We start from the raw sequence: 144,179 nt of genomic DNA on the forward strand, positions 1-144,179 counted from the left end.
ACTTGGGAGGCTGAGGCAGGAGAATTGCTTGAATCCGGGAGGTGGAGTTTGCAGTGAGCCGGGATTGCGCCACTGCACTCCAGCCTGGGTAACAGAATGAGACTCCAACTCAAACAAAACAAAAAACTTTTTTTTTTTTTTGTAGGGACAGGGGTCTTACTCTGTTGCCCAGGCTGTTCTTGAACTCTTTGGGCTCAAGAAATCCTCCCACCTAGGAGTCCCAAAACACTGGGATTACAGAGGTTAGCCACCACATCCAGGGGGATAAACCTTTTTTTTTTTTTTTTTGCACTTCATTCTAAAATCAAGGAGAAGCCATTGGTGAATTCAATGTAGGGAGTGACTAGTTTTGCAGTTTTTTTTTTTTTTTTTTTTTTGAGATGGAGTCTCGCTCTGACGCCCAGGTGGGAGTGCAGTGGCGCAATCTTGGCTCACTGCAAGCACCACTTCCTGGGTTCAAGCGATTCTCTCGCCTCAGCCTCCTGAGTAGCTGGGACTACAGGTGCCTGCCACTGCACCCAGCTAAATTTTGTATTTTTTTTTTTTTGAGACAGAGTCTCGCTCTGTTGCCCAGGCTGGAGTGCAGTGGTGCGATCTTGGCTCACTGCAAGCTCCACCTCCTGGGTTCACGCCATTCTCCTGCCTCAGCCTCCCGAGCAGCTGGGACTACAGGTGCCCACCACCACGCCCGGCTAATTTTTTGTATTTTTAGTAGAGATGGGGTTTCACTGTGTTAGCCAGGATGGTCTCGATCTCCTGACCTCGTGATCCGCCCGCCTCAGCCTCCCAAAGTGCTGGGAGTACAGGCGTGAGCCACCGCGCCCAGCCCTAAATTTTGTATTTTTAGTAGAGATTGTGTTTGACCATGTTGGCCAGGCTGGTCTCAAACTCCTGACCTCAGGTGATCCACCCACCTTGGCCTCCCAAAGTGCTGGGATTACAGGTGTGAGCCACCGCACTTGGCCACAATTAATTGTATTTTTAGTAGAGACGAGGGTTCATCATGTTGGCCAGACTGGCCTCAAACTCCTGACCTCAGGTGATCCACCTGCCTTGGCCTCCCAAAGTGCTGGGATTACAGGCATGAGCTACCGCGCCCCGCGTGCCCCGCCTAGTTTTGTAGTTTAGATTACTCTGGCTACTATGTGGAGATTGGATTAGGAAGTTTAGGCCTGCGGGCCTGAGATCAGTTAAAATGTAGCTTGTCATCTAGGTGGCCAGGATTTAGGGAGAGGGACAACTGCTTGTTAAATGGCTCTCATGTGAATTAAATTGGCATATATTAAAGGTGATCTTTGTAAGGAGCACATGATGCTGAAGCAGTTAGCACACAGTATGAGAGTCATTTGTATATGAATGAAATGGGCAAGCATTAAAAAAATGAGGATTTTGGAGCTATACAGATATGGGTTAAACTTATGGCTCTGCCATTCACTAGATCTGTAGCCTTTATTTATTTATTTTTGAGAAGAGTCTCGCCCTGTCACCCAGGCTGGAGCGCAGTGGTGCAGTCTGGGCTCACTGCAACCTCTGCCTGTCCGGTTCAAGCAATTCTCCCACCTCAGCCTCCGGAGTAGCTGGGACTACAGGTGTGCGCCACCAAGCCCGACTAATCTTTGTATTTTTAGTTGAGACGGGGTCTCACCATGTTGGCCAGGCTGGTCTTGAACTCCTGACCTCAAGTGATCTGCTCTCCTTGGCCTCCCAAAGTGCTGGGATTACAGGCGTGAGCCACCACGCTCAGCTAGATCTGTAGCCTTCAATGAGTCATATGCGCATCAATCAAGTAAAAGCTCTACTCTTCTCAATCTGGTCTGAGCTACCATTATTCCCAGACCAGAATACTATAGTATTCCGTATTTTGACTGGCTTCTCTGTTTCTGGCCTTGCTCTCTTGCTCGAGCTTCACAGAGTGTCCAAAGTAATACTTCCCCACCACCCGGCTTTTTTTTTTTTTTTTTTTTTTAAGAGACATGGTCGCGCCATGTTGCCCAGGCTGGTCTTGAACTCCTAGGCTCAAGCAATCCTCCTGCCTCAGCCTCCCAAAGTTCTGGGATGAAGGCGTGAGCCACCATACCTGGCCTGAGTGCAGTGGCGCGATCTCGGCTTTCAGCAGCCTCGACCTTCCAGGCTCAAGCAATCCTCTCACCTCAGCCTCCCGAGTAGCTGGGACTACAGGCGCTGGGACTACAGGCGCGCGCCACCACGCCCGGCTAATTTTTGTATTTTTTGTAGAGATGGGATTTCACTATTTTGCCCGGGCTGGTTCCCAACTCCTGGACTCAAGCGATTCGCCCGCCTCAGCCTCCCAAAGGGAAGTGCTGGGATTTCAGGCGTGTGCCACCGCTCCCACCCCAAAGTAGTATTTATTGTAATTATTATTATTATTTTGAGACGGAGTCTCGCTCTATTGCCAGGCTGGAGTGCAGTGGCGCGATCTCGGCTCAATGCAACCTCTGCCTCCCGGGTTCAAGCGATTCTCCTGCTTCAGACTCCCAAGTAGCTGGGACTACAGGCGCCCCCCACCACGCCAGGCTAATTCTTGAATTTTTAGTGGAGACGGGGTTTCACCATGTTGGCCAGGATGGTCTCGATCTCTTGACCTCGTGATCCGCCCACCTCGGCCTCCCAAAGTGCTGGGATTACAGGCGTGAGCCACCGCGCCCAGCCTATTATTATTTTTTTAGGCAGTGTCTTGCCCTGTCGCTCAGGGTGTAGTGCAGTGGCGTGATCACGACTCACTGCAGCCCCGACTTCTCGGGCTTAAGTTATCTTCCCGCCGCAGCCTCCACGCCCGGTTAGTTTTTTGCATTTTTTGTAGAGATGAGGTCTTGCTTTTTTGCCCAGGCTGGCCTCGAACTCCTTGGCTTAAGCGAACCTCTTGCCGCAGCCTCCCAAAGTGTTGGGATTACGGGCGTGAACCACCGCGCCCAGCCTACTATCTTTATCTTACAGAAAGAAAAGAATAGGAAACCGAGGCTCGGAGACAGTAGGTAATTTCCCCAAGGTTCCACAGCTAATGAGTGGAGCGGCGATTTGTGGAACGAAATGAATGAAATCGATGTGGCAGCGGGCCCGGACGGGTCGGTGGCGTAGACGCGGAGCGCGCAGCTCACACCTGGCGGCCGCGGTTTCCAGGAGGAAGCAAGGATGCTTTGGACACTGTGCGTGGCGCCTCCGCGGAGCCCCCGCGCTGCCATTCCCGGCCGTCGCTCGGTCCTCCGCTGACGGGAAGCAGGAAGTGGCGGCGGGCGTCGCGAGCGGTGACATCACGGGGGCGACGGCGGCGAAGGGCGGGGGCGGAGGAGGAGCGAGCCGGGCCGGGGGGCAGCTGCACAGTCTCCAGGATCCCCAGGCCTGGAGGGGGGTCTGTGCGCGGCCGGCTGGCTCTGCCCCGCGTCCGGTCCCGAGCAGGCCTCCCTCGGGCCAGCCCGATGTGACCGAGCCCAGCGGAGCCTGAGCAAGGAGCGGGTCCGTCGCGGAGCCGGAGGGCGGGAGGAACATGACATCGCGGAGGTGAGGAGCCCCGAGGGGCCCGGCCCGGGCCTCGGCCCGGCCACCGCCGCGTTCGGTTAGCCCCGTCCGGAAGGGGGCGCCCCGGCCGGGCTTCGGGCTCCCGCCCCGGGTCGGGGTTGGGGGCCGGCTCCCTCCTCGTCCCCTCGCCCTCCCGGGGCCGGGGGCCGGCCCCACCGCGCCCCCACCCCTCGGGTCCCCATTCATTTCCTGCCTCCCCGAGTTCCGGCTGCGGCAGCCCCGGGGATGCCCGTCAGGCCCGGGGCAGGTAGAGCCGCCGAGGGAACCACGGGTGCCAGCGGCCCGGCTCAGCGCCGCATTCCTGACCCATTGCCTCATGAGAATTGCCTCATGGTGATTCCGAAATAACCCTGCTCACTTGGGGAGGCTCCTTGGGACACGAGAGGGGAGTTGCGCGGGGCCGGGCCCCCAGTGGTCTAGTCGTTCTGGCTCACTGTGCCACTTGCGTGCATTTGGGGACTTCACGCAGGACCCCTGACCCTTTTATATGCCTCTTTGTGTCTTCTTTTCCTCCTACCCCTCACGTGCCAGAAATGGAAAAACTGACTGTATCTGCAGCCACTAGAAGTATTTCCTTCCTCTGCGATCTTCGCTTTGGGAGATGGAAAGGAAGGGAGCCGCATCTCGTTATTTAATCCTTCACTGCAACCTTAACAGTCAGGTCACTTTACTGGTACCCGTTTTATGGATGAGGAAACCGAGGCCCAGAAGCAACATGCTAGTAAATGACAAGATTTGAAACTTAGGAGGATTAGTGAGTTAATGAGATCCTTTGAAAGGTCAGGGTAATACTACTACTAATAGCTAACATTTGCTTAGTTCTGACCACAGCCCTATCAGATGGCTACTATTATCCCCATTGTAAAGATGAGTAAACCGAGTTTCAGAGGTTAAGTAAATTGCCTAACCTCACAGCTAGTAGGTGGTGGAGACAGAATCCCTACTTTTAATCACTATGTTGCTTCTATTATTTTGTAACTATTGCTAACCATTTGTAAGCCTTAATTTTGTTGTCAAACAGTAGTGTGACCTGTTGTTTTCAGATAGTGATCCTGCTATTTTGTATAGTCACTCTATATACCACTCACACTTAAGACCCATTGTCTATTCTTTTCCATGATTGTTCAATTATGGTCACTGTCTCAGACATTTAAAAAACGATTCAAGCTATTGAGGCTATTTGAATGAGATTTTCTTTTCTTTTTTTCTTTTTCTTTTTGGAGACGGAGGCTCACTCTGTTGCCCAGGCTGGAGTGCAGTGGCGCAATCTCGGCTCACCACAATCTCCGCCTCCTAGGTTCAAGCGATTCTCCTGCCTCAGCCTCCCAAGTAACTAGGACTACAGGCGCACCACTATGCCCGGCTAATTTTTGTATTTTTAGTAGAGACAGGGTTTCACTATGTTGGCCAGGCTGGTCTCAAACTCCTGACCTCATGATCCGCCCGCCTTGGCCTCCCAAAGTGCTGGAATTACAGGCGTGAGCCACCGCACCCAGCCTGAATGAGATTTTTCAAAATATTAGGAATGTCTCCTCCAAACACACCTGGCATGTTATTCATACATGGATCTGGAATTTAAAAAGGGGAGAAAAAAGAAAACTGAGAACTCGTAGGAAGTGAGTGACTTGGACAGGTCGGTTGGCAAGTGCTTACAGATCTGGGTAATATATAACTGCATTTCAACAGAACAGTGTATAGCCTCAAATGTTCTAATTCTTTAGGGAGCTTTTAAATAAACAGTTGTCTATTCTGTAATCTGTCAAATAGTCATTGAGCCTTTTGTTCCTGGTGTCTGCTCTTCCAGACAAGTAAGGATCTGCTGCTTTAGGAGACATCAGACGGGGCTGGGGGTTGGGAAAAGGTCTGGGTAGTAATAGACCCTACATTGTCCAGTTTGTTCATTTAGAAGCATAGAAGTGTGGGCATAGTCAAAATAGCAAGTGGTAAAGATGACAGTTTGAAATGGAGTAATTCCTTCTCCCCTCCAGCCCTGGTATTATGTACCACCCAAAAAGCTGGGTTATGAACATAATACACATAATTTTGAATGATTCATTATTTTTTGGATTATAAGCCTGTTTTATTTGTTAACCAGCCTTAATGAGGTATAAATGACATGCAATTAATTGCATATATTTAAATGTACAATTTGATCAGTTTTGACATACATATACACTTGGGAAACCACCACAATAGTCAAGATAATGAACACATCTATCACCCCTGGTAATTTTGCCTTATGTTCTTTATAATCCTTCCTTTGTTCTTAGGCAGCCACTATTCTGCTTTCTGTCACTATGTATTAGTTTGCATTTCCTAGAATTTTATTTTTAAAAATTTTAAAATTGTTTGAATAGAGATGGGGTCTCACTGTGTTGCCCAGGGCAGTCTCAAACTCCTGGGTTCAAGTGATCCTCTCACCTCGGCCTCCTGAAGTGTTGGGATTATAGGCGTGAGACACCCTGCCCAGCCCTAGAATTTTATTATTATTGTTATTATTGTGTTTTTTTGAGATAGGGTCTCACTTTGTTGCCCAGGCTGGAGTGCAGTGGTGCAGTCACTGCAGCCTTGTTTTCCTAGGCTCAATCCATCCTCCCTCCTCAGCTTTCCGGTTACTGGGGCTACAGGTGTGCACCACCGCACCCGGCTAATTTTTGTATTTTTTTATAGAGACAGGGTTTTGCCATGTTGGCCAGGCTGGTCTCAAACTCCCGGGCTCAAGTGATCTTCCTGCCTCAGCCTCCCAAAGTGCTGGGATTACAGGCATGAGCTATTGCGTCCGGCCTTCAAATTACTTTAACCTAGTATTAATTCATTCAACAGGAAGTTAATGAGCCAGGCAGGATAAAGCAGTAAGATAGGAAAATATTGCTATTTTCATGGCTGAGAGAGAGCAGACAAACACATGACTAAATAGGGCAATTTCAGGTAGTAATAAATTCTAGGAGGGAAAAAATCCCACAGAAATGTGAGGATGGGAGAATGCAGTTAGTTTTGATAGGCGGTTTAGAGAAGGCGATCGTGTGAGCTGACACCTGAATGACGATTAGTAGTCTGAATTTTGTTTTGCTTAATTATCAAAATAACTCCTCTTGGGTTCGGCTTTTATATGCATCCAGTAATTAAAATGTAAGTATATTCAATGTACTGATATCTCTCAGCATCATAGGTAGGAAAACTAAGGCATTCAGCAATTAAGTGACTCCTCCCTTGATCATGTAGCAGTGATAGTACTGGATTTAGATTTTGAGGTTGCTTCTCTGCCCTTTTCTGCCTTTGTGAAACCAACAAAGCTGCCTGTATTTTCCAACTCTTCCTTCAGCATGTGGTACCTCCTTTACATCTGTTTTTGTTCCTGTGAAATCCATACGTGACGATGAGCTGAGAGGGGCAGAAAATTGAGCTTGTTCTGAGACTGGAGGCTTTTGGTTTATCTCTTGCAGGTCAAGTACATTTTGTCCTGGGCTCTCCCTGATGGCCACGTTTGTTTATCTCCTGCGGGAGTAAATAAACTTGCCTTGCTGAAAAATAACAGTTCTGTGTCTTTGCAGTTGAAACTGGGATGTCTTTATTAACGTTAGGTCCCGATGTAAGGCCAAGTTTTTGGTTAGAGTTGCTCAAGTGCAGAGGCCACTGCTAAGATGACTTACCCCTCGTGTCCATGGTCAATGTGGAGACTGTTATGAGTGGCACATGATGCTGGAAAAGCAGAGCCAACTCATGTTTGTAATTGTCCTAGCAGGCCGTGGTGTACTTTGTTAGGCAGCCACAGAACAATAGAGAAACTCAGCTTATTCCCGTTCCCTCTGGGAAACACAGACAGTACTTGCCATCCAACGCCAATGTTTTTAAGGAAGAAAGAGGCAAAAAGTGATGTTGGCAAGGTCTCTGGGAGTTGTGGACCCCAACCAAGGATTGGAGACCCTGAAATGGATTCAGATGCCCTAAAATGCAGCCCAGTTCATTACTATGAATTTTGGAGGACTTTGTGCCTTGAGCAAATGTGTATATGTGACGCTCTTTGACAACATTGAAATAGGAAAAATACTATCCGTGTTCGCGAGGAGCACTGAATTTAGAGAGGGAGACAGACTTTTATGCCAGCATCAAATGAATTTGATAAAGCTAGTACCAAAATGAAATTTGAATTTTTTTTTTTTTGAAATAGAGTCTTACTCAGTCACCCAGGCTGGAGTGCAGTGATACAATATTGGCCCACTGCAACCTCCACCTCTTGGGTTCAAACAATTCTTGTGCCTCAGTCTCCTGAGTAGCTGGGATTACAGGTGCGTGCCACCATGTCTGGCTAATTTTTATATTTTTAGTAGGGACGGGGTTTCACCATGTTGGCCAGGCCGGTCTTGAACTCCTGGCCTCAAGTGATCTGCCCACCTTGGCCTTCCAAAGTGCTGGGATTATAGGCATGAGCTACCACACAAGCCTGAAATATGAAATTTATTGGTATAGAATATACTGTTTAGAATGTATGTGTACATATGTATATTTGTATACTCATATAAACACAAATACACATTGTATGTGTTTCTGTAATGTGTATATCTGTCTACACATACATGTATATACACACATACAATGTCTTTTTTTTTTTTTTCTTTTTTTGAGACAGGGTCTTACCCTGTTGCCCAGGCTGGAGACTGCAGTGGCATAATCTTGGCTCACTGCAGCCTCGACCTCCTGGGCTCAAGTGATCCTCCCATCTCAGCCTCCTGAGTAGCTGGGACTGACTACAGGCACGTGGCATTGAACTTGTCCAATTTTTCTATTTTTTTGTAGAGTTAGGGTCTTGCTCTGTTGCCTAGGCTGGTCTCAAATTCCTGGGCTCAAGCTGTCTGCCTGCCTCGGCCTTCCAAAGTGCTAGGATTACAGATGTGAACCACTGTACCTGGCCTTTACAATGTCTATTTTAAAGATAATGGTTCAAGTTTTTATCATCCCACTGGCCGACTCTAATGAAACATCTATCCATTCATTGAAGAATTATTTATGGTGGGATAACTCTGTGCCAGGTACCGTGCTAGGCATTGAGTATTCCAGGTTTTAGGAAACAGCACATGCAAAAGTGCTGAAGTGGGAGAAGATCTCGGAGTGATTGAAGTCTAGGAGAGAGCACGTGTGGGAGCTGTGAGGCTGGGAAGGTCGGAGGTAGGTGGGAGCAGACCACATAGGGATTCTTAATGTCTTTAGTGTCATGTGGACCATGGAGAGGAGTGTAGATTGTATTTTTAGAGCAATGCAAAATCATAGAAGGATGTGATCGGGGGAGTGGCATGAGCTGATCTATTTAAAAATATTTCTCTGGCTGCTGTGAAGGAAGGATTGTAGGAGGCAGGAGTAGATTCAGGGAGATGAGACAAGTGATGAGAGAGGCTTTGAACTTGGGTAAAAGTAGTTTGTGGAAAGTCTTTTTTGGAGGTAGTTTTTGTTTATTGCCTTGTCATCAAAGCAGAGATGCTGACCAATGAAACTCCATGAGAAAATAGTGATTTATAAAGACATATCTATGCACTACCGTTAAAAAGCTGCTTGGAAAAAAAGGATAAAAAGCTGCTTTAACAACTTTTTTTTTTGAGATGGGGTCTTACTCTGTCACCCAGGCTCAAGACCTCAGCTCACTGCAACCTCTGCCTCCCAGGCTCAAGCATTCTCCCACCTCAGCCTCCCAAGTGGCTGGGACTGCAGGCACACGCCACCATGTCAGGCTAATTGTGTGTGTGTGTGTGTGTGTGTGTGTGCGCGCTGGGACTGCAGGCACACGCCACCATGTCAGGCTAATTGTGTGTGTGTGTGTGTGTGTGTGTGTGCGCGCTGGGACTGCAGGCACACGCCACCATGTCAGGCTAATTGTGTGTGTGTGTGTGTGTGTGTGTGTGTGTGTTGGGACTGCAGGCACACACCACCATGTCAGGCTAATTGTGTGTGTGTGTGTGTGTGTAGAGATGGGGTTTTGCCATGTTGCCCAGGCTGGTCTCAAACTCCTGAGCTCAGGTGATCCACTCGCCTCGGCCTCCAAAGTGCTGGAGATTACAGACGTGAGCCACTGTGCCCACCTAACAACTTTAAAAAAATTTTGACATTTAGTAGGATATTTATTGCATTATTGTTGAGATGGCAAAATATTGGAGACAGCTGAAATGTTCATCAGTCGGTGGGGGGCTAGTTAAATGAAATACAGTGTAGCATGCATTAGAACACTTTTCAAGAATTTAACTTTTTTTGTAGCCTTTTACTTATAATGCTTGTCCCTATTGATGCCTTTTTTTTCAGCATGACTTACTCTTTTACTATAGGATATTAAAATTTAATTAGATTAGAAATGAGGAATATTCTTGTAATCTGTAGAAAGTAACAAACTATAAACTTATTCCCCAAGAACAAATATAATAATTTTTCTGGAGTAGCAGGTAAGAAAGATATAAATTTATATGTATACAAGAAACTGAAATTAGACTTTATACATTTAAAGGTTACAAGTGCAGTTTTATTACATGAATGTATTATCCAGCATTGAAGTCTGGGCTTTTAGTGTAACCAGCACCTGAATAACATACATTGTACCCATTAAGTAATTTCTCATCCCTCAAACCCCTCCCACCCTGAAATTAGACTTTGGATCCCTAGTTTAAATTCCACCCCTCTCTTTTTTTGAGACAAGATCTCACTCTGTCACCCAGGCTGGAGGGCAATGTTGCAATGATAGCTTACTGTAGCCTCAACCTCCTGGGCTCAAGGGATACACCCTCCTCAGCCTCCTGAGTAGCTGGAACTGCAGGCGTGCACCACCACATTCAGCTAATTTTTTGATTTTTTTATAGAGATGAGGTCGGAACTCCCAGGCTCAAGCGATTCTCCCCAAGTGCTGGGGTTACACACATGGGCCACTGCCCCCAGCCTAAACCTCCTTTCTCAGTATAGCAGCCTTGAGATGAAGTTCCTGAAATTACTGGCCAGCTTGACTGTTTCCCCACATCACTGGAGGAGGGGGATGCATAGATAAAACAAAATATTCAGCATCATTGTATTTTCTTTTTGTTTCATCAGCATCTTTTTTTAAAACTCACTTGACATAAGTCCCTAGCCTCAAAGAGTAAAGCCTTTGCAGAATCTGCATTCAGATTTCGGGTGTGATTTCCTGACAGATAGTTCAGGTTTGTAAACTCTTTTTTTTTCTTTGAGACAGAGTTTCACTCTTGTTGCGCAGGCTGGAGTGCAGTGGCACCATCTTGCCTCACTGCAACTTCTGCGCCCTTGATTCACGCGATTCTCCTGCCTCAGCCTCCTGAGTAGCTGGGATTACAGGCATGCGCCACCACACCTGGGTAATTTTTGTATTTTTAGTAGAGATGGGGTTTCACCATGTTGGCCAGGCTGGTTTTGAACTCCTGACTTCAGGTGATCTACCTGCCTCAGCCTCCCAAAGTGATGGGATTACAGGTGTGAGCCACCGCAGCCAGCCAAAACTTTGTTTTTTTTCCTCTTTTTGTTGCTGAGAAATGTAAACTCTTACAGACACAAATTATGTCTCCCATTTTTTAAAACCCACTCAACACAGCGGTCATGTGTAATAGGCCCTGGAGCTTATTTTAGACATTGATTTGAGGCTCTTTCCCCCAAGTGCTGGTTTGTGTGTATGTGTGTGTAAGTCTTTCTATGAGATGAGTGGTACCTACCTGGGCTGTGTGATCTTTTTTATTTTATTTATTTTATTTTTGTAGATACGAGGTCTCACTATGTTGCTCAGGCTGGTCTTGAACTCTGGGGCTCAACCTATCCTCCCTCCTTGGCCTCCTAGAGTGCTGAGATTACAGGTGTGAGCCACTGCACCTGGCCAGCGATCCTTAATAAATATAGATAATGGCTGGGCGTGGTGGCTCACACCTATAATACCAGTACTTTGAGGGGCCGAGGCTGGCAGGTCACCTGAGCTGAGGAGTTTGAGACCAGCCTGGGTAACATGGGTGAAACCCTGTCTCTACAGAAAATAGAAAAATTAGCCAGGTGTGGTGGTGCATGCCTGTAGTCACAGCCACTTGGGAGGTTGAGACAGGAGAATTGCTTGAACCTGGAAGGTGGAGGTTGCAGTGAGCCGAGATCGTGTCTTTGAACTCCAGCCTGGGTGACAGAGTGAGACCTTGTCTCAAAAAAAAATATAGATATAGGCCGGGCGTGGTGGCTCACACCTGTAATCCCAGCACTTTGGGAGGCCGAGGCGGGTGGATCAGGAGGTCAGGAGATCGAGACCATCCTAGCTAACATGGTGAAACCCTGTGTCTACTAAAAATACAAACAATTAGCCAGGCCTGGTGGTGGGTGCCTGTAGTCCCAGCTACTCGGGAGGCTGAGGCAGGAGAATGGCGTGAACCCGGGAGGTGGAGGTTGCAGTGAGCCGAGACTGTGCCACTGCCCTCCAGCCTGGGCGACAGAGCAAGACTCTGTCTCAAAAAAAAAAAAAAAATCTATATATCTATATATCTATATCTATATAGATATAGATATAGATAATGCCAGATGATGGCTGGTTAGAAGGGATTGTCAGGGGCTGGCAGGTTTTGCAGGTGTTAGAATGAGCAAGATGAGGAGAAGGATGCTTACTTCCCTCTCCTTGTAACTCTTTCTCTACCCCCTCCCCTCAGTGTTTTTTTATTTTTATTTTTATTTATTTATTTTTTTTTGAGACAAGGTCTTGCTCTGTCACCCACACTGGATTGCAGTGATGCAATCATAGCTCATTGAAGCTCAAACTCCTGGGCTCAAGTGATCCTCTTGCCTCAGCCTCCCAAGTAACTGGGACCACAGGTGCGTACAACTATGCCCAGTTAAGTTTTTCATTTTTTATACAGACGGGGTCTTGCTATGTTGTCCAGGCTGGACTTGCACTTCTGGCTTCAAGTGAGTCTCCTGCCTCAGTTTCCCAAAGTGCTGGCATTATGGGCATAAGCCACTGTGCCTAGCCCATCAGTGTCTTTTTATCCTTTACTCCTATCAAAATTCATTCACTCAGCAGCCATTGATCAAGTGCCTACTATATACATGGTGAGGACTGGAAATTTATTTGTCTCTTCTCATCTTATCTGGACCCTCTGTGTTAATTGTAATTAACTGTAATCATTCTGTATTAATTGTAATAAACTTGTTGATAAACTCAAATGAGGCCATACTGTTTTGCCACTTCCCCTCCTTCCAGGTTATATGGATGTACTTACATTGCAGGTTTCATTTGTTGGTTCAGTTTTTAAACTAAGCCCTATTGTGTCAAATTATGCTAGGTGTGAGATGGGGAGTTCAAGCTGTGTGTTGTCTTTTTTTTTTGTTGCCTCACTTACTAATATACAAGCGCTTATAACCTTTGAGGCTGGCCCTATACATTAAGATTTTTATTAATTCCACTGTTCTTTATCTTCTCTTACTAAGTTCTCAGGGTCGAATGAACTCTAACTGCTCCTTGCTAGTGATAAGCAAGTTGCAAATTACAAAATTGTCAGTGATTGAATACACATATTAAACCTGTAACTGGGAAGCATTTTTGGTAATTATGAATACTTTTGGAAAAAAAAAAGCTATGGAAGGAAAGTTTAAAATCTACGAAAGCTCAAGTAGATGGTCATGGAATAGCTATTTCAATTTCTAACTATATATTACTTATTTATTTATTTATTTTTGAGACGGAGTTTAGCTCTTGTTGCCCAGGCTGGAGTGTAATGGCGTGATCTCAACTCACTGCAACCTCCACCTCCCGGGTTCAAGCTATTCTCCTGCCTCAGCCTCCCGAGTAGCTGGGATTATAGACATGTGCCACCACGCCAGGCTAATTTTGTATTTTTAGTAGAGACGGGGTTTCTCCACATTGGTCAGGCTGGTCTTGAACTCCCAACCTCAGTTGATCCGCCCGCCTCGGCCTCCCAAAGTGCTGGGATTACAGGCGTGAGCCACCGCGTCCGGCCTCTTAACTATTGTTTGAAATAATGTAGAGACAGCTCCAGAGCCATGAAGAAGTGTATGAAGAAGCAGTGTTAGCTTAAATGACATACATGTCACAATTGCCTATGTGAAACTAACATAATTATGCATCAGAAGTATCTATCCTGCATAACCTCCACCAATAATAATAATGTTAATAATAGTGAAAACTAATGTTTATTAAGTCCTTACTGTCTCCAGCCTCTGTGCTAAATACTGGTTACTAAGTTTCCCTGAAAATACTATTCTCATCTGTTTGTTCTTAATAACAGGATAGCATAATTGTAAGTTGTAAATGAAATAATACAGTTTATGTAATAAAAGGGTAAAAGAGAAGACCACCTACCTTATCTTCTGTTGCTGATCTAGATGGATGTAGGTGGTGTTTACCTAGTTTCACCTTTGGCAGTTGAAACTACTTTTTTTTTTTTAAGAGACAGGGTGGGCCAGGCGCAGTGGCTCACGCCTGTAATCCCAGCACTTTGGGAGGCTGAAGCGGGCTGATCACTTGAGGTCAGAAGTTCGAGACCAGCCTGGCCAACATGGTGAAACCCTGTCTCTACTAAAAATACAGAAAAATTAACTGGGTGTGGTCGTACACACCTGTAATTCCAGCTACGTGGGAGGCTGAAGCAGGAGAATCGCTTGAACCCGGGAGTGGAGGTTGCAGTGAGCTGAGATTGTGCCACTGCACTCCAGCCTGGGTGACAGAGCAGGACTCCGTCTCAAAAAAACAACAACAACAAAAAAAGAAATTTTTAGAAATATGAGATGACAGCAAGAATGAGGGTATTAAAAAGAAATTTTTAGAACTAAATAGCAGAATGTAATGGTGAAAAGTTTGATTTCTCAAGTCTGCTTTGCACACAGGCATGTGGCAAACATTCAGTAAGTATAGCTGTAATTTTAACCAGCTGTAATGTATAATAGCCAACATATCACATTTTTCTTTTTTCTTTTTTGAGACAGAGTCTTGCTCTGTTGCCCAGGCTGGAGTGCAGTGGCACCATCTCGGCTCACTGCAACCTCTGCCTCCTGAGTTCAAGTGATTCTTGTGCCTCAGCCTCTCAAGTAGCTGGGATTACAGGTGTGTGCCACCACACTCGGCTATTTTTTGCATTTTTAGTAGAGATGGGGGTGGTCTTGAACTCCCAGCCTCAGGCGATCTGCCTGCCTCAGCCTCCCAAAGTGCTGAGATTACAGGTGTGAGCCACAGCGCCTGGCCATATATTGCTTTTTTCTTATTATCAGAGCCAGTTCATAATTGTGGAAAAATAGTGTTTGTAACAATGTAAGTATGGATAAATCATCTTTTTAATTTTGTGATTCATATAGGTTTGTTGTTGTTGTTGTTGTTTTGTTTTTATCTTGAGACAGAGTCTTGGTCTGTCACCCAGGCTGGAGTGTAATGGCACAACTATGGCTCACTGCAGCCTCAGATGCCTGGGTTCAAGCAGTCCTCCCATCTCAGCCTCTAGAGTAGATGGGACCACAGGTGTGGGCCACCATGCCTGGGTAATTACAAAACTTTTTTTTTTTTTTCTAGAGATGAGGTCTCACTATGTTGCCCAGGCTGGTCTCAAACCTTTGACCTCGCTTCAGCCTTTAGAGTAGCTATGACTATAGGCATGTGCCATCACCCAGCTAATTAAAAATTTTTTTTTGGTGGAGATGCGGTCTTACTTTGTTACCCAGACTGCAAGTTAGTTTCAGATATCAACATTTGGTGTTTCCAAATGCACGGGGAGGCTTTGGAGCAAGTTTTTGGCTCATATGCATAGGTGTCCTAGACATTCACTTTGCAAATTCTTATTAAAATGACTACAGTAGCATACAGATAGGGAAAAATATCCTTGTCAGTACCACCGATTGGGTGAGAAGAGACTGTATATTAAAAACAATGACCATCTTTTTGCCACATGAATTGCTGGTGGGGCCAGTTTGAAGAGGGCTTTGTCAGCTGCCTTCTGCCTCTTCCTCTTGAGTACGTGGAGTTGGAGTCATCCTTGACAGCCTCCTGTTGACACCACCCGGGTCACAGATGTGAAACTGTGTGGATGTAGGAGAGAGCAGTGATGGGGCTTACCCCAAGGTTGCTCTTCCTTCCCTCTGGCCACAAATGTTTAGTAAGGAACTGCTCTGTATTAACCATTTGCTAGGGGCTGCGGATACGGTGGTGAAGAAATAGACATGTTCCTATTCAGGATGCTGAGGTGGGAGGATCGCTTGAGCCCAGGAGGTGGAGCTGCAGTGAGCCATGATCACACCACTGCACTCCAGCCTGGGGGACAGAGCGAGACCCTATCTCTAAAAAACAATAAAAGAAATAGATGTGTCCTTCGCCCTCATGGAACTGCCAGTCTAGCCTTCAACCTGGTGACTGTAGAAATGTGTGATTAGATGCTATATTGCCATGTTGAGTGTCACCCCTGAGAAGCAGGGTTTTTTTTTTGAGAAGGTAGGATGGGGGATCTGACTGTGGGACCGCCAGAGGGAAAAGCACATGTAAAAGCTGCGTGTAGCAACTGGAGGAAATCGGAGACGTGATCAGAGAACCAGAGTCAACCAGGGGCCATGCCGTACAGGGTCCTGTTAAGATCTGTGACTTTTTTCTAAACGTTTTCTTCTGGATAACATCTAAATTTCTAGTTCCAAATGTGAAACTCCAAGGGCGTTCTGTGCTAAGCATTTTGCATGTATTAATTAATTTCCACCACACAACATTGCTGTGAATTAAGACAGTTTCTAAGCATGGCAAGAAACCCAGAAATCATAATGGAAAAATCTGATAAATTTAACAATGCCAACATGAACCTCTGTAGGAAAAAAAATACCACAGACTAAAAAGGGGGGAAAAAAAACCAGAGACAAATATTTGCAACACATACAGTAAAGGGTAATTTTCTGGTTATATCAAGACCTCCTACAAATCAGTAAGAAAAAAAATCTAATAGGAAATGAGCAACGACAAACTGACAACTCATAGAAAAGGAAACACAAGTGGTCTGAAAACATGAAAAAGTGCTCAGTCTCACAAAGAAATGCAAACTAACATGGTACCATTTTCCATTAATCAGATAGACAAAGATGAAAGAGTTTGGTAATGTATGTAGTATTGGCACAAGTGAGGGAAAACAGGGGATTTCACACTCTATGCCCGTCCAAACCAGTACCTTATTTTGAGGGTGGTTTGACAATATTTGTCAAAATAAAAAAATTATATACAGTCATTTGCCACATAATGATGGTTCAGTTGATGATGGACGGCATACATAATGGTGGTCCCATAAGAATATAATGGGCTGGGCGCAGTGGCTCTCACCTGCAATCCCAGCACTTTGGGAGGCCGAGGTGGGTGGATTGCCTGAGGTCAGGAGTTTGAGACCAGCCTGGCCAACATGGTGAAACCCCGTCTCTGCTAAAAACATACAAACAATTAGCCAGGCATGGTGGCGGGTGCCTGTAATCCCAGCTACTCAGGAGGCAGAGGCAGGAGAATCGCTTGAACCCAGGAGGCGGAGGTTGCAGTGAGGTGAGATTGGGCCACTGCACTCCCATCTAGATGACAAGGCAAAACTCCATCTCAAAAAAAAAAAAAAAAATATTATGGGCCCAGCCGCAGTGGCTCACACCTGTAATCCCAGTACTTTGGTAGGCCAAGGCAGGAGAATCATTTGAACTCAGGAGTTTGAGACCAGTGGGGACAACATAGCAAGACCCCATCTCAAAAAAAAAAGATTATGGTGGAGCTGTCCTGTATAGACATACCATTTTTAACTTTTTTTTTTTTTTTTGAGATGGAGTCTTGCTGTGTCACCCAGGCTGACGTGTAGTGGCGTGATCTGGGCTTACTGAAACCTCCACCTCCTGGGTTCAAGCGATTCTCCTGCCTCAGCTTCCTGAGTAGCTGGGACTGCAGGCGCAGGACACCATATCTGGCTAATTTTTATATATTTAGTAGAGATGGGGTTTCACCATGTTGGCCAGGCTGGTCTTGAACTCCTGACCTCAAGTGATCCGCCTGCCTCAGCCTCCCAAAGTGCTGGGATTACAGGCATGAGCCACCATTTACAGGCACCTGGCCACCATTTTTAATCTTTTATATTGTATTTAAACTGTACCTTTTCTATGTATGGATGTGTTTAGATACACAAATACCATTGTGCTACAGTTACTTACAGTATTCAGTACAGTAGCATGCTGTACAGGTGTGTAGCCTAGGAGCAATAGGTTATACCATATAGCCCAGGTGCGTAGTAGGCTCTGCCATCTAGGTTTGTGTAAGTACGCTCCATGATGTTACCAGTGACGAAATCGCCTAATGATGCATTTCTCAGAACATATTCCTGTTGTTAAGCAATGCATGACCGTATCTTGACAAAGCCATTTTATTTCTAAAACTTTAATTTTACAGATTTATTTGTAAAAGTATGTAAAAATGATTGTAAAGGATATGTTCTGCTGCATTACTTGTAATAACAAAAAACCAGAGGATAACATAAATGTCCTATAAGAAGGGTTAGATTATGGATGGCACATTCATACAATGGGGTATTATGTAGCCATTGAATAAAAGGGTACTGGCTGGGCGCAGTGGCTCATGCCTATAATCTCAACACTTTGGGTGGCCAAAGAAGGAGGATTGCTTGAAGCCAGGAGCTTGGGGCCAGCCTGGGCAACATAGCAAGACCCTATCTCTACAAAGGAAAAATAAAACAATTAGCCAGGTTTGGTATTGGACACCTTCATGGTCCCAGCTACTGAGGAGGCTGAGATTGGAGGGATCGCTTGTGCCTGGCAGGTTGAGGCTGTAGTGAGCCATGATTGTGCCACTGCACTCCAGGCTGGGAGATAGAGTGAGACCCTATCTCAAAAAAACAAAAACAAAAACAAAAACAAAACCTCTTGTAAAATGTCAAGAAGTCCTAGATGTGGGCCAGGTGTGGTGGCTCACACTTGTAATCCCTGCACTTTGGGAGGCTGAGGCCAGGAGTTTGAGACCAGGCAGAGCAAGATAGCAAGACTCCATTTCTACAAAAAATAAAAAAAATTAATTGGGCATAGTGGTGCATTCCTGTAGTCCCAGCTACTCAGGAGGCTGATGTGAGAGGATTGCTTGAGCCTGGGAGGTTGAGGCTGCAGTGAGCCATGATCACACCTCTGCACTCCAACCTGCGCAACAGAGTGAGACCCTGTCTCTAAAAACAACAACCAAAAAACCCAGCAAAGTACTGATAAAGATCTTTGGCTGGGCGCAGTGGCTCACACCTGTAATCCCAACACTTCAGGAGGCTGAGGCGGGCAGATCACAAGATCAAGAGATCAAGACCATCCTGGCCAACATGGTGAAACCCGGTCTCTACTAAAAATACAAAAATTAGCTGGGCATGGTGGCGTGCACCTGTAGTCTCAGCTACTCGGGAGGCTGAGGCAGGAGAATCACTTGAACCCAGGAGGCGGAGGTTGCAGTGAGCCGAGATCACGCCACTGCATTCCAGCCTGGCGACAGAGCAAGACTCCGTCTCAAAAAAAAAAAAAAAAGAGAGAAAGATCTTCAAGTTGTAGTATGTGAAAAAATCAGGGTGTAAAACAAGAGAATCCCATTTGTGTGTGTGTCGAGTGTGTTTCACACAGGCTCAGAGGGAGTAGTGTGTATATGCACATGAACATACGTGTCAGTGTATATATGTATATATACAAGGTTGTGGGTTTGTTTGTTTTTTTTGAGACAGAGTCTTACTCTGTTGCCCAGGCTGGGGTGCAGTGGTGCGATCTTGACCCACTGCAACCTTCACCTCCCAGGTTCAAGCGATTCTTGTGCTTCAGCCTCCCAAGTAGCTGAGACTACAGGCACGCACCACCATGCCCAGTTAATTTTTGTATTTTTAGTAGAGATGGGGTTTCATCATGTTGCCCAGGCTGGTCTGGAACTCCTGGCCTCAAGTGCTCTGCCCGCCTTGGCCTCCGAAAGTGCTGTTGCCCAGGCTGGAGCTCAGTGGCACAATCGCAGCTCACTGCAACCCTGACGTCCCAGGCTCGGGCAATCTTTCCGTCTTAGCTTCCCAAGTAACTGGGACTACAGGTGTGTGCCATCAATGCCCCACCAATTTTTTAATTTTTTGTAGAGATGGGGTTTCCCTACGTTGCCCAGGCTGATCTTGAACTCCTGGCCTCAAGCAATCCTCCCACCTCAGCCTCCCAAAGTGCTGCAATTACAGGTGTGAGCCACCTTGCCCCGCCCTGTACAAAGATCTTCATAAAAGCAGTTAATAATACTATGTTTGAGGCTGCCATCACAGGGGTGAGGTCAAGGACAAGTGTGAGAAATTCTTTTAGAATCTATTTTAAAAAAAGAAGAGATGACAGTGGTGACAGTCAGGGAACAGATAAGCAGGTAGATTGTGGGGGTCTAGGCTGTCTAACTGGTGTTTAAAATGAAGCAACCGCTGAGCCTGCTGTATTTCATTTAATGGAGACTAGTAAAACAACAGCCAGAAATTCTTCACTTTCCATCTAAGAGAGGCAAAAGTTATTTTCCCTTCAATAACCTGGGACTGTAGGATTAAGGTTTTTTTTTTTTTTTTTTTTTTTTAAATACTACAATATGGCTACCAGTATAATTTAAAAATGATTAGAATTCTATTTGAGTAAGAAATAGGTGTCTGCCTGAAGTAGACAGTCACTGAAGTCACTAAGTGGCAAAAGACAGAAAAAAAATTGAAAGTAGGAAACAATCAGCAGATATGATACCAAACATGAGCTGTCAGTGATAATGGATTAAGTCCTTCAATTAATGGCTGAGCCAGATGGAATTAAAAGAAAAAATCCAGGCCGGGCATGGTGGCTCACACCTGTAATCCCAGCACTTTGGGAGGCTGAGGTGGGAGGATCACTTGAGTCCAGGAGTTTGAGACCAGCCTGAACAACATAGTAGGACCCCATCTCTATTTTATAAAAATATTTTGAAAAAAGAAAAAAAAATTCAGTTGTGTTCTGCTTTAAAAAGACAAATTGGCACAGAATGTCAAAGAATAAATAAAACAAACATGGGCAAAAGAGATTCAGGTGGTACCAATAATATTGGGCTAAGTAGCATTCAAGATAAAGATTATTAAATAATAAGTTAGTTAATACTAGAGTAATTGCATATTAATGAAACATAATCTATGGTAGAGATATTATAGTCAATAATTGTTTTATGTATTCATGAAGGTAACAACAAGCAAACAAGCTTTAATAGTTTTAAATGCTTTATATGCTTTATAGTTCTTTTATGTGCATTAATTCATTAATTCTCATTTCCTATGAGGTAAACACTATTATTATCCACATTTTACAGATGTAAAAACCGAAGCAGAGAGATTAATTAGCTTGCCCAGGAGATGTGGCATTCTGGGATTTGAGACAGTGGTTTGGCTCTGTAGGTTGCTTCAATAACCAAGAGATGCTTCAAATCAGATTTTTAAAATATGTTTTTCAGAAGCATTTTCCTGATACTTCTCCCCTTACATGGGTGTTAGTCTTTTGGGTTGAAAAACATGAGTAAGTGCTAGAAGAACAAAATATGCATCCAGATTTAATAGTATGTCTGTTTTTCTGAGCCTTGGCATTTCATTGCTTTTATAATAGAAATGAAGGCTTTTTTTTTTTTTGGCTGAGAATAGCACTGAACTCAGTGGGAGGGACTGTGGGTTGTAAGTTGTCCGCCTCTGAATGGAGTTGAATTTAAGTTTCTTGGTTTCCAAAGAATGATTGATTTAAAGACCCTCAAACTGCAAGTTAGAACTGACTTCAGTCCTTGAGGTTTTTTACCATTTAATGAATAATTAAATTTATGGTAATAAATGGTAATAAATGGTAAAAATGGTAATAAATTTTACCATTTAATGAATTTTTCTTAAAAAGCAATTGAATTGTTGATGAAAGGTGATGTTAAAATTATCCCAGATTTATCAATCTTTTTTTTATTGCCCCTGGATTTTGAGTCATAGAAAGCCTTTCCTTATTCTAAGGTTAACAAGACATTCACCCATGTTTTCCTCTAGTATTGCATTGTTTCATCTTTTACGTTTATTATTTATTTTATTTTATTTTTTTGAGACAGGGTCTCACTGTGTCACTCAGGCTGGAGTGCAGTGGAATGATCTTGGCTCACTGCAGCCTCTGCCTCCCGCCTCCCGGGTTCAAGCGATTCTGCTGCCTCGGCCTCCCGAGTAGCTGGGATTACAGGCACCTGCCACCGCGCCTGGCTAATTTTTGTATTTTTTTTTTAGTACAGATGGGGTTTTGCTGTTGGCCAGGCTGGTCTCGAACTCCTGACCTTAAGTGATCCACCCGCCTTGGCCTCCCAAAGTGCTGGGATTACAGGCGTGAGCCACCGTGCCTGGCCTAAAATTTATTCTGATATGTGATATGATGTATGGTTCTAACCACTTTGTTACGGTGCATTATTTTCTAAATGTGGTATTGGATTCTTTTATATTTTGTTTAGAAGTTCTGCATCAATATTCATGAGTACCATTGGTCTCTGTTGTTTTTCTTGTGCCATCTTTATTGGTATAGGTATCAGTGTTATATTTAGTTTGTAAAAGGAAGTTGGAAGTTTTCCTTTCTTTTTAGTACTCAGGAATGATTTTAAGAATTGAGACTATTTGGTCTTTGAAGGTTTGGTAGAAGTCCATTGGGAATCCATCTGGGCCTGGTGATTTTCTGTGCGGTAGTTCCTTAATTGTTTTCCCTATTTTTTCTTATTTTTAATCAGGTAGCCTCTGAACCAGAATAGGTTCAGAGAGGCTCCCTCTATTTTTTTTAATACAAGTTGGTCTGCCTAAGTTTTCTTACTCTAATGGGTTAATTTTTGTAGACTGCATTTCCCTGAAAAATTACACGTTTGTTCTAGGTTTTCTGACTTATTTCCACAGCTTTTTAGTCTTTCCCCCTGGAATCATGCCCCTTTCCATAAACAGGACTCTGATGTACCTGAAGTATTTTCACACTTCGGGTGGACTTTCTGTTTCTGGGGGTGGTTTTAGAGCAATTTTAGGCCTGCCACTAGCTACCCTGTTCTCTACACCATGCTGTTTTTCTCAGAATGCTCTTCTTTTGCACAAAGGCTTGGAGTAGGAGGTTGAGCAGTCACTCACTGACGTTTGGAATATTTTCTTTTTTTTGCTTACAGGTAATCTGGAAGTTTGGGCATTCTCTTTAAGTTGAGGGTGTGGTTTTCATGTCATTTTATTTGTTTATTGTTTTCTTGTGTGTGTTTCTTAGAGACAGGGTCCCACTCTTGCCCTGGCTGGAGTGCAGTGGCGTCTTGATCATAGCTTACTGCATCCTCAAGCTGCTGGGCTTAGATGAACCTCCCACCTCAGCCTCCTGAGTAGCTGAGACTACAGGAGCACACCACCATACCTAATTTTTTTTTTTTTTTTGAGACGAAGTCTTGCTCTGTCCCCCAGATTGGAGTGTAGTGGTGCAATCTCGGCTCACTGCAACCTCTGCCTCCCAGGTTCAAGCAATTCTCTCACCTCAGCCTCCCGAGTAGCTGAGACTGCAGGTGCATGCCACCATACCCGGCTAATTTTTGTATTTTTTAGTAGAAACAGGGTTTCACCATGTTGGCTAGGCTGGTCTCGAACTCTTGACCTCAAGTGATCCACCCACCTTGGCCTCCCAAAGTGCTGGGATTACAGGCTTGAGCCACTGTGCCTGGTCCCTGGCTAATTTTTAATTTTTTTGTAGAGATGGGATCTTGCTATGTTGCCCAGGCTGGTCTTGAACACCTGGCCTTAAGCAATCCTCCCACCCCAGCCTGCCAAAACACTGGGATTTACAGGCATGAACCATTGTGCCTGGCTTGTTTTGTTTTTAATTCTATGTTGTTTTTGAAGGATGTATGGGGAGAGATGGATTTAGGCAATCATCGTTGTCCTTGGCTACCTGAAAGTCCAGGCACTCTTCTAGATACTTGATAAATATTAACTCATTTTATCCTCTCAACAACACTATGACATGGGTACTGTTACACCTTCCATTTTATAGGACTTAACAGAGAGGTTAAATATGTAGCCCAGGGTCACAGAGAGCTGGGCTTCAGACCAAGACAATCTGGCACCAGAGTCTATGTGGCTACCCCTAAGACTTTGCCACCATGTGTTAGTGATTCTCAGCCTGTCATTTGGGGAGGGGATTGCCCTTTTTTTAAAACTTTTTAAAAAATTTATTCTTATTTTATTATATTTTTGAGACAGAGTCTCCCTCTTTTGCCGAGGCTGGAGTGGAGTGGTGTGATTTCAGCTCACTGTAACCTCTGCCTCTGGGGTTCAAGTGATTCTCATGCCTCAGCCTCCCAAGTAGCTGGGATTACAGGTGCCAGCCACCATGCCCAGCTAATTTTTGTATTATTATTATTATTATTATTTGAGACGGAGTCTTGCTCTTTTGTTCAGGCTGGAGTGCAGTGCTGTGATCTCGGCTCTCTGTAACCTTCGTCTCCTGGGTTCAGGTGATTCTCCTGCCTCAGCCTCCGGAGTAGCTGGGACTATAGGCGCGCACCACCATACTTGGCTAATTTTTTGTATTTTTAGTAGAGATGGGGCTTCACTATGTTGGCCAGGCTGGTCTCGAACTCCTGACCTCAGGTGATCTACCTGCCTTGGCCTTCCAAAGTGCTGGGAGTACAGGTGTGAGCCACCATGCATGGCTGGATTGTCCTTTTTTTAAAAAAAAACAAAAACAAAAAAAAAAACCCAAACCATAAACCCAATATTCTGAAAGATTTGGTCTCCACACCTGTGTTATATAATAATTAGTTTTTCCATTTTTTTCCTCTTGGTAGAAGGCACATATGCCACTCAGTTTCCAGTTGCCACACCCAATTAACATAATTGTTTTGCAGCCAAAAGCAAAAGAGAGTTGACATTTTAATTAGCTTATGTAGGTAGACAAATTGAGGCCTAATGTAAGAGTTTCATTGTACCTTTTTGAAAAACTATAAATAGCTAGAAGCCAGTTGTCATTACTTTTTGATTCCTTAGAATTCTGGGCATCTTTCATCTGGAACCACAGATGAAAGAAGCTGCAAGCAAGGATTTTTTTTCTTAACGGAATAGTTTAACCATTCTGAATGCAAAAGTATTGGATGCTAGAATAATAGGTATCACATAAATTGAGGTTGACGTTTTCCCGGGTGAAATTCTATTCTGTCTCAATTTTCCTTTTTTTTTGAGACGGAGTCTTGCTCTGTCGCCCGGGCTGGAGTGCAGTGGCATGATCTCGGCTCACTGCAAGCTCCACCTCCTGGGTTCATGCCATTTTCCTGCCTCAGCCTCCCGAGTAGCTGGGATTACAGGCGCCTGCCACAACACCCAGCTAATTTTTTTGTATTTTTAGTAGAGACGGGGTTTCCCAGGATGGTCTCAATCTCCTGACCTCGTGATCCGCCTGCCTCGGCCTCCCAAAGTGCTGGGATTACAGGCGTGAGCCACTGTGCCTGGCCTTTTTTTTTTTTTTTTTAAGACAGAGTCTCGCTTTGTTGCCTAGGCTGGAGCGCAGTGGCATGATCTCAGCTCATTGCAACCTCCGCCTCCCGGGTTCAAGTGATTCTCCTGCCTCAGCCTCCCGAGTATCTGGGATTACAGATGCGTGCCACCATGCCTGGCTAATTTTTGTATTTTTAGTACAGATGAGGTTTTGCCATGTTGCCCAGGCTGGCCTCAAACTCCTGACCTCAGGTAATCCGCCTGCCTCAGCTCTTCCCAAAGTGCTGGGATTATAGGCATGAGTCACCGGGCCCAGACTCAATCTTCTGACAAGCTCTCAGAGAGTAAAAAGCAAATGAATATTTCATTATTTTGATCTGAGCTTTACGATTTTTCTTTTCTTTTCTTTTCTTTTTTTTGAGATGGAGTTTTGCGTTGTTGCCCAGGCTAGAGTGTCGTGGTGGCGATCTTGGCTCACCACAACCTCCGCTTCCCGGGTTCAAGCGATTCTTCTGCCTCAGCCTCCCGAGTAACTGGGATTACAGGCATGCGCCACCACGCCTGGCTGATTTTGTATTTTTAGTAGGGACAGGGTTTCTCCATGTTGGTCAGGCTGGTCTTAAGCTCCCGACCTCAGGTGATCCACCTGCCTCGGCCTCCCAAAGTGCTGGGATTACAAGCATGAGCCACCTTGCCCAGCCTTTTTTTTTTAAATCTGAGAAAAGGTCTTGCTCGATTGCCTAGGCTGGAGTGCAGTGGTGTGATCTCTGCTCACTGCATTCTCTGCCTCCCAGACTCAAGCAATCCTCCCACCTTAGCCTCCTGAGTAGCTGGGACTACAGGCATATGCCACCACACCTGGCTAATGTTCGTATTTTTTTGTAGAGACAGGGTTTTGCCATTTTGCCCAGGCTGGTCTTGAACTCCTGACCTCAGGTGATCCTCCCACCTTGGCCTCCCAAAGTGCTGGGATTACAGGTGTGAGCCACTGTGCCTGGTCTCCTTCACTGTTGTAAGATACTTGAATTGGGTCAATATTTGTGGAGAAGTCTCTTAAAAGTTCACTTGATTGTCAGTACTAGAACTCTACATTTAATATTGACTTATATTCCTGAGCATTTCAGAGCATTCTATTAGCTTAGAAAGGTCCAGGATAATTTGACTTTAGAAGTTACTGTTACCATGAATCTCAATGACTTTTGAAATCCATGAAGAATATCTTTTTTTTTTTTTTTTTTGAGAGGGAGTCTCACTCTGTCGCCCAGGCTGGAGTGCAGTGGCGCGATCTGGGCTCACTGCAAGCTCCGCCTACCGGGTTCACGCCATTCTCCTGCCTCAGCCTCCCGAGTAGCTGGAATTACAGGCACATGCCACCATGCCTGGCTAATTTTTTTGCATTTTTAGTAGAGACGGGGTTTCACCGTGTTAGCCAGGATGGTCTCAATCTCCTGACCTTGTGATCCGCCCGCCTCGGCCTCCCAAAGTGCTGGGATTACAGGCGTGAGCCACCGCAACTGGCCAAGAATATCTTTTTGCTGGTAACTAGAGAGGACTCCTCTGAAGCAGATGCCATTCATGATGGATTTCATCATTTGTGGGTTTTAAAAAACATTTTATTTTGAAATAATTTCAAATTTAAATAAGAGTTGCAAAATAGTACAAATAATTCGTGTTAACTTTTCATCCAGATTTACAAGTCAACCTTATACAGGTTGAGTATCCCTTATCCAAAATGCTTGGGACCAGAAGTGTTTTGGATTTCAGATTTTTTCGAATTTTGGAATATTTTTATTATATACTTACGCATCTCTAATCCCCAAATCTCAAATCTGAAATATCTGAAATGCTATGATGAGCATTTCCTTTGAGTGTCATGTGGGCACTTTTTAAATTTATTTAATTAATTTATTTTTTGAGATGGAGTATTGCTCCATCACCCAGGCTGGAGTGCAGTGAGCGATCTTGGCTCATTGCAAACTTCACGTTCTGGGTTCAAGTGATTCTCCTGCCTCAGCCCCCTGAGTAGTTGGGACTATAGGCGCTTGCCACCATGGCCGGCTAATTTTTGTATTTTTAGTAGAGACAGGGTTTCACCGTGTTGGCCAGGCTGGTCTCGAACTCCTGACCTCAGGTGGTCCACCTGCCTCCGCCTCCCAAAGTGCTGGGATTACAGGAGTGAACCACCGTGCCTGGCCATGGATTTTGCAGCATTTTAGATTTGGGATACTCAACCTGTACCATGTTTACTCTCTCTCCTCTCTCTCTCTCTCTTTTTTTTATATATATATATATATAAATTATATATACACTACACATATATGTATGTATTGTATGTATATGTATGTATTTTATATATAAAATACATATCTACATATAAAATACACATGTATATATACATGTGTACATATATGTGTCTCTATATTTAAGTTTTGTTGGAACCACTTGAGGGTAAGTTGCAGACATGGCGTCTCATTGCTCCAAAATACTTCAGTGTGTATTTCTTAAATACAAGGACACTTGGTTACATAACCACAGTATATCACCAAATGTATATTATAACAAGACTACCATCAAATCCTTATATCTCTTTCAAATTGTTTTACTAATATCCTTATAGCAAAAGACAAAACAACAACAAAAACTCTTCCCTTTTATTTTGTTTGTTTTGGTCCATTATATGTCCAGGTTATACATTAATGCATTGTGTTACTTGCTAAGTCTTGTTACTGGCCTTTAATTTGGATATTTCTTTGCATCCCGCCAAACTCCTCTTCATGGTTGAATCTTTTTTTTTTTTTTTGGAGATGGAATTTTGCTTATGTTGCCCAGGCTGGAGTGTAATGATGCGATCTCGGCTCACTGCAACCTCCGTCTCCTGGGTTCAAGCGATTCTCCTGCCTCAGCCTCCCGAGTAACTGGGATTGCAGGCCTGCGCCACCTTGCCCAGCTAATTTTGGAATTTTATAAGAGACGGGGTTTTGCCATGTTGGTCAGACTAGTCTCGAACTCCTGACCTCATGATCCGCCCTCCTCGGCCTCCCAAACTGTTGGGATTACAGGTGTGAGCCACTGTGCCCGGTCTTTTTTTTTTTTTTTTTTTGAGACAGGGTCTTATTCTGTTGCCTGGCCTGGAGTGCAGTGGTATGATCTTGGCTCACTGCAACCTGGACCTCCTGGGCTCAGGCGATCCTCCCACCTCAGCCTCCTTAGTAGCTGGGACTATAGGCACACGCCACCATGCATGGCTAATTTTTATATTTTTTGTAGAGACTGGGTTTCGCCATGTTGCCCAAGCTGGTCTTGAACTCCTGGGCTCAAGTGATCCACCTGCCTTGGCCTCCCAAAATGCTAGGATTACAGGTGTAAGCCACTGCGCCTGGCCCTAATTTTTGCATTTTTTGTAGAGATGGAGTTTCACTATATTGCCCAGGCTGGTCTTGAACTCCTGGGCTCAAGTGATCTTCCCATCACAGCCCCCTAAAGTGCTGGGATTATAGGCGTGAACCACTGTGCCTGGCTGAGGATTAAGTTTCAACCTCAGGGGAGCGGCATTCAAACTATAGCATTGTCCTTTAGTGACTGGCTTAGTTCACTTAGAATGTTTGTCTATTCATCCATCTATAGACACTGTTTTCTTTCACCTTTTGGCTTTTGCAAATAATGGCTGCTGTGAATATGAGTTATAGAAAAATACCAATTTGAATCCGTGTTTTCAATTACTTTGAGTATATACCTGGAAGTGGAATTTCTGGATCATATGGTACTTCCAAGTTTTTTTTTTTTTCTTTTTTGAGACAAGGTCTCACTCTGTCACCCAGGCTGGAGTGTAGTGGCACGATCTTGGCTCACTGCAACCTCCGCCTCCCGGGTTCAAGCGATTCTCCTGCCTCAGCCTCTCAAGTAGCTGGGATTACAGGCACGCGCCACCACGCCCAGCTAATTTTGTATTTTTAGTAGAGATGGGTTTCTCCATGTTGGTCAGGCTGCTCCCGAACTCCCGACCTCAGGTGATCTGCCTGCCTCAGCCTCCCAAAATTCTGGGATTACAGGTGTGAGCCACCGCACCTGGCCTCTATGTTTCAATTTTTAAACAAACAATTAGTTAAAAAAATAGGAAACTAAGAGAATGAACTATTTCCTGTTTTATTCAGTGGGTTATAATCTGTTACTATCATTGTTTATTTTGAGGTACAAATTGTCCCTACTTTGGCCAGCAGAGGATCCTGCAGTTTGTCTCCTGTGTCCTTTTCATAGCTCCTCGTTGGAACTCTTACTGGCCCACAATAGGATGTTCCAAGTTCATCTTCTTACTTTTACTGCCCCAACCCTGGGATCAGCCATTTCTTCAAGGAGGCCAGTTCCTTTCATTGGAGAATGGAAAACCCGATATGTAGAAACCAAGATAGAGGTGTTAGGTGTGATTGCTACTGGAGTGTCATTGCTTCCAAACCCTTTCAGAAGAGACCTAGGAAATGTGTATGTGTGTGTGTGTGTGTGTGTGTGTATATATGTGTGTGTGTGTATTCATAAAAGCACATACACATACACCGAAGCATGTATTTCTGTATTATTATTATTTTTTTGAGATGGAGTCTTGCTCTGTCGCCCAGGCTGGAGTGCAGTGGCACGATCATGGCTCACTGCAACCTCTGCCTCCTGGATTCAAGCAATTCTCCTGTCTCAGCCTCCTGAGTAGCTGGGATTACAGGTGTCCACCACCACGCCCACCTAATTTTTGTATTTTTAGTAGAGATGGGGTTTCACCACATTGGCCAGGATGGTCTTGAACTCCTGACTTCAAGTGATCTGCCCGCCTCGGCCTCCCAAAGTGCTGGGATTATAGGCGTGAGCCACTGCTCCCATCCAGAAGCATACATATCTATTTCTATATCTACATATCTGTCTTTACATGTATATATTAAAAATTAGAGTTTGCACTAATACCTCCAATTACAATCTAACATCATGGGATTTATTCTGGCTTTCTCCCTTCTCATATTTGTGTCTCCCCAACAGTGAGAAACCTGGCTTGCTATCCTCAACATGGTAACTTATTTATTAAGAAGCTTATTTATTCTTTTTTTTTTTTTTTCTGAGATGGAGTTTCGCTCTTGTTGCCCAAGCTGGAGTGCAGTGGTGTGATCTTGGCTCACCGCAACCTCTGCCTCCTGGGTTCAAACGATTCTCCTGCCTCAGCTTCTCAAGTAGCTGGGATTACAGGCATGCACCACCATGCCCAGCTAATTTTGTATTTTTAGTAGAGATGGGTTTCTCCATGTTGGTCAGGCTGCTCTGGAACTCCCGACCCCAGCTGATCTGCCTGCCTCGGCCTCCCAAAGTGCTGGGATTACAGGCGTGAGCCACCGTGCCCTGCCTCTAGTTTATTTATTTTTATTCCATGTGCTCAGTCTTGCGAGCACGTGGTCTGTTTTCTTGGGCCTGGCCCCCTCAGTGCACTGTCTTAATACCCTAGCCCCCAGTCCCTCTGATCATATCCCCAGACACCCCTACTGAATCCCAGGTCTCTACCAAGGGAAAGGCAGGGAGGAGGCATTGACCAAGGAGAAGAGGGGGAAGGGACAGGGAAGGTCTTGATTTGTATTTTCTAAAATTTTCTACTTTGCTCATAATGCGTCTTAGCTGTGTTGTTGTGGAAAGTAGTGCTGACAGTGTCTTGTTTTTTTATTACTTACTTTGTCTTTCTTTTTAAGATGGTTTCACCCAAATATCACTGGTGTGGAGGCAGAAAACCTACTGTTGACAAGAGGAGTTGATGGCAGTTTTTTGGCAAGGCCTAGTAAAAGTAACCCTGGAGACTTCACACTTTCCGTTAGGTAAGTTGGAATGAAAAGAGAGGATCCTGAGAGTGTTTTCTAGGTAGGAAGTGGTAAAACCATGCTTGGATAGCTTGCTGCCTGCATTTCGAGTTTGAAGGCCTTATCTGAGCCCTGGGCTGCCTTCAGGGTTTGGGGAGTGGCCTCCTGGACATTTAGCAGAAGGGGAGTAAGGAGGGCCCTTCTTCTCCCTCTGAGACCTCATGGAAGGTGAGTTGGAGCAGGTCATAGAAGTTCTTAAGCCCTCCAGTGCTTGAGACTTGTTCCACACATCTTGAACCTGGTTTCTGCATTTTTCTTTTCCTTCCTGTTGATTTATTTAAAAATTTTATTTCTTTTCAATTTTTTTTTTTTTTAATAGAGGTGGGATCTTTCAATGTTGGCCAGGTTGGCCTTGAACTCCTGGCCTCAAGCAATCCTGCCTCGGCCTCCCAAAGTGTTAGGATTACAGGCGTGAGCCACTATGCCTGGCCTTCTTTTTTTGAGACAAGCTCTTGCTCTGTTGCCCAGGCTGGAGTGCAGTGGTACGATCACAGCTTACAGCAGCCTTGAACTCCTGGGCTTAAGTGATCCTCCCGCCTCAGCCTCCCGGGTAGCTGGGACTCCAGGCTTGTGCCACCATGCTCAGCATTTTTAAAAAATATTTTTTGTAGAGATGAGGTCTCACTGTATTACCAAGGCTGATCTTTAACTCTTAGCCTCAAGTGATCCTCCTGCCTCAGCCTCCCAAAGTGTTGGGATTACAGGCATGAGCCACCACACTCAGACTTTGTTGACTTCTTAATAAGAAAAATACTTGTTAAGAGTTTCTTCAGATCGCTTTCCTTTATCAACAAGTAAAACATGACTGAGGAAGTTGTGGTCCCCTTTGCTTCCCTGCCCAGGCCCGTTTCCCTCCCTCTTTCCCCAGAGGAAACCACCAAGAGGTTGGCATATATTCTTCCTGAACGTGTTTTTATAGTTGTACTGCACTTGTACTGTGTATGAACAATATAAAGTTGGTTTGTGTGTTTAAAAAATTCACATACATGGATTTATAATGTATGTATCATTTTGCAACTTAAAAAATTTTTTTTTGAGCTCCATGCTGATTGATAAAGATCTATTTTTTTTTTTTGAGATGGAGTTTCAGTCTTATTGCCCAGGCTGAAGTGCAATGGCGTGATCTCAGCTCACTGCAACCTCAGCCTCCTGGGTTCAAGCTGTTCTCCTGTCTCGGCCTCCGGAGTGGCTGGGATTACAGGTGCATGCCACCATGCCCAGCTAATTTTTGTATTTTTAGTAGAGATGGGGTTTCACCATGTCGACCAGGCTGGTCTCAAACTCCTGACCTCAGGTGATCTGCCTGCCTTGGCCTCCCAAAGTGCTGGAATTACAGGCATGAGCTACCATGCCCGGCCTTTTTTTTTTTTTTTTTTTTGAGACAAAGTCTTGCTCTTTTTCCCAGGCTGGAGTGCAGTGGCCACAATCTTGGCTCACTGCAACCTCTGCCTCCTGGGTTCAAGCAGTTCTCCTGCCTCAGCCTCCTGAGTAGCTGGGATTACAGGCATGTACCACCATGCCCAGTTAATTTTTGTATTTTTTGTAGAGACTAGGTTTTACCATGTTGGCCAGGGTGGTCCTGAACTCCTGACTTAAAGTGATCCACCTGCCTTGGCCTCCCAAAGTGCTGGGGTTACAGGCATGAGCTATCGCGCCTGGCCTGAGAAATCTCATTCTTACTCCTACTCCCTTGCACACTATCTCCATTCTGTAGGTAGCCATTTCTATTAATTTCTTGTTTACCCTTCTGTGTTTCTTTCATTCTTTTTCTTTTTTTCTTTTTTTTTTGAGACAATCTTGCTCTGTTGCCCAGACTGGAGTGCAGTGGTGTGATCTTGGCTCACCGCAACCTCCACCTCCTGGGTTCAAGTGATTTTCATGACTCAGCCACCTAAGTAGTTGGGATTACAGCACCTGGTGTACACTACCACGCCCAGCTAATTTGTGTATTTTTAGTAGAGATGGGGTTTCACCATGTTGTCCAGGCTAATCTCCAACTCTTGGCCTCAAGGGATCTGCCTGTCTCAGCCTCCCAAAGTGCTGAGATTATAGGCATGAGCCACCATGCCTGGCCCTATGTTTCTTTTTATAAAAATAAGCAAATTTATATTTTTATTACTATTTTCCTTTTATTTTTACACATCAAGTAGAACATTAAATATATTTCTTTGTAATTTTTTTCAGTTACCTAAATCTTTTAGTGATCTCTCTCATCTTTTTAATCAGCTGGATCGCATTCTATCATGTGAATATTTTATAACTTCTATATACTGTCACCAGCAGGTAGCGATTTAGTTGTGTCTAATATTTTAAAATGATATATAATGCCTCAATGAATATAGTAACCTTTTGCATATATTGTTTTGTGCTTTGGGATAACACTACGTCGTATTGGAAACTGTGTCATTACATGTGTCTTTAAAATTACATGTGTCTTTTTATTTTTATTTTTATTTTTTTTGAGTGGGAGTTTCACTCTTGTTGCCCAGGCTGGAGTGCAGTGGCGAGATCTCGGCCGACTGCAACTTCCGCCTCCCGGGTTCAAGCGATTCTCCTGCCTCAGCCTCCCCAGTAGGTGAGATTACAGGTGCCTGCCACCACGCCCAGCTAATTTTTGTATTTTTAGTAGGGACGGGGTTTCACCATGTTGGCCAGGCTGGTATCGGTCTGCTGACCTCAGGTGATCCTCCCACCTCAGCCTCCCAAAGTGCTGGGATTACAGACGTGAGCCACCATGCCTGGCCATCACTTTTTTTTTTTTTTTTTTTAATTGCTGCATAGTGGCCGGGCGCAGTGGCTCACGCCTGTAATCCCAGCACTTTGGGAGGCCAAGGCAGGCGGCGGATCATGAGGTCAGGAGACCAATACCATCCTGGCTAACATGGTGAAACCCCGTCTCTACTAAAAATACAAAAAAATTTAGCTGGGCGTCGTGGCGGGCGCCTGTAGTCCCAGCTACTTTGGAGGTTGAGGCAGGAGAATGGTGTGAACCCGGGACGTGGAGCTTGCGGTGAGCCAAGATCGCACCACTGCACTCCAGCCTGGGTGATGGAGTGAGACTCTGTCTCAAAAACAAACAAACAAACAAAAAAATTGCTGCATAGTATTCCATTGTATGAGTAGTAACACAACAATTTTTATAATGCATAGTATTCCATTGTATGAATAGTAATGTAGCACTATTTGTTTATACATTTTTATGATTAAAAAACAAAATGTTTTTCTATTATGAATAAAGTGGCAATGAATATTTTTGTACAAGTGTTTTGGTAGCTATACAGTTATTGTCACTTAATATATGCAATTCGATAGGCCAGTCATTCAAAATAGAAGATATACAAGGTAGGCCGGGCGTGGTGGCTCACGCCTGTAATCCCAGCACTTTGGGAGGCCGAGGTGGGTGGATCACCTGTGGTTAGGAGTTTCAGACCAGCCTGACCAACATGGAGAAACCTCATCTCTACTAAAAATACAAAAGTAGCCGAGCGTGGTGGCACATTCCTGTAATCCCAGCTTCTTGGGAGGCTGAGGTAGGAGAATCACTTGAACCTGGATTTATAATGTATGTAAATCCACCGCGAAGGTTGCGGTGAACCAAGATCACGTCATTGCACTCCAGCCTGGGCAATAAGAGCGAAACTCCATCTCAAAAAAAAAAAAAAAAAAAGATATGCAAGGTAAAGATACTAATAAAGACCTTTGTGTTGAGTTGGTTGACATGTGGTTATTTCACCCATCGTATTTCTTATAGGGAATAGGTAAATTCGTTCCTTGGGTTTCTTTCAACACTTAGGTAAAATCCGACGTGGAAGATGAGATCTGATTTTACTGGTGTAACTCTTTATTTGTCCCCTTGCCTCCCTTTCCAATGGACTATTTTAGAAGAAATGGAGCTGTCACCCACATCAAGATTCAGAACACTGGTGATTACTATGACCTGTATGGAGGGGAGAAATTTGCCACTTTGGCTGAGTTGGTCCAGTATTACATGGAACATCACGGGCAATTAAAAGAGAAGAATGGAGATGTCATTGAGCTTAAATATCCTCTGAACTGTGCAGATCCTACCTCTGAAAGGTCAGTAACATTTTAGTGACCACAAAGTCTGCTGCTCCCTTGTGCCCTGAGTGTCAGAAATGCATGACGGTCTGTGTATGACTCCCTGACTCCAAAGGCTTGTGACTGTTTTTTGAGCTGTAATCTTTAAAGAATTACTAAAGTGAGACTAATAGCATCAAATTATTTTCAGAGTACCTTTTTCCTGCAAAAGTTTTAATCAGTGTTACTTACACTCATCCTATAGGGGTTGCATACCATTCCTGCATATACTTGGTACGTGTATTAGTTTTAAGACTTATTGAACTTCAGCAGATAATCTTTGAGAGTTATTAGAGGAAAACAAATGATAATGAAGACACCAAAATAGCAGCAGTTTTCTATGGTGGCTCTCGACCAGTTATTCAGCAATGTCACCAACAGATGTCAGTTTAAGCTCAGAAGTGGAAAAGCAGAGAGCTCAGAGGGTCAGCTTTTTCATCAGTTCTTTTAATGTTATCACCACAATTATGTGAGAATGACCTTGCTTAGAGAAAATTATGTTATTTTCGAGATCTTTCCCCCTGTGTTGGAACTAGGCTGATGAAAGCATGGGCTTGACTTATTTATTGATTGTATTCGTTTTGTACATTCCCAATCTCCTCTCTGACTTGGTGCAAATTCAGGATCTCTTAGTTAGTTTGTATATTTTGTGTCTTCAGGTATGATTTTTTCAGCTTATACCTTTATGTCAGTGCTATTATGTGCTGATAATTTGTTTCTCTAGCTACCACCGTAGCTTCAGGCAAAAGGCTGTCAGCCAACTCTGTACAGTTTATTTCTAAATTTTACTGTTTTTAGTTGAGTATGGATGAAGAATAACTCAAAGTTTATTCTTTTGATGATGAGCCCTTAACACCACCTGCCATGATAGTACTTGCTTTCTGACCAAGATCCTGAGGGAAAAAGCCACTTTATTATTAGAACTATGTTAAGATGCTTCCCAAAAAACATGGAGCAGTATTGTCTTAAAGTCTGTCCTTGGATGGCTTTGGATGCCTACATCAGGACTGTCTGATGTGCTGGTTAAAATGCAGATTCCTGGGCCTCATTCAGACTTACATGTATTGATATTGCTGGTTGTGGAGCCTGGGAATTCATATTTTTAGCAAAATCCCTCATTTTTACTCCAAGTCTTATGTGCATTATACAGTTTGAGATGATCACCCAGGATATAGTCCAAAGACACTGGAGGCTGTTGAAGTATAGGTTGTATATATGGAAAAGGTTGGAATGTTTGAATTAATTTATAATGAAGATCCTTTTTAATTGAGTGTTCACATGCCAAGGCAAGGACAAACATTCAAAATGATTTTCTGTCTCTGTTACAACTTTTTCTTTCTTTTTTTAAATTTATTTATTTGAGATGGAGTCTCACTCTGTCACCCAGGCTGGAGTCAAGTGACGCGATCTTGGCTCACTACAACCTCCGCCTCCCAGATTCAAGTAATTCTCTTGCCTCAGCCTCCCGAGTAGCTGGGACTACAGGCATGTGCCACCATGCCCAGTTAATTTTTGTATTTTTAGTAGAGACAGGGTTTTGTCATGTTTGCCAGGCTGGTCTCAAACTCCTGAACTCAGGTGATCTGCCCACCTTGGCCTCTCAAAGTGCTGGGATTATAGGCGTGAGCCACCGTGCTCGTCTCTATTACAACTTTTTATTACAACTTCTTTATTTTGACTTTATTTTTACAAATTATTTATTTATTTTTTTTGAGATGGAGTTTCGCTCTTGTCACCCAGGCTGGAGTGCAATGGTGCAATCTCAGCTCACTGCAACCTCCGCCTCCCAGGTTCAAGTGATTCTCCTGCCTCAGCCTCCTGAGTAGCTGGGATTACAGGCACTTGCCACCACACCCGGCCAATTTTGTATTTTTAGCAGAGACAGGGTTTCACCATGTTGGTCAGGCTGGTCTCGAATTCTTGACCTCAGGTGATCCACCTGCCTCGGCCTCCCAAAGTGTTGGGATTACAGGCATGAGCCACCACGTCCGGCCGACTTTTATTTTATTTTTTTGAGACAGGGTCTTGCTCTGTCACCCAAGCTGGAGTGTGGTGGCATGATCATAGCGCACTGCAGCCTCGACCTCCTGGACTCAAATGATCCTCCTGCCTCGGCCTCGTGTATAGCTGGGATTACAGGCAGTTGCCACCATGCCAGGCTAATTTTTAATTGTTTTGTGAAGATGGGGATTTCACTGTGTTGCCCAGACTGGTCTTGAACTCCTGGCCTCAAGTGATCTTCCTGCCTTGGCCTTCCAAAGTGTTGGGATTACAGGCATAAGCCACTATGCATGGCCTGTAACTTCTTTAAATGGCTATAATTAAACAGTTGGTCCTTTTAAGATTGGGCAATGGACGAATGGCAAATCGCATTTTTAAAAGAGGAGGGATTTAAAAAAAAACAAGAAAGATTGGGGCATTTGTCTCTAAAGGACTGTGGGCTCATTTAAGAAGTTTAGTGGTCATTCTTACCATCTTTGTGGTTTTTCCTGCCTGCATGGGATGCAGATTTTCTGTCTCAGGTGGGATTGATCAATCCCTTGGAGGAATGTGTCTACTTTTTAATTGTGTTTAGGAGAGCTGACTGTATACAGTAGTTTTGTGAAAGAACAACATGAACCCATAGTAGAGCTAAATTCTTTTTTATTTTTTAAAAACTTTAGGTGGTTTCATGGACACCTCTCTGGGAAAGAAGCAGAGAAATTATTAACTGAAAAAGGAAAACATGGTAGTTTTCTTGTACGAGAGAGCCAGAGCCACCCTGGAGATTTTGTTCTTTCTGTGCGCACTGGTGATGACAAAGGGGAGAGCAATGACGGCAAGTCTAAAGTGACCCATGTTATGATTCGCTGTCAGGTAAATCTCCAGTTGAAAAATGGGTCTGGCAAGATGTTATCTTTGGGTGATTTTTCTGCTGACAGAAGACAGACACCATTACGTTGAAAGTCAGATTGTCTTTTATTTATTTATTTATTTATTTATTTATTTATTTATTTATTTATTTTTCGAGATAGAGGGTCTTGCTCTATCACCTACAGATGGGGTTTCACCACGTTGGGTCTGGTGACCCAAATCTTTGGGTGATTTTTCTGCTGGAAGAGGACAAACACCATTACATTCAAAGTCAGATTTTCTGTTTTTTTTTTTTTTTTAAATATTCATTTGTTTATTCATTTGAGACTGGGTCTTGCTCTGTCACGCAGGCTGGAGTGCAACCTCCCTGGGCTCAGTTGATCTTCCCTCAGCCTCTTGAGTAGCTGGGACTACAGGTGTGTGCCACCATGCCCAGCTAGTGTTTGTATTTTTTGTGGAGATGGTGTTTTGCCGCATTGCCCAGTGTGGTCTTGAACTAGCGCTCAAGAGGCCTGCCTCCTTCAACCTCTCAAAGTGTTAGGATTACAGATGTGAACTACTGTGCCTGATCCAAAGTCAGATTTTCTTTGCTTACTTAGTCAAGTTCGTCTATGCTTTTATTATACTTAATATATTAGTATAGTTACTGTATTAGTATATTAGCATATTTAATATATTATTATACTTATCATACTTGAGTATATTGAGTATATTTACACTTTTAGTATATTTGTATACACACACCACATTTTTATTATTTATCTTTTTTTTGAGACAGAGTCTCCCTCTGTCTCCCAGGCTGAAGCACAGTTGGCTCACTGCAACCTCTGCCTCTTGGGCTCAAGTGATTCTCGTGCCTCACCCTCCTGAGTAGCAGGGATTACAGGTGTCCACCACCAAGCCTGGCTAATTTTTGTATTTTTAGTGGATATGGGGTTTTACCATGTTGGCCAGGCTGGTCTCGAACTCCTGACCTCAAATGATCTGCCCGCCTTGGCCTCCCAAAGTGCTGGAATTACTGGCGTGAGCCACTGCACCCAGCCTATTATCTGTCTTTTGATGGACATTTAAGTTGTCTCCATATACTAGCTATTGTGAATAATGCTGCAGTGAACATGAGAGTGCTTGAAAACACTAATGTAACATAAAGGTAACAAATAATAAATGTCATGTGTTTATCTTGAAAGGAACTGAAATACGACGTTGGTGGAGGAGAACGGTTTGATTCTTTGACAGATCTTGTGGAACATTATAAGAAGAATCCTATGGTGGAAACATTGGGTACAGTACTACAACTCAAGCAGGTGAGCGGATTGGAAAGCTCAAGCTTTCTCCTTAAAAACTTAAAACAAATCCTAATAGAGAATTTTGCAAACATACAGAGGTAGACAGAATAATATCATCAGCCTCCATGTACCCATTGCAGCTTCAACTATCAAATCTTTTTTTTTTTTTTTTTTTTTTGAGACAGTCTTACTCTGTCACCCAGTCTGGAGTACAGTGTTGCAATCTTGGCTCACTACAACCTCTGCTTCCTGGGTTCAAGCGATTCTCCTGCCTCAGCCTCCCGAGTAGCTGGGACTACAGGTGCCCACCACCATGCCCGGCTAGTTTTTGTGTTTTTAATAGAGACGGGGTTTCACCATGTTGGCCTGGCTGGTCTTGAATTCCCAACCTCAGGTTATCTGCCCGCCTTGTCCTCCCGAAGTTTTGGGATTACAGGCGTGAGCTACCACGCCCGGCCCTAAATCTTTTCTTATTATGATTCCACTCACTGACTGCCTGCTATAGTACTTGGAAACATATTCCAGATTTATATTATTCCCATATTTATCTGTAAAAGGCATTACAGAGGTTCTTTTTTTTTTTTTTTTGAGATGGAGTTTTGCTCTGTCGCCCAGGCTGGAGTGCAGTGGCGTGTTCTTGACTCACTGCAACCTCTGCGTCCCGGGTTCAAGAGCTTCTCCTGCCTCAGCCTCCTGAGTAGCTGGGATTATAGGTGGTGCCACTACACCCAGCTAATTTTTGTATTTTTAGTAGAGATGGGGTTTCACCATGTTAGCCAGGCTGGTCTTGAACTCCTGACCTCAAGTGATCTGCCTGCCTCAGCCTCTCAAAGTGCTGGGATTATAGGCATGAGCCACTGCGTCTGGCCTAAGGCTGTACAGAGTTTTAAAGCAAGTTTTCATTATAGATCCACTTCTGGTTACCTTTAGGTAACCTCACTTATTCACTTTGGCATTGTTGCTATTTCAAATTTCACCTTTATGATAGTGGAAAGTGATATAATCTCTCTAAATAATGTGGTCTATTCATAAAGAAAAATAGGCTTGAATTTATATCAGCAGAGTAAAGTGTATGTGAAGACTGAAGAAAGATACATTTTCTGGCTGAACAGAAAACACGGTGAAACGATTTGAAAACTTTTATTGTGAATTACAGGGTCCTATGAACCCTCTGTCCGTGCCTTTATGAATATCAACATAGACATGTTTTTTTTTTTTTGCATTAACACCGTTTTCTGTAATATTTTCTTTATTTTACATCAACTGCTGTACTCGATCAGCCCCTTAACACGACTCGTATAAATGCTGCTGAAATAGAAAGCAGAGTTCGAGAACTAAGCAAATTAGCTGAGACCACAGATAAAGTCAAACAAGGCTTTTGGGAAGAATTTGAGGTAAGTTATTAAAAAACTGTTTTTACGTGAGTTGTTATATCCTATTTTTAGTGGAGGAGAAGTTGCTCTTGTGTTTGGAATTGGACCTGAGAGACTTGAAACTGACGTCCTTTTTTAATTCGGCCATTGATTGACACGGAGCAAGTTGCTGAGAGGGCTTCTTCGAAACAGAAGAGCATTGTGTTCTGAGGGAAGGGAGTTGGCAGTGAGTAGTCAATGGATGTGCCAGCCGCTCCATTTGGCTCTTTTGGTTTGGACTGGTGGCAAAATCTCAGAGAAACAAAAGGATCTAATTTCTTCGAAAGATTTCCAGCACGCACTGGGGTCTTTAGAAACAATCTATAGCCTTAGTGCAGCAAATGAGTATGAGTAAAAGAGAAACACCTTGTGGTGGCTTTTTTTTTTTTTTGAGACAGGGTCTCGCTCTGTCGCCGAAGCTGGAGTGTAGTGGCGTGATCTCGGTTTACTGCAGCCCCGTCCTCCCTGGGCTCAAGTGATCTTCCCATCTCAGCCTACTGAGTAGCTGGGACTATAGGCACATGCCCCTATGCCCGGCTAATTTTTGTATTTTTGATAGAGATGAGGTTTTGCAGTGTTGCCCAGGCTGGTCTTGAACTCTTGGGCTCAAGTGATCCTCCTACTTAAGCTTCCCGAGTAGCTGGGACTACAGGCACACGATACCATGCCCATCTAATTTTTGTATTTTTTTGTAGAGATGGGGTTTTGCAGTGTTGCCCAGGCTGGTCTTGAACTCTTGGGCTCAAGTGATCCTCCAGCTTTGACGTGCCAAATGTGGTGGCTTTAATTTCAGAGTTCAAATTGATAACTCTGGTAAGTTAAGTGAACTGATTTCTTTTTTTTTTAAATTATTTTTGTTGATTATACTTTAAGTTCTGGGATATATGTGCAGAACGTGCAGGTTTGTACATAGGTATACATGTGCCATCATGGTTTGCTGCACACATTAACCCATCATCTAGGTTTTAAGCCCTGCATGCATTAGGTGTTTGTCCTAATGCTCTCCCTCCCCTTTAATGCATCAGTGAAAAAGTGATGATAGGCTGGGCGTGGTGGCTCACTCCTGTAATCTCAGCACTTTGAGAAGGTGAGGCAGGTGGACCACTTGAATCCAGGAGTTTGCCCCCATCCCCAGACAGTGTGTGTGATGTTCCCCTCCCTGTGTCCATGTGTTCTCATTGTTTGGTTTTCTGTTCCTGTGTTAGTTTGCTGAGAATGATTGTTTCCAGCTTCATCCATGACCCTGCAAAGGACATGAACTCATTCTTTTTTTATGGCTGCATAGTATTCCATGGTGTGTATGTGCCACATTTTCTTTATCCGGTCTATCATTGATGGGCATTTGGGTTGGTTCCAAGTCTTTGCTATTGTAAATAGTGCTGCAATAAACATACGTGTGCATATGTCTTTATAGTAGAATGATTTATAATCCTTTGGGTATATACCCAGTAATGGGATTGCTGGGTCAAATGGTATTTCTGGTTCTAGATCCTTGAGGAGTCACCACACTGTTTTCCACAATGGTTCAACTAATTTACACTCCCACCAACAGTGTAAAAGCATTCCTATTTCTCCACATCTTCTCCAGCATCTGTTGTTTCCTGACTTTAAGTGAACTGATCTCTTTCCTGAAACTAACTTGGGTTGGAGAATGTCCCTGATGGGAATGTGCTGTGTTCCCATTGCACTCTTCTATATCACTTACCCATTGACAATGTGATCTCTTTCATTTTCTCCTCATCCATTTGACAGAAAACTTCAAAAACAAGGATTCTGGCATATTTACCTTTGCAGTTGTCCCCAGCATGTAGCACGGTGCCTAGTACACAGAAGAAACTCCATAAATGTTTGTTGAATGAGATTTACATTTAACTCATGTTTACATCATTTTATTTTCCTGTTCTGTTTTATGGGAATGATTATTCTATGCTTTTTGAGGACTACAATTTATAAATATTTGTGGATTGAATGAATAAGTGAATACTGGGCAAATAAAGTCCTTTTAGCCAGAGTATGTCTGAACAACTTGCTGAGATAGATATGATTTCCCATTTTCCAGCTGAGGGGCCTAAGGGAGGTTAAGTAAATTATTCAACCTTCATACCACAGTTTTTGTTTTGTTTTGTTTTGTTTTTTTTCCTCCTGAGACAGAGTCTCACTTTGCTGCCATACTGGAGTACAGTGGTGCAATCATAGCTCACTGCAGCGTCCAACTTCTGGGCTCACGCCATCCTCCCACCTCAGCCTCCTGAGTAGCTGGTACTACAGGTGTGCACCACCATAGCTGGCTAATTTTTCATTTTTTGTAGATATGGGGTCTCACTGTGTTACTCAGGTTGGTCTTGAACTTCTGAGCTCAAACAATTCTCCTGTCTTGGCCTCTCAAAGTGTTGGGATTACAGGTGTGAGCCACTGTGCCCGGCCCATACCACAGATATTGATTGAATTCCAGCAGTGGGGAGGAGTGTGGAATAGAACATTCTCAGTCCTTGCTCAACATTGCTGAACAGAGACTTGAATTTGAGTTTATTCCCTCATCCCAGGCTTCGCGTTAGGCTCTGAAGACACTAGTGAACAAGACAGACAGGGTTACTGCCTTTAAAGGGAGCTTTTAGTTGAGAGAAGGAAAACAGTGATGAAAAGCATCAGTGAAAAAGTGATGATAGGCTGGGCGTAGTGGCTACTCCTGTAATCTCAGCACTTTTAGAGGGTGAGGCAGGCAGCTCACTTGATTCCAGGAGTTTGAGACCAGGCTGGGCAACATGGTAAAACCCCGTCTCTACAAAAAATACAAAAAGTAGCTGGGTGTGGTGGTGCGCACCCACAGTCCCAGCTACTCTGGGGGTTGAGGTGGGAGGATTGCTCCAGCCTGGGAGATTGAGGCTGCAGTGAGCTGAGATCACGTCACTGCTCTCCAGCCTGAGCAACAGAGCCAGAACCTGTCCCAAAAGAAAAAAAAAATTGATGATAAACATAATGAGACAGAATTTTGAAATCTCAGCCTCACTGTTGCCTTCCTTGTCCCCTGCCTGCCTAAATAATAAAAGGCAGCATTTCAGCAGTTATTCATTTCATTACTTTCACTTCATTTCACCTTCATAAAGCCTCATGAGGTAAGATGGGAAGATACAGAAGTTTTAGAAACCGCTCATCAAAAGTGAATGGAAAGCCGATTGTTCCAAAACTTTTTAGTGTGGAAAATTTCTATTATATGCAAAAGTAGAGAGAATGGGATAGTTATAGCAGTATACCTGACACCCAGCATTAACAACTGTTGATAATATGGCCAATCTTTTTCGACTCTGCCCCACTCACTTCCCCAGCCCTGACTTGTCTTGAAGCAAATACTTTTTTTTTTTTTTGAGATAGAGTTTGTTTTGTTTTGTTTTTTGTTTTTGAGATGGAGTCTCACTCTGTCCCCCAAGCTGGAGTGCTGTGGCTTGATCTTGGCTCACTACAACCTCCGCCTCCTGGGTTCAAGTGATTCTTGTGCCTCAGCCTCCTGAGTAACTGGGATTACAGGTGTGTACCACCATGCCCAGCTAATTTTTGTATTTTTAGTAGGGACAGGGTTTTCACTATGTTGGCCATGCTGGTCTCAAACTCCTGACCTCAGGTGATCCGCCTGACTTGGCCTCCCAAAGTGCTGGGATTGTAGGTGTGAGCCACTGTTCCCGGCCTTGAAGCAAATCTTAACACATCATTTCGTCTGTAACTATTTTATTTCAAAAAATTATAACCTGAATAGCATTATCATATCTAAAACTATTAACAGTATTTCCTTAATATTAACACATATCAGTCACATTTTCCTGATTGCTACACACACACACACACACACACACACACACTTGCAATTTGTGTTTTTTTCTTTTTAGATGGATCTCACTCTGTTGCCCAGGCTGGAGTGCAATGGTGCATTCTCAGCTCACTGCAACCTCCACCTCCTGGGCTCAACTGATTCTCTTGCCTCAGCCTCCTGAGTAGCTGGGACTACAGGTGCCCACCACCTCACCTGGCTAGTTTTTGTATTTTTAGTAGAGGTGGGGTTTCACCATGTTGGACAGGTTGGTCTCAAACTTCCGACCTCAGGTGATCCACCCACCTTGGCCTCCCAAAGTGCTGGGATTATAGGCATGAGCCACTGTGCCCAGCAGCAATTTGTTTGAATTGGGAGTGCTTTCTTCCACCTTGATTATGAAAAAATTTCAAATGTGTATAAAACAGATTCATATAAAGGATCCTGATATGCCATTATCAGCTTTATCAATTATCCCTGACATCATATTTTTTATTTATAAATATTTCAATATTTGTGGAATCCTTAAAAATGCATCACATAACCCAACATTGTTCATATTATACCAATTGTCTTATAATTTAAAAATATTTTGTTCAATCATTTTTCAGATAAGCTTCACACACTGTGGTTGGCTAAGTCTCATAATATTTCTGTTGTAAAAATCTGAAGTCTGGGCGTGGTGGCACACGGCTGTCATTCCAGCACTTTGGGAGGCTGAGGTGGGCGGATCACGAGGTCAAGAGATCGAGACCATCCTGGCCAACATGGTGAAACCCGGTCTCTACTAAAAATACAAAAATTAGCTGGGCGTGGTAGTGCGTGCCTGTAGTCCCAGCTACTCGGGAGGCTGAGGCAGGAGAATCGCTTGAACCCAGAAGGTGGCAGTTGCAGTGAGCCGAGATCGCGCCACTGCACTCCAGCCTAGAGACAGAGTGAGGCTCCATCTCAAAACGAAACAAAACAAAACAATCTTAAGTCTCTTAGAATACTTTGATGCCCCTTCCATCTCTCTTTTTCTGTCTTCCTTCCCCCTCTCCCTGTCTTTTCTGCTGTTGAAGAAAGCAGATCATTTGTCCTGAGAGTTACTTATAGTCTGAATTTTGCTGAATGCCTCTCTGTGGTGGACTTAAGCATGTATCCATCCCTTATATTTCTTGTAAGTTGATATATCTAGAGACTTCATTGGATACAAGTTTTCTTTGGCAAGATAGCATGTATGGTGGTGTATCAGGAGGTGTTTATGTCCTGTTGTTTCTTCTCTGATTTTCTTAGCAGCTCCTGATCATTATTACTTAGATCCATTAATTCATAAGGGACTATATGGTAGTGATATTGTAATTTTATCATTCTTCTTCATTTGTTAGGTTGGCATATTTCTATAAAAAGCTTTTCATCGCCGAGGGTTGATTTTTTTCCTTCTTACTAAGCAGTTTTCTTTTCTTTTTCTTTTTTTTTTTTTTTTGAGGTAGGTCTCACTGTGTTGCTCAGGCTGGTGTGCAGTGGCGCACACACACAGTTGCGAACTCTTGGGCTGAGGTGATCCTCCTGCCTCAGTTTCCTGTGTAGTTGGGACCACAGGTGCATGCCACCATGCCTGGCTAATTTTTTGATTTTTTTGTAGAGATGAAGTCTCACTTTATTTCCCAGGCTGGTCTTGAATGTCTGGGCTCAAGCAATCTTTCTACCTCAGCCTCCTGAGTAGCTGGGACTACAGGCACATACCACCATGCCCAGCTAATGTTTTTATTTTTATTTTTAGTAGAGATGTGGTCGTATTATGTTGCTCAGGATGGTCTCGAACTGCAGAGCTCAAGTGATCCTCCTGCCTCAGCCTCCCAGTGTGCTGGGATTATAGGTGTACTACAGGCAAGAGCCAATGAGCCTGGTCAGGTTTTTTTTTCCTGATTTGAAATCTGTTATGGGTTCAATTGATACTTCCAAATCAAACTCAGGGTTTCAGGATTTTTACTAACCTCATTGATCTTACCCATGTATCTCCTTTCTCTAATGCCAAAAATCCTACTTCTTGAAGCCATAATAAGATTATTCATTTGTTTTATCCCACATTACAAACAACAATCTTAGAATAATGACTTCCCAATAATATGATTACTGAAAACAGTTTAATTTTTTTTGCACTTTTCAAAAAAATCCTTCAGAGATGTGTAGTCAAGTTACTGTATTCTGCTGGGCACAGTGGCTCACGCCTATAATCCCAGTACTTTGGGAGGCCAAGAAGGGAGGATCGCTGGACCTCAGGAGTTTGAGACCAGCTGGGGCAATATAGTGAGACCCTGTCTCTACAAAAGAAAATTAAAAATTAACCAGACATGGTGGCATGTCCCTATAGTCCCAGCTATTGAGAGGCTGTGGCGAGAGTAGGCTTAAGCCCAGGAGTTTGAAGCTGCAGTGAGATACGATTGTGACACTGTACTCTAGGGTGACAGAGCAGGGACCCTGTTTTTAAAAAAAAAAATGAAAAAACTTCCTGTGCCTTAGACTCATTTGTAATCGTCCTTCTCTCTGTGTGGCTATATGCTAACTGGGTATATGGTTAGTTTATTTGTTTCATTAAAAAAATTTCTTTCTGTTAAGTTTTATTTATAATTACACAAATATTGGCTTTGATAGTCAAATTGAAAAAACAAAGTGTATTCAAAGAAGTCTACCTTCTATCCTTGTCCTTTCCTATGTTTTAGCCATAGTATAAAAAGTTATGGTTTATCATTATATTTCAAAAATATAAGAAGATATTCCCATATCCCACTTTTTCTTAAACAGTAGCATAACTTTACATACTTTTTTCTAACCTTGCTTTTTTAAATATCCTGGACATCCTGGATATCCATAATAGTGTCTAGAGATAGTCTTCATTCTTTTTTTACTGTATAGTAATCCACTGTGTACTTGTACCATAGTTTATTCAACCTATTGATGGGCATTTGGGTAGTTTCCAAATGTATCACAGAGAGGATTACAGTGAATAGCCTTGTGTATGCATCCTGCTTTACTTTTGCTGACTACTGGTAATATTAACATTTTTTATGTTCTGTATTTAAAAAATGGTGGTTATTATTCATCTATAACTTTTATTATACATGACTTTGGTTAGCATGCTTTAACCTTTTAGCATAACATTTGCAAGCTACTTGTTTTAATTAAAATTTTGGTTAAATGTAAAAAATAGTGAGCTATTTTGTAATCTAGAGTCAAAAGAATCTTATACTTCCTTTACAAATGATAGCTGAGTTGATCATTTGTGTAAATGACTGCGAACTTAAAAATTACAGCATTTTTTAAAATAAATTTTTTTAACATTTTAAAATTATTTAAAATAATAGATACACAAAGTAAAAAGAGAAGAAAAAAAAAAAAGAGACAGGGTCTTGCTATGTTGCCCAGGCTGGTCTCAAACTCCCAGGCTCAAGTGATCCTCCTGCCTTGGCTTCCTAAAGTGTAAGCCACCACACTTGGCAAAAATTAGTTTCTTTAAAACAAAAACATTACAGGTTATCTGGTACCATGGTAGCTTCTTTAACACTAGGTTCACTTAGAACAAAGCTTAGGAACAAAGTCAGACTTTCACAAAGAGCTTGTGTGGCAATGGGGTATTTTTTGCAAATTCCATTGGTGGGGTCAAGATGTGAGTTTAGAAGGAACTCTTAGCCTGACTCTTCTGGCCATGGAAAAAGATGGTTGCTTCTAAATGCTGACCTGGTGATTTTACACTGTCACATCTCAAATTGTGGTCATCTTTTATACATTATTAACAACAAAAGGGAAAAATTGAGTTGACTTTAAGAGGAAGTGGAAAATAACGAGATCACATCTGTACTCTACAGGCTCTCCACAGAGGTCAGACTGAGGTGGTAAAATTGTTGTGCACTAAATTAGGGCATTAACGTTTCATGGAAACTGAAGCTATATCTAAATAGCTGATGGCTTGCTTTCTAGATCTCCTATATACCTGCTTCTCAAATTCAGTCTGTTTTAAAAAATTGCCCTTTGAGGTTGGAACCAGGGAAATAAGGCTGAAAACAGAATAAGCCATTATTGAAAAAATTAGGAACTTGGAAGCAGATACTCATAATCTAAATCCTCTGAAGCTAAAGTTTGATCCACAATAGCAAGGCATTATCATTTTAGTGATTGTACCTTAGTTGTTTCCTGGCAGGTGATAAATTTGGGATCACTTTCTTCTTACAGTGTGCTCTGATAGTCTTTAAAACAAACCAGAGCTCTAAATTGCAATGCTATTGGTAATTTAACTCTGATTTGTCTCTATGCCTGTCTCCTGGTGTTTTGTAAAATTCTACACATCATTTCAGGTATCACTATCCAGAAGACGTTACTTTTGCCTTTGATGCACTTTAAAATGTGAAGTCTCTTGTGAAGCTCTTTGGTTATTTTCTCCTTTGCTGCTGAAATAAATTCAGGTTGATGATTTTCTTGTAGGATATGTTGTGTGATCTAGACATTGCAAACCCAAGTCTTTGATTTTTTTTTTTCCCTACAGATTGCCTGTTTCTTTTTTATTTTAATTTTTATTAGTTATTATTATTTTTGAGATGGAGTCTCACTCTGTCACCCAGGCTGGAGTGCAGAGGTGTGATAGCTCACTGCAACCTCCACCTCCCGGGTTCAAGTGATTTTTGTGCCTCAGCCACCCAGGTAGCTGGGATTACAGGCACGTACCACCACTCTCAGCTAATTTTTTTGTATTTTTAGTAGGGATGGGATTTCTCCATGTTGGCCAGGCTGATCTCAAACTCCTGACCTTAAGTGATCTTCCTGCCTTGGTCTCTGAAAGTGTTGGGATTACAGGTGTGAGCCACTGTGCCTGGCCAGTTATTAATTTTTTTAAAGAGATGGGGTCTCACTATCTTGCCCAGGCTGGAGTGCAGTGGCTCTTTACAGGCACTGTTGTAGTGCACTGCAGCCTTGAACTCCTGGGCTCAAGTGATCCTCCTGAGAGGCTGGAATTACAGGCACACGCCACTGTGTCCAACAGATTGCCCATTTGTGATCTGTGTAAATATCTCTCACTTCCTGCAGTATCTCTGCTCAAGAATGTAAAGAGATGGATAATATTTTTAGATTTGTTGAAATAAAGTTCAGTTCTGCTCAAATGAGAATGACACTAACTAAATGAAAAGGCCGGTTATAATTCTGTAATTTTGTGCCTGCAATGTGTGTGTTATTGTACACTTGAATCGGCCCTGTGCATTGTGGCGAGGTGCATATTGCATGGTTGTATTGAAAAGGTGTTTGGGCCGGGCATGGTGGCTCACACCTGTAATCCCAGCAATTTGGGAGGCTGAGGCAGCTGGATTACCTGAGGTTAGGAGTTCAAGACCAGCCTGGCCAACATGGTGAAACCCCGTCTCTACTAAAAAATACAAAAAATTAGCTGGGTGTGGTGGTGGGTGCCTGTAATACCAGCTACTAGGGAGGCTAAGGCAGGGAGAATTGCTTAAACCTGGGAGGCAGAGGTTGCAGTGAGCTGAGATTGTGCCACTGCACTCCAGCCTGAGTGTATCACAAAAAAAAAAAAAAAGGTTTTTGCCCTCTCTCTGTGCCTGCTGCTCCCTGTTGAGTCCTATAGGCCTGAGCTGCCAGGGGGTACTGTGGGCTGAGACTGGACATTGCAACCGACTGCAAGGCACCGTGGGACCCAGGTTGTGGATGGACTGTCTCTCGGGCTTTCTTCTTTCCATTCATCTTCCTCCTCTAACTCCCCTCTGTATCCAGTATCCTTGCTCTCCATACACCTGCTTCATTCTTTTTCCTTCAGTAGATTTTTCTGCTTCTTGACTTACAAACCCTACTTCTAGCCCCTTTCAGATATTGAAACTAGCAACTTTCAGGCCTTGTACCAAAGTCTCAGAGATTCTCATTGACTCGGATGCCATCCATCTCTAGTCCAAAGAACAATGTCAAGGACATGAACATGTGGAACAAAAGTGTCTGCTGTGGACACCTTTGGGGAGAAATAGTTTTCAGTGATGAGGGTTGTAGTGAGTTGGGCAGATATCCCAAAAATATCTGCCAAAAACTATAGACACTTCTGGTTGCAGTGACTTATTCCTTCCTTCATTCAGCAAATATTGATTGAACACCGACTGTATGTCTGGTTCTATTCTAGGTTTTGGGGATGGAGCAGTGAACAAATCAGTCTTTATCTTTATGGAGTGTACAGTCAAGTGGGAGAGACAGGCAGTAAACAAAGAAACAGTTCAATATTCAATCTGTGAGATGGTGATAAGTGCTACAGAGAAAACAAACTAGTGTAAGATAAAAAGGGTGTTTTGATAGGCCTTTACTATTTAGGTCTCTTTGATAAGGTGGCATTTGAACAAAGCTCTGAAGGAAATAATGGAGCCAACCATGCATATAACCTCAGGGAGAACATTCTAGGTAGAGGGAACAGCAAGTGCAAAGGCCCTGAAGTGGGGGTTTGTTTACCTTGTTGCACAATCTGCACACAGGCCAGTACAATTAGAATGGATGGGAAATGTAAAAGAGAGAAGTTGAAAAGGCCAGGTGCAGTGGCTCATGCCTACAATCCCAGCATTTTGGGAGGCTGAAGTGGGAGGAATTTGAGATCAGCCTGGGCAACAGAGCCAGACCTCGGGCTAATTTTTGTATTTTTAGTAGAGACGGGGTTTCACCATATTGGCCAGGCTGATCTCAAACTCCTGACCTCAGGTGATCCTCCCGCCTCAGCCTCCCAAAGTGCTAGGATTACAGGTGTGAGCCATGGCCCCCAGCCGTATCTTTGTCTTAAAAAGTAATCTCTGTGCTTGGTAGGCCAAGAATTTAAAATATAAAAAATTTAAGAAAGAAAAAAAATAAGTAAAGTAACTATACAGGTTGGTCTGGCCGTAATGGTGAGTGTCATTATTTTTCTTCCCTAGGTATTTTGGCTCTGTTGCTCAGAGCAGTGCAGGCGAAATGGTCATTAGGGCGTCGTCATGGTGCCTGGGGATGCCTGGCTCAGCCAGTTTATTTTCTGTCTGCCTCTCTCCTTGGTCCTTTTCCTCCACTTTCATTCATGAAATTCTAGTCAAGAGCTAGGTCCAGTGGTTTTCAATCCAAGGGCTTTGGAAGCCTCTGGGGTCTATTTTGGTCATTGCAGTCACTGGGCTGCTGCTCCTGGCATTTAGGTTGGCAGGGGTCTGGACTGGGAAGCAGGAATGTTCAGTGGCCATAAATGTAAAGGTTGGTCTTACATTTACATAAGGGAGACAATGAAAACTTAACTCCTCCACAGTAGTGGAGTAGTGCCGTTGGGTACTCACAGTCAGTAGTGCCGTTGGGTACTCACATGTACAACATGGATCAGGACATTGACTTTCTGTGGATACCTTTTAATAGTTTATTAGATGTGTTAGGCCGTTTTGCACTGCTCTAAAGGAATATCTGAGTCTAGGTAATTTATAAAGACAAGAGGTTTAATTGGCTCATGGTTCTGAAGGCTGTACAAGCATGGCTCCAGCATCTGCTTCTGGTGAGGGCCTCAGGAAGCTTCCGGTCATAGTGGAAGGCAAAAGGAGGGCAGACGATCACATGGCTGGAGTGGTGGCAAGGGTGGGGTGGGAGCCACGCTCTTTTTTTAATTTTATTTTAATTTGAGACAGTGTCTCACTCTTTTGCCCAGCCTGGAGTGCAGTGGCGTGATCTCAGCTCACTGCAGCCTCTGCCTCCCAGGTTCAAGCAATTCTCCTGCCTCAGCCTCCTGAGTAGTTGGGACTACAGGCGCGCATCACAATGCCCAGCTGATTTTTGTATTTTTAGCAGAGACGGGGTTTCACCATGTTGGCCAGGCTGGTCTCGGACTCCTGATCTCAAGTAATCCGCCCGCCTCGGCCTCCCAAAGTGCTGGGATTACAGGCATGAGCCACTGCGCATGGCCACCACACTGTTTTAAACAACCAGATGGCACGTGAACTTAGAGCGAGAACTCACTGTGAGGATGGCACCAAAACATTCATGAAGGATCCACCACCTTCCTTTAGGCCCCACCTCCAACACTGGAGGTCATATTTCAACTTGAGATTGGAGGGGACAGACATCCAAACCATATCATTAAATTTAATAGTTTTATGCAGTTTTTTTGGCTCTAGATCTGTTTAGACTCCTGCAGTCAGGTGTCTGTAACTAGCCTCTGGTCCTTTTTGAGAGTTCACAGTTTGGTGCAAACCCTTTGGATGTATTATTTGGGAAAATGGGATATCTGGCAGCCTGTGTCCCTGCTTTACATTATCCTTTTTGCTGCCTGCCCCAAGCCTCCTCTTTAGCATCCCTGCCAAGTCCAGTGGAGAAGGATGGAGATGCGGTGACATTCAGCTTGACAGGTCATTAGCAGCTTTTGTGCCCTAGGGACTGCTGGTGGGAGGGAGGTTGTGGAAGATAAACCCTGACAGGAATGTATTCTCCTCGAGGGCAGGGTTTATTTGATACTTTTCTGGAGCTTAGAACCATAAGCCTGGTGCTGGGGAGGAAGCGCCCTTAGCATTTGGTAGCCTCTGTGGGCAGAGCATGGAAAGTCACAACTTCTGAATTGTTTGTATTTTCAGTCTCACTCTAGATGGATGGCATCTTCTGCTATGGAAAATGAAATATGTTTAGGCAACTTGAGTCCCAGGTGCAGATGAGGCTGGGCTAATTGGTGCACTAGGGAAGGAGCCGGGGGAGAGATGTGCTGTTAGCTATTATCAATCTGTGACAGCTGTCAGCTGCTGGCAGTTAGCACCCACCTGAGCCTGGGATGCAGGGGTGCCTCTCCTGTCCTCTGTGGAAGCCTCTGGACCTAGCAGCCATCTTGACTGTGCACTATTCAAGCCCCAAGTCCGCCTGGAAGAGGTGATTGAGAACTTACTGCAGGATAAGGAAAGCACAGGACAGGTGCAGTGGCTCACGCCTGTAATCTCAGTGCTTTGGGAGGCTGAGGCCAGAGGAGGGCTGGAGTCCTTGAGTGTGAGACCAGCCTGGGCAACATAGTGAGACCCTGTCTTTACAAAAAGGAAAAGAATTAGCCAGATGTGGTGGTGTGTGCCTGTAGTCCCAGCTACTCAAGAGGCTGAGGTGCGAGGATCACTTGAGCCCAGGAGTTTGAGGTTACAGTGAGCTATGATCACACCACTGCATTCCAGCCTGGGTGAGAGAGCATGACTCTGTCCCAACAACAAAAAAAAAGATTAAGGGGAGCCTCTGGCAGACCTGATGATGGGTGGCCCAGCCAAAATGAGTATTGATGAGGATTTCCCTGGTCTGGAACTCTGAATTTAGTCTGGCAAAGTATTCCCTTTGTGTTGTGAGATGATTCTTGGTGTTACCCCATCACGGTAGGTAAGATGAATTAGCAAATGAGAAAGGCTTTCTCTTTTTCGTCCTTATCTAGTCCGTAGATGAAGCCTGAAGAAGGTCTCCATATGGTAGTAGTAAGTGTTTAACATCTACCTCTAACACTTGCCTGTGTCTTTTTTTTTTTTGCAAAGCCTCAGGAATGCCCCAGTATCTAGGTAGAATTTGATAATATTTCATTTTTGTTATATTCCCTTTTCTGTTTACCTTCTATATACAGCAAAATGAAAAAATTTTTAAAATTTGTGCAAGTAAGGGCAATTTCTTTTTTCTTTTTTCTTTTTTTTGAGACAGGGTCTTGCTCTGGCACCCAGGCTGGAGTGCAGTGACACAATCTCGGCTCACTGCAACCTCTGCTTCCTGGGTTTAAGCGATTCTCCTGCCTCAGGCTTCCAAGTAGCTGGGATTACAGGTGCCTGCCACCACTCCCAGCTAATTTTCATATTTTTAGTAGAGACCAGGTTTTGCTATGTTGACTGGGCTGGTCTTGAACTCCTGACCTCAGGTGATCCATCTGCCTTGGCCTCCCAAAGTGCTGGGATTATAGGCTTGAGCCACTGGGCCTGGCTGAGGCAGTTTCTTTTTGAAATATATTTTGTGAAGGAGAAAAAGAGGAGTTCAGTTTAAAGAAACAAATGACATAAGAGGTGGTATGCAGAGATGCCAAAGCATCTTGAAGGTGCTTTTTTTTTTGGAAACAGAGTCTTGCTTCATTGCCCAGGCTGGTCTGCAGTGGTGCAATCATGGTTCCCTGCAGCCTTGACCTTCTGGGCTCAAGTAATCCTCCCACCTCAGCCTCTCGAGTAGCTGGGACTACAGATGCATGCCACTATGTCTGGCTAATCTTTAAATTTTTTGTAGAAGCCAGCTCTCACCATATTGCCCAGGCTGGTCTTGACCTCCTGTCCTCGAGCAAAAATACTGATTTTGATTAAGTCTGGGGTAGGACCTGGGGCTGGGATTCTAACCAGCTCCCAGGTGGTGCTAATGCTGCTGGTCTACAGACCACACGTGGAGTAGCCAGTGTAGAGTTCATGTAGCAATAGTGATGTCATAGAAATAGCCAGTATCTGTATACTTGCTTTGTTGTATGTCACGCACTGTATAGTGATGTACACGCATCTCATTTGACCCTCACCCCGCCCCTTTGGGGGTAGAAAGGATTGCGCTCATTTCACACTCAAGGAAACTGAGGCACAGACAGGCAAAGTAGCTTGGCGAAACAGAAAGGAACTTAGAGGCAGGCCCTGATTAGCTCAGAGACTAGAAGGCCTTGTGCATCATCCTGAACAGCTTGGACTTGATCTTGAAGGTGGAGGGAGAAATTGAAGGGTAATTAAACAGGAACTGTAGGAAATTCACCTTGCATAGTGATTGCTTTGGCCACGTGTGTCCTGCCACCCCCCCACCTCAGTGAAGTGTCATGCGAAGTTGGGTTCGTAAATGAAGGCCTGAATGCTTTCCTGACAAGTTTGTTTTAAATCAAGCTGCTAATTAGTCCCAGTCCCCCTCCCCCGGTATGTATTTTTTTGTTGATGTCGTTTCACTTCATTTAGTTGAAGTGATTGATTCAGTTCAGTGTTTGAACTTCTTTTTGAACCTCACCTTAATAACCTGTCTAAACATCAAGGTTAAACCTTCTTGCTAACACAGCAGTATTGCTTGGTAAGACTGGCTCACAGTCCAAGGAAATGCTTGCCCAGAGAGGGCAAACTGCCTTAACTCCTTAACCTGAGCTCATTAAAAAAAATTCAAATGACTGATTCCTTGTCACAGTTCTATCTACATTGTTTTTATTTTTGTCCAGGTTTCAGCTAGTTAAATGCTTTTGTGATGAGCTTATGTCCAGGCTGAAGGTTGCATTTTGAAACTGAGCATCAAATACCAATTTAAAGTCCAGACCTTTACACTTGTGAAAATCAGATAAATGAAATGGAAATAAAACAGGGCTGCTGTGTTGTGAAATATGACTGTGTTTTTCCTTGTAGGACTCTTTGAGGGTAGCCATTTTGGCATTTTATATATAAATTTTCTTTTCTTAGCCTACCTTTTACTTTCTTGATTTGCCTATTTGTGATTTCCCATTAAACACTAGGTTTTTTGTAAACCAATTATCCCTTGAAATTGACTTTTTTATTTTTTTTTGAGACAGGATCTTGTTTTGCCACACAGGCTGGAGTGCCGTGGCTCCATCATATGATAAACAGAAAGAGAGAGAGACCCTGTCTTATTTAAAACAAAAAAAGAAGAAGAAAAAAAGAATATAGATCACAGCTGTTATTTGTATATGCTACGCCAATCCTTGTTGGGTTTCATTCTTTATAATTGTTATTTTTAAAGATTTTTCTTATGAATATTCTATTGTTTCATTGTAGAAAATTTAAGGGAGAACACAGTGGGAAAAAAAACAAGAAAAGGACTTCATAATCCTGCTACCCTGGGAGAAAAAAAAAAAAAATCACCATTACCTATTTGGTTCTTCTCCCACTTTTTTTTTTTTTTTTTTCGAGATGGAGTCTCCCTTTGTTACCCAGGCGGGAGGGCAGGGACGTGATCTTGGCTCTCTGCAACCTCTGCCTCCTGGGTTCAAGTGATTCTCGTGCCTCAGCCTCCCGAGTACCTGGGATTACAGGGGTGCGCCATCACGCCTGGCTAATTTTTGTATTTTTAGTAGAGACGGGGTTTTGTCATGTTGGCCAGGCTGGTCTGTTTTGTCATGTTGGCCAGGCTGGTTTGTTGGCCATGTCTGGTTTTTTGTCATATTGGCCAGTCTGTTTGTCATGTCAGGCTGACATGTTTTGTCATGTTGGCCAGGCTGGTCTTTAACTCCTGACTTCAGGTAATCCTGAAGTGCTAGGATTATAGGCGTGAGCCATTGCACCTGGCCTTCTGCCTTTTTTTTTAAAGAAAAAAAATTAAAACTTTTTTTCTTTTTAAGATAGCGTCTCATTTTGTTGCCCAGGCTGGTCTTGAACTCCTGGGCTCAAGTGATCCTCCAGCCTCAGCCTCCAGAGTAGCTGGGACTACAGATGCACATCATGGTGTCCTTATGCCATTTCTTTTGTACGTAGGTGAATGCAAGTGTATGATTACATCATATGCTATTTTGGAGGTTTGACTTTCTTTTCACTTTCATCATCTTTCCAAGGTGTTATTTTCCTAGTACATCTTTTTAAATGGACATAGAACATTCTTTTGTATGAACAAACAATAGTTTTATTTAGGCGGTCCTTTCCTGTTAGACATTTATATTATTTTCAGCATTTCTTCACTGTTGTTGCAGCATTCAGATGAACCTTCTTTTTTTTTTTTTTTGAGACGGAGTCTCGCTCTTTCGCCCAGGCTGGAGTGCAGTGGCACAATCTCTGCTCAAGTGATTCCTGCATCACCCTCCCACGTAGCTGGGATTATAGGTGCCCATGTCTGGCTAATTTTTGTGTTTTTGGTAGAGCTGTGGTTTTACCATGTTGGCCAGGCTGGTTTCGAACTCCTGCCCTGAAGTGATCTGCCCACCTCAGCCTCCCAAAGTGTGGGGATTACAGGTGTAAGCCATCACGCCTGACCCAGATGAACATTCTTGTAGCTATCGCACACAATTCTGAACATTTCCTAGGATGAATTCCTTAAAGAAGTAATGCTGATCCAGGCTTTTTTCTTTTTCTGTGGCTCTTTGACACGTAATAATATTGACTTTTCTTTCTTTCCAGACACTACAACAACAGGAGTGCAAACTTCTCTACAGCCGAAAAGAGGGTCAAAGGCAAGAAAACAAAAACAAAAATAGATATAAAAACATCCTGCCCTGTAAGTATCAATATTCCGCTCAGTAATAGTCACTCTTGGAGATTTTGATTCCTAGCACCTCTGTACCTTTCCTCAGGGTCGTGTGCTCTTGTTAGCACATCAGAGGCCTTAGCTTCTTTAATTGCAAGCAGTTTCCAAAATAATCAACCATGGTGGGTGTTGATGACTTCATTCACTGAGCTCCCGTGATGCTGATTACTGAGTAAAGTTGCCACTAGGTGGCTTTGTCTGTGGTTGGTTCCTTCTGTTAATTAATTTTCTGTCTGCCCAAGATAGATCATCTCAAGGCTTGGGATCTCTCAGTGTCAGGGACCTTAGGGTGCCAGATTTGTGTCTTGACTCCTCCTCACTGGGCCTGTGAGTCCTGGGTAAGGCCTGCCTCCTTTCTGGGACTCAGTTCCCTTAAGTGGGAAACAGACAAACACCTCCTGAGGGCTCCTAGAACTGTTCTGCTTGCTGATCCCCTGAGCTCAAGTTACTGGAGAAAGGGTATATACCTAAACTGCTCAGAAGAAGACTTTGTGGGCCGGGCGCAGTGGCTCACACCTGTAATCCCAGCACTTTCGGAGGCCGAGGCGAGCGGATCACCTCTGATCAGAAGTTCAAGACCAGCCTGGCCAACATGGTGAAACCCCGTCTCTACTAAAAATACAAAAATTAGCCATGTGTGGTGGTGTGCGCCTGTAGTCCCAGCTACTCGGGAGGCTGAGGCGGGAAATTGGTTGAACCCAGGAGATGGAGGTTGCAGTGAGCCGAGATGTGCCATTGCACTCCAGCCTGGGTGACAAGAGCAAAACTCCGTCTCAAAAAAAAAAAAAGGAAGACTTTGTGAATATTCGCAAAGCTGTAAAGCTGTACCTTTCAATTTTTTTTTGAGACACAGTCTCACTCTGTTGCTCAGGGTGCAGTCACAGCTCACTGCAGCCTCAACCTCCTGGGCTCAAGCGATTCTCCCACCTCAGCCTCCTGATTAGCTGGGACAATAGGCAGGCACCAGTACACCTGGTTGATTTTACAGTTTTTCTGTAGGCCGGCGCAGTGGCTTACGCCTGTAATCCCAGCACTCTGGGAGGCCGAGGTGGGCGGATCACCTGAGGTTAGGAGTTCGAGAGTAGCCTGGCCAACATGGTGAAACCCCATCTCTATTAAAAATTACAAAAATTAGCTGGGTGTGGTGGTGGATGCCTGTAATCCCAGCTACTTGGGAGGCTGAGGCTGAGGCAGGAGAATCACTTGAACCTGGGAGGCGGAGGTTGCAATGAGCCGGAGGTGCAGTGTGCACCACTGCACTCCAGGCTGGGCGACAGAGCGAGACTCTGTCTCAAAACAAAAAACGATTTAAAAAAATAATAAAATTTTTTCTAGAGCGGGGTCTCCCTATGTTGCCCAGGCTGGTCTTGAACTCCTGGGCTCAAGTAGTCCTCCTGCCTCAGCCTCCCAAACTGTTGGGATTACCAGTGCAAGCCATTGTGCCTGGCTGTACCTTCTGTAACACCCAAATGCCACCTGGCAAAGCCCAAGTTGAATCATGAGGAAAAAAGGCCTGGAAGGATGTAGACCTTCCTTTTTTCTACTTATTTATTTATTTATTTTTGAGATAGGGTCTTACTCTGTTGCCCAGGCTGGAGTGCAGTGGCATGATCATGGGTCACTGCAGCCTCAACCTCCCGGGCTCAGGTGGTCCTTCCCACCCCAGCCTGCAATGTAGCTGGGACTACAGGCACGTGCTACCATGCCCAGCTAATTTTTGTATTTTTTGTAATTTTTTTTTTGTAGAGACAGGGTTTCGTCATGTTGCCCAGGCTGGTCTCAAATTCCTGGGCTCAAACGATCTGCCTGCATCGGCCTCCCAAAGTGTTGGGATTATAGGTGTGAGCCACTGTGTCTGGCTATATCTTCTGTAACACCCAAATGCTACCAGGCAAAGCCCAAGTTGAACCAGGAGGGAAAAAGGCCTGGCAGGATGTAGGCCTTGCATGAGGATCTCAGAAACTGCACTAAACCAGTCACAGTTCCTCTCTCCTGAGGTCTAACTCTATGCTGAACTCTTTGCATTTTTATCTCACTTAATCCATATCACATGCACAGGAAGGAAGCATTCTTAGTATCCTGGTTTCCTAGACCATTTTAGCAAGGTTATAAGTGAAGGGGAGTGGGTGGGAGAACTGGCACTGGAGCCCCCAAAGTCACTGTTCTTAGCACCACTCTAATGCATGGGGTTCTCCATTGATGTGCTATGCAAGGCAGTGCACCGAGGAGAAAGGAAGGAACATTTACAACTTCTCTTTATTTATATCCTGTCCCTAAAAAAAAAAGAAAAAGAAAAATTTGTCTGAGGCCTAGATTGATTGCAGGGAGTGCATAATGTTTTATTGATTGATTGATTGATTGTATATAGAGATGGGGGTCTCACTATATTGCCCAGGCTGATCTCGAACTCCTAGGCTCAAGCAATCCTCCTGCTTTGGCTTCCCAAAGTGCTGGGATTACAGGCATGAGCGACTGCACCTGGCTATGCATACTATATTTATCCAACTTACAAATAAGGCTTGCTTGCCTATAGTGCATATGTGTATACATTTCAGCATAGAAAAACTGTGTGATTGGGGGTTGTGATCAAATTTGGAGAGCATTGCCCTCATGTCTCATCAGGTCAGAGTCATTTTGTCAAATCTTGTAAACCATCCTTTGTGTGTGTCTATGCATGAAACATAGTCTTTCTCTTTCTGCATGCATATGTACATATACATGGTATATATGTATATCATATCTACATGGATATGGTAATGTATATATGTGAGGATGGGGGAAAGTGGAGACATTTGTAATACTGAGAAAAGGCAGTGAGGAATTTGCAGAGAAGGAGTTTGAGCTGTAGCATGGTACTAGTGACCTTGAGGAAGCCTTATCCTTTTTTTTTGGAATTTATTTTTTCAATTTTTAGAAATAGACAAGAGTTTCACTGTGTTGCCCAAGCTGGTCTTGACCTCCTGGGCCCAAACTATCCTCCTGCCTTGGCTTCCCAAAGTGCCAGGATTACAGGTGTGGACCACCATGCCTGGCCACCTTGTCCTTTCTATGTCTAAGTTGTGACATCTGCTCAGGGGTCAGGTGGTATTAAATGGTATAAAATGTATGGGAAAGTGAAGGGATCAATGGTATGCAGTATCTAAATAGAATATCGCTTTTTCCTCCCTTAAAGGTCTCATTCAGATGTTTCCTCTGATGAACATCTCATTTCCTTAAAGATGAGGAGTCTGAAGCAAAAAAGACATTATTCTTTTAAGACACATGGCTGTCTTACTAATTCCCATTGCAAAATATGTTGTTTAGGTAGAGCACTCAGATTTTTATACGAATAATGGACTTTTGTACAGAATTTGGACAGTTGGTACTATCAGAGCCTTGTGATATTCCACTGCATTATGCTTCACTAAAAAATACCTGGCTGGGTGCGGTGGCTCACAACTGTAATCCCAGCACTTTGGGAGGCTGAGGTGGGCAGATCACCTGAGGTCAGGAGTTCAAGATCAGCCTGGCTAACATGGCAAAACCCCATCTCTACTAAAAATACAAAAATTAGCCAGATGTGGTGGCACGCTCCTGTAATCCCAGTTACTCAGGAGGCTGAGGTATGAGAATTGCTTGAGCCCAGGAGGCAGAGGTGGCAGAGAGCCGAGATAGTGCTATTGCACTCCAACCTGGGTGACAGAGGAAAACCCTGTCTCAAAAAATAAATTTAAAACAACAACAACAACAACAAAAACCCCTCTTTATTATGGAAATTTTCAAATATATTCAAGAGCATAAAGAACCCACATGTACACATCACCCAGCTTCAACAATTATCAACTCATGCCCAGTCTTGGTTTCATCTATACTCTGATCCACATCTCCTCTCTCCTTGAATTATTTTGAAGCCCATCTCAGACATCATGTCATATATGTATACTTCAATCTTCTTTTTTTCTAAAACTCCCCCTCCCCTTTTCTTTTTTCTTGAGACCGAGTCTCACTCTGTCGTCCAGGCTGGAGTGCAGTGGTGTGATCTTGGCTCACTGCAATGTCTGCCTCTCGGGTTCAAGCGATTTTTGTACCTCAGCCTCCCTAGTAGCTAGGATTACAGATGTGGACCAACATGCCTGGCTAATTTTTGTATTTTTCATAGAGAGGGTTTCGTCATGTTGGCCAGGCTGGTCTTGAACTCCTAACCTCATATGATCCACCTGCCTTGGCCTCCCAAAGTGCTGAAATTATAGGCCACTGCGCCCAGCCCAAAATTTCTTGGTTTGAAATAATTTTGGAACTCATAAGAAGTTACACAAATAGTAGAATTTTCTTGTACCTTCTCTGAGCTTCCTATATACCCAATGATAACATCCTATATACCCATAGTATATGATCAAAACTAGGAAATTGTGAAGATGGCATTTTGAGACATCAGGCAGTGTTCACGTTACTGTTTTGCTTACCTGGGCTTTAATTTTTATGTGTTTTTTTTTTTTTTTTCAATCATTAAATGAACAAAACTTGGACTAGGCTGGGGAGTAACTGATTTGAACTGGTTTTTCCTGAAGCAGTCCAGGACTTATGTGACCGTGGTCTCTTTTTCTTCTAGTTGATCATACCAGGGTTGTCCTACACGATGGTGATCCCAATGAGCCTGTTTCAGATTACATCAATGCAAATATCATCATGGTAAGCTTTGCTTTTCACAGTGTTTTCTGACCATACATTTCTAGCCTATTTTTGTATTTTAAATCCTTCCTCATGTCCTGAAAGTAACTTTAAGTTGTTTGAAGGATTTTCTTCCTAAATTTCTAGCCTGAATTTGAAACCAAGTGCAACAATTCAAAGCCCAAAAAGAGTTACATTGCCACACAAGGCTGCCTGCAAAACACGGTGAATGACTTTTGGCGGATGGTGTTCCAAGAAAACTCCCGAGTGATTGTCATGACAACGAAAGAAGTGGAGAGAGGAAAGGTAAATCACAGAAACTTCTTTTCTGCTAAACTGTTTTTAAAGTATCAGACATGTCAGATTGGCCATGTTTAGGAATTGAATAAATGAATTAAGCTTACTGTAACTGATTCTCTGGAAAAAAGGGACTAGGAGAAATTTGATTATGTTATTCCTTGGTGTAGTTTTCTTTATGTTTCTTCTGCTTGGGATTTGTTGAGCTTCTTGGCTCCATGGATTTGTAGTTTTCCTTAAATTTGGATAATGTTCAGTCTTAGTTTCTTCAGATACATATCCTGGGCTGGGCATGGTGGCTCATGCCTGTAGTCCCAGCACTGTGGGGTGTTGAGGTGGGCGGATCACTTGAGGTCAGGAGTTTGAGACCAGCCTGGGCAATGTAGTAAGACCCCATCTCTTAAAAAAAAAAATGTACCCTGCACAACCTTGTCCTAGGACAGCAGTCATACGTGTATTAGACTACTTGAAGTTGTCTCATAGCCCACTGATACTTGGTTTATTTTATTCAGTTTTTTCTCCCCGTGTTTCATTTCGAATAGCTTCTTTTGCTATGTCTCCAAGTTAATCTTCTGCAATATGTCATCCGCTCTTAATCCTATCCAGAGTATTTTTCATCGCAGACATTGTATTTTTCATCTCTGGAAGTGTTAATGTCATCTATAGCTTTCCTTTTAACATGTGTAGCATTTTCCTTACCTTTTGAACGTATAGAGTATTTCTGTTGTTGTTTTTTGTTTTGTAGAGACAGGGTCTCGGTCTGTTGCCCAGGCCGGAGTGCAGTGGCATGATCTCAGCTCACTGCAGCCTCTGCCTCCCAGTTCAAATGATTCTCATGCCTCAGCCTCCCAAGTAGCTGGGACTACAGGTGCGTGCCACCACACCTGGCTAATTTTTGTATTTTTAGTAGAGATGGGGTTTTGCCATGTTGGCCAGGCTGGTTTTGGAACCCCTGAGCTTAGGTGATCCACCTGCCTTGACCTCCCAAAGTGTTGGGATTACAGGCGTGAGCCACCATGCCTGGCCATGTTGTCTGTTTTAATTAACTCTGCCTAACTGTCCTCCCAAATGGTTGCTGCAGTGCTCACTCCCACCAGCAGCACCTGCCTAGGACTCATTACTCCATACTCTTCAAGACACTTCAGATTAAAAAAATAAATTGTAACACCCCACACCTACAGAAGAGCGGACAGATCTTATTGAGTGACAGCCCTCTGTGTTATCTCAAAGTGAGCCCACCATGGTGGTTTTTTTTTTAAATATGGAAAAGTTCTGTGTTTTTGTTTGTGTTCTAGTGAAAGTTCTTTTTTAGATATCCTTTAATTGGTTTATATAAGATTTTATGTGGAATGTAGCAGTCATACCTATAAATTAAACCTAAGGCAGATGGAGAACTTTGGAGTTGAGCCTTCCTACTGTAATTTTCATATTGGATGTGAAGGGCAGTGTGATTTTCATAAGACTTTCATTGTTGTACTCCTAGTTGGTATACTTCTGAATACCTTTGAGGCCAGTTCTGGTCATCGTGAAACAAAGGTTTCCTTCAGCAAATGCCTGTGGTAACATTAGGTGTTCTTGAATTAATGGACCAATGAAAACATCTTTGTAGTTTCTGCTTCAGGCAAGGGTTTTTTGCCCTAAATGTGGATAGGAAGAATGAAGCCCTTCATCCTTGTTTTTGCCTGATTATAGCTATAGGAGGTTCACCTGTTCTCAGAAGACATGAGGATTGTGAAGAGAGGGGTCTTGTGTTGCTTCAGAGGAATCAGTATCAGTCCCTTTCAGAAGCTCTCCTGGATAGACAGGCATTAGGGCCAAATCACTCTACCCCACCCCTCACCACCATGTCCTACTCTCTGCTCCCTGTCTCATTCTTCCTCTTTACTTTGGTGGTGCCGAGAGGATGACATGATGGGCATTGATTCTCTCCACAGACCTTTCTGACATCCTACTCTCAGTATCCCCCCAGTGCACAGAAGACAAGCCAGACTGTGGACTGTGTTTGATTCCTGGGCTCTATTTTAAAAGACAGTGTATTAGTTCTCACATTTTAGAATTTGTTTGCCAAGGTTTCCACGGGAGTTTAGAAACTAGGGGGAGGGCTGATGTTTAAAGTTAGCTAAAACGTTCTTTTCAGGGTCATGATTTAATTTTATATTCTCTGGTGAGTTCCCTATAGTGACTGGGAGCAGTCCTCAGCCTTGATTGGCCAGTGACAGCATAGAGTACAATTAATATTAGGAGTGCTTATTTGGGGAAACTAAAATTTGCATCAAATCTGTCAGAGGTGTTTGGATCTACAAAATACCAGAGGGAAAGCTGAATTGAGAATCATAATAAATAAAAGACCACATCGTTCTTTTTTTTTTTTTTTTTTTTTTTGGGACTGTATCTTGCTCTGTCACTCAGGCTGCAGTGCAGTGGCACTATCTTGGATCACTGCAGTCTCCGCCTCCCAGATTCAAGCGATTTTCCTGCCTCAGCGCCTGAGTAGCTGGGATTACAGGCGTGTGCCACTACACCTGGCTAATTTTTGTAATTTTAGTAGAGACAGGGTTTCACCATGTTGGCCAGGCTGGTCTCAAACTCCTGGCCTCAAGTGATCCACCCGGCTTCCCAAAGTGCTGGGATTACAGGTGTGAGCCACTGCGCCCAACCAAGACCACATCCTTTTATTGAACGTTCCTCCTACCATGTTTTCTTTTTTCTTTCAATTAATCATTGACTCTCACTGTTGATGTCTGTAGCTGCTCTCTTATTTCCAGTTTTATAGCTGTAAATTTCTCTGTCTTCCTAAGATACAAGGTAAATTTCTCTTGCTGATATTGGTGGTTTTGGAAAGTGAGTGGTGTGGATGACTGCCCAGAAAACAACAGAACGCAAAAGCATTCTCTGCCCAGAACACATCACCAAATAGATACAAACTCATCTCTTACTGAGTGAAATAGCTTCCTTTTTGGCAGCAAGAATGATTTTCTTGGTGCCATATTTTTCAATCCGCCTGCTCTTGAAGCCAGCAGCTATTGCAGACTTGGCATTCCCAGGCACCCAGTTAAGGGAAAGTGACGTGTAGAGGAGGTATCAGATGGGTCTGGATATAGAAAAAGCAGCTGGTTCAAAACCCCATGGGCTGCCTTTCTGTGATAGAGTTATTCACACTTGGGTTAGATAAGGCACAGAGTCCTCCTACACTGGTGCGGAAATGAAACAGACAGTCTGGCTCGTTGGGCAGCCTAGCCTCCTCCAGAATCTGTGCTTGCCTTCCCTATGGAGTGACTGGTAGATCTTAGAATTCAGACCTCAGTGGTTGCTAGCCAGCACTCTCACATTGGTTGGTCCTTCTCTCTGCATCTTTGATTCTTTAGAGATAGATAAACCAAGCACCGACTCTCCTTTGACATGTGCTTGGAACAGACACCTGCACGAGCTGCCTTTCTCCTCCCACTTCTGCCTGGTCTTCCAAGCACCTGCTTTTCTTGTTTGAACTCTTCCTTTTTTTCTGAGACAGAACCTCTCTCTGTCACCCAGGCTGGAGTGCAGTGGCATGATCTCAGCTCACTGCAACCTCTGCCTCCCAGGTTCAAATAATTCTCCTGCCTCAGCCTCCCAAGTAGCTGGGATTACAGGTGCCTGCTATCACGCCTGGCTAATTTTTGTATTTTTAGTAGAGACACGGTTTCACCATTTGGCCAGGTTGGTCTCAAACCCCTGGTCTCAAGTGATCTGCCCGCCTCGGCCACCCGAACTGCTGGGATTACAGGCATGAGCCACTGCGCCCCACCTGATTCTTTACAGATAAACAAACATTGACTCTGCTTTGACACGTGCTTGGATCAGGTAACTGCACCAGCCGCCTTTCTCCTCCCACTTCTGCCTGGTCCTCCGAATGCCTGCTTTTCTTATTTGAACTCTTCTGTCCTTTTCTTTGAAAACCTAACAGATGTGAAACAACAGGCCATTTTCCATGTTGGTGGTTATTAAGCAAGACTTGAACATTTGTTTGTTGCTGGTTTAGGCTTTTATTTCAGAGTTCACAGAATTAACTTTCTTTTTTTCTGATCCCTTCCAGAGTAAATGTGTCAAATACTGGCCTGATGAGTATGCTCTAAAAGAATATGGCGTCATGCGTGTTAGGAACGTCAAAGAAAGCGCCGCTCATGACTATACGCTAAGAGAACTTAAACTTTCAAAGGTTGGACAAGTAAGTATATTGTCGTATTCTAGGGACTTTGGGAACTGTTGATGGTGTGTAGGAATTCAGGGTCTTGCCGTTACTCATGTTTGCATACATGCATGCATTCGCTCACTCATTGATTCAGTAGCCATTTATTAGGTTCCTTCTATGTGCCAGGTACAGTTTAAGCAGTACTGGTACATTGTGAACAAGGCAGGTAGTGTTCCTGCCCTCATCGAGCCTAGGGAGATAGACAATTTAAAAACAAATAACTGGCCAGGCGCCGTGGCTCACGCCTGTAATCCCAGCACTTTGGGAGGCCGAGGTGGGTGGATCGCTTGAGCCAGGGAGTTCGAGACCAGCCCTGGGTGGGAGACTGGGATAGGGTGACCTGAGTGGCTACAAGGCCTGTTAGGAGGCCTCTGCAGGGGCCTATGTTGATGGCCTCCTCTCCAAGTATCCACAGACTTCAGCAGTTGTTCTTTTTTGTTCCTTCCTTTGGAATGGAATATTATGTAAAATGGCAGAATAAACTGGAAGAGAAGCAGTAGATGTGAGAGGTGCCGGGGGGTGAAGTCTGCAGGATGTGGGGATTGTTTGGCTTTTGGAGGAGGAAGGAGGGATTCAAGAGACATGGTAGAGGTTTGAGTCTGAGCGGACAGTGGTGCTGTGGCAGACACCACAAAAGCTGGAAGGAGAACTGATGTGGGCAGTGATTTGTTTTCTTCTGGATGTGTTCAGCTGGGCATCTGAACAGTCATGTGGACATTCATCTATTCATTCAGAGATATTTGTTCAATGACCTCTTGGTTCCTGGCACCATGCTGCTTGCTGGAGATAGAGCTGGGGAACAAAACAGATGGAATCCCTGCACTCCCAAGTGTACACTATACTGGCCAGTAATCTACCAGCCCAGTAATTGCACATATAAATATATCATTATAAACTGTAATCAGGACTAGAAAGAAAAAATGCAGGAGTTTAGGGTTCATTTGGAGGGGGAAGGGACTTTTTTTTTTTTTTTTTTGAAACAGAATCTTGTTCTGTCACCCAGACTGGAGTGCACTGGTGCATTCACGGCTCACTGCAGCTCAACCTCCTAAGCTCAAGTGATCCTCTCGCCTCAGCCTCCCATGTAGCTGGGGGCTACAGGTGTGTGCCACCATGCCCACCCAATTGTTAAATTTTTTATAGAGACGGTTGTCTCATTATGTTGCCCAGGCTGGTCTTGAACTCCTGGGCTTAAGCGATCCTGCTGCCACATGCAGCCTCCCAAGGTGCTGGAATTACAGGCGTGAGCCAGCGCACCCGGCCAAGGGAGGGGAGGTTCTTAAGGCATAGGGAACAATGTGTTTGAGTCAGCAAAGGAGGTTGTGGGGGTTTGTCCTAAGTGTGGTAAGCAGCCAGAGTTGGATTTAAGTTTTTAAGAGATTCCCCTCCACCCTGTAGAGACTGGAGGGGGCAGGAGTTGTTCTAGGGATTAGGACCAATTTGGAGGTACTGCAGTCGTCAGAGTAAAAAATAATAGGGATTGAACTAGGCCAGTGCCCAGGGTGCCTGAAAGAAGAGGACCCAGTAGAGCTGACTGGAGGCAGACATGCAGGGATTCAGTGAAGGAGTGTACCAAGGGCGAGGGTGGTGTGCAGGGTGACTGGCAATTTTCTAGCTTGAGAAAGGTCCGGGGGGATGGCAGTGGAGTTGAGGAAGCTGGGAGGATCAAGGACCTTTTTGTGGACACACAAAGTTTGAGATGCCTTGGACACATTGAAGTGGAGCGGTCAGGGAGGCAAGGGTGGAGGTGGGATGCGGAGGGGAGGTGGGATGCAGAGCGTCGTGGATGGATCAGTTTTGCTCGATAGAGGGACATGTTTTTCTGTGGCAACAGGAGGGCAAAAGGAGAAGGTGGCCACAGATGCCGGTAGGTGAGCTGAGAGTGATTGTATTCCCTATCCTCTCGGAAGCTTGAGGCAAGGCCATCAACAGACAATCAGAGGGAATAAGAAGAGATAGAATATATGAAGAAAGGGAGAAAAGATGAAACCGTAATTGTGTAGCAGGGCAAGAAGTCCAGAAATTTCTGTGCTGTGCCAAGTTCCCAGTTGAGGTGGCGAACATGAAAATATACTGATACCCATTGCCTGGTTTTTCTCCAAGGACACTTGGCTCCTAGGGCAGAAAACAGAAAGTACATGGTTTGTCCAGGCCGAGGGCTTTGCATAGTTGCAGTGGATGGAGAGGAGGTCAAGGAATGGAGGCACATGGTAGAGAGAGACTGTCCCCAGAGCACGGGGACTCCTGTCCGGATGAGGGGGACAGGGGCAGGAGGAGGCAGGTGGAAAGTAGAGGGAGGGCTCAGTGGTCTGGAGGCTACAGGAAGTGACGGGGGGACCAGAAGGAGCTGGAAGCCAATGTGGTTGTGGCCCAGGGTGGGATGTTTGGATTTCTGATGTCAGAGAGGGTCCAGTCCTTCTGATGATGGGGAGGAGGGGTGGAGGCTGAATCTATGGTAGAGATAGTGAGAGGAACTGGAACAATGTAGCTGTCAAGTAGAAATGGGAGAGAGGGCTGGGCGTGGTGGCTCACGCCTGTAATCCCAGCATATTGGGAGGCTGAGGCAAGAGGATCGTGTTAGCTCAGGAGTTCTGGGCTGCACTGAGCTGTGATTGTGCCACTGCACTCCAGCCTTGGCAACAGAGTGCCCAGTTAAAAATAAAAATAAAATAAAATAAAAAAATTAAAAAAAAAAAGAAGAAGAAAAAAGAGAAAAGTGTCCTTTTACATCCCTTTTAAAAATGTCACTTAAGGCTGGGCAAAGTGGCTCATGCCTGTAATCCCTGCACTTTGGGAGGCCGAAGTGGGTGGATTACTTGAGGTCAGGAGTACAAGACCAGCCTGGCCAACATGGCGAAACACCGTCTCTACTAAAATCAGCTGGATGTGGTACACGCCTGTAGTCCCAGCTACTCGGGAGTCGAGTCTGAGGCCCAAGAATTGCTTGAATTGGGGAGGCGTAGGTTGCAGTGAGCTGTGATCGGGTCACTGTGCACCAGCCTGGAAGACAGAGTGAGACTCTGTCTCAAAAAAAAAAAGTCACTTAGCTTAGATTATCTCTACATATATAGGAAGAAGATGTAGGAATGAATGGTGCTGCTACAATTACGTAATCTGGATAGACCCAGAAACATGATACTTTTTGGTTTTCTGTAGCCTTGGTGCCATTGTTGATCTTTATTAATTATCATTATCCTCAAAATAGCCATAATGTGCTGAGTCTCTTCCTATTTGCTGGGCAGAGGCTGAGTATTTCAGCGAGCTCATTGAGTCCTTACAATTGCATTATGACAGAGAGAGATTATTATTTGCACTTTGCAAAAGGAAGAAATTGAGGTTTAGAGATATCCAAGGACCACGTGAGTGTGAGTGCCTGGAATTGGAGCCTAAATCTAGTCATCTGATAGCAAAGCCTGTTTTCTTATCTGCTTTGCATTAAATACAAGTTTAAAATAGAACAATACTGGCCAGGCTGGGTGGCTCACGCCTGTAATCCCAGCACTTTGGGAGGTCGAGGCAGGCAGATCACCTGAGGTCAGGAGTTTGAAACCAGCCTGGCCAATATGGCAAAAGAAACCCCATCGCTACTAAAAATACAAAAATTAGCCAGGCATGGTGATGCGTGCCTGTAATCCCAGCTACTTGGGAGGCTGAGGCAGGAGAATGGCTTGAACCCGGGAGGCAGAGGTTGTAGTGAGCCAAGATCATGCCACTGCACTCCAGCCTGGGCAACAGAGTAAGACTCTGTCTTGGGGAAAAAAAAAAAAAAAGAATGATACTATAATAAAAGTCTGTGTTTATATGGTGGGGAAGGTTGAGTATCAAAAAAATAACAAAGAGGAATGAATGTCTTAAGTGAATGCCTGTTTCCCCATCTGCTTCCTCTTCTGCTGGGAGGAGAGACCTGGATCCCTAGAGGTCTCAGTTGCCTCCAGAGCTGAGTGCCACAGGAATGCAGGGGAATAGGGATGTTACCTGTCACTGGTAATTCAGAGAGATGATTCAGGGTATAGTTACCTGAAAGAACAAATTGCCATGCCAGACCTCTTGGTTCTTATGACAGAGGCAAAGAGTTGCCTCCAGGATTGCCCAAAAGGAGACGAGTTCTGGGAACCTCACGAAGAGGACCTTTCAGTGGAACCTGGGGAGATTCTCTTCCTCTTCATTGGCTTACATTGGATTTAGGAAAGCTTAGAACCGGGTGATTCCTTAACCTCTTGATTTATTTAATTCTTTTCTGGTTTTTCTTGGCTCTACTCCAGGGGAATACGGAGAGAACGGTCTGGCAATACCACTTTCGGACCTGGCCGGACCACGGCGTACCCAGCGACCCCGGGGGCGTGCTGGACTTCCTGGAGGAGGTGCACCATAAGCAGGAGAGCATCATGGATGCAGGGCCGGTCGTGGTGCACTGCAGGTGACAGCTCCTGCTGCCTCTCTAGGCCACAGCCTGTCCCTGTCTCCTAGCGCCCAGGGCTTGCTTTTACCTACCCACTCCTAGCTCTTTAACTGTAGGAAGAATTTAATATCTGTTTGAGGCATAGAGCAACTGCACTGAGGGACATTTTGATCCCAAGGCATATTTCTCCTAGACCCTACAGCACTGCCATTGGCCATGGCCATTGCAACATGCTCAGTTAAAACAGCAAAGACTAAGTCAGCATTATCTCTGAGTCCACCAGAAGTTGTGCATTAAACAACTTCATCCTGGCTCTGCAGTTTCTCCTTATTCTTCATGATGTTTGCTTTGTAGCTGTTGACTGCTTTGTAGGTATTGAGGTGGTGGGGGTGTGGTGGAAATAGACCTGACTCTTGAGGATCCCTTAAGTCATTTTTGCTTGGTTCTCTTTTTCCTTCTTTTCTTCATCTCTTTGATTGTGATTCTGTTCTCTCTCTCTCTCTCTTTTTTTTTTTTCGTTTTTGAGACAGAGTCTTGTTTTGTTGCCCAGGCTAGAGTGCAGTGGCGCCATCTTGGCTCACTGCAACCTCCGCCTCCCGGGTTCAGGCCATTCTCCTGCCTCAGCCTCCCAAGTAGCTGGGATTACAGGCATCTGATACTAAGCCCGGCTAATTTTTGTATTTTAATAGAGACAAGGTTTTGTCATGTTGGCCAGGCTGGTCTCGAACCCTTGACCTCAGGTGATCCACCTGCCTTGTCCTTCCAAAGTGCTGGGATTACAGGTGTGAGCTACCATGCCCGGCCCATTCTGTTCTCTTCTACCATAAATATATTTCTCCCCTAACACTATATATGTTTGCTTCACAAGATTCCAGCTGCTTTCCACCAAGGCCTTTGATGGAAGCTGTGCTGTGACCTCTGTAATGAGTCTGTGGGCTGCTGATTCTCCAGTTTGGGCTTCATGATTATACTGGGGAATATTGGGTTTCCTAAATCTCATTCATTTCTTGGGCAAGTAGATATATGTGAAAGTGTTTATTTGTCCAGTTGTTAAAGAAGCTACCATTTATTGAGCCAGCCTCTGAGCACAATGTTTTTTGTTTTGTTTTGTTTTTAATTTTTAAAATTATTTACTTCTTCTATTTCAATAACTTTATTATCATTATTTTTTGAGACAGAGTCTCACTCTGTCACCCAGGCTAGAGTGCAATTGCGCGATCTTAGCTCACTGCAACCTCTGCTTTCTGGGTTCAAGCAATTCTCATGTCTCAGCCTCCCGAGTAGCTGGGATTACTGGTACGTGACAACATGCCTGGCTAATTTTTGTGTTTTTAGTAGAGACGAGGTTTTGCTATGTTGGCCAGGCTGGTCTGGAACTCCTGGCCCCAAGTGATCCTCCTGCCTCGGCCTCCCAAAGTGCTGGTATTATAGGCGAGAGCCACTGCGCCCGGCCCTCTTTCAGTAATTTTGATGTATTTTTTTGTATACGATTCCTGTTTCATTCTGTCCAACCAGCACTCTGTATGGTATGTGCTGTTGTCCCCATTTCACAGATGCAGAAATTAAGGGTCAGAGAGGTTAAGGGACTTACCTCAGGCACGTTGTACTGGAGAAGCTGAACTCCAAGAGCAGGTTTGGGCTGACTCCAAAGCCCTATGCTTTTTGCCAACATATTTTCAAACATAAATAGACAATTTTATAAATAGCTCCCAAGAGTAGACATTGTTTCTGTTAATATTAATGGCTTGGTTTTGAGTCTGAAACCCCCATGAATGATTCTGTTGTCCCTGCTTTTTGTCCTTCTGCCCGCAGTGCTGGAATTGGCCGGACAGGGACGTTCATTGTGATTGATATTCTTATTGACATCATCAGAGAGAAAGGTGGGTCATCTGGTGGGCAAGAAGCGACAGTTTCTGTTTTTAGTTTATGGAAGGAAAGTGCTCATGAAAACAGCCTGGGGAAGAGAGGTTGAATGGGAAAATTCTTTCACAAAAATCTGGGCTGAAGACTTCAGTGTGTCTGCCTAAGAACAGAAGTGACACTATTTGAGCTTTTGGCATAAAATGAAGTCTAGGAGCTGCAGAACCCACTGCCATGGCCTTTTGTTGCATACACAGTGGTGGTCTCTATCCAGCCACCTGACCTTGTTTACAGTATGGGGTGATTTGTTGGCAAGTGAGGGAATCCTGACTTCTGCCACTTCGTTATTTATGTAGTCTTCTGGGATCATTGGTATTGGTCAGAAGTTCAACACTGTAGCCATTGCAACATGCTCAGTTAAAACAGCAAAGACTAAATTAGCATTGTCTCTGAGTCCACTAAAAATTGTGCATTAAACAACTTCATCCTGGCTCTGCAGTTTCTCTTTATTCTTCATGATGTTTCCTTCATAGGTGTTGACTGCGATATTGACGTTCCCAAAACCATCCAGATGGTGCGGTCTCAGAGGTCAGGGATGGTCCAGACAGAAGCACAGTACCGATTTATCTATATGGCGGTCCAGCATTATATTGAAACACTACAGCGCAGGATTGAAGAAGAGCAGGTACCAGCCTGAGGGCTGGCATGCGGATTCTCATTCTCTTGCTAGGCCTCTTGGATACGCTCTCCTTTTGAGCAGGAGGACAGGCTCTGATAGACAACTGTTTGATTTGGGAATGGGAAACAAACTCCCAACTAAAAGGGCCTCTGGAAACTGTCAATTATTCTCTACTTCTCAGCTCTGATTTTTCACTGCAGAGGAGCTTAGGGAAGGGCACCATCCTATCAGCCTGGCCTGCCAGATTGAAGAACTGCCATGCAGAAAGGTTCTGATGTTCTCAGGCTCATGTGGCAAGCGTAAAACTCAAAGCCTTGAAGTTTCTAGCCTGTTCCAGCCTTGATCCAGGCCATGTTTATCCTGATTCCATCCTTTAAAACGAATGCCTCACTCTTAATAGCGCACGGCAGTTTGAACCACTAATTTGGTCAAGTTGGAAACAGTGAAATTTCAATTTTAATAAGCTGTGCATAATGAAGAGGAATGTGGAATTGGAGCCTTTCCATCTGAAGCTATTCATAACAGGCACAAAGCTGAGTTAATTAGGAATATGCTGAGATGAAGGAAATGAAGAGAGCTGCTCTTTTGGGGGCTGTGCTTCTCTCCCCAACCCCTCAACCCCATTGCCATGCTGCAGATGGGGTGGTGTCTAAACATCAGTGGCGAGTGCCTGCATTACTCTGCTCGTTGCCTTCCAGAGAACTCAGCTTCTCCAAATGCTGAGCTCTTTTCAGAATGGGACCTGCCACCAATATTTGAAAGATTTCTAGCCTAGCAGAATAGCAGCCACGTTATCAAAGTTTGGTTGGCCAAAGGAAGGTACTTGCTAATTAGTTTAGTAGGTTTTCAGTCCGCACAGACATACAGGATTGTTTTATTGTACATAGACATCTTCAGAAACAGTGTATGTATAGAAATGTAAGGTCAAAATTTGAACCTCAGTGCTTTAAATCTGAATTTGTATTAACTGATATGAAATATTTAGACGGTTACTTTATTTTATATCTGTCTTCCATTATACTTAATTTGGCTCAAGAATAGTTAGGCAAAAAGTTGCCCAAAGAGAAGGATCTCCTAGTAAATACAAAGAGAATGTAACATAGTTGCTACAAGTTGGAGCATGTTCAGGGATGTCTTTTTTTTTTTTTTTTTTTTGAGAGAGAGGTCTCTCTCTGTTGCCCAGGCTGGAGTGCAGTGGTGCAGTCATGGCTCACTGCAGCCTCAATCCCCCAGGCTGTAGTGCAGTGGTGCAGTCATGGCTCACTGCAGCCTCAATCTCCCAGGCTTAAGCGATCCTCCCACCTCAGCCTCCCAAGTAGCTGGGACTACAGGCATGCGCCACCACACCTAGCTAATTTTCACATTTTTTGTAGTGTCACGGTTTCGCCATGTTGCCCAGGCTAGTCTCGAATTCCTAGGCTCAAGCAGTGCTCCTGCCTCAGCCTCTCTGAGTAGTTAGGACTACAAATTTGTGGCTCCATGCCCGGCTAATTTTTTTATCTTTATTTTGTAGAGACAAGGTCTCACTATGTTGCCCAGGCTAGTCTCGAACTCCTGGGCTCAAACAACCCTCCCACTTTGGGTTTCCAAAGTGCTGGGATTACAAGTGTGAGCCACTGAGCCCAGTGACCTCTGGGTTTTAAAAATGTGTAGGCTTCGATTATTTATTTTTAAAAATGAAATCCTGCAATATATAGTTTTCTGCGTTGTGTGGTTTGAATCAATCTGGGAACTGGCTTGCTGGCTGATTGTGGTAAAGTAAGAAGTACTTAATTTAGTAGAAAGTTTAAATGGCAGACATAACATTAAACCCAGCTGATTTATAAATGGAGCAAAAGAACAAAACTCATTCAGGATAATTGGTTATTCTAAAATACAGTCATTTCTAAAATTATGAAGTGTTCAGGACCTTTGGGAGTGAAAGAATTTGCTAAAGAAGGATCAGTGAAAAAAAGGAATGATGGGTGAAGAGCTGTGGAGAAGGAAGAGAAGAAACAGCACAAGGAAGGAAGAATATAAAATCAGATGTGGGAATCCAGGGGAAAGTGCAAACGAAGCAAGATTGAGAAAATTCTCAAGTTTTTATAAACAGTTCTCACACTCTGCCAGTTCCTTGGAGGTAGACTTTTTTGTTAACTTCCAACTACAGTAGTGAAAAAAAAAAACAACCCTCAAATTTGCAAAAGCAGTCTGTGGAATTTTCTTTACCCAGCTTTCCTGACTGTTAACTTTTTAGCACACTTAACTTTATCATTTGTTTATTCTCTCTGTTTAAAATTAAAAATGTAAATTTTAAAAAGTAAAATGTTTGTTGGTTACAAACATTTATACCCCTTTGTCTCTAAATATCATTTCATTTTAAAAAATGAATAATCTAAGCCTACACATTCTAAAATGTGTATATTTTGTAAAAATAAGGGCATTCTCTTACATAACCAATGTCACAATTATTTGATACAGTGATCGAAATCAGGAAACTAACATTGATATAACACTATCATCTAACCTACAGACCATCTTCAAATTTTGTCCTGCTAGTATCTTTTATGGGTCCAGGGTCACACAGTGCATTTGGTTATAATGTATCTTTTTTCTCTTTTTTTGAGACAGGGTGTCACTTTGTTGCCCAGGTTGGAGTGCCGTGGTTCAATTATGGCTCACGGCAGCCTTGACCTCCTTGGGCTCAGGTGATCCTCCCACCTCAGCCTCTCGAGTAGCTGGAGACCACAGGTGTGCACCACCATGCCTGGCTAAGTTTTGTATTTTTTGTAGAGATGGAGCTTTGCCATGTTGCCCAGGCTGGCCTTGAACTCCTGGGCTCAAGTGACCCTCCCACCTTGGCCTCCCAAAGTGCTGGGATTACAGGCGTGAGTCACCACACCTGGCCAGTTATTAGTATGTTTAGTCTCTTTAATCTGGAACAGTTTCTCAGTCATTCTTTATTTTTCATGACCTGGATGTTTTTGAAGAGTTTAGGCCAGCTATTTAGCAGAATGCCTTTCAATTTGGATTTGTCCAGTGTTTTCTCTTGACTATATTCTAGTCATGCATTTTTGGCAGGACTGTCACAGAAATGTTGTTGTAGTCTTCTTAGTACATCACATCAGGTACACACTGTTGATCTGATTCATTACTAGTGGTGTTAACTTTGATCACTTGAATAAGGTGGTGTCTGTCAAATTTGTCCACCATAAAGTTACTTGAGCAAAACGTAGCTGGGACTACAGGTGTAGCAAAAAATGTAGCAAAAAGTAGTATTTTTGCTACTTTTTTTTTTAGGAACAAAGTATTTTTCCCTTTTAAGTTAATCTCTTGTCCATAAAGTTATTATTTTTCCCTTTTAAGTTAATATCTTGTGGGTAGATACTGGAGACTGCGTAAATTACCTATTTCTCATAATACTTTTTTTTTTTTTTTTTTTTTTTTTGAGATGGAGTCTCGCACTGTCTCCCAGGCTGGAGTGCAGTGGTGCAATCTCGGGTCACTGCAAGCTCCACCTCCTGGGTTGACGCCATTCTCCTGCCTCAGCCTCCCAAGTAGTTGGGACTACAGGCGCCCGCCATCACACCTGGCTAATTTTTTGTATTTTTAGTAGAGACGGGGTCTCACCGTGTTAGCCAGGATGGTCTTGATCTCCTGACCTTGTGATCTGCCCGCCTCGGCCTCCCAAAGTGCTGGGATTACAGACGTGAGTCACTGCGCCCGGCTCTCATAATACTTTTTGCCTACTAATTTTATATTCATTGATTAAATTCTTGCCTGAAAAAATTATTACTGTGGTATTTGCCAAATGGCAATTTTCCGTTTCCATCATTGCCTTTCCCCCAGCTTTTAAAAGTATAAGTGACAAAGAAAAACTGTATATAAAGTGTACACCATGATATTTTGATATATGTACACTTTGTGAAATGATTATCAAAATTGAGTTAAATAATGCATCCAACATCTCAGTTACTTTTTTTTTTTTTTTTTGAGACAGAGTCTTGGTTTGTCACTAAGGCTGGAGTGCAGTGCCACAATCTTGGCTCATTACAACCTCCACCTCCCAGGTTCAAGTGATTCTCCTGCCTTGGCTTCCCCAGTAGCTGGGATTACAGGTGCCCGCCATCACACCCGGCTAATTTTTGTATTTTTAGTAGAGGTGGGGTTTCACTACATTGGCCAGGCTGGTCTCGAACTCCTGACCTCAAATGATCCTCCCGTCTCAGCTTTCCAAAGTGCTGGGATTACAGGCGTGAGCCACTGTGCCCGGCCACTCTTAGTAAATTTTAAGTGTACATTTTTTTTTTTTTTTTTTTTTTTTGAGATGGAGTCTCACTTTGTCACCCTGGCTGGAGTGCAGTGGCATGATCTTGCCACACTGGAACCTCTGCCTCCTGGGTTCATTCAGGTGCTTCTCCCACCTCAGCCTCCCAAGTAGCTGAGACTACAGGTACCCGCCACCATGCCTGGCTAATTATTGCATTTTTAGTAGAGATGGGGGTTCACCATGTTAGCCAGGCTGGCCTCGAACTCCTGACCTCAGGTGATCTACCCACCTCGGCCTCCCAAAGTACTGAGATTACGGGCATGAGCCACCACACCCAGCCACATTACGTTATTATTAACTATAATCACCATGCTGTACATTAGATCTCCAAAATATATTCATCTTATGTAACTTCAAGTTTGTACCCTTTGACCAAAGTCTCCTTGTTTTCCCTACCCCCAACCCCTGGTAATCACTGCTTTAATCTCAGTTTTTATGAGTTTGACTGGTTTAGATTCCACATACAAATGAGATCAGGCAGTGATGGTTTATTTCACTTAGCATAATGTCATCCATGTTCTTGCAAATGACAGGATTTTCTTCTTTTTAAAACTAATATCCATGCTGGACACGGTGGCTCATGCCTGTAATCCCGGCACTTTGGAAGGCTGAGGAGGGCGGATCACTTGAGGTCAGGAGTTCGAGACCAGCCTGGCCAACATGGTGAAACCCCATCTCTACCAAAAATACAAAAAATTAGCTGGGTGTGGTGGCGCACACCTGTGATCCCAGCTACTTGGGACACTGAGGCAGGAGGATCGCTTGAACCCGGGAGGTGGAGGTTGCAGTGAGCCAAGATGGTGCCACTGCACTTTAGCCTGGATGTTGATGTTGTTCCACTTGTTTATTTTTATTTTGTTCCCTGTGCTTTTGGTATCAAATCCTAAAAACCATTGCCATGACCATTGTCATGTTACTTTCCCCATATGCTTTCTTCTAGAACTTTTAAGGTTCATCATTCCCTTTTCTGTTTTTAGTTGCAAGCCTACTATAAGGAAGGGCTTTTCTTTCTTCCTTATTTATTTATTCATGTCTATCAGAATGGGCACCTTACTACTATTTTTGTTGTTATTGCTTGAATTGACTTGAATTTGGCTAGTGGGAACCTTTTCAGATCGGGTACTCTGTCCTTTTGATCTCTTTCCATTTTCAAGCACTTCTTTAGACTTAAGATGGTCTAGGCTCATCTTCTTTCCCAGCCATTTTTCAAAGGAACCTGATTCCTTTTAGTGAAGAGCAGTATTTTGAAACCAAGATCTGGGCACTGGGTCTACTTGTTTGTACTGGTACAGTGTTCTTTGAGTTGCTAATTAGCTGATCAATTACTGCTCTATTTGAGTTCCCTCTTTCTAAAACCTCACATATGTGTACAGACGGTCCCTGACTTATGATGGTTCGACTTATGATTTTTGATTTTATGATGGTTTGAGAGCAATACATCCATTCTGTTTTTCACTTTTCATTCAACACTTTATTTTAAAATAGGGATTGTGAGATGATACTGCCCACCTGTAGGCTAATGTAAGTGTTCTGAGCACGTTTAAAGTAGGCTAGGCTAAGCTGTGGTGTTTGGTAGGTTAGATATGTTAAATGCATTTTCGACTAGTGATATTTTCAACTTACGATGAGTTTATTGGGATATATCCCCATAAAGTCGAGGAGCATTATACATATCTCTGTATAAAAGAGTGAATTCCTTATACCTTTCATCCACTTTCCCCTGAAGTTAACATTTTACCTAACCATGATACATTTATCAAAACTAAAACATTAACATCAATACATTGCTATTAACTAAACTAGAGTTTAATTGGATTTTGCCAGTTTTCCAATGAATATCCTTTTTCTGTTCCTTGATCCAATTCATGGTCACACACTGAGTTTGTTCACTTGTCACTGTAGTCTTCTCCAATCTGCGACAGCTTCTTAGGCTTTCCTTGTTTTTCATGACCTTGACGATTTTTAAGAGTACTGGTCAGATATCTTGTAGGATATCCCACAACTTGTGTTTAATCTTATGTTTTCTCATGATTAGACTTGAGTAATGGATTTTTGGGAAGAATACCACAGAGGTATATTGTTAAGTGTTCTCATCACTTGGAGGTAAATGTTATCAACATGGCCTGGTGATGTTAAACTTGTCAGTTTGTTTAGTTAGTATCTGCCAGATTTTTCTCACTGCATAATTACAAATCCTCCTTAACTTATGATGGGGTTACAGCCTGATAAGCCCATCATAAATTGAAAATATCCTAAGTCAAAAATGCATTTAATGCATCTAAACTACTAAACATCACAGCTTAGCCTAGCCTGCCTTAAACGTATTCAGGACACTTACATTAGCCTACAGTTGGGCAAAATCATCTCACGGAAAGCCTGTTTTATAATGTGTTGCATATCTTATGTAATGTGTTGAGTACTGTACTCAGAATGAAAAACAGAAGGGTTGTATTGCTTTTGCACCATCATAAAATCAAAAAAACCATAAGGCAAACCATCATGAAGTTGGGGACTGCCTGTACTTTTTTCCTGTTTCCCTGTTCAATTCTTTGGAAGAAAGTCATTTAGTTCAGACCATACTCAAGAAAAGGGAAATAAAGCTCCATCTCTTGGAGCTTAATTGAAACTGGAATGACTAGTTTCTATATACATTATTTAGAGTCCTTTTGTAAGAAAGATTTGTTCCTTCTCTCCATTTATTTATTCCATTATTTATATTGATAGAGACACATGTACATTTATTTTATACTTTGGGTTATAATCTATTTTTCTTGCTCAAATTGTTACAGCTTTGGTCACTGGGAGGTTCTTCAGATTGGCTCCTGTGTCCTTTGACATGTCCCCACCCTCTCGTTTCTGAGTACTTCTCTACTTTGGCATTACAAAAGATGTTCCAGGCTCCTCTTATATTTTTCCCTGCCGCAGCCCTAGAATCATCCATTTTTCTATGGTGCCCTGGTTCCTTTTACTTTAGGTGGGGATTTAGAAACCAATCTGGGTGTTGGGTGTGCTCATTGCTACTGGAATCACTGCTTCTAGGCCCTCTCAGCAGATAGAGCTAGAAAACATGGCTATGAATCCATGGATTCACATATATCTATAATTGTTTTCTGTATCTGGCCATCTATATATATATTAAGCTAAACATGAGTTCATACTGATGTCTCAGACTCGAATCCATTGCTGCAGGGCTCATTCTTGCCTTCCTCTTGCTTATTTGTGACTTCTTTCTCTAACAGGGAGAAACCCCAGTCTCATTATCACCAACCTATCTACTCATTTGTTCAACCCTGGTATAGGCGTAAAGTAGTTTCAGAATTACTAACCTATACCCGTGTGAGAATTGTATTTGCCAACTAGGCACTTCTTGTTTGAAGGAAATACATACAACACAGGTAGCGTCTCTACACTTCAGTATACAGAGATCTGAACAGTGTTCTCTCTGAGTGAATCATATTGCAGGACAGAAATTACTTTTAAAAATTCTGTAATGGGTCAGGCCTATAATCCTAGCACTTTGGGAGGCTGAGGTGGGCAGATCACCTGAGGTCAGGAGTTCGAGACCAGCCTGGCTGAAATGGTAAAACCCCATCTCTACAAAAAATACAAAAATTAGCCAGGCGTGGTGGTGTGTGCCTGTAATCCCAGCTACTCAGGAGGCTGAGGCACGAGAATCACTTGAACCCGGGAGGCAGAGGTTGCAGTGAGCCGAGATTGAGCCACTGCACTCCAGTCTGGGTGACAGAGCGAGACTCCGTCTCAAAAAAAAAAAAAAAAAAAAAAAAAAAAAAAAAAAAAAAATCCCATAATGATAGCAGAGCTGGAATAGAAACGGGATTGCACAGGCTGAATCTGAGTTGTTGCAACATTAAACGAGCAAGATTTAAACTGGCCTTGTGTGGCACTTGCTATTTGGCTGCTCATATTTTATTAGACACTTACTCTTTTTTGTTTGGTGTCATTCCTTTGAGAAATATTTGAGTGCCTTTTCTGTTGCAGACATTGATTAGATGCTGAGGTTGTAACAATGAAGAAGATAGCCATCGCTGTTGCCTCATGGAACTGAAGTTTTACTAGATGTAAAATTTGAGTTAACATGAGGCTGTGCCCCCATGTGCCCTATTGTTTCTTCACACAGCTCCCTTCATCTCCTTGGTCCAATGAAAAGGTTTTTTCATACTTGTTCATTCATTCCTGCATTAATTAAAGTAGGTTGTACTGTGCCAGGCACTGGGAATATTTAAGTAGTTGTGTTCCTGAATTGGAAATGAATCCAGCATGGTTGGAGTAGAAGGAGCTGGGGGGCAATGTGGAGTGTGATGGGGGGATTGGAAAAGTAAGCTGAGACCAGATTTTTTAGTTTGGAGGGAGAGGTGGGCCTTGTAGGCCATATTACAGATTTTAGACTTTATTTGGAGGGACATGGAAGTCATTGAGGAGTCTGAAGCAGGGGAATGACATAAAAAGATCCTCATTTTAGGCCGGGTGTGGTGGCTCACGCCTGTAATCCCAGCACTTTGGGAGGTTGAAGTGGGTGGATCGCTTGAGGCCAAGAGTTTGAGACTAGCCTGGGCAACATGGTGAAACCCTGTCTCTATCAAAAATACAAAAATTAGCTGGGCATGGTGGCTCACGCCTGTAGTCCCAGCTACTTGGGAGGCTGAGGCATGAGAATCGCTTGAACCCGGGAGGCAGAGATTGCAGTGAGCCGAGATTGTGCCACTGCATTCCAGCCTGGGTGACAGAGTGAGACTTCGTATCAAACAACAACAACAACAACAACAAAAACCCTCATTTTGAAAGGGAACCCTGGCTTGAGGGTGAAGAATGGGTGGGCACTAGGCTAGAGCAGCTGCAGGGTCAGTGAGGAGCTGCTGCAGTGCTGCACGTGAGAACCCGTCATGGTTTGGTCAGGGTGGGCAGGACTGACAGTGAGCACAGAGTGAAGTAAAACCAGCAAAATTTCATGATTGGATAGTGGAAGGAATCACGGTGTTTGTAGTCTTCAAATGTGAACCCACAGTGCACTGGACAAGTAGTCTAGGCTGCTCTGTAACCAAGGCAAGTGTTTTCATTTTACCCTCTCTTCCTGCTCTTGGCCTTTGGATTTTTTGTAATTTAAGGTTTATGAATGTAATCAGTTACTTAACATGGAAAGATAATACCAGATGATTTTGGAGTCTTGTGATCAATCCCTTCTCTCAATCTTGGGTGTGTGTCAGTTGGCAAGGCCATAAAATTTGTTATAAACATTGCAGAAGGCTTGGTTACTGTGCTGTGACGTTGAATTTGGGTGGAGATAGATCAATTTCAGATGATTTTCTAGGCCTCAGAAACACACTACCCTCTACTCCACAAACACAAATCAAAACAAAACAATCCCTATTCCCTGAGCATTTCTCTTGATCTATAACACAGTCTGGGCTGTCACAGTACTGAGACAAGCCCATCTGATTTGTGAGTCAGTTTTATTTCTTGGTCTTCTGCATAAGCTAAAAAGTTTCAACATTTTAATGCTTTTCCTTGGATTCCTTTGAGTCACTGAAGTAATTCCTGTTTCATTTGTACTAATTATTCCACACTAGAAAATTCTGTTGTAATCACTTTATGTATTAATAGAAATACTGATTTTTATTTTCAAGGAAGTATTGAGTAGGGAGGGGGAAATAGGGATTTGCTGTTCAATGGGTATAGAGTTTCAGTAATACAAGACAAAAAACTTCAGAGATCTTCTATACAGCAGTGGGTATATAGTTAACAATACTGCACATCTAACAGTTTGTTAAGAGGGTAGATCTCATGTCATGTGTTTTTAAAAATTGCTTTTAAAAAAAGTATCAAGTAAAAAAGCAGTTTTACTCCTCAGTTTCTATTTATATTTAAAATTTTTATTTTAAAAAGTGAGTCGAGATTTTTAAACCTCAGGATAAGTTTTATTTTTTAAAAAATTTATTTTTTATTATTTTTTGAGATGGAGTCTCACTCCATCTCAAGTCACTCAGGCTGGAGTGCAGTGGTGTCTTGGCTCACTGCAACCTCTATCTCCCAGGTTCAAGTGATTCTGCTGCTTCAGCCTCCTGGGTAGCTGGGATTACAGGTCTGCACCACCACGCCTGGCTAATTTTTGTATTTTTAGTAGAGATGGGGTGTCACCATGTTGGCCAGGCTTGTCTTGAACTCCTGACCTCAAGTGACCACCTGCCTTGGCCTCTCAAAGTGCTGGGATTACAGGTATGAGCCACAGTGCCCGGCGGGATAAGTTTTAAAATAATGTTCTCTGCTGGCTGGGCATGGTGGCTCATGCCTGTAAACCCAGCACTTTGGGAGGCTGAGGCAGAAGCATCACTCGAGGCCAAGAGTTTGAGACCAGTCTGGGCAACATAATGAGACCCCCTCTCTACAAAAAATAAAAAAAATTTGGCTGAGTGTGGCATGTTCCTGTAGCTATCGGGAGGCTGAGATGGGAGGATTGCTTGAGCCCAGGAGTTTGAGGCTGCAGTGAGCTATGATTGCACCACTGCGCTCTAGTCTGGGTGACAGTGTGAGACCCTGTCTCTTAAAAAAAAAAAAAAAAAAAAAAAAGGGCCAGGCATGGTGGCTCAGGCCTGTAACCCCAGCACTTTGGGAGGCCGAGGCGGGTGGATCACTTGAGGCCAGGAATTTGAGACCAGGCTGGCCAACATGATGAAACCCCATCTCTACTAAAAATACAAAAATAAGCTGGGTGTTGTGGTGCACACCTGTAATCCCAGCTACTTGGGAGGCTGAGGGAGAGAATTGCTTGAACCTGGGAGGCAGAGGCTACAGTGAGCCGAGATCACACCACTGCACTCCAGCCTGGGTGACAGAGCGAGACTCCATCTCAAAAACAACAACAACAAAAAAACCAAATGTTCTTGCCAATTCTTCCATTTAATATTTAATTTTGAATTATATTGTATCTTTCTAAGGATTGTTTCTTATATAAGCAAAGATTTTTCAGTGCTAAACATTTACGACTGCTATTCAGAAATGGTTATTTACAAGTCTTTTTGTTTTAAGAAAATGGCTGTTCAAAAAATTAAAATAGTATATAAACCAAACAAAATATTTTTGCTTTGGATGTCTGTTTTGCAGCTTCTTCCCTACACTATAAGTTCTTACTGACTGCTTTATCACTTAATAAATTGGTTTGGCTACTTTAACAGAGGCAAATAGTATTAGGCAAAAAATTATTTTTTATTTTTATTTTTTGAGACAGTCTCACTCCATCACCCAGGCTGCAGTGCAGTGGCCTGATCTTGGCTCACTGCAACCTCCACCTCCCAGGTTCAAGCGATTCTCATGCCTCAGCCTCCTGAGTAGCTGGAATTATAGGCATGCACCACCACACTCAGCTAATTTTTGTATTTTTAGTAGAGACAGGGTTTTGCCATGTTGACCAGGCTAGTCTTGAACTCCTGACCTCAAGTGATCCATCTGCTTTGGCCTCCCAAAGTGCTGGGATTACAGGCATGAGCCACCATGCCCAGACCTATTTTTTATTTTTTAGAGATGGGTCTCGCTTTTTAGAGATGGGCCTTGTTGCCCAGGCCAGAGTGCAGTGGTGCGATCATAGCTTACTGCAGCCTTGAATTCCTGGGCTCAAGCAATTCTCCTGCCTCAGCCTCCCGAGTAGCTGGGACTACAGGCCTGTGCCACCAGGCCTGGCTTGTACATTAGTATTTGATATGGCTACCCTAAGGGCAATCCTATAGTGAAGTCAACATTAGATAATGATGCTCATCTGATGGATTAGATTTTCAGAGTTGGCTGTTTCCAGGTGCCTATAGGAGTAGAAAAGGGTGACAAACCTCCTAACTAGATGTCCTACCAAATATAGTTCACTCCACATCTGAGATGAGACTGTATGACTGCTGGTTTTCTTTGCCTTTTTCCCCCCAGGGTATCATCAGAACCAAAAATAAAGTTTTAAAGGTGGGTCAGGTGTGTGTTGGCTCATGCCTGTAATCCTAGCACTTTGGGAGGCTGAGGCAGGTGGATCATCTGAGCTCAGGAGTTCAAGACCAGCCTGGCTAATAACATGGTTAAGCCCCATCTCTACTAAAATACAAAAAGTTAGCTGGGCATGGTGGTGGGCACCTGTAATCCCAGCTACTCAGGAGGCTGAGGCATGAAAATCGCTTGAACCCCGGAGGCGGGGGTTGCAGTGAGCCGAGATCATGCCACTGCACACTAGCCTGAACAACAGAGCAAGGCTCTGTCTCCAAACAAACAAAAATGGTGCCAGAGTCTTTTCCAGGGGTGAGGGGAGATACAATGAAGTGTGTTATTGTTTCTGATAAGAGTGCTACCATCTTTCATTCTTGTGTGCAATTTCTAGTTGGGGTGAATTTATTTTCGGAGTTCCTTTCCCAGCTGTTTACCTGAAAAACCATGAAATGTGTTCCACATGAACTATGAAATGATTAGATGCTAATGTGGCAAAGAAAGTGTGAATTCTCTTGTAGAAACAGGGACATTTGGTTCGGTACAGTAAGTTGTTAATGCGTGACTCTGTGCTTTCAAATTCTGTGGTTCAAAAGTACTTTTCACTCCTACTGTGTATTTACCTTGAGAAGGTGAATCCCCTAACAATTTGGTCAATGTATCAGTATTCTCAACCCGTCTATCAATTTTTTTTTCTTTCTCTCTCTTTTTTCTTTTTTTGGGCAAAATACCTTTTTTGCTTTTTATCCCCTTAAAATAACCATTGTCCCTCACATGTGCACTCTTCCAAATTTCAGAAAAGCAAGAGGAAAGGGCACGAATATACAAATATTAAGTATTCTCTAGCGGACCAGACGAGTGGAGATCAGAGCCCCCTCCCGCCTTGTACTCCAACGCCACCCTGTGCAGAGTAAGTAGTGCTGAAGGAAATTCTTTTTACCTGGTCATGGTGGTTTAAAAAGGTTTAAAAAACAAAAACAAAAACAAAACACAAGTTTGTAGCACATGCCTTTCACTGGTGCACGTTCCTGTTGCCCTACTGTTAGTGTATCTGTGACTGGTGATATCTATTGATTGTGTTAATGCTATCTCAACTACGTTTTAATTTTTCTAAGCTGGCCAGGCACGGTGGCTAACGCCTGTAATCCCAGTGCTTTGGGAGGCCGAGGTTCATGGATTACTTTGAAGTCAGGAGTTCGAGACCAGCCTGGCCAACATGGTGAAACCCTGTCTCTACTAAAAATACAAAAATTAGCCGGGCATGGTGGCGCATGTGTGTAATCCCAGCTACTCAGGAGGCTGAGGCAGGAGAATCGCTTGAACCCAGGAAACGGATGTTGCAGTGAGCCGAGATCATGCCACTGCACTCCAGCCTGGGCGATAGAGTGAGCCTCTGTCTAAAAATAAAATAAAATAAAATAAATTCCTAAACTGAAGGCTGACTGCTATGCTAGCTAGGATTATATGGGATTTTAAGTATATCAAGTGGTGGTTCTCCAAGAAGAATCTAATTTTTCTTTTGATGGGCTGGGGATTGTAACAAAGGAAGGTCATATGTCTTAATGATGTGTTAAGGCTCTTTGCAAAATAAAAGTAAATAAATTGACCACTAATGTGTCAGCCCAGCCATGATCTGCTCATTTGCCACCAGTCAACAGAAATCTACTTTGGGTGTTTAAACCAGGAGTCAGCAAACTACAGCTCACAAGGCCAGATGTGGGCCATGGCCTGTTACTGTATGGCCTGTTAATGGTTTTAAAGGGTTGTAAAACAAAAGAACACAAAACAAAGACCCAATAACAAAACAAAGCCGGAAGAATAATATGTGACAGAGACCATGTATGGCATATAGAGCCTAAAATACTGACTCTCAAGTCCTTCCCAGAAATCCTTCCCGACTCCTTGTTGAAAACACGGTAGGAAAGCATTTGTCAAATTGAGTATATGAATAGCAATTGTAAGTTATTATTTTTCTATATATTCGAAAGTCACTTGCTAGTATAACATTTACCTTTTATTTTTCCCTAAGAATCTTCTCTCTGTTTGCTTCCGATATGGATTTTTAAACCCCTGCAGATTTTAATATTCTATATAAATGTTTTAGGTGGCATATATGAGGTTTGTATTAACATTTGCTTTCTATTTAACATTGAAATGAAATTATACAGCAGAGGTATTTTCTCCTCCAAGTTGCCACTTCTTTCTATCTTTTTGCTTTTCTTTCCCAGTGGACTGCCTGGGAAAATTGATATTTTAAATTGCTCTCTGCAATAATTTGCAATGGAACTGGAATGCCAGGGTTCTGAGTCCTTGCCAGACAGCTCTTCCCTCCTGTTGGCATGACTGAGTCAGCTGTCATGATTCCCTCAGTACCAGTGGCATGCCTGTGACAGACAGCCTGTCTGCCTTTCATTCCCGTCATCTCCCTTGTAGGGTTCAGATCCAGGATACACTGGTCCTGGAGCCCCTCTCAGCCTGGCACCCACAGCTGCTGGGTTCCTCACTCTCCTGGACTGCTCTGATGTCACCTCCGTGCTCAGCAGAAAGAAGTCTGGGATCTTGATGCTTTGGCCCTCTGTCCTAGGCCCTAAACCACCCATTGCCCTTCACATAACCTGAGCTGGGGCTAAATAGATCTCTCATCACTGCCTGCGTGCTCCTGTATTTTCCCTTCTTGGAGCTTTTGCCTGTTCAGATCCCTCTACTGGAAATTAATAGGATTTCATTCTATGTGTGCATTTCCAACCTTTCTTCACAGTGCGATCCAAATGCCTCATCCTACAGGCCTCCTTAAAACAACCTGCTTTCTGCCAGACCCCAGGGAGCACCAGGACTTGAGGCTTTTATTGCACTTCTGTTGTTTTTTTGAGATGGAGTCTCGCTCTGTCGCCAAGGCTGGAGTGCAGTGGCGCGATCTCTGCTCACTGCAACCTCCACCTCCCGAGTTCAAGAGATTCTTCTGCCTCAGCCTCTCAAGCAGCTGGGACTACAGGCATGTGCCTTGACACCCGGATAATTTTTGTATTTTTAGTAGAGACGGGGTTCACCATATTGGCCAGGCTGGTCTCAAACTCCTGACCTCGTGATCCACCCACCTCGGCCTCCCAAAGTTCTGGGATTACAGGCGTGAGCCACCATGCCCAGCGTTATTTCACTTCTGCCTCTGTAATTATATTGCTGTATGGCTATCTCTTCTCTCCCTGGGAATGTCAGGTCCTAGGCACAGGAACTGTGTCTGTACCATATCTGGTGCCCAAAGAATGTAGTATGTGTTTTATAGATATCATGTAAGCTTAAACAGCGTGGTCTACATTTTTGTAAATGTCTTTCTTTTTCTTTTCTCTCCAGAATGAGAGAAGACAGTGCTAGAGTCTATGAAAACGTGGGCCTGATGCAACAGCAGAAAAGTTTCAGATGAGAAAACCTGCCAAAACTTCAGCACAGAAATAGGTATTTAAATGCAAGTGCTCTATTGGTTGTTTATATAATTGGCAGTATTTTTAAGCAGGCTAGCAATTTGGGAATGTTTTAGCAAAGTGTACCATAATTGAGTTTTACAAACCAGGCTCCTTTTTCCTCTCCCTGTACTTCTTTTTCCAAGATGGTTTTAGTTTAGAGTTCATTAAACATTAAAATAAAACACAGAATTAATTCTGCATGAGGCAAGGCTAGCACTTATTCCAGAGAAATGGCTGATACTGGTGGTAGAGTGCAGGTATCACTGTTCCTGCAATTTTTATTAGAGTTGGTTAGCCCAGGCTGTGCTGGGGGATGATCTGTAGGGATCTGGGAAGCATTGGGACTCAGCACTGGGTGGTTGGGAGTCAGGAAGCCTGAGTTCTCATTTCAGTCAGCCTCTGACCAACTGTGTGGCATGGGGTGCTAGACCACTTGGCTGCCGACTGGGTCACCGACATCCCTTCCAGCTCTGCTGCTGGAAATTCATCTCTCCCATATGTTGCCTCCTCATCAATTACGTTTTTTAAGTGTGACCCAAGTATATGATGTATGTTTTCATGATAAATTAGAAACTTATCTGGGCGTGGTGGCTCATACCTGTAATCCCAGCACTTTGGGAGGCTGAGGTGGGCGGATCACCTGAGGTCAGGAGTTCGAGACCAGCCTGACCAACTAAAATAGTAGAGACCAACCCGTCTCTACTAAAAATAGAAAATTAGCTGGGCATGGTGGTGCATGCCTATAATCCCAGCTACTCAGGAGGCTGAGGCAGGAGAGGCAGAGGTTGCAGTGTGCCAAGATCGCGCCATTGCACTCCACCTGGGCCACAAGAGTGAAACTCCATCTCAAAAAAAAAAAAAAAAAAACAAAACTCAGTGTCAGTATTTCATGTCGAAATTCCACTTCAATGGGTAGTGTAGTTAAAAGCTCTAAGTCTACCTTAAAATCACCTAATGCTTTGTTAAGCTTTTAGATATATGTTCCTTAAAAACTCTAACTTATTTCTTCCCCAGATGTGGACTTTCACCCTCTCCCTAAAAAGATCAAGAACAGACGCAAGAAAGTTTATGTGAAGACAGAATTTGGATTTGGAAGGCTTGCATTGTGGTTGACTACCTTTTGATAAGCAAAATTTGAAACCATTTAAAGACCACTGTATTTTAACTCAACAATACCTGCTTCCCAATTACTCATTTCCTCAGATAAGAAGAAATCATCTCTACAATGTAGACATTATATTTTATAGAATTTGTTTGAAATTGAGGAAGCAGTTAAATTGTGTGCTGTATTTTGCAGATTATGGGGATTCAAATTCTAGTAATAGGCTTTTTTATTTTTATTTTTATACCCTTAACCAGTTTAATTTTTTTTTTCCTCATTGTTGGGGATGATGAGAAGAAATGATTTGGGAAAATTAAGTAACAACGACCTAGAAAAGTGAGAACAATCTCATTTACCATCATGTATCCAGTAGTGGATAATTCATTTTGATGGCTTCTATTTTTGGCCAAATGAGAATTAAGCCAGTGCCTGAGACTGTCAGAAGTTGACCTTTGCACTGGCATTAAAGAGTCATAGAAAAAGAATCATGGATATTTATGAATTAAGGTAAGAGGTATGGCGTTTTTTTTTTCTTTTTTCCAGCCGTTGACCAATTATAGTTCGGCTGTTGACTGAGAAGTTTGTGGTGGGAAAACGTTTGCCATATTTTCTTTGCATTTGAGTAATTGTCTTGTACTTAGAAAAAAGGCATCTATGAATGACCAGTGTTTTTGGTCGTCAAATGTTGCTGACAAACTTATCCCAAAACTTTAGTGGCTTAAAAAAACCTGCCCCCAACTGTTCGTCAATCTGAGCTGGGCTCAGCTGGGCTGTTCTTCTGCCAGCCTGCAGGTGGCCACTCATGTGGTCAGCAGGTCGGCGGAGAGACTGGGATGGCTGGGCTTCTCTCTCTGCCTGCAGTCCTGAGTCTCTCCTTCTTCGTGTAGTCTCTTTCAGTGGCCTGGTTGGCAGGGTAGCTAGACCTCTCACATGCAGCTCAGAGCTCCCAAGAGCTCAAAAGCAGAAATGGCCAGGCCTTCTGAAAACTTAAGTCCAGAATTGTCACAGTGTCCCTTCTACTTCCCTCTATTGATGATGATGATGATGATGATGATGATTTTTTCTAATCAGAAGAAAGCTGGGGTATGCCCTCTACTTACTAAACAAGTCACAAGCCCAGCTCAGATTCAAGAAAAGGGTGTGAAGTAGAGGTGCAGTTAAGTGGGGGGCCACTAGTCTAACAGACGGTCACAACCAGTGCCATGGAAAACCAAGGATATTAGCAAAAGTAGAAGTTGCTAGTGACCTTGGGAAGCCGAAGCTGCTTACAGTAGCTGGGACAAGCTGAAAGTCAGACTAAGAAATAAAGAGAGGGCCTTCAAGAAGCTTCCTGAATGATTTCTGCTAGCCCTGAGCCTATTTTTGGAACCAGCACTTGGGGAAACTGATCTTGTGAACATGGATGTGTTTAGGGACACAGGGCTTTTGAGAGCAGCACCACCCCACTGGGGCATCCCCAGACTTGGGAAACGTGACTCTTTCTTAATGCCACTGGGTTTTAGTCAGGCCACAGTGAGAAGGAACAGCCCTAACAGGCCTCCAGCCAGGTTGAATGAGCTCATTTTTGTTGTAGCCAACCAGTAAGATTTGCTAATGTTCTACCTTAAGTGCCTTCTCCAAAGACATCCCTCTTTGCCTCATATGTTGAATCATCCAGTGCGGATATTTCAATGAAAATATCATTGGTTGACTTTTGTGATGGTAATAATGCTATGGCATCTTTGCCATGAAGTTGTGGCCTCCTTGGATTCTTCTGACTTTGGCTTCTGAAAGGAAGGCCTAGATCCAGCCCTGGTGGTAGTTCCTTTCTGAGGTCTCTCAGTCCCTTGAGACTTTGGGGTAGTTTGGCTGCCATTCTCACTGACAAAATGTATATCAGCCCCCACCTCCACCCCCCAATATTCCTTGAACTTTGAATTGCTTCAGAACACAGGTGTGGCCTGAAGGTATTCCCTTATTAGGGAAGTGTCACTGCTGTCTTCTAGTCAAACTTGTAAAGAAAAAGATTCCAGTTCAGTATTTGCAGCAAGAAGCTTGAATCCTGTTCTTTTTATCGCATTGTTACATCGACTCATTCTCCATTTTGCTTTGGTTTTGTCTTGACTTGACTTGACTTTGGGGGTAAAGTCTTTCACCAGCACACAAGAGTTTGATTGTACAAATATATCTTCTGCATTAACATCTCTGCCTGTTGCTTAAGATCAGTTGCTTTTATACTCAGAATGGAAATACCTGATCTTGGCTAGTTTTGTTATAAGATATTGATTTCATTTAGATTTCCCTCCACGAGGTCAGCAAACTATCATGTTCTTATGTAAACTTAGGCCAAGGCCAGAGTTATCATAGTCCCTAGGTTGCTACGGCTTATCATGTGCTTGGTAAAAGGTGATCGCAGGTTCTCAGACGAGTTTACTTTACATGAGATGGAATCAGGCAGAGAGGCTGGGATGATGGAGAAAGCTCGAGGTGAAGTTTTAAAAAAAAGCTGTGGAAAGGAAAGTTCCAAAGAGGTGGTTTCTGAGGAAGTCAGAGCGCCCAGGGCCAGAGCAGTCAGTAATGGGTGAATGAGGTTGTTTGGAAAGTCGGTGTGACAGACACATGGATGCCATCTACTTCTAGGTTGCTGGTGGGTATTAAATATGCACAATATTCCATAGCTCACTGAGGATTTTAAAATTATAAGCATAGGATTTTATATTTTGGGGTGAAAGAGTTATCTGGCACATGGTATTGGAGTTTAAAAAAAAAGCCAAATTTCACAGTCTTAATAACTTTTTTTTAAAAAAACTAAAAGGCGCTTCATGTCCAGTGTGTGGCCCTTCTGAAACTTATGGTCATCTCTCCCACTGAAACCAAGGTCTTTTCAAATGTGGCTAAATGGGGATGAGAAGACACGGGTGGGACTTTCTTGGTGTGTGTGCATTCTTTAAAGAGCCAAGTTGCTTCGGGGAAACAGCCAGGAAAATGGTCAAGATTATTTTTAGAGGTTATTTTATTGGGGATTTTAAGAACTAATAACATCTTGAGTTATTTTTAATTCAGGGGGATGTGGAAAGGTTTGCAATTGTCAAGTGTTTTGTTGTAGCTTAGTATCCATAAGGGAAACTTAGACTATAGACATAACTACAAAGCCAGTGCAGCTTTTGTTTTCTGTATGTTGTTGGGGGATCAACTTTCACACATAGCAAGCACATGGCCTCCCTGATGTCAGGATGCCTTTGTTAGGATCTGTATTTGCCCTTAATTTTGTTGAAATCTTTTTTCCTTCTTCCTCTTGAAAAGTTCCAAAATATAGTTTATTGTATCTTTCATCACTAAAAATTTGTTCCTTTTTCACTATGGGCAGTTCACACAAGGCAAAAACTATTGAACAGTTGGTTTTAGTGTGTTGTATAACTTTGCTGTATATCAAACTAATTTTGACAAGTTTTCATCCTAAGCCTCAAATCATGTAATTAATAATTTGCCTGTTTATTTATGACCTAATTGTGATTCTTTTATTAATAAAAGCTAATGGGAAAAGGATCCCTGATTAAGCTGATGACTAGACCTACAATTAATTTTCCTGCAGTATATGAAGTATTGTACCAGAGTATTAAAAGATATGTAATATTTTATTGATAAATCTATCCTTTAAAAGGAATACGTTTTAGGATGTCATCATTTTGATGTGAATCATGTAAATGTTGATAATATGCTGTTTATTATACATTTAGTGTTTCAAGAGATTCACTTAATTGCCTTTTTGCCCACGTATATTATGTAGTCTATTTGCAACTGTTTTTAAAAAAAAGACATTAAAAGAATAGTTTATGTAGAGAAACATTAGTGGATGTTAATTGTCTCCCCACCTATATTTATGGGTGTTAGCGCAACTGCTTTGCTAGTTGCAAAGCTGTATTATCAGAGTAAAAGTGTATTTGTAAACTGTATGGGAACTAAAAATTAGGAATAAAACCATTTTCTTATATGATGGCATTTGTCGTTTGCTTCATCAGAAATGTCCAGGAAAAAAAATGGGATTATTGGTCACTCCACCTCTCACACTGGCAAAATACTGACATTTGGCAGCTCTTATCTAGAAGTGACTTGGAACATAGAATAAAGGCATGAGTTCCTCAAGAATTCATTGAGTGTTTCCTGTAGAAATAGCTTTAGGAGATAGGGAGTTCTATCTGGGAGAACATATGAGTAACTCAAGAGTAAAAATTATAGTCTGTGTAAAGTATAGAAGAAATGCTGGGCATGGTGGTGCGCCCCTGTAATCTCAGCTACTTGGAGGCTGAGACGGGAGGATTCCTTGAACCCAGGAGCCCAGGAGTTTGAGACCAGTCTGGGTAACATAGTGAGACCCTTTCTCACCTACTCTCACTGCATCCCCCCAAAAAATATATATGTGCGCGCACGTGCACACACACACACACACACACACACACACACACACACACACACAGGAAATTGTTAGAAAACACACAGAACTGAATGTAAATAGTATTAGGTGGGAATAAGAAGTAAAGGGATGGTAAGGAGGCTTGGAGGAGGAGTAAATTATCTGCTATGGGACATCAGCTCTTCCTTTAGAGTAGGTTTAGGTCACATACCAACAGGGCCACTTTGTTCTGACAACAGTGTGCACTGACATGGGCAGAAAGAAACCATTTTATAGATAGCAAAACAGGTGGTTATTCTTTATTAGAAATATAAGGAATGATTTGGATTACTTATTTACACTGTAAAATACTATGACCCCCCTCTCAGTCTCATTTGAATTGTTTAATGCATCTAATCAAATCTAGCTGGTTTAGTTTGTTAGTCCTGTCACCTGTCCATTCAGAAATACAGAGCATGGGCCAGGCACAGTGACTCATGCCTGTAATCCCAGCACTTTGGGAAGCCAAGACGGGCGGATCACTTGAGGCCAGGGGTTCGATACCAGCCTGGCCGACATGGCGAAACTCCGCCTCTATTAAAGATACTAAAATTAGTTGGCCATGGTGGCGCATGCTTGTAATCCCAGCTACTGGGGAGGCTGAGGCATGAGAATTGCTTGAGCCCAGGAGGTGGAGGTTGCAGTGAGCCAAAATTGCGCCACTGCACTCTAGCCCTCTAGCCTAGGCGACAGAGTGAGACTCTCTCTCAAAAGAATAAATAAATAAAAATAACAGAGCACCTTCAAAATACTAGGCACTACACCTGTGCCCTGGGGAGGAACGCTGCCCGAAACAACCTGATAGGGTGCCTGTCTACCAGGGAGCTAGGCCTTGCACCGTCAGAAGGCAGTTCCTGAAGCTGCCCAGAGCCAAGACAAAAGACAGAAGTGAGACGACTAGTTCCAAACAAGATAAGAGCCATGAAGAGGGGCTAACAGTGTGTATCGCACCGGAGGATTACTACGGGGTTTTCAAGCCATGGTACTGTTTGGTGATTACCCTTGGGTTTCAGAAGAGGTGCTGTACACAATATTGCTTGGAGACACCTCATTCCACATAATCCTTCTTGAGGTCCTGGATTGCATGTTAGAGGGCAGTGACAATATCTTGTCCTTGGCCATGCCATGAAATGACCTTCTGTTTGTGTAGTTCCTACTCACAAGAAGAGTTCCCAAGAAAATGAGTACATTAAAGGCAGAGCCGGAATCCCTGCAATAAATCATGCGGACAGAGATAAGGAATTATTCAACGTGGTCACCTTGTGAATGAAAAAGCTTCTGGTGTGAGGGTCTACTGTTGGCTCATATGACATGTATGCTTTCATCCACCTCTTCTCTTCGCCTCTACGAGGGGGTAGCAAAAAGGGGACTGTGATCTCAAGTGAATGGTTTGATTTTGCAAGTGCTGTTATTTTTCCCCTAGGAACTAGCTAAGTTTCCAAACACTGAATTTGCAAATGGGATGAGCCAGAAATAGAGATTTGCTATTTTGTCAGTGGTGACCGTTACCAGTGAGCTGATAATATTCAAGTCACTGGAGGTCAGATCATTTAAATCCTCAAATACCATCATGATAGAAAATATAGCTACTGAAATAAGGGTTACAAGAAAGCAATACCATACTGCAAGATCTGTGAGCAGTTTCCGGACAAAGGAATTGTATGTGATGCGCAGACATGATGTCATTTCTACCTGTTACACTGAACTAAACAGAGTTTGTTTGGGATCCAAATTTTCCATTTGGCAAAGATTAAATCCTCAATAACGGTTAGGCATTGGGAAGCAGATGAATAAAATAGTTCATGCATCTGAGGAGCTATGCATGGAGTCATAGTCAGGGAGACATGTATATTCAAATATTTGTCATTTGATTAGAATAGACAATGATAAGATTATTAACTTAAATTGATGGTTGCATAGAGGAGTGAATTATAGTGAGGTTAGAATTCAGAGAAGGGGTCACCTGAGCTTACTCTGTCCCCCAGGCTGGAATGCAGTGGCGGGATCTCAGCTCACGGCAACCTCTGCCTCCCAGGTTCAAGTGATTCTCCTGCCTCAGCCTCCTGAGTAGCTGGAATTACAGGCATGTACCACCACACCAGGCTAATTTTTGTATTTTTAGTAGAGATTGGGTTTCACCATGTTGGCCAGGCTGGTCTCGAACTCCTGACCTCAGGTAATCCACCCACCTCAGCCACCCAAAGTGCTGGGATTACAGGCGTGAACCAGTGAGCCACTGCACCCAGCTCCCTCTCTCTCTCTCTTTTTTTTTTTTTTTGACACAAGGTCTCACTGTGTTGCCCAGGCTGGAGTGTAGTAGCGCAATCTTGGCTCTGCAACCTCTGCCTCCCAGGTTCGAGCAATTTTCATGCCTCAGCCTCCCGAGTAGCTGAGATTGCAGGCGCAAACCACCACGTCTGGCTATTTTTTGTATATTTTGTAGAGGGGAGGGTTTTGCCATGCTGGACAGGCTGGTCTCGAACTTCCGAGCTCAAGTGATCTGCCCACCTTGGCCTCCCAAAGTGTTGGGATTATAGGCGTGAGCCACTGCACCCAGCAGCATTTCTCTTTAAAGTGAGGCTGAGCGTCTTTCCATGTGGTTTTCATGTGATTTTCTGGGAATTCTTCATGTCTCTTGGCACTTTTGCCTATTGAATTCTGGTTCTGTCTTGCTTTGAGTTTAGGAATAAAGGTATTTTATTATTATTATTATTATTTCAGACAGGGTCTCACTCCGTTGCTTAGGCTGGAATGCAGTGGTGTGATCTTGGCTCACTGCAACCTCTATTTGCCAGGCTGAAGTGATCCTCCCACTTCAGCCTCCCGAGTAGCTGGGACTATAGGCATGCGCGACCAAACCCAGCTAATTTTTTAAATTTTTTTGTGTAGATGGTGTCCCACTATATTCTCCAGGCTGGTTTTGCACTCCTGGGCTCAAGCAAACCTCCTGTCTTGGTCCATCAAGGTGCTGGGATTACAGGTGTGAGTCACTGTGCCCAACCAAGATATTTAATTCTTTACAACTGACTGCCATGACTGGAGTTATTGAATCAGTAGGATCAATTTCAATCAAATGCCTTTTTATAGGTGCATGTGGGATAGCTACCCCTATGTGTGAGTTGCAGTTTTGGCCTTGCTGTGATTATAATTCTCAGTGCGGATGGGAAGAACAGCCTGGGAAATGCATTCTCAGCACTCCCAAGATGCTGAAACCTTGTCTCAGCTGCCATATGAGACCAGTCTTAATTATCCTGGTGAGTGAGCTGAGAATTATTTCAGATTTTCTTTCATATTCAAAACTACCAAGCAGTATGCATGCATGCACCCATTCAAGCACTTTTTAATGAGTACAATGAACCAGGCATTGGGCTAGGTGCTTTGGGGAATACAAAATAAATACTTGTCTTAATCCCTGTCTGAACGGACTTTATGGCTATGGCCCATTTAGGGAGAGGAGACACACACAGGCTGAATACAAGATGGAAAACAAAACAGCTATGGAGGGAGCCTGGATCAAGACCTTAAGATGAAGGATTGAAGGAAATGATAATTCCTTTAATTTACTGACAATTAGGTGGCAAGCACTGTCAGCGGGTTTATATAATGATATGGTTTGGCTCTGTGTCCCCACCCAAATCTCATCTTGACTTGTAATCCCCACACGTTGAGAGAATGACCTGGTGGGAGGTGATTGGACCAAGGGGGCAGTTTCCTTCATGCTGTTTTCATGACAGTGAGTAAGTTCTCCTGAGATCAGATGGTTTAAAAGTGTGGCACTGGCCAGGGGCAGTGGCTCATGCCTGCAATCCCAGCACTTTGGGAGGCCAAGGTGGTTGGATCACCTGAGGTCAGGAGTTTGAGACCAGCCTGACCAATATGGCGAAACCCCGTCTCTACTAAAAATATGAAAATTAGCTGGGCGTGGTGGCAGGCACCTGTAATCCCAGCTACTTGGGAGGCTGAGGCAGGAGGATTGCTTGAACCCGGGAGATGGAGGTTGCAGTGAGCCAAGATTGCGCCACTGCACGCCAACCTGGGTGACAGAGCGAGACTCTGTCTCAAAACAAAAACAAAAACAAAAACAAAAAACACAGAGGTTGGCCTTGACTCCTTCCTTCTCGCTCCCATTCCAGACCCTGCTTGTTCAGCCCCCAGCCACTTCTGCTCATGGTCCTTCCAAAATATATATCCACGGTTTGTCGCTTCTCCCTAGCTCTGCTACCACCACAATGGGGAGCCTCTGTTATCTCTGAAAGACAAGAAGGTAGGGCACCAGTCTTCCTGGAACCTGGTGAGATTTTTTTCTCCCCCACTGGAGACATGGTCTTGCTCTGTCACCCAGGCTGGAGTGCAGTGGCCCCATCATAGCTCACTGCAGCCTCCTACCCCTGGATTCAAGGGATCCCCCCAACCTCAGCCTCTTTAATAGCTGGGACTACAGGCGCAGACCACCATACCGGCTAAGTTTTTTAATTTTTTAATTTATTATTATGATTTTTTGAGACAGAGTCTCACTCTGTCACCCAGGCTGCAGTGCAGTGGCATGATCTCCACTCACTGCAGCCTCCGTCCCCCCCCAGGTTTAAGCAATTTTCATGCCTCAGCCTCTTGAGTAGCTGAGATTACAGCTATGCGCCACCATGACTGGCTAATTTTTTAATATTTTTAGCAGAGACGGGGTTTTACAATGTTGGCCAGGCTGGTCTCAAACTCCTGGCCTCAAGTCACCTTCCTGCCTTGGCCTCCTGCATCGCTGGGATTACAGGTGTGAGCCACTGCACCCAGCTCTGATCTGCTAAGATCTTATGTGGCCTCCCCATCTCCACTCAGACCCCACTTCTGCCATTCTCCCCACAGAGCCATCTGTTAAACATGCACATGGGATTCTGCTGCCCTCCTGTTCCCCAGTGGCCTCCCATCACATTCAGAATAAAAGCCAAATTCTTTACTGGCCTTTTGGAGTGGGCAGAACTTTACTGCATCAGACTCTCTGGTATATTTTAGGATTTTTTGCTTCCTGGGCCTCCACCCAGTAAATGTCAATAGTGTTCATAGTTACTGTGACAACCACACACGTCCCACACATTACCAAATTCCCCCGGAGGCCCTTAGTGTTTCCCCTGATTGAGAAGCATTGCGTGATTCTGTGGCCTCTTCCATGCCTCCTACCTCACCATGCCATCATTCACCCAACAATATATATCAAACCCCTTTTTTTTTTTTGTGAGATAGAGTCTCACTCTGTAGCCCAGGCTGGAGTGCAGTGGCAGGATCTCAGCTCACTGCAGCCTCTGCCTCCTGGGTTCAAGTGATTCTCATGCCTCAGCCTCCTGAGTAGCTGAGACCAGAGGCACACGCCACCACGCCCGGCTAATTTTTGTATTTTTAGTAGAGATGGGCAGGGCTGGTCTCGAACTCCTGACCTCAAGAGATCCACCCGCCTCAGCCTCCCCATGTGCCGGGATTACAGGCATGAGCCACCACGCATGGCCTATTCTGCTCTTTTTATTTGTTGATGGGTTGTCTGTCTTCTCCATGAGAATGCCAGCTCCAAGAGGACAGGGAGTTGGCCTTGTTTATTGCAGTATCCCCAGTGCCTACAACAGTGCCTGGCCCAGGGTAGGTATGAATGGGTAATTGAACAAACAAGTGAATGACATCATTCTAGAGAAGTCAGCCACCTGAGGATCTGGAGGGAGAGCATTTCAGGAAAGAGGATGTGTACGTGCAAAAGTCCTGCTGCAGGAATCAGCTTGGGCACGTTTGAGGACTAGACAGCTAAAAGGAAGAGCAGATTTGGGGAAAGGGTGCTGGGTTCAGTCTTGAACATTTTACAGTTGTATCTGAGGTGCCATATATCTGCCAGGATCTGGGAAGAAAACGAAGTTCACTCACAAGGGTTGAACTGAAGAGAATTTTAAGAAGGGACTGTTTGTGTAAGTAAGCAGGGTTCAGGGTTGCAACGTGGGAGGGTGAAACACCAGGGACCTACATCAGGAGGGAGCTCCTTACACCTACATTAGCAGGGATGCTTTCCTTCTGGGGGCTCTAGGGGAGAATCTGCTCTCTTGCCTTTTCCAGCTTCTCGAGGCTGCCCACATTCCTTAGCTTGTGACGCCTCCGTCCATCTTCAAAGCCGGCGATGGCCGGTCAAACCTTTCTCACATTACATTTCTCATTTTGGACATTCCTGCCTCTTCTCCCACTTATTAACACCCTGATGATGATATCCGATCCACCAGATAATCCAGAATAATCTTCCCACCTCAAGATCCTTGACCTAATACTATCTGCAAAGTCCCTTTTGCCATGTAAAGTAACATATTCACAGGTTCCAGGGATGAGGATGAGGACATCTTTGGGGGCCCATTCTGCTTATCACAGTACCCTTGGGTCTTAAGGATATAAGGATGGTAGGCCGGGCATGGTGGCTCATGCCTGTAATCCCAGCACTTTGGGAGGCCGAGGCGGGCAGATCACCTTGACCAACATGGTGTAACCCCACCTCTACTAAAAATACAGAAATTAGCCAGGCGTGGTGGCACGTGCCTGTAATCCTAGCTACTTGGGAGGCTGAGGCAGGAGAATAGCTTGAACCCAGGAGGTGGAGGTTGTAGTGAGCTGAGATAGCGCTACTGCACTCCAGCCTGGACGATAGAGCGAGACTACATTACACACACACACACACACACACACACACAAAAGGATACAGGGATGGAAGAACAGTATTCCTGGAATCTGGAAAGACCTGGAGCCACGGAGAAGGACTCCCCTGCTGGAGCTGCAACCCCAGAAGGGCTGAGTGAGGAAGGGCCAAATGCACTGACCTCTCTCTCCTGCCTCCCTTTGATCTCCAGGGCTGCCTCTCATTGTTCCAGCCTATCTGCAGGCCAGGTGGCCAAGCTGTGCAGGTGCTGCAGCCTGCAGGGCTTAGCCTCTCCGGCCCAGAGCAGGGCAAATAATGGATCTGGGGTGGAGATGGGGGGCAAATGGAGAGTAACACTTAAGGTGTGGCCTGTGCATCAGCAGCCTCAGCCTGGCCTGTAACTGTTGGAAATGCAGACTCTCGGATCCCACCCAAGCCCCACTGGATCAGAATCTGCATTTTATCCACGAGATCTCTAGGGGATTCATAGGTGCATTTGCAGTTTGAGACAAGCTGCACTGGAGGACTATTGATTTATTCTTAGAGACGGGACCTTGCTCTGTCTCCCAGGCTGGAGTGCAGCAGTGTAATCATAGCTCACTACAGCCTCAAACTCCTGGCTCAGGCTATCCCCCTGCCTCAGCCTCCCGAGTAGCTGGGACCACAGGTGCACATCACCACATCCAGCTAATTAAAAAAAAATTTTTTTTTTAATAGAGACATGATTTCACTATGTTGCCCACGTTGGTCTTGAACTCATGGACTCAAGCGATCCTCCCACTTTGGTCTCCCAAAGTGCTGGGATTACAGATATGAGCCACCATGTGCCGCTGCACTGGAGGATTTCCATGTGGAGATAAAGGCTGTTGGAAATTATGCCCATGCTTGGGTCAGCTCATCTCTTGAGAATCATTTGATATCACAAGAGAAGCCACAAAGTCTAGGCTATGGAGTAAGAAGAAATCCAAAGACTAGATTTCAAAGAACAAGACAAGCATTATCACAAAATGTCTTGAAAATAGCTTCAGATATTCTTAGACATTACACCTACCAAAACTGAATTTGTGAAATCATAAGCATATGTTATATCCATCTAACCATAGGAAGAGAAGAGAAAAAAAAATGTAAAGGAAGCAAACTCTAAAATTAAAATCTGTTCAGGAGGTGACGGATGTCTGGGTCTTGACAGATTTCTAGACTTGTAAAAAGTAGTTGTTTTTTTCATCTTCATTCATCCATGTTTGATTGTTGCTTTCTCAGGACCATTATTTTTTTTTCTCATAGGAAAATTAATTTCTTTCTTTCTAAAGTGTTGATTCTCCCGTGTTGCTTTGTATGAAGGCTTTAGAAAATGTCTAACAATGGTTTGAGTGATAGACGGAAAAAACTCCAGTGCCTCAGCTACACAAAAGACTCTCTAGTGAGGTCCTATTGTGCATTGATTTACTGTGTTGAATAACTTTTCCACATTCGAAAATGCATTAAAGCCCTTATTTAGGACCATCTAATTCCTGTCTTTAGAGTTAACAATCAACCATCAGGTTTCTGCTTAGGGTAAGTTAAAACAGGCGTTTTGGTTGAGGACGATAAATACGTCTGCGTTTTAGGCTGCAGGTGCAGATGGAGCATTCTGTTCTAGGCATGTTGATTTAGGAGGAAAATCGGAGTTTTGGAACTTTACAGGCTTGGGTTACTTTCCTGGTTTTGCCATTTACTAGCTGTGCGACCTTGGGCTTGTCAGTAAAGGCCTTCGGTCTGCCCATCCTTTTTAGAAAAATGGAGCTACTTTTCCTACTTTGTTGGGAAGGGTTGTTGAGAAGTTTAATATTCATGGATGGCCTGGCACATAGTGGGTGCTCAGTAAACAGCTGTGTTCTTCCTATGGGGCTAGGGAATGTCTTTCAGGCCTTTGACATAGCCTGTTTCTGGGGTCGTATTGTGTCCGGAATTGGTGGGTTCTTGTTCTCACTGACTTCAAGAATGAAGCCGCGGACCCTCGTGGTGAGTGTTACAGTTCTTAAAGGCGGCGTGTCCGGCGTTTGTTCCTTCTGACGTTCGGATGTGTTCAGTTTCTTCCTTCTGGTGGGTTCGTGGTCTCGCTGGCTCAGGAGTGAAGCTGCAGACCTTCGCGGTGAGTGTTACAGCTCTTAAGGCGGCGCGTCTGGAGTTGTTCCTTCCTCCTGGTGGGCTGGTGGGCTCGTGGTCTCGCTGGCTTCAGAAGTGAAGCTGCAGACCTTCGCGGTGAGTGTTTCAGCTCATAAAGGCAGTGTGGACCCAAAGAGTGAGCAGTAGCAAGATTTATTGCAAAGAGCAAAAGAACAAAGCTTCCACAGTGTGGAAGAGGACCCGAGCGGGTTGCCACTGCTGGCTTGGGCAGCCTGCTTTTATTCTCTTCTCTGGCCCCACCCACATCCTGCTGATTGGTAGAGCGGAGCGGTCTGTTTTGACAGGGCACTGACTGGTGCGTTTACAATCCCTGAGCTAGACACAAAGGTTCTCCAAGTCCCCCCCAGATTAGCTAGATACAGAGTGTGGACACAAAGGTTCTCCAAGTCCCCACCAGAGTAGCTAGATACAGAGTGTCGATTGGTGCATTCACAAACCCAGAGCTAGACACAGGGTGCTGATTGGTGTGTTTACAAACCTTGAGCTAGATACAGAGTGCCGATTGGTGTATTTATAATCCCTGAGTTAGACACAAAGGTTCTCCACGTCCCCACCAGATTCAGGAGCCCAGCTGGCTTCACCCAGTAGATCCTGCACCAGGGCTGCAGGTGGAGCTGCCTGCCAGTCCCATGCAGTGCGACTGCACTCCTCAGCCCTTGGGTGGTCGATGGGACTGGGCGCCGTGGAGCAGAGGGCGGTGCTCGTAGGCGAGGCTCTGGCCGCACAGGAGCCTATGGAGGTTGGGGGAGGCTCAGGCATGGCGGGCTGCAGGTCCCGAGCCCTGCTCCACGGGAAGGCAGCTAAGGCCCTGCGAGAAATTGAGCACAGCAGCTGCTGGCCCAGGTGCTAAGCCCCTCACTGCCCGGGGCCGGTGGGGCCGGCCTGCCGCTCCAAGTGCGGGGTCTGCTGAGCCCACGCCCACCAGGAACTCGCGCTGGCCCGCAAGCACACGCACAGCCCCAGTTCCTGCCCGCGCCTCTCCCTCCACACCTCCCCGGGAGCCGGCTCCGGCTTGGCCTTGGCCTGCACTGTGGGGCTCCCACAGTGCAGCGGCGGGCTGAAGGGCTCCTCAAGTGCCGCCAAAGTGGGAGCCCAGGCAGAGGAGGCACCTAGAGCGAGCAAGGGCTGTAAGGGCTGCCAGCACGCTGTCACCTCTCAGTATGAATTTACCAGTTGGTAATGCATAGCAGGGAGAATCAGTGCACAATATTCACAGATTGCATTAGGGTTTAGATAGCTCTTCCAAGAGGTAATTGTTAAGCAAAAACCTTTTACTTTTATTGCAGTCTATTATTAGTATTGGAAGTCCTCAGTTAGATTTTCTCCCTGGTATGGAATGAAAACTTAATTCAAACACACACAGGAGAGGCAAACATGTTATTATTTGCTAATGGCTTTTAATCTTGGGAAGAGAGATAGGTTGATTATCACCTCTGCCTTGGATAATTGGGGGAAGTGCTTCCATTTTGGAGAGGGTGATTTTTAAAGAGTTGAGAGTAGGGGAAGGCTGAGAGTCACGAGCTGGTTAGGAGTCGTGCCTGTGTGATTTTGGTAACTTAAGCTTCTAGAGCCTCAGTTTCCTCACTGAAGAATGTGGCTGACAATTGTACCATACTGCCCGTGCCACTGTGAGGATTAAATGAGCTAATAGACATCATGGGAACAATTGTTGGTTTTTTTTTTTTTTTTTTTTTTTTGAGACTGAGATTAGCTCTGTCGCCTAGGCTGGACTGCAGTGGCACGATCTCAGCTCACTGCAACCTCTGCCTCCTGGGTTCAAGTGATTCTTGTGCCTCAGCCTCCCAAGTAGCTGGGATTACAGGCACCTGCCACCATGTTCGGCTAATTTTTGTATTTTTAGTAGAGACAGGGTTTCACCATGTTGTCCAGGCTGGTCTCAAACTCCTGACCTCAGGTGATCTGCCCTTCTTGGCCTCCCAAAGTATTGAGATTATAAGCATGAGCCACCATGCATGGCCTGTTTTTGAGGCAGGGTCTCGCTCTGTTGCTTAGGCTGGAGTACAGTGGTGGGATCTTAGCTTACTGCAATCTCCACCTCTTGGGCTCAAGCCATCCTCCTGTCTCAGCCTCCTGAGTAGCTGGAACTACAGGCACGCACCACCACGCCCGGCTAATTTTTGAATTTTTTGTAGAGATGAGGGTCTTGCTATGTTGCTCAGGCTTGTTTTGAACTCCTGAGCTCGAGCGATCCACCTGCCTTGGCCTCCCAGAGTGCTGGGATTACAGGTGTCAGCCACCGCACTGGCGAGAATGATTGTTTATTTGTAGTAGCCCACAACAGAAGTACCACCCCCTGCAAATGTTCCTTTAAAGAAAAATGGTTATGGTGTCAGTTGTGCTATTTTCCATACACTGAAGTCTGATGCATCAGTGGAAAGGAGTGGATCACATCAACACAGATAAATCATACAAAGGGTTGAGGGAGACAAGCCAATCATAGAGTCGTATGAACAGAACGAGACCATTTATTTTGCATGTTCAGCAACATGCAAAAGCAAATAATACAATGTTTGCAGAAGAAAAATTACAACTGGGCATGGTGGCTCACGCCTGTAATCCCAGCACTTTGGGTGGCTGAGGCAGGTGGATCACTTGAAATCAGGAGATCGAGACCAGCCTGGCCAACATGGTGAAACCACATCTCTACTAAAAATACAAAAATTAGCCAGGCGTGGTAGCGGGCGCCTGTAGTCCCAGCTACTCAGAAGGCTGAGGCACAAGAATCACTTGAACCCAGGAGGTGGAGGTTGCAGTGAGCCCAGATGGTGCCATTGTACTCCAGCCTCAGCAACAGAGCAAGACTCCATCTCAAACAATCAAACAAACAACTGTGTATGGATCTCAAAGTTTTTTTGCACCAAAATAAACTCATACTAACTTGTTACAACACGTCTGAACAGGATCTAGTTTGAGGCACTAAGAAGGATAAGACATCTGTTTGAAAAGAACCCCTGTCAGAGCAACATGAATTCTGCTAAAACTGAAGTAAGCACAAACATCAAGTTTATGGTGAAGCTCGGGTGGAAGGATGGTGAAATCACTAATGCCTTATGAAAAGTTTGTGGGGAAAATGCGGTAGATAAATCAGCAGTTTACAAATGGATATCTCATTTTAAGAAGGGACAAGACAATATTGACTTGCCAGGCATGGTGGCACATGCCCGACATTCCAGCTACTGCGGAGGCTGAGGTGGGAGAATTGCTTGAGCCCAGGAGGTGGAGGCTGCACTGAGTCAAGATTGCACCACTGCACTCCAGCCTGGGCGACAGAGTGAGACTCCATCTCAAAAAAGAAAAAAAAAAAAGACAATGTCGAAAATGAGGTGCACAGTGGCAGATCATCCACATCAATTTTCGAGGAGAAAATTATCTTATTTGTGCCCTAACTGAAGAGGACTGATGATTAACAGCAGAAACAATAGCCAGCACCATAGACATCTCCATTGGTTCTGCTTACACCATTCTGAGTGAAAAATTAAAGTTGAGCAATGCCACTCATGAGTGTAAAATTATTACACCCCAGATCAGCTGCAGACAAAAGCAGAGTTTTCAATGGAAATTTAAACAAATGAGATCAAGATCCTGAACATTTATTTGAAGAATTGTAACAGGAGATGAAACATTTACCATTATGATCCTGAAAACTAAACCCAAGCGAAGCCATGGATACCAAGAGGTAAAAGTAGTCCAGTCAAAGCAAAAGCAGACCGGTCAAGAGCAAGGTCATGGCAACAGTTTTCGGGGATGCTCCAGGCATTTTGCTTGTTGACTTTCTGGAGGGCCAAAGAATGATAACATCTGCTGATTATGAGAGTGTTTTGAGAGAGCTAGCTAAAGCTTTAACCAGAAAAACACCTGGGAAACCTTCACCAGAAAGTCCTCCTCCACTATGACAACACTACTGCTCACTCCTCTCATCAAACAAGGACGATTTTGTGAGAGTTTTTATGGGAAATTATTAGGCATCCACTTTACAGTTCTGATTCTGCACCTTCTGACTTCTTTTTGTTTCTTAATCTTAAAAAAATCTTCAAAGGGCCCATTTTTCTACTGTTAATAATATAAAAAAGACTGCATTGACAGGGTTCAATTCCCAGGACCCTCAGTTCTTCAGGGATGGACTAAATGCCTGGTATCATGACTTACAAAAGTGTCATGATCTTTGCTGGGCACAGTGGTTCATGCCTATAAGTGAGAGGATTGCTTGAACCTAGGAGATTGAGGCTGCAGTGAGCCATGATCATGGCACTGCACTCCAGCCTGGGTGACAGAGCAACACTCTGTGTCAAAAAAAAAAAAAAAAAAAAAAAGTCATGATCTTGATGGAGCTTATGTTGAGAAATAAAATTTATATTTTATATTTTTATCTTTTACTTCAATATCTATGAACTTTTTGAAGTCCCCTTGTATATACAGGCACTGTGCTAAGGTGCCTGACATGGATTCTCTTATTAAATCCACAAAACAACCATACTGGGTAGGTGCTATGGTTATCTTCATTTTACAGATGTGTAAACTGAGGCCTGATATCATTTGGCTCTGTGTCCCACCCAAATCTCATAATCTAAAACTGTAATCCCCATGTGTCAGAGGAGGGGCCTGGCAGGAGGTGATTGGATCATGGGGGTGGATTTCCCCCTTGCTGTTCTTGTGATAGTGAGTTCTCATGAGATCTTACAGTTTAAGTGTGGCAGTCCCCCTTCACTGTCTCGCCTGCCGCCATTTAAGACGTGCCTTGCTTCTCCTTCACCTTGTGCCATGACTGTAAGTTTCCTGAGGCCTCCCCACCCATGTGAGTCAATTAAACTTCTATCACCCACTCTAAGCTATGTCTTTATAGCAGTGTGAGAACGGACTAACACAAGGCTGTTAGCTGCCATCTGTTCATTGAGCATTTATTAAGTGCTATGTACCATCTTACTGAAGTAAGATGCATGATCTTACTTCACTTCCAGAAACCTTAGGAACTATACTGAAAACACAACTTTAGACCAGGGTTGGCAAACTTTTCCTATAAAGGTCCAGATAGTAAATATTTGATGCTTTTGTGAGCCGTACGATGATCTCTGTCGAGACTGTTCAACTCTGCTGCTGTGGTGCAAAAGCAGCCAGAGATGATTCATAAATGGATGAGCATGACTGTGTTCCAATAAAACTTTATTGAGGAACATTGATGTTTAAGTTTTATTTCATTTTCACTTGAAAACGATCACAAAATATCATTTTTCCTTCCTTTTTTGTTTTTTTTTTTTGAGACAGAGTTTCACTCTGTCACCCAGGCTGGAGTGCAGTGGGAGGATCACAGCCCACTCAAAGGGATCTTCCCACCCTAACTTCCTAAGTAGCTGGGACTACAGGCATGCACCACCATGCCCAGCTAATTTTTCTTTTAATTTTTTCCAACTATTTAAAAATGTAAAATTGTTCCTAATTCACAAGTCATATGAAAACAAGCAGTGGGGCTGGAACTGGCCTGTGGGCCGGGCTGTGGTTTGCCAAGCCCGGCTTTAGGCCATCAGTTCCCTGAGGGCTGGAACCTTGCTGACCCTGCTCAGTGTGGTATGCCCAGTTTCCGACTCACCACCAGGTGGTCAGAACAAGTTTGCTGAATGAATGAGTAAATGTACGTTGATATCTCAGAAGGTGAAAGTGATGTTTCTACTTTGGGCAACAACTCTGACATACCTAGCATTTTTTAGGGTGCAATATTAATAATCATGTCAGATTACAGGTGTACACTGGGGCTGTCTCAGGCAAACCAGGATGCATGGCTATGCCAATGTTCTTCACCAGGAAGATGATTCTTTGCCATAATGACAGTAGGACACCAACCCCTGTGTGTGTGTGTGTGTGTGTGTGTGTGTGTGTTTGCACACATGCCTGAGAGTGCTGAACAAAATTATGAATTTTTCTTTTTTTGTTTTGTGTTGTTTTTTTAAGTCAAGGTCTTGCAATGTTGCCCAGGTTGGAGTGCAGTGGCTATTTATGAGTGTGATCATAGCATACTGCAGTCTCTAATTCGTAGTCTCAAGCAATGCTCTTGCTTCAGCTTCCTGAATAGCTGGAACTATAGGTGTGTGCCATCACGCCCAGCCTCCCATAAGCCTGCAGAAGAGCTGCAAAAATAATATACTGATTCGATGAACACCCATGCCCGTCACCCTAATGTGGCCATCTTTAACATTGTGCCACATGTGCGCTATCAACCACCTATCTATCATCGTTAGCTATCAATCCAACTATCTGTTCTATCTATCTATCTATCTATCTATCTATCTATCTATCTATCTATCTATCTATCTATCTATCTGATCTACCTGTATTCATCTATCTGTATCTATCATCTATCTTGTATCTATATCTCTGTATCTATCTATCTATCTATCCTATCTATCTCTATCTTATTATTTTTTCCTGGGTACAAAGTGCAGACATCACGGCATTTCACCCCTTCCATACTGCAATGTGCATCTCTTAAGAACACAGACATCCTTTTTCATAACCACAATATATTGTTCATATTTAGAAAATTTAACATTGATACAATACTATCATATGAGATACAGTCAGTATTTGAATTTTCCCAGTAATGTATTTTACAGGACCCAATTAAGGATCATGCATGGCATTTATTAGTCATTTTTATTCAGTCTCTTGGAATCCAGAACAGTCCCTTCCTTCTTTTTGTCTTTCATGGCATGGGTACTTGAAGAGCATAGATCAGGTGTTTCGTACAGAGTCTCTCAATGTGGATTTGTTTGATTGCTTCCTGGTGATTGCATTGGAGTTAAATATTTCTGGTAAAAATATGATATTGGTGATGTTGTGTTCTTAGTGCATTCCATCACCAGGCACGTAATGTCATTTGTCCCATTATCAATGACGTTAACCTTGATTACCTGGTTAAGGTGATATTGTCAGATTTCTCCCCTGTAAAGGAAACTTTTCCATTCATAATTAACAACTGCCATTTTGTAACTCAGGAGAAATATCATTCAGGTGAAGAAATCATTGAAGAGTGTAAGCAGGAAAAGACAAAACAGGTGTAAGAGGCTCTGTCTGGCAGACACGGTTGGCCCAGCTTCCAGGTTCTTACAAGCTTAAGGGTGACTGCATGCAACCAGTGAAATAGCTGATGGCTTTTTGCTCCGTGGCTGTATGTATGCAAAACAGCGCTCTTGCCCAGCAACTGTAGATTTATTGATTGTGTTAACTCTCCATGATTCAGTAATTCGGGCTGACTGCCGGGGTGCAGCAAATCTTTCTTGAGAAGTTGCATTAGTTTTCACATCATGTAGCTGCCAAAGTAGAGGACGTGGCCAGCTTCCCCTCCTCTCTACCGTCTTTCCAAGGGCAGCAGCTCAGACACATGCTGTTCCAGACCACTATATCTCTCACCTGATGATGATAATAGTCCCCCACAACATCCACTCTGCTCGCCTCCTCACCCTGGTGCATTCTCCTTGAAGCAGCCTCAGTGAACTTTGCAAAAACTTAAATCAGGCTGGGCATGGTGGCTCACGCCTGTAATCCCAACACTTTGGGAGGCTGAGGCGGGTGGATCACCTGAGGTCAGGAGTTCGAGACCAGCCTGGCCAACATGGTGAAACCCCGTCTCTACTAAAAATACAAAAATTAGCTGGGTGTGGTGGTGAGCGCCTGTAGTCCCGCCTATTTGGGAGGCCGAGGAAGGAGAATGGCTTGAACCCGGGAGGTGGAGGTTGCAGTGAGCCAAGATTATGCCACTGCACTCCAGCTTGGGTGACAGAGCAAGACTGTGTCTTAAAAAAAAAAAACCCAAAAAACAAACACCCCCCACCCTCAAATCAGATGATTAACCCTCTCCTTGAAACTTCTCCCATTGCCCTTAGAATAAAGATCTAAATCCTTACTGTGACCTACCCTGGATGGCCTGGCCCTTGCCTTTCTCTCAGATCTCATTTTCTTCCTCTCTTGCCTGTTGCTGCTTTCTGAACTCAGCCACAATGCCTTTCTTTCTGTTTTACAAAAATGCTTCTACCTCAGGGCCTTTGCATATGCTTACAGTTCTTCTGCCAGAGACACTCCTCTTTCATTCTCCCACTAAGATAACAGTTTGTGTTGTGTGCTCACTAGGGAGGGGTCCAGTTTCAGGTATGACTGGATCCCAAGGCTCCAATAAAGTTGGAGGGAATTTATCTCTTGACTCAGTGTTGGCTTTGTGGAGGCCATTTCTCTTCTCATGGTGGCAAGACGGCTGCCAATATCTCCAGGCTTACATCCTACCTTCTCTGTAGCTCCCATGAAAAGAGAGCCCCCTTTTCCTGATAGTTCTTAAACAGATTATGGGATTGGCTTGAATTGGATCACCACAGGTCCCATGTCTACTCCTGAGCCAATTCCTATGGGCAGGAGGATGGAATGCACTCATTGGTCAGGCCTGGGTCCTGTGACCACCCCTAGGAAGAGGGCGTGGACTGGCCTTTCCTACACCTCATGGACTAAAAATGGGGGGAGGCGAATTCCCTTAAAGAAAACAGGGGTGCTGTTACCAGATGAGGGGGAGTGCATACTGGGGCGCAGCAAAATAAAACATGCCCATTATGGGATGTAGTATGGATTCAAGGAGGCAAAGCTTGAAGCACCTTTATCTGGAAGATACTAACTTTTTTTTTTAAACGGAGTCTCGCTCTGTCGCCCAGGCTGGAGTGCAGTGGCGCTATCGCGGCTCACTGCAAGCTCCGCCTCCCGGGTTTGCGCCATTCTCCTGCCTCAGCCTCCCGAGTAGCTGGGACTACAGGCGCCCACCACCATGCCCAGCTAATTTTTTGGTATTTTTAGTAGAGACGGGGTTTCACCTTGTTAGCCAGCATGGTCTCGATCTCCTGACCTCGTGATCCACCCGCCTTGGCCTCCCAAAGTGCTGGGATTACAGGCGTGAGCCACCGTGCCCGGCCCTATTTATTTATTTATTGAGACAGAGTCTCGCTCTGTCACCCAGGCTGGAGTGCAGTGGTGCAATCTCAGCTCACTGTAGCCTCCGCCTCCTGGGTTCAAGCGATTCTTCTGCCTCAGCCTCCCGAGCAGCTGGGATTACAGGCCACCATGGCCGGGTAATTTTTGTATTTTTATTAGAGACTGGGTTTCACCATGTTGGCCAGGCTTGTCTGAAACTACTGGCCTCAGGTGATCTGCCCAACTCATCCTCCCAAAGTGTTGGGATTATAGGTGTGAGCCACCGAGCCCGGCCCAGGCTGTCTTTTAAATTGTGCCTGGCTTTTATTTACCCTTACTGTTTTCTCAACAGGTCAAGGACAGAACTGACACCCCCTTACAACAAATCTCCGCACCTTGGCCACTTTAAGTAATTGGTATTTTATTTTAATTTTCTAAGAGACAGGGTCTCACTCTGTCATCCTGGCTGAGGGCAGTGGAATGATCATGGCTCACTGCAGCCTCAAACTCCTGGGCTCAATTGATCTTCCTGCCTCTGCCTCTTGAGTAGTGGGGACTGTAGGCATGCACCACCATGCGCTGCCAACCAAAGATACTAACATTGTAACTACAGGTGTGCACCACCATGCTCAGCTTATTTTTTTGTTTTGGTTTTTGTTTTTGAGACAGAGTCTCATTCTGTCACTGAGGCTGGAGTGCAGTGACTCAATCTCGGCTCACTGCAACCTCTGCCTCCCAGGTTCAAATGATTCTCGTGCCTGAGCCACCCGAGTAGCTGGGATGACAGGCGCCTGCCACCATGCCTGGCTAAGTTTTGTATTTTTAGTAGAGATGGGGGATTCTCCATGTTGGCCAGGCTGGTCTCGAACTCCTGACCTCAGGTGATCCACCCGCCTCGGCCTCCCAAAGTGTTAGGATTACAGGCGTGAGCCACTGCACCTGGCCAGCTAATTTTTTATTGTTTTATTTTTTGTAGAGACAGGGTTTTATCATGTTGCCCGGGCTGGTCTTGAACTCCTAGACTCATGCGATCCATCTGCCTTGGCCTCTCAAAGTGCTGGAATTACAGGCGTCAGCCACCATGCCCAGCCATGTGTTTTTATTTAAAAATTTTTTATATTAGGCCGGGTGTGATGGTTTGTGCCTGTGATCCCAGCACTTCGCGAGGTCAAGGTGGGCGGATCACCTGAGGTCAGGAGTTCAAGACCAGCCTGGCCAACATGGTGAAACCCAATCTCTACTAAAAATACAAAAATTAGCTGGGCATGGTGGCACGTGCCTGTAATCCCAGCTACTCCGTAGGCTGAGGCAGGAGAATTGCTTGAACCCAAGAGGCAGAGGCTGCACTCCAGCCTGGGCAACACAGTGAGACTCTCTCTCTTGAAAAAAGTATTTATTTTAGGTCAGGTGAAGTGTCCATGCCTGTAATCCTAGCACTTTGGGAGGCCAAGGTGGGAGGATTGCTTAAAGCCAGGAGTTCAAGTCCAGCCTGGGAAACACAGCAAGACCTTATCTCTACAAACAATTAAAAAAAATTATCCTGTGTTTTTATTTCCTTTTTCTTCAGGAATGCAAACTTGAATTAATTTCAAAAACCAAAGGAGAACATTGCAGGAATTTTTATTTATTTATTTATTTATTTATTTATTTATTTACATACATTGTTTCATTTATTTTTCTAATTACCAGTCCTCAAAGTAGATGTTATTCCCATTTTACAAGGAAAAGTTGAGGCTTAATGAGTTTAACTTTCCCAAGGACACTTAATTAATGAATAGAAGAATGAAGAATCCCAATATAGGACTGATGGTAAACCTATCCTTTTGGTTATGTTGCTGTTCTCTCTCTCTCTGTCTCTGTCTCTCTGTGTGTGTATTGTCCATATAAAGAAGCCAGTTGATTATGAAATGCAATTAGAAGCTGTTATTTTTGGGACTCTTGCCATGGCTGGAGTAGGCTTAAATTTAAGAGACACAGCTCTTGCCACTGATTAGTTTCTCACAGCACTCTCATGCCTGGGAAGGGCGTCATCAACCAGTTGATCACGTCAGCTGGAGTAACTAGCAGTCGCTAATGAGGACCTTTCCCCAAGCATCTATATCTGAGAATTTCAGAGATTCACAAATGCAATTAAGAAATGTCATTATGTAGTTACATAAATGTTTAATTTTTCCACCCATATGTTTACACTTTGAATATTTTTGAATATTTGAATATTTTCTATAAGCCATGTATTGTTTTATTATTATTATTATTATTATACTTTAAGTTTTAGGGTACATGTGCACAATGTGCAGGTTAGTTACATATGTATACATGTGCCATGCTGGTGCGCTGCACCCACTAACTCGTCATCTAGCATTAGGTATATCTCCCAATGCTATCCCTCCACCCTCCCCCCACCCCACAACAGTCCATTGCAGGAATTTTTAATGGCAAAAAGAAAAAAAAAAAATCAAGTTCCCTGAGGCTAACTACAACATGGATTGCAATATACCAGCATTCACCACCCCTGGGAGGGTTGCTAAAGCTTTCACTTTTATGGCCGTTTTTTTTTTTTTTTTTTTCTTCATAAAGGCAGTTTGGAGAAAATGAAGATATTTTAGTCTTTGGCAAATCATTTTGTTTAATGGCCACTGACTGCTTCTCAAGTTTTTATAAAATTTTATAAAAGCCTTCATTTTTGGGAGGCTTTTCATGTTGGATGCCTAAGGAGATGAACCCATTTAACAGAGATCTAGACTGAAGTGTCCAGTCTTTCCTCCTAGGATAGGCTCTGGGAGTCCTGATGTGCAGAGAATCTCCAGGCAGACTGAGAATGACATCTGTGTAAATAGTGCCTTTGGTCAAGCTTTCTCTATCTTCTGGACCTCAGTTTGCCTCTGTAATTGGAGGGGGAAACCACAGAGAAATGCAGTGTATGGTACTAAGGATGACTGTAGATCATGCAAGGATAGAACTTTAAATACCCTTGAATCAGCTGGTTAGAAAGTTCTCCCTTTTCTCAGTTCTCTTTTGGTCTTTCTGAAAACGTCAGCTTTGTGCTAATAGGGTTCGTTACCACAGACTGAATGTTTGTGCACCCCACACCCCCCAAAATTCATAGGTTTCAGCTTTAACCCTCCAGTGGCATAGTATTAGGAGGTGAGGCCTTTGGGAGGTGATTAGGTTTAATGGGGTTATGAGAGTAGGGAGCCTTATGATGGAATTAGTGCCCTTATAAGACCACCAGAGCTTCATTTCTTGCCACTGAGGAGACAGCAAGAAGGCTGCTGTCTACAAGCCAGGAAGGGAGTCCTCACCAGAACTCAATCATGATCTTGGACTTCCCAGCCTCCAAAACTGTGAGAAGAAAACACCTGTTGTTTAAGCCACTCAGTCTATGGTAGTTTGCTAGAGCAGTTGAAGTTGACTACGACAATGGCTTTCACACCAGATGTTTGCTGATCTCTCTTTATAACAAAGAAAATGTAATAACACCACTTTTAATTTTGTATTTATGTTTTTCCCTTAACTTCTAATTTTTTTTTGTTTTGTTTTTGGAGATGGAATCTCACTCTGTTGCCCAGGCTGCAGTGCAGTGGCACGATCTCGGCTCACTGCAACCTCTGCCTCCTGAGTTCAAGCGACTCTCCTACCTCAGGCTCTTGAGTAGCTGGGACTACAGGTGCACGGCACCACGCCCGGCTAATTTTTGTATTTTTTAGTAGAGATGGGGTTTCATCATATTGGCCAGGCTGGTCTTGAACTCCTGACCTCAGGTCATCCACCGTTCTCGGCCTCCCAAAGTGTTGGGATTACAGGCGTGAGCCACTGCACCCAGCCTCCCCTTAACTTCTATGTAGCCAGTGCTAAGTGGTTTTTCAATTAAAACAACAACAACCACTACCATCACTTATGCTACTAATTCCAGGTACTTTTCTAAAGGTTTTTACATGTATAGCTCATTTAATCCTCTTAAGGGGTAAGATACTGTCATTATTACCGTTTTATAGATGAGAAAACCAAATCAGAGAGGTGAAAGCACTTGCCTAAGGTCACACAGCTAGTAAGTACCAGAGCTGGGGTCTGGACTCAGGAAATCTGCTTCCAGAGCCTGTGCTGTAAACCATTCTACTTTGCTAATGCATGACATAATGTTTCCTTTTAAAATGTATTTGCACACACACACACAAAGGATGGGGGAGAGGCCATTAAAAAATTAATAGAAAATAAAGTATCTGTAATAGGGAAATGGGAAAATGGTGACTGTAGTTCTGAATAACTGAAACATGGGAAACACTGGACACTCTTGGTATCTAGAATTCTATTTTTTAAATTAATTAATTGATTAATTTGACACAGAGTCTCACTCTGTTTTCCAGGCTGGAGTGCAATGGTGCAATCTCGGCTCACTGCAACTTCTGCCTCCCAGATTCAAGCGATTCTCCTGCCTCAGTCTCCTGAGTAGCTGGGATTACAGGCCACCACACCTGGCTAATTTTTTTGTATTTTATGTATTTTTTTTTTGTATGTGGTGGCTAAAAAATTAGCCACCACACCTGGCTAATTTTTTTGTATTTTAAGTAGAGACAGGATTTCACCATGTTGGCCAGGCTAGTCTTGAACTCCTGACCTCAGGTGATCTGCCCGCCTCAGCCTCGTAAAGTGCTAGGATTACAGGCGTGAGCCACCGTGCCTGGCCTATTTTTTATTTTTTTGAGATGGAGTCTCTCTCTGTCACCCAGACTGGAGTGCAGTGGCATGATCTTGGCTCACTGCAACCTCAGCCTCTGGGGTTCAAGTGATTCTCCTGCCTCAGCCTCCTGTGTAGCTGGGATTACAGGCATGCGCCACCACACCCGGCTAATTTTTGTATTTTTAGTAGAGACGGGGTTTTGCCATGTTGGCCAGGCTGGTCTTGAACTCCTGACTTCAAGTGGTCCACCTGCCTCAGCCTCCCAAAGTGCTGGGATTACAGACGTGAGCCACTGTGCCTGCCCAAGGTATCTAGAATTCTATACATTACAAACATGCCTGCACTGGACACAGGAGGAAGCCAGATGGAAGCACCTGAGTATATGCTAAACAACAGTACTGGGTAGTTTTAAAAAAACTGCTTATTTGGCTGGGTGTGGTGGTTCACACCTGTGGTGGGAGGATCACTTGAGACCAGAAGTTTGAGGCTGCAGTGAGCTATGATCGTGCCACTGCACTCCAGCCTGGGTGACAAAGCAAGACCTTGTCTCTAAGATAGAATAAAATGAGATAAAATCGCTTATCTAAAGGGAGAAATGTCTTCCTTTCATAGCCACAGAGCCCGGTGCCTTCCTTTAAGGGGATGGGGAGAGCTGGACTTCTTGCATGTGACCTTGCTCAGTGCTGGGGTCTGATGTCCTTTAGTCGTGATGCCCGCACCTCATCATTGGGTGGGTGGTTAAAATGTACTGTCTGTGGAGTGAGTGTGGGTGTGGGAGCTGACCTCCAGCCAGGGTAATTAATGGGCTTTTTGCATCGGACAGGCACCTCCCATTCTACAGGCAGCAGAGACGGATGGAGGAGTCTTAATGCTGCATCAGGGACAGCTGTGGGCAGCTCACCTGGATTTTTTTTTTCTCCTGTTTTTCAAGAGACAGGCTCTTGCTCTGTCACCCAGGCTGGAGTGCAGGGGTGTAATCTTGGCTCACTGTGCCCTGGGACTCCTGGGTTCGAGTCATCCTCCTGCCTCAGCCTCCTGTGTAGCTGGGACTACAGGCGTGCACCACCACATCTGGCTCATTATTTATTTATTTATTTATTTATTTATTTATTTTTTGAGATGGAGTCTCACTCTGTCGCCCAGGCTGGAGTGCAGTGGTGCGATCTCGGCTCACTGCAAGCTCCGCTTCCCGGGTTCACGCCATTCTCCTGCCTCAGCCTCCCGAGTAGCTGGGACTACAGGTGCCCGCCACCACGCCCGGCTAATTTTTTGTATTTTTAGTAGAGATGGGGTCTCACCATGTTCACCAGGATGGTCTCGATCTCCTGACCTCGTGATCCGCCTGCCTCGGCCTCCCAAAGTGCTGGGATTACAGGCGTGAGCCACTGCGCCTGGCCATCGGCTCATTTTTAAAAACTTGTTTGTAGAGATGGGGGGCGGGGGTATCTCACTATGTTGCCCAGCTGGTCTCGAACTCCTGGCCTCAAGCAATCCTCCTACCTTCGCTTCCCAAAGTGTTGAGATTACAGGTGTGAGCCACTGTGTCCCTCCTTCACCTGGAATTCTGTGTCATCCTGTCTCCCTCTGCTTTGTAAACAGATCCAAATTCTAGTTTTTACCTTAATCCTACCCTAACCCTAACCCCATCTCAACACCTACCCTAACTTTAACCTTTATCCTAACCCTTATCTATATCCTAATCCTAATCTTACCTGTCCCCTCGTCCTAAGCTTTGCCATAAACTTAACCCTTATCCCTAACCTTTTTCTTAACTGTAACCCTTATCTGTCCCTAACACTTAACCCTAATCCTTCCCTAATCCTCCATTTCTCCTCTGTAGCCACACATTTATTTGTTTACTTATTCATTTATTTTTCACCCATATTTATTGAGCATCTGCTCTGTCAGTGAGGGTTCCACCAGGAAAGAGAAGGCACAATTTAACTACGTAATTGAGGCGAATTTGATAAAAGGACGGTTTATCATGAGGTGGGTGAGGTCAAGGGAACTGAAGAGTATACTGAGGCACTGAGCTGGAGGCTAGCGTGGTGAGGAGCAGTTACCACCTGTGGGGTGAAGGGAGTGTTGGGGGAACCCAGTGACAGGCAGTGCTCTAGAGGAGGGGCCGCTGGCAGGCACTGTTGTCAGGGAGGTGTATTGTCGCAGTTTTTGCCATAAAACAGCCCAGATCGGGAAGGGGGCGAGAAGGGAGTACCTGGACCTCCTCCTCTTGCCTTCCTGGCCTCTGTGAGTACTAGTTGCTGGACCTGCCCCCTATAGGCTGGACCTGCCTGGAACCAGAGTGCAGAAGTCCGTGGGGGTCAGCTCCTGGCCCAGGACATAGGCAGGGTGGAGGATGGCTCCGAGTGGGGAGCGGACAGGAATGAGGGTAACCAGCATGTATACTGTGTGTCAGGCACTGTTCTGGGCCCAGAGTAACAGCAAGTGAACAAGGCACACAAAAATTCCCACCCTCTAGCTGGGCATGGAGTCTCACACCTATAATCCCAGCACTTTGGGTGGCCGAGGCGGGTGAATCACCTGAGGTCAGGAGTTCGTGACCAGCCTGGCCAACATGGTGAAACCCCGTCTCTACTAAAAATACAAATATCAGCCAGGTGTGGAGGCAGGTGCCTGTAACCCAGCTACTCGGGAGGCTGAGGCTGGAAAATCACTTGAACCCGGCAGGCAGAGGTTGCAGTGAGCTGAGATTATGCCATTGCGTTCCAGCCTGGGTGACAGAGCGAGACTCGGTCTCAAAAAACAAAAGAAAACAAAACAAAAAACCCACCCTCATGAAATTTGCCTTGTAGTGGGAGAAGAGAGCCCAAGTAGCAAGTTAACAAATGACAATTTCAAACAGTGAGAAGTGCTGTGAAAATAAAGAAGGATAACAGACCGAGCAGAGTCAGCACATTTTTTTTCTGTAAAGGGTTGGATGTTAGATATTTTGGTTTTATGAGCCCTAGGATCTTTGTCACAACTGTTCAACTCTGTCATTGTAGCACAAAAGCAGCCACAAATGATCTGCAAATGGATGGGCATGGCTGTGTTCAAATAAAACTTTATTTACAGACTGGTACAGTGTAATCTCAGCACTTTGGGAAGCTAAGGCAGGAGGAATCACTTGAGCCCAGTGATCTTGAGTTTGAGACCAACTTGGGCCACATAGCAAGACCCCATCTCTCCAAGAAAAAAAAAAATTAGCTGACATGGTGGTGTGTGCCTATAATCCTGGCTACTTGGGAGGCTGAGGTGGGAGGATTGCTTGAGCCCAAGAGTCCGAGGCTGCAGTGAGCTATGATGGTGCCACTGAACTGCAGCCTGGGCAACAGAGCAAGACCCTATCTCAAAAAACAAAAACAAAAACAAAAACAAAACAAAAAAGCAGGCAGTGGGCTGGATTTGGCTTGCTGATCTCCAGGCTAGAGAATGACTTGGTGGTAGAGGTGGAGGGGCTGCGGTAGGCAGTGGTTAGATAGGGTGGTCAAGGAAGGCCTCTCTGAGGAGGTGACATTGACCTGAGGCCTGAAAGACAAGAGGGCTTGTCATGAACCAGGCCGGCAAAGACCTGGATCTGAGTCTTAGAGAGGGAACAGCATTCATTCAGCAGCAGATATTCACCAAGCCGGGTAAATATCTCTCTGTGCTAGGTATTATTGTAGGCCTGGGGGTGCTCAGCAGCAAACAAAGCAGACAAAACGCCTGTCCTGGTAGAAGTGACAGTCCAGACAAAGGCCATGAGGGTGCAGTGGTGGGTTGGGGCATGGTGCGGCAAGAGTTGAGCATCTTCCAGGATTTGAGGATCTTAAAGGATTTAATAGAACCTAAGAGACCAGAAGACATGGGGTGGGAGGGAGGAATGGGCAAGGATACAGGACTTGTGGAGAGCGGTTTGCAGGAAAAAGCTTATGTTCAGAGATGATCTTTTTCACCCTGCTCTGCAGTGCGGGTGCATCCAGGCGCAAGAAATGCCAAGTGCTGGAGGCAGAGGCTGGGTGAGGCCAAGCCACCAGCGCTGGTTGGAATTGGCAGGACAACTCGGGGAGGGTGGCCCTGGCTATCTCTGGCATGGCTTTCAGGGGAATGAAACACACTTCATATCCCCACTTTTAGGGACCATAAATGGCAGTTTGTGTACCTGTCTCCCATGGGATGCTGTACTGGAGTGCCCAGGCTGTCTTCCATTCATGGAACCAGAGCTGGGAGGCTTGGTCCAGGGATCCCGTTCAACAACCCTCAGGTGGCCTCTGGCCCATAGATCCATAGCTGCATCTTTTTTTTTTTTTTTTTTTTGAGACAGAGTCTTACACTGTCACCCAGGCTGGACTGTAGTGGCATGATAATAGCTCACTGCAGCCTCCATTCCCCAGGCTCAAGCAATTCTCCCACCTCAGGCCCTGGAGTTGCTGGGACCACACATACGCACCACCATGCCTGGCTAATTTTTAAAATTTTTTTGTAGAGATGCGGTCTCCTTATGTTGCCCAGGCTGGTCTCAAACTTCTGGGCTCCAGCAATCCTCCTACCTCGGCCTCCCAAGGTGCTGGAATTACAGGTGTGAGCCACCACATCTGCCTAGATGCATCTTATTTGATCCCAGACAGGATTTTTTTTGTTTTTGTTTCTTTTAAATTGAGGTGAAATTCACATAACATAAAATGAAGAGTTTTAGCGAGTACCATTCAAGGCATTTCGTACATTCACATTGTGGCGCAACCATAACCCCTATTTAGTTCCAAAATGTTTTCATCACCCCAAAAGAAAATCCTGTGTTTATCATACAGTGACTTCCCATTTTCTCCTCCCAGACGGGATTTTAAAAATATGCAAATTAGTTAACATGAAGAGGAAAAGGAGATTTTTCATTTAAATTAGATTTCAGCTTTCTTCTTCTCCTTCCTTCCTTCTTTCCCTCCTTCCTTCCTTCCTTCCCTTCCTCTCTCCTTCCTTCCTTCCTTCCTTCCTTCCTTCCTTCCTTCCTTCTCTCCTTCCCTCCTTCCGAGACAGGGTCTCACTTTGTTGTATAGGCTGAAGTGCAATGGCGTGATCATAGCTCACTTCAGCCTCGACCTCTAGGGCTCAAGCAATTCTCCTGTCTCAGCCTCCCAAGTACCTGGGACTGCAGGCAGATGTCACCACACCCAGCCCAGATTTCAGCTTTCTCTTGAAAAACAGGACTGCCTGGCAATACCAGGTCTGCATTCTTCCCTGGCAACAAATGGCAGCCACCCCCTTTCCAGGGGGCCCAAGCATTCCTTTCGCCAGAGTCCTTACCACTTCCTGTGTCTGTGACATGGTGGTTGAGTGCCACTTGTTGTCATGTATCAGCACATTCCTGTTGTTACAGTAGAGTTAGGAGAAAAGTGAAGTATTTCTTTTAACCAGTGCCACTTTGAAAGGGGAAGAACAAAAGGTGGATTGAGAGGGCTGTGTGTTCAAAGTCGATGAGAAATGAGCATTTTTCTTTTTTCTTTTTTTTTTTTGAGATGGAGTCTTGCTCTGTCACCCAGGCTGAAGTGCAGTGGCACAATCTCGGCTCACTGCAACCTCTGCCTTCTGGTTTCAAGTGATTCTCCTGCCTCAGCCTCCCGAGTAGCTGGGATTACAGGCACCCGTCACCAGGCCCAGCTAATTTTTGTATTTTTTTTTAGTATAGATGGGGTTTCACCATGTTGGCCAGGCTGGTCTCGAACTCCTGACCTCGTGATCCGCCCACCTTGGCCTCCCAAAGTGCTGGGACAAGACATGAGCATTTTTCTTTGTAGAAATAATGCTCTTGTTACAGGCTTAATGTGCAAAGTGTGTCTGTGACCAAAAAAAAAAAAAAAAAAAAAAAAAATACAATCTCAGACATTACTGGAGACAAACCTTTTTGATTTCACTCCCTATTATACCTGGCTTCTGTAAAGCAGACCTCACTCACTCTATTCACTGTAACTCATTCTCACTGAGGCTCAGAGAGGGCAAGTGGCTTGCTCAAGGACACACAGCATCTTTGTCAATGCAGAGCTGGGGCTGGAGCTCAGACTGCTTGCTTCCTCATCGTGTGCTTGTTTTACTTTGTCATCATCTGTGAAACTGTCTGCAATTGCCACCTCTCTCTGGGGACACACCTGAGTCCTCACAGTCTCTGGAAGAAAGTGCAGTGGGATTCTTTAATCTCTCCGGCTGCATTTCATCTTTCCCAAGTGTTAATGGAAAAAACAAAAACAAAAACAAAAACAAAAACACCTGGGTTATCTCCCTGGCATTTTGCCATCTCAGAGAGATGTTTTTAAAAATGATGATTTCTTTATCTTTCCCCGAATGCAAATTTTCATTCTAGCAACCTCTGCTAAAGGCAGCTTGGCCAGACCTGACCCAGCCATCTCTCCTTGCTCTGGCCCCACAGCCCAGCCTTCCTATTTATCAGGGGTGACATCATATATCCAGGCTTCCAGGCTGTCCAACCTTGGATTGACATATTTTTGAATTTTTTCTTTTTTATTCCCGCTATCCAAGTAGTTATGAACTCCTTTGGTGAATGCACTGATTTTTGCCATCTAGTGGTTAAAAAAAAAAAAAAGAAAAGGAAAAAGGGAGTCGGGAGACATGGGCATCAGACAGTCCTGGGTTCTGCTCCTGACTCTGCTAGTTTTTGTGTATGAGCTCTGGGCAAGTTTGGTAATGTCATCAAAACCTCAGTTCCAAGACCCCTTTCAATGGAGGACTTGCTGCCCCAACTGCTGGGGGTGCTGACAGCAGATGGCTTTCAGCTGTTAACCCCTTTAGCAATCCCTTCAGCTGCAGAGCCACCTCGTTCAAGGTTATTCCACTTCCTGGGACAGTTCACAGCCCAAGATAGATCAAGATGGGGCATAAAGCCTTGTCCATCTGGACCCAACTAGAGACATCACCAATTTAGCTCCAGGACTCTCGGTAGGGTAGGCTAGGATGTGGTCGGCCCTGCATCACAGTTCAACTTCCCCCTATGCCCACTCCTGCTTCCTTCCTCAATCTTCCCCAGGGATTGATTCCAAGGGACCTCCTTAATATGTCACCTGGATGCTAAACTTGATCTCAAAGACAGCTTGCTGGGGAATGTCACTTGGGATAGTGGGTGGTAACCACACCTACACCACTGCCTTGTTTTGGGGATCAATGAGGCAGTCATGGTAGCTGGCACATAGTAAGTGTTCAGATAGTGTCATTAATTATTAGCATATTTATTCACTAAGTGCCAGGCATTGTTCAGGGCACATGAGACACAAGTGGGCATTATCAGTTCCGGTTCACAGTTGAGAAGCCAAGACTTGCCAAAGGTCACACGGTTCATTCATGGTCCAGCTGAATCTCAGCTTGGGGGCAATCAGCTCCTAAAGAGACTGGGCTTTTCAGAGGAGCCCACCTGGCTGGCACCAGTCCCAACCCTGGACTGCTTGGCCGTGTGGTCTCTGGCACATCAGGACTCTCTCTGAGCTCCAAGTTCCACAACTGTAAAATGGCATGAAACAGAGCCCGACTTTGAGAATTGTTGTGGGGATTTGATGAGTGAATCCTTGTAAATAAAGTGCTTAGTGTGGTGCCTGCCATACAGTATATGCTCAATGAATGACAGTTATCACTATCACCATTTATGATAATTACTCATTATTATTATTCGGCATACTCTCTGAGCCCCAGGAGCTTGTATGATAGCTAGAGGGCTAAACCATACATAGTAAATTTTTTTTTTCGAGTCTGGGTCTCACTCTGTCACCCAGGCTGGAGTGCAGTGGTGAGGTCTTGGCTTACTGCAACTTCCGCCTCTTGGGCTCAAGCAATGCTCCCACCTCAGCCTCCCAAGTAGCTGGGACTATAGGCATGCACCACTAAACCCAGCTAATTTTTGCATTTTTTTGTACAGAAAGAGTTTTGCCACATTTGCCAGGCTGGTCTTGAACTCCTGGGCTCAAGAGATCTTCCCGCCTTGGCCTTCTGAAGTGCTGTGATTACAGGCATGCGCCACTGTGTCTGTTCCATACATAGTTTTTTTTTTTTTTTTTTTTTGAGACAGTCTCACTCTGTTGCCCACGCTGGAGTGCAGTGGTGTGATCTCGGCTCACCGCAACCTCTGCCTCCTGGGTTCAAGCAATTCTCATGCCACAGCCTCCCGAGTACTTAGGATTATAGGCACGTGCCACCATGCCTGGCTAAGTTTTGTGTGTGTGTGTGTGTGTATATATATATGTATATAATTATATGTATATGTGTATATATAAATTATATGTATATATACATATAATTATATACATATACATATAAATAAATAAATAAATAAATATATTTATTTTAGTAGAGATGGGGTTTCACCATGTTGGCCAGGCTAGTCTCAAACTCCTGGCCTGAAGTGATCCACCAGCCTGGGCCTCCCAAAGTGCTGGGATTACAGGCGTGAACTGCCATGCCCAACCCCGTTAATTCCTTGTGAATTGCCTGCTCACCATGTGCCAGGCACTGTGCTAGGTGCTGAAACTTCGGCTCTGAACAAGATGGACACGATCTCTACCTTGTTGAAGTTTATAACCTGGTGGGGAAACAGATGAAAAAATAAATAAAGACACAAATAAGTATATAATTGCATCTTGTGAAGGAAAAATGGCAGCATGGGTGGATGGTGGGAAAGGTGGTTGGAGGCATCCGTTTTAGGAGGTCAGGCAGGGTCTCTCTGAAGAGGGGACACTTAAAAAGAAACCTGAAGCATGAGAAGGAAGCAGCCAACTAAGGAATGGGGAGAAGAGCTTTCCTGGCAGAGAAAACAGCACAGGCAACAGTCCTGGATAGGAAGGAGTCATGCCTATTCTAGGAGTTAAAGGTATGACTGCAGGAGGTGAGGGAGGAGGCTAGCCGCCTGGGAAAAGGCTGTGTCAGAGGCGTTGGAACCAGAGCGACTCCATCTTGGATAGGGGCTGGGTAAAATGAGGCTGAGACCTGCTGGGCTGCATTCCCTGGAGGTTAGGCATTCTTAGTGACAGGATGAGATAGGTGGTTGGCACAAGATGCAGGTCACAAAGACCTTGTTGATAAAACAGTTTTCCATAAAGAAGTCAGCTAAAACCCACCAAAACCAAGAAGGCGATGAAAGTGACCTCGGATTGTCCTCGCTGCTCATTACACGCTAATTAGAATACATTAGCATGCAAAGAGACACTCCCACGAGCGTCATGACAGTTCACAAATGCCATGGCAACGTCAGGAAGTTACCCTATATGGTCTAAAAGGGGAAGGAACCCACCGATCCAGGAATTGCCCACCCTGTTCCCAGAAAACTCATGAATAATCCACCTCTTGTTTAGCATGTAATCACGAAATAACTATAAGTATACCCAGCTGAGCAGTCCATGCTGCTGCTCTGCCCATGGAATAGCCATTCTTTATTCCTTCACTTTCTTTTTTTTTTTTGAGACAGAGTCTCTCTCTGTCGCCCAGGCTGGGGGGCAGTGGCGCCATCTCAGCTCACTGCAAGCTCCGCCTCCTGGGTTCACGCCATTCTCCTGCCTCAGCCTCCTGAGTAGCTGGGACTAACGCCCGCCACCGTGCCCAGCAAATTTTTTGTATTTTTAGTAGAGACGGGGTTTCACTGTGGTCTTGATCTCCTGACCTCGTGATCCTCCCACCTTGGCCTCCCAAAGTGCTGGGATTACAGGCGTGAGCCACCGCGCCCAGCCAATTCCTTCACTTTCTTAATAAACTTACTTTCACTTTACTCTATGGACTCACCCCGAATTCTTTCTTGCGTGAGATCCAAGAACCCTCTCTTGGGGCCTGGATTGGGACCGCTTTCTGATAACAGCTGGAGAAGTAGAAAGAAGCCCCATCATGCGAGGGGTACAGGGGTGGCGGCTCTTAGGCCTCAGCATGAGGGCTTTGATTGTACTTTAGGTAGAATGGGAAGCCGCTAAAAGCCTTTAAACGGGTAAAAGTCACAATACAATTTTCTTAAAAAAAAAAAAGAAAGGAAAAAACTCTGGCAAATGAATGAGGTTATTATTAGCAGTATTAACATCCACACTGAAAATAACAGACGCTGGTCTCTGTTGTGCAAAACGTCTGTCATTTCTCTCATTTGCCCTGAAAACTGAACTTTTTTTCCAGGTTGTCTCCCATCTATAAGACCTTCTGCTCAGAAGGAATCCCATTCTTCCCAATCTTTTTGGAATATTTGGAGCTGCTGTTACAAGTATTCTTGATCTACACCCACAACATCTGAAGGATTTAATTACTGTAATTTAAGGGGAATGACTAAGATTTTTGCATATTTTCTTTCTTTCTTTCTTTCTTTCTTTTTCTTTCTTTTTTCTTCCTTCCTTCCTTTCCTTCTTTCTTTCCTTCCTTCCCTTCCCCTCCCCCTCCCTCCCCCTCCCTCCCTCCCTCCCCCTCCCTCCCTCTCTTCCTTCCTTCCTTCCTTCCTTCCTTCCTTCTTTCTCTCTCTCTCTCTCTCTTTATGAGACAGAGTCTCTCTCTGTTGCCCAGGCTGGAGTGCAATGGTGCAATCTCAGCTCACTGCAACCTCTGCTTCCTGGATTCAAGCAATTCTCCTGCCTCAGCCTCCTGAGTAGTTGGGACTACAGGCACCCACCACCATGCTTGGCTAATTTTTGCATTTTTAGTAGAGATGGAGTTTCACCATGTTGGCCAGGCTGGCCTCGAACTCCTGACCTCAAGTGATCTGCCCACCTCAGCCTCCCAAAGTGCTGGATTATAGGCATGAGCCACCAAGCCCGACTGAAATTTTTGCATATTTCAAGTGAGAAATTGATGCAGGAGCAAACTTACTGCACAAAGACCGACCTCTTCCGTGGGCCATTCCCAGCCTCCAGTATCCTCCACCCACTCTGGTGTCTCATAATCTCTCTTCCTCCCTCCCAATCTCTCTTCCTCCCTCCTGCTGCCCTGCAGAGAATGGTCGGCTCCCAGCTGGAGCAAGTTCATCCAGTTGAGAGGATGATGTTTGCATAATTTGAATAATAATTTTGCATAATAGAAGCTCTCTTTGAAATGATGTAAATCAGCCCTCAGTTCTCTCTTCAGATTATTTATTATTCATTCATTCAGTGAGATCACTTTTAGGGGATGAGATAGAAATATTTACAGAAGACAGAGGATCAAGTGTGGAGGCTTTGATGATTTCTAGTGAAAAAAATGTTTTTGTCTTGTCTGGTTTGATGCATTTGAGGGTGGAGACTGGAGCTGAATGTGCAACATTTTTATGCAACGCAGTGGATCTTTTTTTTGAGACATGGTCTCACTCTGTTGCTCAGGGTGGAGTGCAATGGTGCCATCTTGGCTCACTGCAACCTCAACCTCCTGGGCTTAAGAGATTCTCCTGGCTTGGCCTCCCAAGTAGCTGGGACTACAGGTGCGTGCCACCATGCCTGGCTGATTTTTAAATTCTTTTGTAGAGACAGGGCCTCCCACAGTGTTGGGATTATGAGCATGAGCTCCCACCACGCCTGGCCTCATGACTCAGTGGATCTTAATGCGAAATTTGCCCTGGGTCAGTGGGGGTAGGGGAAAGAGGGGTAGAGGATGGGGATAAGAAGTAGGTCTAAGGGTAGGGAGGAAGGAGTGGGACCAACTCAGTCTCTGGACACCTCCTCCTGAGATATACCTGAGGATGCCTTCCCATCCTCTCTTTCTCCCTCTCTGTATCCTCTATCTTTAATGGATACAGACCTAGTATGTATTTACCCCCGCTTTAAAAAAAATTTTTTTTTTGAGACGGAGTTTCACTCTTGTTGCCCAGGCTGGAGAGCAATGGCACGATCTCGGCTCACCGCAAACTCTGCCTCCTGGGTTCAAGCGGTTCTCCTGCCTCAGCCTCCTGAGTAGCTGGGATTACAGGCATGCACCACCACGCTCGGCTAATTTTGTATTTTTAGTACAGACGGGGTTTCTCCATGTTGGTCAGGCTGGTCTCGAACTCCCGACCTTAGGTGATCAGCCCACTTCAGCCTCCCAAAGTGCTGGGATTACAGGCGTGAGCCACCACGTCCAGCCCCTCCTTTTCTAATGGAAAGAAAAATGGGCTTTGGGGCTGAGCAGACCTGTTAGTGTTCTTTGGTTGCAAGCAACGGAAACCTGTTCACTTTTGGTTAAGCCAAAGGTTTAGGAAGTAGATTGTAGGCAGGGGGCATCCAATTGGCCAAGCTTGGGTTCCATGCCTGCTTCTTGCCCTGGGGTGGTGGAGGTACCTTGCAGCCGCACCCCCCTCATTTGTGGCACTCAGAGCAAGAGTACAAAAGGAAGCCTTTACACCACTTGTCTACAAGTGATAAAGCAACCAGATAAACTATTAGATGAAGTATGATCTGTCGTCCTACCTTGGCACATATACGTGAATAAGGACCTGGAAGGCCAGGTTTGAATTAGAATCCTGGAGTCCTCAGAGTTATTGACCAGCATGTGGTGACTTGGGAGGGGCCAGCCTTGGTTTATGGTCCACTCTGCTTCTCTTCTAACCCTTGGCTCTGTCCTACACTCTGAGAGGCTGGGGTGTGGACCCCCAGCCCCTGTGTTCAAGCTCTGTTTTCTAACTCCCCAAATGGCTGTCCCTTGGCCACTTCTCAGGTCTTAAGATGCCCACAGTGGTGGCATGGTTCACTCTTTGGAGGACGACCTGGGAAAGGGGCCCAGGCTGGCCCTGAAGCAGGAGCCCTGGGTACCTGGATGAGCTCTAGAAGGAGGGGCATGGACTCAGGGTGGGCGCATCCCTGGGACCCCACAAACGCTTTACCCACATGGCCAGAGGCCAAGCAGGACCCTTTAAAGAGCAGTCCCCAGGGCAGGGTGGGCCTGGCACCAAAATTGACAGCCTGCTCGTCTGTAGCAAAAGGGGCAGGGCAATTCCTCAAATCAAAAAGGAAATGGAAGCTGCGTAGAGAGGAGACAAATATCAACACCACCTGAGGTCTTATCTAGGCTTTTCTGCAGCTAGGGGTCTTTTGGTAGCAAGAAAGAAAAACCCAGCCGGGCGCGGTGGCTCACTCCTGTAATCCCAGCACTTTGGGAGGCTAAGCCGGGCAGATCACCTGAGGTCAGGAGTTCAAGACCAGCCTGGCCAACATGGTGAAACCCCATCTCTACTAAAAATATAAAAATTAGCTGGGCATGTTGGTGGGCACCTGCAATCTCAGCTACTCGAGAGGCTGAGGCAGGGAGAATTGCTTGAACTGAGGAGGCGGAGGTTGCAGTGAGCCAAGATTGCTCACTGCACTCTAGCCTGGGTGACAGAGCAAGACTCCGTCTCAAAAAAAAAAAAAAAGAGAAACACTCTGACACTGGCTTGAGCCCAAGGAGTCTCTGTGGTGGTGGTGGTGGTATCCATAGCGGTGGCTCACGGACCCAGGAGGGTGGAAGTATGGCCAGTCCTCTTGAGGAACAGGAGCCAGGACCGAGAAGCTGCTGAGGATCAGGGCGTCTCTCCTCTCTATCTCTACTCTTCTATGCATCTAACAACAGAGTGGCTTCACGGGCTTTCCTCAAGGACTCGAAAGAGATACAACATGGGGATCTCAAATTTAGAACCTTTGTCAGGCAGGTGATGTCAATGGGAACAACAGTGGAGGGAAACTCACAGGGCCTTCTCAGTTCCCTTTTCTTTTCTTTTAAGAGACAAGATCTCGCTGTGCTACCCAGTCTGGAATGCAGTGGCACGATCATAGCTCACTGCAGCCTTGACCTCCTGGGCTTAAGCGATCTTCCCACCTCAGCCTCCTGAGTAGCTGGAACTACAGATGTGCACCACCATGCCCAGCTAATTTTTAAGATTTTTTGTAGAGACAGGGTCCCACCATGTTGCCCAGGCTGGTCTTGGACTCCTGGGCTCAAAAGATCCTCCTGCCTTGGCCTCCCAAAGTGAGGGGATTAGAGGCATGAGCCACTGTGGCTGACCAGTCTCCCTTTCTTGATAGGAACATGGCATATCAGTCAGGAAACAGATGACAAATCCTCATTAGGATGCCCCGAGGAGGCAGGGTTAACACAGGGACTGTTTACTAAGGCATGGATCAGCTGTGGGAAGCCACAGGGCCAGTACCCCAGGGCTAGTTCTGAAAGAGCTGTCACCATTCCTATGCCCAAAAGGATAGGGATGGGAGTGGTTCTGGAATCCAGAAGCCGTGGGTGGTTGGAGAGGGCTGCCTGGACAGCAGATGTGGCCTTCCTTGGAGAGTTGCAGTCAGTCCTCAGCAACCCCACTGGGAGCCAGTCAAATAAATAACCTGACAGCACACTCTTCATGCCCTGGATCTCCTGCTGGCATTGCCCATTGGCTAAACCCAACTGAAATCCAGAGAGCCCATTCATGCAGTCCTTGGGCAGGATGGGGAAGCCAGAGAGGGGTGTGGAGGGGCAAAGGGAAGACAGCTGCCACGTGTGGGTATAAGAGACATTTCCCTGCTGAAAGGCACACCATAGCTTAAACCTGAGGGACGGTGTTCATGGATACTGGGTCTTGGGAAGCGAATGAGATGTTGTGGTTCATGGGACCAAGAGGAAAGCACAAACCCCCTTTTAACCACTCAGCTCTGGCCAATTATTGCCGTGCAGGAGTGCGGGCTCCTAGTGGCAGGGGCTCTGAACTTGGAAGAGAAGTAGGCAATCCAGAATCTGAAATTATGAAATTTCAAGATTAAAACATATTGGCAACTAGTTAAAACAAACAAAAATAGTTTTAAAATGCTGTATGAGTCCAGTAAATCCTATTCACAAGCCAGATTTGGCCCGAGGATGCTCTAAACAGAAACTCATTTGGGGCTTTTGTCTCAATTCCAAATTCCCCAGGAAGGAGAGATGCTGTTTGACGTTTTTTTTTTTGTTTGTTTTTGTTTTTGAGATGGAGTCTTGTTCTGTCACCCAGGCTGGAGTGTAGTGGTGTGATTTTGGCTCACTGCAATCTCTGCCTTTTGGGTTCAAGTGATTCTCCTGCCTCAGCCTCCCTAGTAGCTGCGACTACAGGTGCGTGCCACCACGCCTGGCTATTTTTTTATTTTTAGAGACGAGGTTTTCCTATGTTGGCCAGGTTGGTTTTGAACTCCTGACCTCAAGTGATCAGCCTGCCTCAGCCTCCCAAAGTGCTGGGATTACAGGCGTGAGCTACTGAGCCTGGCCTATTTGACCTATTTTGGTTTGGCTGTCCCTCCCAGGTGCAATCAGTCGTGGCCAGGAGGGGTCATGTCCCTGCTGCTCACTCAGCTCGGGACAGGATAGTCCCTCTGAGAGCTGAGCATGTGCCCTTGGAAAGCAGTCAATGATCTGTGGGTCTAATCGCAATCACTTACTCCTCTGTGATGGGGAAGTGTGTGCTTGTCTTCCATGGCTGCTGTAATGAATGACCACAAACTCGGGCTTAAAAACCACAGATTCATTATCTGACAGTTCTGAAAGTCAGAACCGCAATGGGCTAAAGTCAATAGGCAAAAATCAAGGTGTCAAAAAGCTGCATTGCTTTTTGGAGTCTTTTTTTTTTTGAGACAGAGTCTCGCTCTGTTGCCTAGGCTGGAGTACAGTGGTGTGATCTCAGTTCACTGCAACCTCTGCCTCCCAGGTTCAAGGGATTCTCCTGCCTCAGCTGTAATCCCAGGTAGCTGGGATTACAGGTGTGTGCCACCATGCCTGGCTAATTTTGTATTTTTTAGTAGAGACAGGGTTTCACCATGTTGGTCAGGCTGGTCTCAAACTCCTGACCTCAGGTGATCCACCCACCTTGTCCTCCCAAAGTGCTAGGATTACAGGCACGAGCCACTGCGCCCAGCCCACTTTTTGGAGGCTTTAGGGGGAGAATCTGTTTCCTTGCCTTCTTCAGCTTCTTAGAGCAGCGGTCCCCAACCTTTTTGGCACCAGGGACTGGTTTCATGGAAGACAGTTTTTCCGCGGGATGGTGATGGTGTAGGGGATGGTTTCAGGATGATTCAAGTATATTACATTTATTGTGCACTTTATTTCTATTATTATTACATTGTAATGTATAATGAAATAATTATACAACTCACCATAATGTAAAATCAGTGGGAGCCCTGAGCTTGTTTTTCTGCAAGTAGATGGTCCCATCTGGGAGTGATGGGAGACAGTGACAGATCATCAGGCATTCGATTTTCATAAGGAGTGCACAAGCTAGATCCCTTGCATGAGCGGTTCACGATAGGGTTTGTGCTCCTATGAGAATCTAATGCCGCAGCTGATCTGACAGGAGGCAGAGCTCAGGCGGTAATGTGAGAGATGGGGAGTGGCTATAAATACAGATGAAGCTTTGCTCACTTGCCTGCTGCTTGCCTCCTGCTGTGTGGCCTGGTTCCTAAGAGGCCACAGACAGTACCAACCGGTGGCCTGGGGGTTGGGGACCCCTGTCTTAGAGGATGCCTGCATTCTTTGGCTCATGGCCCCTTCAACCTTCAAAGCCAGTAATAGCTGGTTTAGTCTTTCTCATGTTGCATTCCTTTGACTCTGCCTCCGTCATATATATATATATATATATATATATATATATATATATATATATACACACATGTATTTGGAGACAGAGTCTCACTCTGTTGCCCAGGCTGGAGTGCAGTGGCATGATCATGGTTCACTGCAGCCTCGACCTCCTGGGCTCAAGTGATCTTCCCATCTCAGCCTACCAGGTGCTCTTCAATCTTTAAAGGACCCTTGTGATTACATTGAGTCCACCCAGATAATCCAAGATAATTTCTTTATTTTAAGGTTAGCAAACTTAATTCTGTTTAATTTTTAAAAAGTTCTTTTGTTTCACTCTGTCGCCCAGGCTGGAGTGCAGTAGTACAATCATGGCTCACGGCAGCCTCCATTTCCTTTGCTCAAGTGATGCTCTTGCCTCAGCCGCCCAAGTAGCTGGGACTACAGGTGTGCAAAATCAAGCCTGGCTAATTTTTTTGTTTGTTTGTTGTTGTTGTTCTTGTTGTTGTTTTGTAGAGACGGGGTTTCTCTGCGTTGCCCAGGCTGGTCTCAAACTCCTGGGCTCAAGTGATCCTCCCACCTTGGCCTCCCAAAGTGCTGAGATCACAGGTATAAGTCACTGCATCCAGCCAACAAACTTAATTCTATCTGCAACCATAATTACCCTTTGCACCATGTAAACTAACATATTCACAGGTTCCAAGGATTAGGATGTGGATATCTTGTCGGGGGTGGGGGGGTGTTATTCTGTCTACCACAAGGCAGTTTTTGAACTTTGCTAGTCATCCATAATATATGGGTAACCCTGACTTCTTCATGGGTTGTTAACGGGTTCAGATGAGAGAACCTGTGCAATACACCTGGCGCAGTCCCTGGCACACAGCAGGCATTCCTGTTAGTCCCTTTCCCTTCTCCTCCTTGGGCTATTGGCTTCAGTGTGGCTGAGCATGTTTCTTCAGCTGTTAAATGACGTAGATATATCAGTCCCGCCTACCTCAAAGTGCTGTTCCTTTCTTCCTTCATTCACTTTCTCATTCACTCATGCAACAAATATGTATTGAGGGCCTACCATGTGTGAGACGCTGTGCTAGGTGCCGGAGCAGAGCCGCAGATAAGGGAGACATGAGGTTTATTTTCAGGTGAGGAAGGAAATAGTGAGAAAACAGATAAACAATCCTAATTTGGTATAGTAATAAGTACAAGAAGACAAAGTAGGGTAAGAGAACACAGAAGGGTGGAGATGGTGGAGGGTGGGCAGTGGGATGCTATTTTAAATAGAGAGGTCAGAAAGAGCATGTCTAGGCTGGGTGCGGTGGCTCACCCCTATAATCCCAGCACTTTGGGAGGCTGAGGTGGGCGGATCACTTGAGTCCAGGAGTTTGAGACCAGCCTGGCCAACAAGGTGAAACCCCATCTCTACTAAAAATACAAAAATTAGCCGGGTGTATTGGCACATGCCTGTAATCTCAGCTACTCGGGAGGTTGAGGCAAGATAATCGCTTGAACCTGGGAGGCAGAAGTTGCAGTGAGCTACACTCCATCCTGGGTGACAGAGTGAGACTCTATCTCAAAAAAAAAAAGAAGAAAGAAAGAAAGAAAGAAAGAGCATGTCTGAGTGACATGAGAAATGACAGTGAGTGTTTGTTGATCGCCTGAATGACATGATTTCCAGCTTGATTGTGGCAGAAGTGGATAAGCTGATTGCTGGTAATCAGTTTAATTATGTAAGATTCCTTTCACAACATTTTAAGATTTTCTGGCTTCTCTTTTCTGTGTTGCATTTTACTAGCATTGAAAGAAGTGACCCAAAGCATAGATTCATTTTTCCTTTTGGAACTGGACAGATATTTCTCAGATTTAGCTGCTATTCCTCCTGGAGGCCTCTCAAAGGCAGCAGGAAGAGAGACCCTGACAGCTCTGTCCCCAGCTCTGTTTGTGACCTGCTCCACTTGCTTGGCAGCTGGGAACCTCAGCAGCCTCATTAACGTTGGAAAGCACTTTGGGTCTCTTGCTGAAAGACGCTAGGAAAGGCAGGTCATAATTATTTTGTTTTTCCTACATCTTCAAGGCCGTCAGATGCAGCTTGAACCTTCTCCATCAAGAACAAGAGGCTGGCCGGGCGCAGTGGCTCATGCCTGTAATCCCAGGACTTTGGGAGGCCGAGGCAGGAGAATTGCTTGAATCTGGGAGCTGGAGGTTGCAGTGAGCCAAGATCGCGCCACTGCACTCCAGCCTGGGCAACAGAGCTAGGCTCTGTCTATAAAAAAAAAAAAAGAACAAGAGGCTGCAGTTAGTGCAGGGAGGAGAGGAGATGGGCAAGGAAGAGAGAGGCTGAGGCTGGAGAGTGGGAAGGAAGACAGGCAGTGACTGCTCCTGGCCTCTGGCTGAGGATGGGTCATAGGCAGGCCAGTCCCCTCCCATGCCTGTGATCCGTGTTTGCATGTTGCTGGTGACATCAGCATCTTAGAGTCCATCTCCAATCAGACCCATTTCCCTTTCCACACTAGAACATAGCTCCATGACCCCTGGTGGCCTCTGAAAGTTGTTGTGGGGTGGTTTGCAGAGCCACTGGGAGAGGGACACTGGCTGAGGCAGGCGATAAAAATGATAATAGCGGCCAGGCGAGTTGGCTGACGCCTGTAATCCCAGCAATTTGGGAGGCCAAGGTGGGAGAATCACTTGAGGTCGGGAGTTCAAGACAAGCCTGGACAAAATGGTGAAACCCCATCTCTACTAAAAATACAAAAATTAGCTGGGTGTGGTGGTGTGTGCCTATAGTCCCAGCTACTGGGGAGGCTGAGGTGGGAGGATCACCTGAGCCCAGGAGGTGGAGATTGCAGTGAGCTATGATCGCGCCACTGCACTCCAGCTTAGGCAACAGAGCGAGACCCTGTCTTAAAATAAATAAATAAATAAATAACTACTACTACTGCCACTAATAGCAGCTTTGATTCACTGTGCACCAGCTCACTTGCCTTCTCATCCATAGCCCTGTTGGGAATGATTATCCCCATTTTACAGGTGAGGAAACTGAGGCTCACCAAAGGTAGGTGATATGCCTATGAGCTGGGATTCGAACTCAGTTTTATTTGGAGTCAGTATAGTCTATTGATTCTACTTTTATTTAGTTAATTAATTAATTAATTATATTATACTTTAAGTTCTGGGGTACATGTGTAGAACGTGCAGTTTTGTTACATAGGTATACACAAGCCATGGTGGTTTGCTGCACACATCAATCCGTCATCTACATTAGGTTTTTCTCCTAATGGTATCCCTCCCCTAGACCCCACCCCCGACAGGCCCCAGTGTGTGATGTTCCCCTCCCTGTGTCCGTGTGTTCTCATTGTTCAGCTCCCACTTATGAGTGAGAACATGCGGTGTTTGGTTTTCTGTTCTTGTGTTAGTTTGCTGAGAATGATGATTTCCAGCTTCATCCATGTCTCTGCAAAGGACATGAACTCATGCTTTTTAATGGCCGCATAGTATTCCATGGTGTCTATGTGTCACTGATTCTACTTTTAAAATATACTTAGTACCTCCCTTCTCTTCCCCATGCCTGCTGGGGAGCCCGCTGCTCCCACCTGGTCCATGCACCATCACCTTTTACCTGGACTATTGCAATAGCCTCTTCCTGGGTCTCCCACTCCCTTCCACCTTATAGTCTGTTCTCAAACCAGCAGCCTGAGGAATGCTACTCAAAGTTCTCCTGTGACTCCCCTACAGTAAAAGCCAAAAGTCTTACTCTGGTTATAAGCCCCAGATGTTCTCTCTCTGTCCTGCAATTCATCTCCTTGCTCACTGTAGTTGAGTTATACAGGCCCCCTGACTCTTCCTTAAGCAGACCAGACACGCTGTTACCACAGGGTCTTTGCACTGGCTGTTGTTCCCCCTGCCTGGAATACTCTTCCTCAAATATCCACATAGGCTTGTTTCCTTTTAAAGTCTCTACCCAGGAGTCATCTCATTGACCCTTCTCTGACAGCCCTGTTGACACTTGCAATTCTTTCCTACTACCCTAATTGCTCCTTCTTTCCTTCTTTTTCTCTCTAGCGCCTCTCATTATCTAACATACTCTTTGACTTACTTATTTTGTGTGTGGTTCACGCTTATCCATGAGAACATCAGCTCCATGGCAAGGCATTTTGTCTGTCTTACTCTCTGCTGCATTCCCAGCACCAAGAATAGCGCCTGGCACCTAGTAGGTGCTCAATAAATATTTGTTGAATGAATGACTCTGAAGCCATTATTCTGTCCACCACACAAACTGCCACTTTCCTGCACCGACTTCTTGTCTATAAGAATTCCACATCCTTGCCAGCACTTGCTATGGTCATGTTTCCATTTTCTCTAACTTATGGCTGTAAAATGGTATCTGATTGTGGTTTTAACATGCATTTCTTGAGATGCCTGGGCACTCAGGTACTGACATGTCTGAGGGACAGAGAGTGGGTCTTTGTCTCCCTCTGGCTGGAAGTCCAGAGCTCCAAAATAGACCATCTCCCAGCATTTTTTGAGAAAATGGGAAATGAGTCTTTGTTTTGGGTTATAATAAGATAAGCAACTCATGTACAACAAAAGTTAGCATCTGCTCTGCACACAAGGTTTAATATTTAGAGATAATTTAAAACCAAGGAAAAGGCAGAGTTATTAATAAACACTTGGGGGGAGGTGTGAAGAGAGAGTATGAAAATCTCCATTTGAAAAAGCTACTGTAGTTAGCATCCAAAATAAGACCTTACTTAGCATTCGGTTCTGCTCATTTGCAAATTAAGAGATGTATTGTTTTAAAAATAATTAAGTCTAATTTTGCATGTTTGGGAGATGGCTCTCCACTGGCTTTAAAAATCTTTATTTATCAGTAATGTTCTGAATACAGATTTTTTTTCTTTTTCGAGACAGAATCTTGCTCTATCGTCCAGGCTAGAGTGCAGTGGCACAATCTCAGCTCACTGCAACCTCCGCCTCCCAGGCTCAAGCAATCTTCCCACCTCAGCCTCCCAAGTAGCTGGGACTACAGGCATGTGCCACCACACCTGGCTAATTTTTGTGTTTTTCTTTTTTTTTTTTGGTAGAGATGGTGGGGTTCTGTCATGTTGCCCAGGCTGGTCTTGAACTCCTGGGCTCAAGCGATCCTCCCGCCTTGGCCTCCCAAAGTGGTGTGATTATAGGCATGAACCACTGCGCCTGACTCTGAATACAGGTTAATCTCCATCGCTAAGCTAAGTGTTTGCTGTTCTAGGTAGTCACAAATGTTCACTAAGGCAAGCCACAATTGAAGCTGAAGTCGCTACAGGAGTGATGTCTGGGGTCCCCAGGAATTACTTTGGGGTTCTATAGATCCCCAGAATTCCTGTCATTTACAGCAGGGATCTTAGCAACCACTGAGCCCAGTTTTCTTCATTTTTACAGGTAAAGACGTAGAAGCTCAGAGAGATGAAGAAGCTTTTCTGAGGTCACACAGTAGGGCAGTGGAAGAACTCAGATTAGAATACAGGCCTTTTCTAGCCTTATAAATGGTATTTTCAGCTGGGTATGGTGGCTCACACCTGTAATACCAACACTTTAGGAGGCCAAGATGGGAGGATTGCTTGAAACTAGGAGTTTGAGACCAGCCTGGGAAGCAAAGTGAGACCCCACCTCTACAAAAATAAAAATAAAAATAAATTAGCTGGGTGTGGTGGCACGCACCTGTAGTCCCAGCTACTCAGGAGGCTGAGGCAGGAGGATAGCTTGAGCTCAGGAGTTCAAGGCGACAGTGAGCTACAATGGCACCACTGCACTCCAGCCTGGGTGACAGAGCAAGACCTTGTCTCTAAAGATATAAAAACAGACAAAAAAAATAAATAAATTGTATTTTCCATCAAAGCTGTGTATCTCATATTTCAGTTACGCTTTTAACATATCCCTGTACCACCCATACTATTGTTTAGTTAACTCTTTTTTCCCCTTAAATCAATTCACTTTTAAAAATGTAAGGACATTTATTTAAAAGGAAAAATGTCACAAATATAAATGGAAAATCCTATTGCTTGCCAAATAGAAAGTAAATGACAATAAATATGAGGCAAACAAAACAACGTTATTAAGCTCTAGTAAGGCAACTTGCTTGATGAAACGTCAACTCTTGTGAAACAAAAGTTAGCATCTGCTCCGCACACCAGGTTTAATACCGAGGGATATCTAGGGATGCTTAAAGCCCTGGGCCGAGACCTGCTCCCTCTTTGTTAAAAGGAGACATTAGCAAAGGCAGGAGAGGTTTCAGAACCCTGTAGCACCAACCTGAGACTTTCTCCTCCTCATAAGCAGAAGGATTGGAAGGAAATGGAAAAGGGAATGAATTTCTCCCAAGGCGATTGCGTGCAATCTCAACAACCACCACAAGTCCTCGCTCTAGATGAATCTGGACAGCGAGAACTTCTTTTGAAACCATGCTCCAAAGAGTTAAAGAGACAAATGACTAACAGAAAATCTTGAGTTTGCAGGATGGCAGATTAGAAAAGGAACAACTTGCTGACACACGGAAACTCCCTCCACTTAGGAGATAAAGGAACTGGCTGAACTTGGTTGGACCCAGTAGGGCCAACTGGAGTCTGCGCAGAACGGGCTTGCTGGCGTCACAGCCTGAATTTCCACCATGTGTTTCATACTAACTCCCTTCATATTTGCACATGAGACCCATGAGATAGCAGGAAGAGATGACTGTGCGTGCCCCAAAACTTTCCAGCCTTCCTCTTTCCTTCCACCAATCACCTGCGAATCCCAATATCCACCTCCTAAACCTTTTTCTAATAACATTACTGCTTAAAGCCAGCCCTGGGAGACAAGATTTGAGCTTGATTCCTGTCTCATCTGGAGCTGACTTTCAATATAAAGCTTTTCTTTTCTCAAAATCCCAGTGTCATGGTATTGGTTTTCTAGCCCATCAGGCAACAAGTCTATTTTGCTTGATAGCATTTTCTCCTTCTTTCCTTCCCTCCCTCCCCATGCTTATAAGACTCTCACAGGACACTGTCCCTACAGTTTTGGGGCTCACAGCCTGATGAGAATGAATGCCTACTCTAGACTTGTCATTGAAAGGAACTTGACCTTCCATGGGTGGACAACTCTAAAGACTCACTCAAGAGGGCAGCTTGAGGGCACGGTATTGTTTGAGTCATTGTCATTGCATGGGGATAAAGCGAGCCACCTTCTCAGTGGATGTTTGTGTGGTGCCCTACAGGTTGGAGATTGTGGAGTGCGCAAGAAGGAAGAGGAGGAAGTGGGGAAGAGAGGAGGAGAGGATGAAGAGAGGGAGGCTAGGTTGGTTCTCGGCTTCACTTAAGAGGATATGGCTGAGACTGCTGACTGCCCCCAGTATTGGTTCTCCCATCGCTCAATAGTCGTAGGACAGCCACCTAGAAGAAAGAATATATTTCCCAGCTTCCATTGTGGCTAGGTAAGGCCCTGTAGTAGCTGATATATAAGGGGAAGTGTCAGATAGCAGCTTCCAGGATTTTTTTTTTTTTTTTTTTTTGAGACAGGGTCTGGCTCTGTCACCCAGGCTGAAGTGCAGTGGCGTGACCTCAGCTTACTGCAACGTCTGCCTCCCAGGTTCAAGCCCTCCTCCCACCTCTGCTTCCCAATTAGCTGGGACTACAGGTGTGCACCACTATGATTGGCTAATTTTTTGTATTTTTTGTAGAGACAAGGTCTCATTTTTTTGCTTAGGCTGGTCTTGAACTCCTGAGCTAAAGTGATCTGCCCACCTCGGCCTCCCAAAATGCTGGGATTACAGGTGTGAGCCACCATGCCTGGCCCAGAAGGAATCTTCTTTAAAAGATAGCTGTTTGGGGGCTGGACACGGTGGCTCATGCCTGTAATCTCAGCACTTTGGGAGGCCAAGGCAGGAGGATTGCTTGAGGCCAGGAGTTCAAGACCAGCCTGGGCAAAACAGTGAGACCCTCTGTCTCTACAATAATAATAAAAAAATAGCCCGCCACGCTGGTGCACACCCTGTAGTCCTAGCTACTCAGGAAGCTGAGGTGGGAGGATCACCTGAGCCCAGGAGTTGAGGTTGAGCCCACCCTGAGCTATGATCACACCACTGTACTTCAGCCTGGGCAACAAGAATGAGACCTTGTCTCTTAAAAAAAAAAAAAAAAAGATGGCTGTTTGGGCCTTTTGCTTTTATCTCTTCATCTCTTCCTCTTTCCAGTATCCTGGAATTTGGATGTGATGGTTGGAATCAGGCAGCCATATTCAGTTATGAAGTGATCCTGAGAATGGGGTCTTCATATAGCGGAACAACAAGACAGAAGGAGTCTGGTCCCTGAGCCTCTGCTTTTTTTTTTTTTTGTAAAAGAGAAACTTCCATCTTGTTAAAGTTCCTGTTATGTTGGGTCTCTACTGTTCATCGCCAAACTTTATTCTAAAATAAAAGGACAACAAGTGAACCCTGGATTAGGAATTAGAAAACCTGGGTCTAGCCCCATTTCTCCAACTCATATTCCATGTGAATTTGGGGATGGAAAAGGATAAATAGCCCCTGTGTTGCAGTCCCTGGCATCCCTGGTTATTTTAAGCATCCAATGAGGTTTGCCCCTTGGGAGCTCTCAGTTCTGCTCAGAGCCCCATGTGCTTCTATTCCAAGGCAATGGTGGGGGCAGGGTGCCCTGGGAAGGAGCAGATTGGGGGCTGGTTTCTGCCCCAGTTTATCTTAGGTCTTACCCTGTTGAGTAGGCGATCGAGGCACAAGTGGTACCCAGAGGTGTGAGAGCATTCTGTGTTAGAGGGATAGCAGTCTTTGCTAACTGCTAAATAGCATCACAAAGGGAGTATGTCTGTCCTTAAACCACCTTATCTTTCATCCTTCAAACCATGCCAAGCACGTATCCATAAAAGAGCAAATAGCCCCTTTCTCTCTTCCCCTCATAACATCCTCAGCAGCTGCACGATTGTTATGTATTTTAAATAAAGCATTTAAAGCCACTCAGAATGTGGCAACAATCACCATGGATACTCATCACTGAAATCCTTTGTTGCCGTGGCAACAGTCCACCCTTCCCCGCCTTCCCCCACCACCCATCTTGCCTGTTTACCCTGAAACTGACATGTTGGTTATGGTGAATGATAGGAAAAAATTTCAGAGGAACTTCCAAGGGCACAGAAGCATGAAATATCTTGCCAGAAAATAGGTATTTTTCCATTATTGTAATAACTATGTTTCACTCTCCTATTTTATCAAGGATAGATGACTATTATTATGGGGGGACAAGAGGAAGATCAATGATGAATTAGAGCTAAAACAATCCCTTTTGTCATATCCTTTAGGTGATTTTTAATAGCCATTCTTGCTGCATTGAAAATGTGGTTGGTAGCAACCCAGGAGTATTAAACTGTTGGTACATTTGACCCACTTCCTGCAATTTTTGAAAACACTTCAAGAAAACTCTTTAGGAGGGAAAACCAATCTGTACAAAGGTATTCATAGCAGCCTTTATGGGATGGTAAGAAACAAGAAACAGACATATGCCTGGTGTTAGGGTTATGTGAAGTGATCAGAGTGGGACATGGCATGATTCTTCGAAGCTTTGACAAATGACAGGTAGGACATGGCTGTACATTTGCTAGTTCAGAGGAATAATGTGAAATGAATCAAGCAAGGTGTAATTGATCCCAACAACTACAGGTATGAGCTCTGAAAACATGTATGTGCTTTAAGCAAGATTGGGAGAATCTGGAGATTCTGAGCTCCTCCTGGGTCGGTGATCTTTTTGAGAATCTGAGAATGCCTTAGACTATCTCCCCAGGAAAATTCCTAGACATGCAACATTTTGCATATAATTGTAGGAGATTCATGGCTCCCCTAATGCCCATTCAAGGACTACTTAGTCCTCCCCACAAAGGTCCATCAACTCCAGGTTTATCATTTATTTATTTTTATAGAGACAGGGCCTCACTATGGTGCCCAAGCCGGTCTCGAACTCCTGGGCTCAAGTGATCCACCCGCCTTGGCCTCCTAAAGTGCTGGGATTACAGGCATGAACCACTGTGCTTGGCCAACTGCATACCTTAAAGACACACTCACAGGCCCCCGTGAGGCACATACAAGGATAATCATTGACTGTGGAGGTAGAAGTTGGAGTAATCTATTTGCCCACATTGGAAAGGAAGATGTGAGGTAGGAAATCAGCAAGACCTGTTTTCTAAGCACTAGTCATGACCCTGGTCACAACCCCGCTGATCAAAACAGAATCTGGTCAAAATAGGATGCAGTAAAGGGACTGGTTGAAACCAGCTAAAATCAAGATAGCAATGAAAATGACTTCTAGTTGTCCTCATTGCTCATTATACACTAATTATAATGCATTTTGCATGCTAAAAGACATTTCCACCAGTGCCGTGACAGTTTGCAAATGCCATGGCAATG

At 44.5% G+C, this 144,179-nt stretch overlaps 1 protein-coding gene across 4 annotated transcripts; it reads left to right on the forward strand.

The window, feature by feature from the left end:
• The first annotated feature begins 3,273 nt into the window (after positions 1-3,273).
• On the forward strand, positions 3,274-94,430 carry PTPN11 (protein tyrosine phosphatase non-receptor type 11). 4 transcript variants are annotated; one of them, XM_034934559.3, is made up of 16 exons: positions 3,274-3,516; positions 30,701-30,823; positions 34,748-34,942; positions 37,627-37,819; positions 39,004-39,120; positions 40,383-40,496; positions 57,390-57,486; positions 62,105-62,184; positions 62,311-62,469; positions 66,530-66,661; positions 70,936-71,102; positions 72,897-72,964; positions 73,478-73,629; positions 86,698-86,810; positions 89,249-89,350; positions 90,373-94,430. In XM_034934559.3, exons 1-15 carry the CDS (start codon positions 3,503-3,505, stop codon positions 89,316-89,318), a joined length of 1,794 nt encoding a protein of 597 aa, XP_034790450.1. In that variant the 5' UTR covers positions 3,274-3,502; the 3' UTR covers positions 89,319-89,350; positions 90,373-94,430. The 4 variants fall into 4 exon arrangements, with proteins under 4 accessions (XP_034790450.1, XP_034790452.1, XP_034790451.1 ...); XM_034934561.3 differs by having other exon boundaries at positions 70,948-71,102; XM_034934560.3 differs by having other exon boundaries at positions 3,291-3,516; positions 34,751-34,942.
• Positions 94,431-144,179: the final 49,749 nt, after the last annotated feature.

The sequence above is a fragment of the Pan paniscus genome, chromosome 10 (genome assembly GCF_029289425.2).
Source record: "Pan paniscus chromosome 10, NHGRI_mPanPan1-v2.0_pri, whole genome shotgun sequence".
Taxonomy (NCBI): domain Eukaryota; kingdom Metazoa; phylum Chordata; class Mammalia; order Primates; family Hominidae; genus Pan; species Pan paniscus.

Excerpts from the sequence above, each read along its gene's own strand:
- PTPN11 (XM_034934559.3), top strand. Across the intron at positions 30,824-34,747 it reads GACTTCACACTTTCCGTTAG|AAGAAATGGAGCTGTCACCC; the intron begins GTAAGTTGGAAT and ends GGACTATTTTAG. Across the intron at positions 73,630-86,697 it reads GCAGGATTGAAGAAGAGCAG|AAAAGCAAGAGGAAAGGGCA; the intron begins GTACCAGCCTGA and ends TCCAAATTTCAG.